This window comes from Haliotis asinina, chromosome 2 (genome assembly GCF_037392515.1).
Source record: "Haliotis asinina isolate JCU_RB_2024 chromosome 2, JCU_Hal_asi_v2, whole genome shotgun sequence".
Taxonomy (NCBI): Eukaryota; Metazoa; Mollusca; class Gastropoda; order Lepetellida; family Haliotidae; genus Haliotis; species Haliotis asinina.
Window position 1 is genome coordinate 100,590,389 of NC_090281.1, and position 126,233 is coordinate 100,716,621.

General features: G+C 43.3%; 8 protein-coding genes across 8 annotated transcripts; 2 read left to right on the plus strand and 6 right to left on the minus strand.

The window, feature by feature from the left end:
• Positions 1-9,074: 9,074 nt before the first annotated feature.
• On the minus strand, positions 9,075-10,238 carry LOC137272162 (uncharacterized protein F54H12.2-like). The gene has a single exon (XM_067804516.1). It carries the CDS (start codon positions 10,236-10,238, stop codon positions 9,075-9,077), a length of 1,164 nt encoding a protein of 387 aa, XP_067660617.1.
• A 6,775-nt stretch (positions 10,239-17,013) lies between these two features.
• LOC137272163 (proteoglycan 4-like) lies at positions 17,014-18,147 on the minus strand. Its single transcript, XM_067804517.1, has one exon. It carries the CDS (start codon positions 18,145-18,147, stop codon positions 17,014-17,016), a length of 1,134 nt encoding a protein of 377 aa, XP_067660618.1.
• Positions 18,148-18,644: 497 nt separating this feature from the next.
• LOC137272164 (caspase-2-like) lies at positions 18,645-19,100 on the minus strand. Its single transcript, XM_067804518.1, has one exon. The coding sequence runs from the start codon at positions 19,098-19,100 to the stop codon at positions 18,645-18,647; it is 456 nt and encodes a 151-aa protein (XP_067660619.1).
• Positions 19,101-19,503: 403 nt separating this feature from the next.
• LOC137272165 (uncharacterized) lies at positions 19,504-21,411 on the minus strand. The gene is made up of 2 exons (XM_067804519.1): positions 20,229-21,411; positions 19,504-20,033 (listed from the first exon to the last, which is right to left on the minus strand). Exons 1-2 carry the CDS (start codon positions 21,409-21,411, stop codon positions 19,504-19,506), a joined length of 1,713 nt encoding a protein of 570 aa, XP_067660620.1.
• Positions 21,412-21,419: 8 nt separating this feature from the next.
• Positions 21,420-23,597, minus strand: LOC137272167 (uncharacterized). The gene has a single exon (XM_067804520.1). The coding sequence runs from the start codon at positions 23,595-23,597 to the stop codon at positions 21,420-21,422; it is 2,178 nt and encodes a 725-aa protein (XP_067660621.1).
• Positions 23,598-25,137: 1,540 nt separating this feature from the next.
• LOC137272168 (periaxin-like) lies at positions 25,138-25,566 on the plus strand. Its single transcript, XM_067804521.1, has one exon. The coding sequence runs from the start codon at positions 25,138-25,140 to the stop codon at positions 25,564-25,566; it is 429 nt and encodes a 142-aa protein (XP_067660622.1).
• Positions 25,567-33,306: 7,740 nt separating this feature from the next.
• LOC137274702 (transcription factor IIIA-like) lies at positions 33,307-86,136 on the plus strand. Its single transcript, XM_067808051.1, has 9 exons — positions 33,307-33,460; positions 39,544-39,662; positions 42,542-42,635; positions 64,371-64,459; positions 66,965-67,038; positions 68,568-68,651; positions 77,237-77,460; positions 84,743-84,796; positions 85,060-86,136. The coding sequence occupies exons 1-9, from the start codon at positions 33,344-33,346 to the stop codon at positions 85,909-85,911; spliced, it is 1,707 nt and encodes a 568-aa protein (XP_067664152.1). The 5' UTR covers positions 33,307-33,343; the 3' UTR covers positions 85,912-86,136.
• A 21,598-nt stretch (positions 86,137-107,734) lies between these two features.
• On the minus strand, positions 107,735-112,576 carry LOC137272169 (uncharacterized). Its single transcript, XM_067804523.1, has one exon. The coding sequence runs from the start codon at positions 112,574-112,576 to the stop codon at positions 107,735-107,737; it is 4,842 nt and encodes a 1,613-aa protein (XP_067660624.1).
• Between the last annotated feature and the right edge of the window lie 13,657 nt (positions 112,577-126,233).

Consider the following 126,233-nt stretch of genomic DNA (forward strand, 5'->3'; position numbering starts at 1 on the left):
GGTTTAGGGGCCAGTATTGCAATTATCGTGCGTTTGCATGTGCAGCCGCGGCTTGGACGCCTTGTGCCATCACAGTTTGATTATGATTCGTCATTGTACCAAGAATCACCACATACGTATCATGAACACGGGTTTTTATGTAGGTGGCTTTTCCAAAGGCCTATACTCTTCATTTTACAGCTTCTTTTCTCGAAACATGCTCACGTCAAAACTGATTTAAATTCTAATTGCTAATAATAATAATACTTTATTGCCCGACAAGGGAATTCCTTTCACAACAGTGAGGCATACAGCATGGTTAAAACAATTCAAGCAAAGAGACTCGATCACATTAAAAAATACAGAAAAAACAAATGGATAAACGGCATGAGAAAGATAACCAGTGTATATTGTAAGAGACTGGTAGGCAGATGCCTTTAATGTTGTGGCTAGGTCTAACCTTCTTTTAAAAGTTTAATGCTAGCGGGTATAAAAGATGATTGGGACGTCTTTGTGCGCACTTTAGGGACGAGGAATCTACGTCCAGAAGGTAAAAGCTTAAAACAAGAATGTAGGTCATGAGACGGGTCATTAAAACACGCTTCTCATACATATAACAAAGGGGGTGCAAATTCGTGCCGACAATTTTTGAACAGGTGGTTACAAGTTTTTGCAGTTTGTTTTTGTTTTGAAGAGAGAGGGCACCCAACCAACACTGAATAGAGAACAATAAGATAGATTGGATACAGCAGTTATAGAAGATATTCAAAATGGTGTTGTCAATGTTAAAAGATCTGAGCCTTCTCATAAAATACATACGTTGTTGACATTTCTTGTATGTAGCCTCGGTATTGTGGGAGAAGGTGAGTTTACTGTCTATGATAGTTCCGAGATACTTGTATTCAGTTACAGTCTCTATCGTTTCACCGTGGATTAGCAAAGGGGCACAGTATGAATTTTGCCTAAAGTCAATTACCATCTCTTTGTTTTTTCTAGTGTTGAGCTGAAAGTTTCTGCTACACCATGTTGTAAATGCCGTGACTTCGGAGCGATAGCCTTCTTCAGAGTCTGTTATGAGAGCAACTAGTGCAGTATCATCAGCGAATTTGACTGCTGAACAGTTATCTGTAGCGCTCCTGCAGTCGTTGGTGTACAGAATGAACAATACTGGGGAGATCACACAACCTTGTGGGGCGCCAGTGTTGATAGGAGTGACGTCGGAAAGCACGTTGTTGACTTTAACACGTTGGGTTCTATGGGAAAGGAAGCTGGAGATCCACCTCATGATAGAAATGTTCACGGAGAGATAAAGAAGTTTCTGAAGGAGAATATTCTGCTGTATGGTATTGAATGCGAACGTAGGAGCGTGGTTTCTCAAGGTGTTCATACACTCTGTGAAGGAGACTCAGTGTGGCGTCCTCTACTCCACGCCGTGGCTGGTAGGCATATTGGAGAGGATCCAGTTTGTGGCTGACATCACTGAGGAGGAAGTTGAGAACTATTCTTTCAAAACACTTCATCAACACAGACGTAAGTGCTACAGGTCTATAATCATTCAAACAGGATGGCTTGGATTTCTTTGGCACGGGGATTATTTCGGATAGTTTCCACATCTTAGGGATACAATGGTTATCCATGGAGCGTTGAAATAACGTGCAGATGATGTAAGCCAGCTGATCACGGCACTCTTTGAGGACAATACTGTCCACTTTATCTGGCCCTGCCGATTTCCGAATGTTAATTTTCCGGAGACAACGAGTGACGTCACGCTCTGAAATGATGATGTCATTGCTCTCCTGCGGCAACTGATTAAGTATGTTGTTTGTTTCTTCGGAGAAGTCATGACAGTCAAATCTGGAGTAGAAGGAGTTCAGATCACTGGCAAAGGTCTTGTCATCATCTCCACATATTAGTTGTTTAGTACTGTCGGATCCTATCATCTTCTTGACACCTTGCCACACTTGCCGTAAGTCGTTCTGTTTGAACTGAGACTCAACCTTGTTCTTAAAGTCATTCTTGCACTGATAAACTTTCCGATTAATATCCTTTTGGACGTTCTTCACCCTGACTTTATCGTTTTCTTCAAAGGCTCTCTTTTTTTCATTTAGTAGTTTTTTTAATTCTTTTGACACCCAAGGCTTATTATTCGGATAGGTCTTGATTTCCTTGACAGGTATTACAAGATCCACACAAAAATTAAAGTAAGAGGTTAAGTCAATACATAGTATCATTCCAAATTATTGTTAGCATGACAACCCTGTGATATTTCACCTTATTTAAGAGAGTAATAAATATACAGAGTCAAAAAGAAACTTCACAAAATGTAATTTTTAAAATAATGAATAATCTGTCTCTGATAATACATCTATTTATCCGAAATGGGATCCCTATCTTTCGACTGTAGATAAACTTCAGCAAAACCCACTAAAACCCATCCATTCGTCGTGCAAATTTAGTTAGTACCAAATCAGGTTTTGCACGTGCAGTCGATTACGTAATCTTCGCATCGAAGTTTTCTTCATTTGCACGTGCTTGCATTGGCCCCAAGAATTGAAAAAAAAACAACACACTTTTAAACCACAGTTCTAAAAGGGTACTTTAAATGCCATGATTGTCAAATGTACAACGTGAACGTGCCGTTGGCATGTTGCAAGCGGGAAGATCAGTTACTGACGTCGCTTCTGATAGTCCAAGGTCGGGTCGTCCACGTGTGACGTCACGAGCAGAAGACCTTCAAATTGTCCTACGTCACAAGGGCTGAGATGTTTAGAGGTCGACTGTCCTCACAGACCATTCGACATTCATGTCGTGGGCCAATATTGACATCAACGTCTGCTGTTGGACCCCAACGTCACCTCCGATGTACCCAGAGAGATTGGAATCTAGTCGTCTTTAGCGATGAATCCAGGTTTACTCTCAGATTCGCGGGCGGCAGTCATAGAGTCTGGAGACGACGTCGTGAACGTTATGCCCAATGTTGTGTACAGGAAGTTGCATTGTGTGGGGTGCTTTCTGTGGGAACAACCGTTCCCGACTTCTGGTCATCCGTGGAAACCTCACAGCTGCTGCTCACCGCGACCAGGTGCTCACCCCTGAACTCGTTCCTTTCATGGCGGCCCATGGCCCAGGTCTACAGTTCCAGCATGATAATGCTCGGTCGTACACCGCAATGTTGACACGAAATTTCATTCAAAACGCTGGAATCAACGTCATCGACTTGCCAGCGAGGTTCCTGACCTGCATCCAACAGAGCACGTTTGGGATGCACTTGACAGAAGACTTAGTGGTCTTAGGAACCAACCTAAGAATTTGCAGAACTTGGCGCTGCCTTGCAAGTGCAATGGCGCAGACTCCCCAGTCACGTGTTCACAAGCATCGGGCAGTCGATGAGGAGATGGTGTTTGGCAGTGGTGAATGTTTATTCTTGTGACTTGACATTCTGTATACCTATGTTTTGGAACGGCGGTGTAGCCTGATGGAACTGATTGTGGCACTGTCGAGTACATCACACACATATGAGCAATAAAATAATAACAATTTAACCATCTTGGGATCTCTTGTTCTTGTATAGTGCCCTGAAGAAAGAATGTGAAGTTTCTTTTTTTTACTTCGTATACTATGCTAGGTGTAGCAGTACTAGAGGCGTTTCGCAGGTGATACTGTCGACCATAAATTTTTAAAAGTTGCTCAAACGCTATCACTAATCTTTGGGTATCTACACAGTTGTACAGTATGGTTCAAAATTATTGACAATATCTACACAGTTGTATGTGTGTTGGAGGAGAACTTGCGTCGCTGGTTTTCTCAATAATCTGAATACATGAATGTAGCGTGAGTCTGGGAGATACCTATAGAAGAATGAGCTTGCCTACCTGTAACAACGATATGATAATGATGATAATAATTCACTTATATAGCGCCTAGTATCCATCTGACCAGTTGCTCACTGGACGCTGTAATCAGAATGTGATTACCAATAATCCCGGATAACCCAAGCTGCCTCTTAGGCGCTAGAAGGTTATAGTCACAGGACTTTATCTCACCGGGTACCCATTTTCTGCTGCGTGAACAGAGGCAAATTTGAACAAACTCACTTGCCTAGGGTGAGACCACATGTTTCCCATGTGCTTCGTTGTGGGGCGGGACCCAACTCCTAGAAACACTCAGGAGTTAAACTGCCAAACACGGCCACCCATGCAAGGACTGTCCGAGCTCGACGGTGCATAACTTCAACTGATGGTGACCTGAGTACTACACACATGACCACTCGCCACCACAATATCCCGATATCCCGTGTATATATGGGATATAGTGTGGGGATGAATGACATGCAATACTGTAACATACACACTGCAGTACTGTAACATACACACTGTACCTTAATTAGTTAGAGCTACCTTACGGGGGACATCAGAAGGACAACGATACAGTTATGTCCAATGTTGCAGAAAGCACTTCACTTGTAGTGTGGATTCTGGACCACGTGCCCGTAAGGGCGTATTTAGGCTTGATTCCACCCCCAGTTAAAACAGTGATTGTCGGGGCAAACAACATGGCTGTCCTCCATGCCTAGCAGCCGCACCGATCCCACGTTGCTAAGTCAAAACAAAGACTGGTGGTTGAAGACCAGTGGAATTATCTAGGTTTAATTTCACATCCAACACCCAGTTACATCTTTTTTTAGAAACTACATTTTTTTCAAGACGTCGACATGTCGAGTGGAGTTTCCTATATTGGGGGTCTCAGAAACTCCCAGTGCATCGAGGCCTAAACAGACTGTTGGTCCCCTTAGCTATATAAGTGTGGATACCACCGTTCGAAATCCATTGTTTGGTATGAAAGGGAAACAACCAGTTCTCGAGTTCTTGTTGAGAGTGATGCTATAGATGTTGTGTCTCAACGTTTTCATGGGGTGTTTGAATGTGTGTTTATCGAAGAGAGCCTGTTTGAAGAGGATGTGCTACATGTGAGTTTCACCACTTGTTTCTTGACTCCCCCTTCGCCTTTCGGATTTTGCCACCATTGGAATGCATTTTGGGTCCCAAGCCAAGGTACTCGGTGATCGACGTGCCGCGCATTCGTCCTCCATCTTGCCGAGGACTTTCTTGTAAGCAGTGTCATGCATGGGGTGGCCGTACAGGTGCATGTTTTCCTTTCTGCTCTCGTACACCTCGGTGCGAATTTCCATGAGCAGGGAATCAGTGTCGGTGTACAGCACTTCGCACCGGTCGTCGTAATGCTTTTTGAGCTTGTTGCAATACAAGTCGTACATCAGGTACTTCACCACTGTTCACCACTGAACCTTTAAATCCCACGAAACAAGCACCTTACAAGATTTGCCATCACCACAGACAAGGCGTAACTGATAATGGTAGCAAGGGCGTGTGCAACTTAATAAGGCGTGTTAGCTTGCGTGATACTGCTTTCTTTGTCAGGCTCTTTTGGTAACAAGAATAATGAGGTCTAACATGTATGAACATGAAATTACATGAACCAAGTAATTCACATGATGGAAGCATATGATCATCTTGCTTGAGCACAGGTAACATGAACATGTGTATATAAGTAGACTCGTGTCCTGTCGCCGAGAGGCAGAACAAACACACAAACAGGACAGTCCTAGACATGTATCCTACAAGTAGCCTTACATGTTCGGAGACAGGATCCGATAAACGTTGTTTCGGTTTCGTTATTCCGATCCGTTTCGAATGGTTGACTGAATGAGTCAGTTTGGACATGGACAAGTAACGTAATGGAAGCTATCGTTGGATTACCACAAAACAAATAATGTCACATCCAGAAAGGGTTGTCATTACCAGTAAATGAAAATATGGTACTAAATCTGACACATCTAAAAACAATAGTCATCCTGAATACCTTGGTCGTCTGTTTACCCATACAATGTACTTTTCAAAAAACATAGAAGACTTAGTAGGAAGCAAAGGAAGCCTTATTCAATGTTATGTCTGTTTCATATAAAATTGGAATTACCTCATCTAAGATATTTTTTCATCGATTCGCAATACAAACAGTTAATGTTATATAGGTCTGACTGTTTAGATATCTGCACCGTTTAGGCACTTTCCAAATACATTCATGACCGACCGACAGGAACGGGGTATTTTCAACACGGACTGCCAGATTGTCAAATTTATAATTTATACTTGTAATTGACGATATTCATAATATTTTAGGATAGTAAATCATTATTAATCCACTCGTAACTATAAACGATGAATTCCCCTTGTTTGATAAAGGACATCCCTTGACAAACCTAAATTATTTGTGGGCAGGTAAGTTTTGGTCAGGGATAGCAAGTTTTACATCAAACTGTTTTGTGGTCTGGCTGAAATCTATAGGAGCTTCATATCCTAAAAGTTTTCCGTTTGGTTACCTACACCAAAGTGTATGATTTACGGCGAGTGTGGATGACAGACATTATATACAAATTCTCAGATTAGGTGCTTGAAATATTGAATAAAACTTATTGGTATACATGAAAATAGAATTCCAAAGCTGGCTTATAATATGCTTTTTACATTTTGACAGCATCGGTAAATCTACATGGGCACCCCATGTAAGAAACATTTTGTTTTCTCGTGGTTTTGATTTTAATTCAATGAACCAAACCACTGGAAATATCAATGTCTTTTTGTATAATTGAAAATTAAAAGCCAGGTACCATGACAGTAGTTAACAGTGTCTCCCTGGCGTCTTTTTCAAGATGGCGGCACTTCCGGTCACGTGACCCGCATGGTGACGTCATTCGATTGTTCTCGGATGACGTCATTAGAGGAGGGAAGAGTGAGTGGAACGACGGCGATGGGGGGATGGGATGGGGATGCATCGTGTTTCAAGCAGTCTTTAGGGAGCATGTGGGTGGCCCTGAAAAGGGCCGTGAGGTGTGGATGCTTCACAGTCAGCATCGACAGATGAGTTGGAGTCCTCGGAAAACATATTTGCCGGGACAAATGTCATCGTGGAGGGATTGCGTTCCTTTGGGGACACCCCCACCACAATAGAGACATACGTAAAACTTGGCTGTGGGGACGACATCGAATCGATCGGATGGACGGGCTTTCAGACAGGTAGGGCACATGATGAATCGCCATTGGTCTGCTAATTCTTGTAATGGCACCATTTCCGTGTTGGCTGTTTTCTTGGCTGTAGTGCCTGTTCTCTCGGTGGTTGGTGGTGGTGGTCGCGCTGTCGTGCCAGCTCCCGTCGTTCCGTCGTCGACGTCGTCGCCACCGTCTTCAATCTTGATGGTCGGTTCTAGTGGTGGTGAGGGTGTGGTGGTGGGGGTGGTGGTAGGAATGAGGGGCGTTGTCCCTTCTTTTTCTTCTTCTTCTTCCTTCTTCGGGCTGCACCGGAGACACTGTTTTCGTCCACAGTTTCTTCGGTAAGGGGTTGGTCGACCCATTTTCACTTTACGTGTATCCATATCTTTGTCACACACACAAGGAGTCGGCGATATGTGAGGGTGACTAGTCATGGCCACGTTTATATAGCCTCGACGACGTCACAGCCGTGACGTCGTGCTTGCACGTGAGATCGTGACATCATCATGGCGCGTGAGGTCGTGACGTCATGGCGCGTGAGGTCGTGACGTCATGGTCGTGAGGTGTTGTCTTGTGATTGGTTGAGTTCTGTTATATAAGATGAGGAGGAAGACGACAGCGGACAACCAAGGAAGAAAACTGGGATCTAGAACTGATGTCCGTGGAGACACCCCCACCATCGCCAGCGCCCATCCCTCCACCACCACCGGCTTTTCCATCATGGCGACACTTGCCAGCTTGGCAGTGTCGCCAATGCCAGGGAGGGTTGCCCGTGTATTGCAAGGGCACGAATGACTACAGCGGGACTTTTCAATGCGTGTATTGCGGCACGGTGTTCAAAGATACTTATCATCGCCGGCTGACTCACGGGGCCAAGTGCCCCGTGAAAACCAAGATAACCATTCACCCGTGCCAGTGCATGATACCGCCCCTGTGGTCGTTGTGATCACCACAACGAAAAAAAACCCGGCCCTTTTCAGGGCCATCCAACTTTCTCTAAAGAATGCTTTCATGCTATGACAATCATAACAAGACATGTGTGTTGGTTTTTTTCAACGTTTTATTTCCCCCGCTAACAAGAACCATGGTGACAAAAGAGTCAGGATTAGGGGCGTCCCTGATCTTTTGTTTACAAACGGTAGGAACTCGAACATGAAGAGAACATCATAACATCAGAACCATAAGAACAACATGTTTGACAGGGCTGTGGATCCTGGACGTCGTTGTTGTTGTTGTCTGGTAGGCGTGTGAGTTGAAACCAGCGTTTCACACGTTCTTCATTGACGAGGGTGTTGAAGGGATCAAACTGTTCCATCACGTCGTCGAAAGTCCATCCACGGGCACGATGAGCCAGGACAAACAGGCAGTACATTCCGCAAGAGCTACTGAACCAGGGTTGAAGTGAATTCACATTCCACCGCTGTGCGAGCCATCCTGTGTAGGCCATGACATGCCGAACGTCTGGATGCAGTTGGGTTGGGATCACTTATATAATACCTTGGTCCATAGTAGTGGGTAGGGACGCCATAACTGTCAAAGTACTCAAAGACACCCGGTGCTGGACGATACACGCACACCCAGTGTTGTCCCGGGAGATGACTAGGGTCCGTGTTGACGATGTAAGCTTTAGGATAAGGTCCGTGTCGTTCACTTAGCACGGTGATGGCAAAGTGATCTCGGGCAAAAGTCCCTTGGTAAAGGGGTCGCAGCAGGGGGTCCTGTTGGACGTAGGCGTTCAAGTCCTTGGTCGTCAGTCCATCCATCCTTAGACCATCAGAGCGTTGCGGAACCGATCAATTTCCAACACGCTTTCGTATTCCTCGTAGCAGACGAGGGTGACCGGACGCGGTAAGGGTTCTGCAAACTGGAGTTCGAGTCCCAACTTGCCCGTGTGTCGTGGGTAGTTATGACCTTCGTCTGCTCCCAGATCTGCCGTCAAGTCCACCACCCACAGGGTGAATCCGTTCCTGAACTCGTCTAGGGTGAGGTTGCAGGGATGTTCTTGCCACAGGTGTCCCGTGTTGCGAAACAGGTTCATGTACAACTGTTTGAGCGAACCACTGTTGTTCTGAAAGTCACTTTTGATTTCTGTGCCATGCACTTCCTGGCCAGTTTGAGACTGGTCATGTTGTTGTGTTTGAAATGGAAGGGGTTCTTTTCCTTGCTACCGGCAAAAGCATCGTTGTCCACCAGTCCCAACACCACGCGTTTGGGCAGTTGTCCTCCCACCAGTTGATCTTTGTGGAAATCGCGCCCTCCTCCTGGAATGTCGTGAGCCGTCACTTGGACTCGGGTCAAAGGATATTTGGCCGTGACTCCTGGTGACATGTGTTTCACGTGCTGTTCCCGTATGGCAGGATCGATGTTGACTTGGCGTACGTAAAACTCGGCTTTGGTCAGTTCAAATCGACATTCCACATCTCCAGCACTCATCAAGTAGAAATCACTCGGGCTCCGAATCAGTTCTAGTTTCATGGGGACGCCATCCACCAGGTACCGGTCTTGGAGAAACAGGTCACAGTGGAGACGTCCTGTCAGTTCCACTTCTCGGGTGGGTAAAATGACCCGCCGTCGTGCGACGAGTCCTGCATTGACATTCTGAGCGACGGCATTGAAGTCATCCATTTTTCCAGCTTCATCGGTGTACCATCCTGGGCACTGGAGATGCGTCCCTTTGGCTGCCTTCCCATAACTCAGTAACGTTTCCAAATAGGCTCGGTAGGGATAGGTTCCCATGGAGGGGGTGATTTCCAACTGGTTGTGTCCCACTTGCACACGCACTTCTCGAAAGAGGGAATGCATCATGTTGTTCACCGTGGACATGACGAGTCGGTCATCCCCATCATGAGTGGCATCCGTGCCATCGGTATTCTTGATTTTGAGGCAGATGCGAAGGTAACACTGATTCAAATCGATGTACGCATTCACAGGGTTGGCAATGTTAAACTGGAGGGGACCCGCCACCGAAGGGGGTGCCAGAGGACTGTATCGAATCCACTGACACTCTTGAACTGACGTCACCACAGGGGGAACCGAAAAGAGATCCAACTGTGACTTGGCACATTCACAAGCATCCCGGCGCATCATCTTGACAGGTCTGCCCAACAGGTCTTGACAGGTTCGTGTCTGGTGTTGAACTGACCCTTGTTCATGGGAATGATCCTTTTTTATGTCAAGTCCAATGTCACAAAGTTCCATGACGACTCAAAACAAAGCTTGACGTTTTTGTTGTTGTTTCTTCTTCTTCTTCTTCTTTATGGGACCAGATGACGGATTTCGTTTTCTTTTGTGTGCCGGTGATGACTGTGACTGCAAGGTGGCCAGTAAGGCCTGTTTTCCATGATGTTTCAAACTGTCCCGTACACTACGACGTCCAGAACGAATATCTTGCACTAAGCCTGGCAGCATCTTCACACCGGTTTTGAGAGCCGATTTTCCCACCGTCTTCAGCATGGAGAGGGCTGAACGGCCCAAGCTTCCCAAGATGTTTCCGAGACCTCTCCCGCGTTGATGAATGCAACCTCGGTACGCGGCTAAACCTCGTCGTTGTTGTTGTAGGCCATCCAAGCCGGTGCTGCACCGGTGTCGGATACACTGATGTCCTACCATGTCAGTACGTGCCCAGACGACGGGGACGGAAATGGAGTGTCACGATGGTCTTCCCACTCTGGAATGGCACGGGTCGTCCTATGTCATCCATTAAATAGATTTGAATGGCATCCGTGGTTCCCTGACGCAATCCCATGTAGCGTACATGCTGGGGAGTTTTCATCACGATGCTGTCTTCCATCATTCGACGAGATACGGGAACATACATCAGTAAGGGAGCCATGGTATCCCCAACAATTTGATCTTCTACCACATCCGAGTAGACGTAAACCGTATCAAAGCCAGCCAGATGGTCGGCTTCCTGTTCCCCAACCACAAGAGGACGGTCAAACACACTCACTTGGACAGGGTAAGTGGAGACTTGACTTATTTCCTCTGCTTCGTCGACCACGGGGTGTTGCATGAATCCGAGCATGCGTACCAAGGAAACAGGCAACACCAGTTGCGTGGTGTAGGCAGACCTAATGGCATCGTGGTCTGGTTGTGTGGCTGTTTTGCAGGAAGAACCCGAGATGGCCCTGCACATGTCTTTCGGTGTGGGAGCATAAAAGTTGACGTGCGTTGGGCCGCGCATTTCAAATCGGAGTTCTTCTTTGGGGTAGTTCACGGTGACGGTGTAACGACCTCTGGCATCCGACTGGTACACATTAGCTGTATGCTTTTCCAACAACCGTGCACAGGCACGCTGAAGCAGGATGTTCAGTCTCTGGACCAGTTCTCGAGCGGAATACACGCCTTCGGGAATGATCACCTTTTCGCTGACGGCTCGGATGATGCCTGAGGTCTCTTCGGTCACGGTCGCATCCGGTGCTCCTGAACTGTAAATCCTGGTCAACCGTTCCAAGTTGATGCGAAGCACAAACCAGTTGAAGGGGTACGACACGTTGTACCACGTCATGGGAAAATGAAGTTCACTGACGCCCACTTCCCACTCTTGACGATTCACTTGAATGGGAAAGGGGAGTTTGACTTCGTAATGGTTCACCTTGTTGTCGGGATGAACATCCATGGACGCATCGCTGGGTAAGGTGACGTAAAAGTCCCGCTTGGAAGAAAACAAGGACATGGCCATCCTTGCGCTTAGGGAACCAGACTGGACACGGAGGGAGTCGAAGATGCGGTGGCGGCAGCAGGAGCAGAAGAAGAAGAAGAAGTCAACGATGACGGCGACGATGATACCAACGTGGGTTGTGGGAGCAAGTATCCCAACGAACTGGCCAACAACGCTGTCCACAACTGTTTCTCACCGTGATCCAATGCCAACTGAACCATGCTCATGACGACCACGCCATATATCAGCAACACTTGGGAGAAAAACACCACTTCACTGCGTGGCAAGTCCATGCCAAAACAACACCAACGTGAGGAGGAGGAGGAGGAGGAAGCCTTGTTGTTGTTCTCCTTGCACCTGAGCCTGGGTTCGCTCTGCATGATTGGGCAGGGAGTATGACCCAAATGACGGTGACAGAGGGATGCCACCCTTATTTAAAAGACCAAATGAGCCGCAGGGATCCATGAATCGAAGCTGGCCGGGTAACCTGACCACCTCACTAACACTTCGTCCTTTTTTTGACGCCGTCGACGTTTCAAGACCTGATCGACTTTGTACACGTCATCCGTTTTCTGAATGGGTTGTAGTTCCTCGGGGTAAAAGGTGCCTTGGAGCACTTCTCCATGATCATCTTTCACTGGGTAGACAGGAGGCACACGCCCTTTCACTACGCGATCCACGGTGAACAATTCGCTGGTCCAGTTGGGAAGATACCCTTTGTCAAAGGTCCCTTTGGTCTTGTTCAAGCGAACACGGGTCCCAGGTAACAAGAGAGAATGCTGGTGTTGATGGTGCTTCTGCTTCTGCTGACGTTGCTTCTGCCGTTCCTCCTTCTGACGCTCCATGTGATCATGGAACACCCGAATTTCGTCGTAAGGGTTGTGGGGATGCACATCCACGGGTCGCTGTCCGATCGTGCGATGAATGCGATGATTGTAGGCATGCATCAGCTGGGGTAAAGCCTTGAGGTAGTGACGTGTTCCATGTTGGGTGAAATAACGCCACATACGGTTTTTCAACGTTCTTTGAAAACGTTCCACCACCGAGGCTTTGGTTTCTGGGTTTTGGCTGGTGTAGAAATGAATGTCCTGTTTCTTGAGGAAGGCTTGGAAAGGTTTATTGACAAATTCGGTCCCTTTGTCCGTCTGCAACATGGAGGGCACACGTCCTTCAGCTTGTTTCAGGATTCGTTGAAAGGCTTCGATCAACGTGGTGCCGGTCTTGGACTTCATGGGTTGCACCCAAGCCATTTTGGAGAAGACATCGATGACACACAGCAGATACCGGTAACCTTGGTTCTCTTTCTGATAGGCGAGGAGGTCGCTCAAATCGGCTTGCCACAATTCGTCCACGCCGCTCACACGGTAATGATCCCTGGAAAAGGATCGTCGGGCAGGTTTGTGCAAGGTGTACGTGTCCTGGGTTTTCAACCATTGTCGAACCTGATGTTGCGTGAGTGGGGGTTTCCCCTTCTGGGATTTCCCCTTCTGGGATTTCCCCTTCTGAGGTTTCCCTTTCTGGGATTTCCCCTTCTGGGATCCCACGGCTTGCTGTTTGACTGCTGCTTGCCACAAACCACGCCACCCTCCATAGCCTGCCGGATGTTTGGGATCGTAATAAGTATGGTGAAGCCATCGTGCCCAGGCAGGCGACAAAGAGGAGGAGGAGGACTTGCTGCTGTTGTTGTTGTTTCTCTTGGGACGTCTCATGCTAACACTGTTGTAAATGTCACCCTCTGCTCTCTTTTATGATTAAAAGTCAATCCATTGACGCACTCGGTTCAGAGGGGAAGAGGGAGTCTCTGTCTTCTTCTTCTTCTTCTTGACGCCAGCAAGATTCGATTGAGGTGGTGTTAAAAACAAGGCTTCTCCTCCTGGACGTTTGACAGGGGTGTCAGGTGGTGTTGCCTGTCGTGTGCCAGGTTGCTGGGTGGTGGATGCTGATCCTTTTGTTTTCATCATCCAGGACCAACGGAGAGGGTTGCCAATCAGTTCATGAGGGACGTTGCTGGAAGCGAGATACTGAGCCAGAACGTTCCAACCCCGTGGAGGATCTGCTTTGGTATGTTGTCGCACCAGATCATTGATGAGATCCACCATGTGAGTCCCAGGCATGGGTTCCCCTTCCACCACGAATTGACCTTTTTCATTCCAACCCAAGTCAGGATGGGCTTGTATCCGTGCCATCAACTGTTTGGCCTTGGCTTGCAGCGTTTTAGGAATCGTTTGCACCACGTCATTCAGAATGAGGTCAGAGGAGGAGGAGGAGGAGGAGGAGGAGGAGGAGTGTTCTGAAACAAAAGAATAAAAAAACCAACATGAGTCAGTGACTCTGTAACCAGCTTCGCGCTCTCCATGCTTAGGGGGTCTAAGACAGCTCTGTTAGTCTTAAGACTTGTAGACCTAAGACTTCTAGGCGACCTCTACACAGGCCAGAGTGTGACTCAGTAAGTAAAACCGTACTTACGGGGAGCAGCTAGGAGAGTGGGAGTCCCTCCTTTCCCGAGGGGTGTTGTTCCTTCCTGACTGGTGTTGGCAGGGATTCCATTCCATGGTTGCGTGTGGCTGGTGCGTCGTGCTGTTGTTGTTGTTGTTGCTGCAGCTGCTGCTGCTTTGTCTTGAAACGCCAACATCTGTTGCAACAAGGTGTTATACTGCTGCTCTCTGTCCCTGAAGGGAATCGTGTCATCACGCACGAGGGTATCCATATCGTGAAGCGTGTGTAATCGTTTCTGTTCCAACAGGTTGGACTTGAGCAAATGACGTTGTCGTTTTTCGTCTTGCAGACTTTGCCATACCTCTTCGGGGACCATGACCATTTTCCGTGCATGCTTCATCATAGTGCAGAGACAACTAACCCCAATCCGAGAGGATCCCTGTATTTATTATCATCGCCCCAACAGACCAGACACCAAAGGACCCACCACCGAGGCCAAGGCAGACAAGAGACCCAATCCCCTGCCTTTCTGTTGTAACAGTTTGCGTTTCTTGGCCACAGACACTTTCTTTTTCATCAACGTATGCATGAGGGGTCCATGCTTTTGTAAACGATGGCGTTGCTGTGCTGTCATGGGAATGTTACCTCCATACAAATTCACCACACATTCGCAGATGGCTTGAATCAGTTCAGACGGAGCATGTTTCAAAATAGCCTGTTGCATGGCTGGTGTTGCTGTAGGACTACACACATGACAGAGTGCTTCTTTGTGACGTTTCAAACGGGCAGACATGATGTTCCTGCTGCTGCTGCTGCTACCATGGAACTGACGAGGATAAGGATGGGATACCTCTATTTATTTAGGGTAGCGTTGGTGGAGGAAGTGGGAGTAATGCCGTTGTCTTCTTGTTCTTTTTCTTCTGGCTTCGTAACACCATGCGGGTCAAGGCTGCCCCTGGGTCTGTTTTCTTGTTGTTGCCCTTCTTGGTCTGTTTCCTGGAGTGACGACGCCCCTGAGGTTTCCTTTGAGGCTGCCTTTGAGGCTGCCTTTGAGGTTTCCCTTGAGGTTTCCTTTGGCGACGCGTTGGATGTTGTCGCTTCTGTTGTTCCTCCTGCAGGTAGGACTGCCAGTTCAACAAAATACGTGTCAACACGCCTGCCAACGTTCCACTGCCACTGCGTTTCATCAGGTAATTCAGACGTTCATCCACAGGCAAACGTGGATTGGTGATCTTGGTCAAGACGTCTTGGTGTCTCAACAGCCAGGTCTTGTGTTGCGTTTTCAAAGGAACACGCCCTGCTCGCATATTTCTCACGGCGATGGCAAACCATTGCAACAGCCGATGACGTCCTTTGATAGCCACACTCTCTGCCAAAGGCAAGCGTTTCACAAGGCGGATGGGTTTGACTCTTCTGCGTGTCGTCGGTTTGGAGCGTGTCGGTTTGGTGGAGCTAGGAGCACGAGGTCGTTGAATCATGACCGGAGACGTCAGGGGTTGAAAGGGTTGAATCATGGTAGGAGACGGCGATGACGAGAACAAAGGGGTGGCATCAAAAGAAGAAGAAGAAGGAGGCGACAAGGTGACGGCAGGTGAAGCACGATGCGTATAGACAGGGACAAACGTGTTTGCTGTTGCCGCCATGGTGGGAGTGGCGGGGTACAACTCTTTTAAGGAAGGTCTTCTGGGTTTGGCAGAGGAGGAGGAGGAGGAGGAGGAAGCAGGAGGAGCGCTGAGACTTTCGTACAACCGTTGTACACCCGAGCAATGACGTTCGGTGGGATCACGTCCCAAGGTGGTGGGGAGGGTTTTATGAGCGGGTTTAAACAAGCCTGTGGCAACAACAGCACGTTTGCGGGGCTGGGTCTGTTTTCGTCTGTTTCCCATGGCAGGTCAGACTCAACTGATGGGTCAGGTCGACAGTCAGCGCTATTTATCACTTGGGAACGTAAAGGGTGGTGGGGTTGCGAAAGAGATGGGTACGCACACGATGCTCTTTGGCCGTGGTGGGTTTCAAGTCCAGAAACAGATAGGAATAAGGAGCCAAGGTGGCATTCTCGTAGGCTTCTCGAAGGAAAGCCGTCTGTCCTGGAAAGATTTGTCGAGCCAAGTGATCCATTTGAGAGGCATCTCTCGGGTTTTTAAACAGCACCAGATAGTGAGCATTTAAACTAATGGTGCGATGATGAGGTGTTGAGGCAAAGAGGTTTTGCGTCAGGTACAACACGGACGTGTTGCGATGATGACTTTTCTTGGTAAACCATCGCAACACGTCTGCCTCTTCCTCTTTGCTATGATCGCCCAGCAAATCGTCAATGATCAACCAGTGGGGTGCAGGCAAACCACGCCCACCCCCACCCCCAACAGACCCTGCTGCAGGTAACTGCGTGTTGGCTTCGCTCATGGTTTGCACAAAGGTCAGGGGAAGGTTTAACTTTGATGTCAACACTTCCAAATCTTCGTGCATGGGTTGCCATTCACTGTACACCCAAACGATCCCCTGAGGCGGTAGATCGAGAATGCCTGGTTGAAACACGTGTTCCAGCAACGTTTTGACAAACGACGTTTTACCCGACCCTGTAGGGCCTGCAATCAACATGGTAAAAGGATGACGTAACGTGAGTGGGGTGACCATGGCATCCACCAGGTCGTCGCCCCTTAACAGTGTCCCTGACTGTGTCCCTGACATGGTCCCTGACAGTGTCCCTGACAGTGTCCCTGACATACGTCTTATCGCCCTGCAGGTGACACCAGAAATGACCTCAAGGATCGATGAACCTTGAAGATATATACAACACATTCAAACCATTCACGTTGCATTTTATTGGAACAACACCAACAACTTGTGAACCACAACAACAACAACAACAACAACAGATCACCACCAGTTCAAATGGTCGTGGGGATTACAAGTCGAACAACGTAGAAAGTCCATTTGTCCAGGATGAAAATGATTTTCATCGTTAAACATGGGAATGTCTGGATAGTCCTCGGGAGGCATCATCTCTGATGCAGTCATCTCGGATGAAGTCGTCTCTGGAGCCATCACGGATGTCATCATGGGATCTGTCGTCATCAGGCCTGGATGAGCAGACGTGTCGGCGGAAGTCTCCCCTGACACTGTTGTTGTTGTTGTCTGCTTTGCATCAGTTGTGGGGACAGTCGACGGTGGCATCTCTGGTGACAGCATCGGTAGTAGATCATACAAGTCTTGTAGATCAGGAGGCAACTCATCGTGGGGTGTTGCGTCGGGGCTAGCAGGAGAGGCTAACTTGTCGGGGCTGACATCAACAGTTTGCTGATCATTGTTCCACAGCACATCAGACGTCATCTGTTTCTTGACACTCTGTGGGTCTGCTGCCTTGGTGGTGGTGGTGGTAGGGGCTTCCTTCTTCTTCTTCGTTTTCTTCGTGGTAGGGGTACCTTTGGGAGGAGTACCTTTGGGAAGGGTACCTTTGGGAGGGGTACCCTTGGGAAGGGTACCTTTGGGAAGGGTACTCTTGAGACAAGTACTCTTGGGAGAGACACTCTTGGGAGAGACACTCTTGGGAGAGACACTCTTGGGAGAGACACTCTTGGGAGAGATACTCTTGGACACCTTCTTAGGGGATGTCTTGACGGGAACCTTCTCCTCCAACTTCTGTTTCTTTTGTTTTGGAGGAGCCGTGGCAGGGGTATCCATAGGATTAACCAGGGTCTTCTTGGTGGGTGTTTTCTTCTTCTTCTTGCTGACCACCACCACCACCTCCTCCTCCTTCTGTGTCTTCCTCGTCATCGTGGCGGCAGGGGTTGTCCCTGGTGGTGGTGGTATCACCACCCATTTAGGAGGGACGGTCTTGGGTGTCTTGACTTTTGTCTCTTTGGAGAATTCCGACTTACGAACGGTATAAGTGACACAGATGAGGTCCTCATGGATGATGAGTACATCCTTCACATGATAACGTTCATCCTGGAGAAGAGCAAAGTACCTCGAAGGGGATTGGATGTATTCAGCCCTCATGATGTGGTCCATGTTGGAAGAAGGGAGCAGTGAACAATCTCTAGTACCTGTAACATGAAATGGAAAAAAGAATATTAACATCAACGTTTCGACGGTTGCATTGTGCAAGCATGATGCCCTCGGGCCTACAAATGCTCTGTGCGGTCGCATACTTTGTTGAGTTAAGTAAGTGAAAACCATACTTACTGTGCTGACGTGGAGATGCTGACAATCTGACTGAACTGGTACGACTGAAGACGTCTCGATGGATCCCGAGTTTTTTATAGTCCACAGCAGCTGCACGTGCTATGACGTCACGCATTGACGTCACGCATGGCGTCACGAGCCTGTTGCTTCTGCACCGCCTCTTGCACCGCTTGTCTGATCTGTTCTAAGAAGTGTCTCTCTTCCAGATACGTGGCGATCACAAACAGCAACGTGAACAACATGATGATGAATGACAAGTCTCACACACAAACTCTTCTTTATATATACACACACATGCGATGACGTCATGACCTTGGATGACATCACTCGGTCGTCTCTGTCACTGTGACTGCTTCTGCATCGCTTCTCTGACCTGTTCTAACAAGTGACTCCGTGACTCCGTCCCTCCATAAGATCAACCTTCTACGATCATCCCAAACATCCTGCAGAGTCAGTTGTCGTCTGTCACTGGGTGGAGCCTCTCTGGGAGTCTCTGTGGGAGTCTCTACTCCCAACACTCTCATGGCGTCTGTCTCGTCACATTCCTTCAACGCTTTGCAAAAGAGGGTGTAAGCTTGGGGTCCTCGCCGGGGCAGAACATCTAATAAAGCTCTGATCCGATTGTAAGAGGTTTGTGGTACCTCCATGATGTCAGCCTTCATGAAGAGGGTAAGGAGTTTAAACTCCACCAATTTGTCGACCACAGCTTCGATATCTTTGATGGCTACAACGAGACTGAAACGATTGGTCCTGAGCTTATCACGGTGAACAGACTGCATCCTTTTTTTGTGTGCATGTGTGCTCTCTCTCTGACGACTAAAGTCAGAATGAGGAGTTGCGTTGAGGAGGTCTTTATGACACGTGACGTCAGGACACGTGACGTCAGGACAACAGGGTTTGACCAATGAGGTGCTAGGAGGGTGTGCGACCATGGACTCCACCAGGTCTGTGCCTAACAAGATCATCATAAAAAAAAAAAGGGGTGACCATGGACTCCACCAGGTCTAACCCTGAAGACAAATGACACGACACATGAATATCCATAATCACATACTGTTTTTATGACTCTTGATAAACATACAAACAAACAAACAAACCATGTATACAGTATCATCAGTTTTCTTGTCCATGACATGATCAACAACCACCACAACAGTCCCTTTGTTGAGTCCACAGGTATAGTCACTCGCCCTTATAGCCATAAGGTAGTGTTTCGACGGGCATGCCTTCGGAATCGTAAATCACGCGTCGCTTGGTGTACACCATGCGGTACACTTTGCTGGTGTCCTTGGACAGCAAGGTGTTGTTCTGGCGGAGTCCTGTCCGTATGATCCGACGTGGATAGGGGACTGTGATGCTGACTCGATCCCTCTTACAGATGAGGTTCTTCATGCTGTCAAAGTGAACGTATTGACTTGCCCTGTGATTGAGAGTAAATCCTCGGACTTTGCTGACAGCTACTACACTGCCGTCGGGTTGAGGATATCGTAGCTTGTAGGTGTAGTTCTTAGGTCCTGCCGAGGCAAAGATCTGAATGCTATTGCCCCCTCCCAGCTCGTCGGTGAGTTCTCCCAAGGTGTCTCCCAGGGGAGGGTTGTACTGTAGGGGACGATGAATGTAAATGATACTGTCTGTATCAAAGTACAGGACGCGGCGATCCAAAGGTTTCAGGTAGGAGTAGAGCTTGAGACGGGCTTGTGCTGTGACCCAGGCTGCAATGACCACGTTGTGAGCAGGATGTGGGTCGCAAAATTCTGGGCGAGGTTCTTACGTGACACAGAGGAGGTCTTCGTTGATAATGTTGACATCCTTTACTTGGCACCGTTCATCCCGAAGGAGGGCAAAGTACCTTTGTGGAGAACTGATGTACTCTGTCCTGTCGAACCCGATACGTTGACCAAACTTACCCCAGTGGTTGTTTAGACAGGCTTTCGCGAGGGCACGTAGTCCAGGGTTTTTGCGAATGTGAGCACGATCCAACGTGACTCCTTCTTTTTGCTGAATCTCCCTGATGTACTCCTCGGGGTCTGTACAACCTTCAGGGTATCTGCTGGCCTCTTGTTTGATCTGGAAGAAATTGTTCACATACTTGGCAAACAATCCTCCCTCTTGCCTGTCAGGGTCGTAGGTGGTGAGACTGTCAAAATGCCAAGCCTCGTAGATGTCAAGCACTTGATAGCCGCACTCTTGAACGGCATACTGCAACTCCTTGCTGACGTAGGTGCCCACCCATGCTCGATCTTCGTCACCGTGGGGACAGGAGTCAACAAACTCTTCTTCAGCACAAGTGCGACACAGAGGAAACAGCAGCTTGCCATGGACGCGGTAAGGAAGCACGGGATGGTAGAGGTCCGTGGGTGGCAAGACCCGACACTGAATGAGTCCATGTAGGTCAAACAAGTCTGACACGGGAGGATGATCCTTGATCTCGGGATGTCCCAAGGGGTACGTGCCATACTTGCAGATGTAAGGGTAGAGAGAACACACGTCCACATATTTGATCTCTTCCTCTTCCTTCGCTTCATAGTAGAGTTTGGTGGCGTTGGTGCGTCCTCCAAAGAAAGCCTCTCTGGGATCCAAGGGATCAGGCAGGTAAGCATGAGGTCCTTGCAGGGTGGTCAGGAACGCTCTCAGATCCTCGTTGTCTTTCTGTTCTTTCAAGAAATCACATTCCCACTGGGTCACTACTTGGTCGATGTCAGGATGCTGTCGTAACACACCGAGCTGGTACATGGTGTGATGGAATCGTTCCCAAGGGGCTGTGCCCAGGGTGGCATGGGGTACACATCGGTCTGTCTTGTAACATCGAGTACACCCATGCCAGAAACAACCCAGGTATTCGTACACGGTACGCGTGTTGGCATCGTAACCGTCCACCGTGTAGCGGCTACCATCACCACCATCAAAGCCAGCTTCCCCACCATTACGAGCATGTTGAATGTGGAGGCCAGGGTGTTGATGCATGATCCAGTTCAACCAGTGCAGACACTGAAGAGAGTAACGACGCTGTGGACGATAACCTTGAGGAGGTATGATGGCAATGGTACGTGGTTCCAAAAACAGCTTTCTGAAAGTGAGCATGCAAGCCATGGGGAGAGTCACTGCTTCGTAGAAAGGGTCCACGTCATTCTGCTGAATGAAGATGTGACGGAAGGCAGCACAACCTCGACGTAAAATATCCACATCACTCTGACAGTAGGCCAACAGTTCTTCGCCCCTTCAGCCACTCGTGCATCGTACCAGGTCAAGAAAGCTTGACGTTCTGCAGGAAACATGCTGTCAGGATCATAAGTGGAGACGGGAGGATAAGGACCCACATAGCCTTGGTTATGATCGGTGTTGAAAAAGTGTGGAAAGTATCCTTTCTTGAGTTCCGTCAATCCAAACGTTTTTGGAAACTGTTTGAGAGCCATGGTGAGGAAATTGAGGGAATCCTTGAAGACGAGACGCCCCACGTTCATTTGTAAGATCTGATTCCCTCGTAGCGTGACCTGCGGTGCTTTCACGAGATGGCGGTGGAAGTACTGTTGGAGTAAGTGTCCATCATACCCACGGTAATTGTGAGCCATGACCAACACATCGTCATCGTCAATGGCAACGTTTTCTTCTTGTTCTTCGTCATCGTCTTCTTCTTGTTCCACATCAACTGGGGAGGATGGTTTGGCGCGTTTCGAGGGTGGACAGTTTGATGATGGTGCCTTCCGTTTCTTTACGGTTTTCTTTTCTGCCAGACTGAGCAACCAGTCACCCATGTCCTTCAAGGTGGTCGCCCCTCGAAACACTTTGACACGGCTAGGCCCTTCTCCTTCTTTACGCCAGGGACACTTTTCGCAAAGTTCGCTCGAGGCCTCGGAAATACATTTGCCGCATCCCAGATGCACCACACACAAGTTGGGAACGTGTGTGCCTTGATCTTGGGTGCATTCAAAATCGTAGAAGATAAACTGACGCTGTTGCCGTTCTTTGTCTTCATTCCTTTTCTCACCATCATCGTTGCATTTGGGTGGTTCGATGGGTGTCATGTAGCACTGATGGTTGGGTTTCAAGGGCTCTTTGCAGATTTTACAATCACGATTCGTGCCACACTTGTGATTGGTCATCCCCTGGATGTGTCGAACGTTGACTTTGGCATAGCAACGGTGACAAGTGTGGATGGTGGAGCAGGTGCTGGGATGCTTGGGGGAAGCTGCTTGATGGCGCTGAAAACAGGTGGGGTTGCGAAACCATCCTCCACATTGAAGGCAGGAGAGTCCTTCGTTGACCACGTCACCACAGTACCCACCATGTAGACACCAATGGCAGCAAAATTCCCGAGTGCAGCGATGATTTTGCGGGTTACTGTATCCTTGGTCACAGGTGTCACCGTAATATGAATAACCTGTAAAAGCGGCCATGGAGGTGATGACATCGTAGTGGTGATGGTGATGATACAAGTGCAGGATCTTGGTCGGTTGAGACACTTCGCACTTGTACAGGAGCCGATTCATGACATCCTGAGAGTAAATTTTGAGTTGATAATAAGGAGCCAAACGTTGACTGAACAAGTCCCATGTGGCATGCCCTGTACACGGTCCTTCGGGGATCTTCAGTTGTCGAAATAAGGCCTTGGCTGCTTTCAGTTGAGCGGGTCTACGATGATCGCAGAGGTACTTCCATTGCCGGGTCCATTCCTTCGTCACGGGATCCGGTTGGTGGACATGGTGACTGGCCACGACGAGGGCGCGAGCAAAACAGAGTGGATCGTTTTCATTCTTGATTTGGACAATGCATTGTTTCTTTTCCAGGAAAACGTTCAAACCAACAATGTGTTTGAGACGTCCGTGTCCCTCGCCAAGACGATCAGGATCATCTACGTGCAGTAAGAAAATGTCCATCGTGTCGTCGATGTTCAAGTCACGGTTACTCTGTTGCACTTTTTCCACTTTGGCCATGATGTGTTCCCCCTGGAGGTTCTCCATACGTCGAAACGTGATTCGAATGGGTGTATCCAAGGCAGGGTGTTCTAGGGTCAGTCCCACTCGATCCCCATCATGACCATTCACTTCGTTTCTGAGATCTTGCAAGACGGCATCAAATTGCTCCCTGAGAACGATGGGTAAGTCTTCAGGTTGTTGACGTTGCAGCCATGCTGGGTTAAACCAAAGCTTGTAGCGATGACTGTCAGTACGGAACTTTTTAGTGACTAGTTTGGACGCCGGCTCCAACTGGTAGGGTACAGGATCCTCTTCAAGGTCTTCTGCTTCCAGTTCATCGCTGTTCGTCGTCGTTGACGGCATGATGAGAACTGACAAGACCCACGCGGAGCCGGCTTTATATAGACGGTTTATGACATCACACTATGACGTCATCGTAGGCTGAGCAGTGTGAGCCAGTGCTGACAGTGTTGGTCTTTGTCGGCCAGTGTCAGTCAACCAGGAGTTCGTGGAGTGCACCAGGAGTTCGTGGAGTGCACCAGGAGTTCGTGGAGTGCACCAGGAGTTGGTGAAGTGCTTTTTTTTTGTTTCCGAGGGGCAGGCCCATGACGTCACACATCCCTAGGACGTCGCGTCACACGAGGCCGGTGATGCTGATTGGTGGTTCGCATCAGCGTGACGTCATCGACTCTATATATAAACTCGAGGTGTTCCAGCTTTTCCTCATCAGTTGCTGACTGAAGCTTGAAGCATGCAGACGTCTCCCACCGTCGCCGCCTCCTCTGTGTCCTTTCGTTGCCGCCTGTGCGAAACAGATGACCACAGTTATCTGCACTGCCCCAAGGTGACCTGTACCGAGTGTGGTGTTCAAGGGCATCGCCATTACATATGCCCAAAGAAGACCAACAACGGCAGTACCAACAAGCACGATAACGACACGTGCTACAACTGTGGTAAAAACGAAGGTCATCGCAGTTACGACTGTCCACATCCCTGTCGTCACTGTGGCCATGAAGAGCACAAGAGCATGAACTGTCCTAACAAGACCTCGAAACGTTCGGCTCCCACCAACCAGTCGAGTGAACCGCCAAAGAAAGTGAGTAAACAGGAAGACAATCGCCTACTGACTCGTCTCCACGACAAGATCACCCTCGTTCAAGAACGCATGGACACCATGTACACTCTCATCCAACGCATCTTGGAGTTTGTTGAACCCATGGACGATGACGTCTCCAGCGACAGCAGCAGTGGACCACAGTCATAAACCAACCCCCAAATAATATCAACGGCCCTTTTCAGGGCCACCCACATGCTCCCTAAAGACTGCTTGAAACACGATGCATCCCCATCCCATCCCCCCATCGCCGTCGTTCCACTCACTCTTCCCTCCTCCACCTCTCCTCTCCCCCTCTCTCCCCCCTCTCCTTCCCTTCCCTTCCCTCGTCCCGTGCCGTGCCGTGCCGTCCGTCTGCCGCCGCCATCTTGAAACACGCTTCCTTCTCGCGAGATCACGTGAGATCCCGCGAAATCGCGCGCACAAACCACCGTTGCTTAGCAACACCCCCGTTGCTAACGACCACGTCACACCCCCGTACACACCAACTCATGACGTCATCCGAGAACAATCGAATGACGTCACCATGCGGGTCACGTGACCGGAAGTGCCGCCATCTTGAAAAAGACGCCAGGGAGACACTGTTAACTACTCATGACAGTCAACCAGGTCAGGACACCCAAGCCATGTACCACGAAAGTCAACCAGATCAGGACACCCAAGCCACATACCACGAAAGCCCACTAGGTCAGGACACCTAAGCCATGTACCATGATAGTCAACCAGATCAGGACACCTAAGCCAAGTACCACGAAAACCAACTAGGTCAGGACACCCAAGCCAGGTACCATGACAGTCAACCAGGTCAGGACACCTAAGCCAAGTACCACGAAAGTCAACCAGATCAGGACACCCAAGCCAGGTACCATGACTGTCAACCAGATCAGGACACCCAAGCCAGGTACCATGACTGTCAACCAGATCAGGACACCCAAGCCAGGTACCATGACTGTCAACCAGATCAGGACACCCAAGCCAGGTACCATGACTGTCAACCAGATCAGGACACCCAAGCCAGGTATCATGACAATCAACCAGATCAGGACACCCAAGCCAGGTACCATGACAATCAGCCAGGTCAGGACACCCAAGCCAGGAACCATGACTGTCAACCAGGTCAGGATACCCAAGCCTGTGAGTGAGTTAAAATTTAATGTCACATCGGCAATATTTCAGCCATATCGTGACGGGAACGGAACATTAAAATGGAATATATGAGTATTATAACAATCAGTCGACGAAGGACAGTAAAACAACTAGAACATCACAGAAGTGAATGTATAACTAGTAGCTATGCCTAAAACAATTTATCTATAGAGGACAATACAATATAAAACCGGGCTATAGAATGCCAACAACTGAAGGTAGATCACCATACTAGGGACCATGGGGACTTACAGTACTTTTGCTACCTGCATGGACCCTAGCTGGATTTACACCATCCCCTCAGCCGTCAGCAATTTCGGAAATCTAGCCATACAATAAAAATACACTTATACTACCATTAGAAACGTGGAAATTTAGAATTTACTTTGTATGTTTGTGGACTTACGTGCCCTCTCAGGAGGACAATAATTTTACAATACTTCAACCCCCTTTGAGGGTACAGCCACCAACAATTCAAGTTACTAATTCAAACTACCAGTCATTAAAATACATCTATTTACAGAAACATATTATTCAAAATTCAACCAAAAAATCAATTTCTTTTGAAAAACCTATAATTAAATGAGAATTAACGCTGGTAAAAAGATCCTTAATTGTTTTAACTGTAAAATACTTATCCCTTGTGATGGAGAATTCAACACAGTCAAGCAGAATATGCGTGACCGTGACTCTCTCATCACAAGGGATACAAAATGGAGGATCTTCACCTTTTAACAGGTACGCATGAGTGTATCTAGTGTGGCCAACACGACATCGTCGCAAAATAACCTCTTCAAATCTGGACTGACAACCCAAGTCGGTATAACCAATGTAAGGTTTTGTCTCATGTAATTTATTGATACCCACTTGGGTGTCCCACTTCTTTTGCATCAGATCACGGATATAAGATCTAATGGTGGCTTTGTAATCACTATAAGGAATAAGAAGTGGTGTCATAGATTTGTTGAGTGCTGCTTTAGCAGCAAGGTCAGCCAGTGTGTTACCAGAAATGCCTACATGGCTGGGTAACCAACAAAAGACGATGTCGATGTCGTATTGGCCAGTAGCAAGATCATTATACAATTCAATAATTTCTATTAAAAGTGGATGTTTGCAAGAAATATTTTTAATAGCCTGAAGGCAAGAAAGAGAATCGGAATAGATTATATGTTGTTTACGTTTCGGGTGTCTTTGAATATATTTGAGAGCTGTTAATATGGCGTTAGCTTCAGCTGTAAAAATACAACTATTATCTGGTAATCTAGAAGATATTGTTCTGGATCCAATGACAGTGGCACAAGCCACTGCGCCACCGTCCTTGGACCCATCTGTAAATAAGGGTTTGTAATTGCTATATTTATGCTTTAATTGATGATATTCTTGTTTATATTGTAAGTCATTTGTTTCTGATTTTTAAAAAAATGTTAATGTTAGGTCAACTTGTGGCCTAACCAACTGCCAAGGAGGAGAAGAAAGAAGACGGGAAGGCGATATACTTTCCAGCTCAATACCGGCAGAAGAAATAAATGGTTTAATTCTGTGCCCAAGAGGTGGAACAAGAGAAGACTTTTTGTTATACAAATCCTCATAAAGGGGATTGAACACACAGTTATAGGCAGGGTTAGATTCATTAGAATATAATTTAGTAATGTATTGTAAAGACAACTTTATACGACGTTGAGTAAGAGATGGTTCATCGGCCTCAACGTAGAGACTATCAATAGGTGAAGTTCTGAAAGACCCAAGGCAAAGTCTTAAGCCTTGATGGTGGACAGAATCAAGAAGTTTAAGGTTGCTGTTGCAGGCTCCACCATATACGATGAAACCATAATCGAGTTTCGAACGTATGAGTGATCGATACAGGTGTAAGAGGGTTGCTTGATCCCCTCCCCACTTTGAGTTGGAAACAACTTTCAACAAGTCAAGAGCCTTCAAGCATTTAGTTTTAAGGGACTTGATATGAGGCAGAAATGTTAAATGGGAGTCAAAGATTAGGCCCCAAAACTTGGCCTCCTTTACAACTTTGATGGGAGTGCCATCTAGAGATAGTTCAGGGTCCTTATGTGGTTTATATTTTCTGCAAAAATGTATACAGTTAGTTTTGGATTTAGAAAATTTAAAGCCGTTTTCAAGACACCATCTATTTATTTTGTTTAAACACAACTGCAGTTGTCGTTCAATAGTATGCATATAATAATAATAATAATAAGGGTATTTATAAAGCGCTAGTTCCACATCACTGAGGGACATGCTCAAAGCGCGTATGACATCTGTGCATATGCACAGGGCGGACAACAGTGGATACAGTTAGTGGTAGCGTTGGAAGAGATACGTTTTTAGTCCAGATTTAAACAAAGATAGCGTAGGTGCACTCTTGAGGTTAAATGGGAGAGAGTTCCATAATGAGGCAGCTGCATGTGAGAAGGATCGAGCCCCAATAGATTTCAGTTTATATACTGGTACAGTCAAGAGCAGTTGGTCAGCTGATCGGAGATTTCTAGAGGGCTTGTAGTGGGCAAACATATTTTTCCCACGACAAGAAATATTAAAATCATCCACAAATAACGATCCATCAATTGAATCGTTTAAAACTTTTGATAAACTGTTTATCTTTATGCTAAAAAGTGTGACAGACAAAATACTGCCTTGTGGAACACCCTGATCCTGATTGTAATGATCAGACAGGGTAGAACCCACTCGAACTTGAAACTGTCTGTCCTTTAAACAATTTGCTATAAATTGAGGTAAACGACCTCGCAAGCAGTAGTCATGTAGGTCTCTTAAAATACCATATTTCCAGGTTGTGTCATATGCTTTTTCTAGATCAAAAAAGATAGACACAGCATGTTGTTTATTAATTAGTGCATTTTTAACAAATGATTCTAAACTCACTAAGTGATCGACAGTACTTCTGTTTTTACGGAAACCACACTGCATATCAGTTATAAGGTTATTGGTTTCCAAGTACCAAACTAGTCGATTATTTATCATGCGTTCCATGGTCTTGCAAACACAGCTAGTTAATGAAATCGGACGATAATTGGATGGATCGGTATGAACACGTCCAGGTTTAGGTATGGGTACTACTATGGCGTCACGCTATGAGGGAGGAAAGTTACCCGATGTCCACATAGCATCAAAAATATTGAGAAGAGTTTCTAGGCAGGATTCTGGTAAGTGCTTCAGGAGTTGATAATGTATGTTATCAGCTCCAGTAGCAGTGTCATGAGCTTGATCAAGAGCAGTATGGAGTTCATGAATAGACAACGTTTCATTATAATCTTCCCCATTATCAGAATTGAAATTAATAGTTTTCTTTTCTTCTTGTTTTTGATATTGCTGGAATTTTGGTACATAATTTGAAGAGGAAGAGTGTTTAGCAAGGGTTTCACCTAGTTTATTAGCAATATCTGATTTATCAGTAAGCAATTGATCTCCATGTTTGAGATGATGGACAGTAGATTTAGTACCTTTACCTTTGATTTTCTGGACCATTTTCCATACCTTGGACATGGGTGTCCGAGAATATATTTTGGACACATAATTTTGCCAAGATTGGCGTTTGTTTTGTTTAAAAGTACGCCGTGCTTTAGCATTTAAAATTTTAAATTTATTTAAATTATGTACCATAGGATGGCGACGGAAATAATGTTCTGCCTTTTTCCTTGCCTTCCTAGCTTGTTTGCACTCATCGTTGAACCATGGTTTTCTTATGTGTGGAACTACAGAGGAATTTGGTATACACCCATCAGCTATGGAATTCAGTTCATCAGTAAAACATTTAATAGCATCAGGAACGTCAGTAAAAAGTTCGGGTTTAAGTTTTTCAGCACACAGTGTTTCATATAAAGTCCAGTTAGCCTTTGTAAAATTCCGCCTTGATGATGGAGGAACATCAGATGGAGTTACAGCTTTTAATACAGTAGGAAAATGGTCACTTCCACAGAGGTCATCGTGGACTGACCATTCGAATTCATTTAATAGTTCTGAATTTGTAAGTGACAAGTCGAGAGCAGAATATGTCCCTTTACCAGGGTGTAAATATGTGTTGGAACCATCATTATAAATACATAAATCATTGTCAGAACAAAAGTCCTCCAACAATTTACCTCTAGTGTTTGTATTTACACTACCCCAGAGTGGGTTGTGGTCATTTAAATCTCCCATTATAATACAGGGCTTCGGGAGCTGATCATATAGAGCTTGAAGATCGGTTTTGGCAAAAGCCGAAGATGGTGAAATATAAAGAGAGCATAGCGTAAACACTACATGTAAAATAATTCTCACTGCAACAGCCTGCATATTAGTATTAAGTGAAACAGGGCTTTGAATAACGTTTTGTTTGACTAGAATGGATGATCCGCCAGTGGCCCTATCACCCAGAGGTGAAAATCAATGATATGCATTAAAATGACGAAGGTCAAATGCATCTGTTTGTTTTAAATATGTCTCTTGGAGACATAACGCTGAAGGTGTGAAATCTTGGACTAATAGCTGTAATTCATGTAAATTAGTCCTCAAACCTCTGCAGTTCCATTGTACAATATTATTGGAATAAACTATCTTTTGGGGGGATTTTGGGGGGATCTACCACGCACTCTTTTGGAGGGCGACAAGCTATGTGCCCTAGAATGGACGTTTTCAGAAACGTCCATATCTTCAAGAGACCCATATTTATTAAACAATTGAATTTTATTTTGTGACCCCTTAGGAGCTCTGCCACTTTGTTGTTTTGAAGCATCAGACTTAGGTTTGGGTTTAGTTTTAACAATTTGTTGTCTATCAGCTGTTGAATGAGACTCAGAGCGTGACTGTGAAGATGACTTATGATCAGAGGACTTTGATGTAGTAGGAAGTGATTCCTCAGTCTGGGATGATATAGCAGGGTATAAAACCTGTGGGGAGTCGGAACTGGGCCAAGTCAAGGTAGTTTGGCATCCTGTGGATGATTTTGTTATTTTAGAGCTGGATTCAGATGATGATTTTGCTACTGTAGCATAACTTTCTAGAAGGTCAGATCTCTTCACCAGTTTCTTTGCCTCAGAAAAAGAGATATTTTGGGTGAACTTTGTTTTGTTAATCGCCATTTGCTCTTTCCATATTGGACACTGTTTTGACGAAGATGAATGGTCGCCAGAGCAGTTAGTGCATTTTTTAAAGTCACTGTCACAATCTGTTGTGTGTGTCTTCTCACCACAGTGAGCACACACAACAGACGATGTGCAGGTAGATACACCATGTCCATATTTCTGACATTTAAAACACCTGAGCGGGTTGGGGATGTAGGTTTCAACTTGGATATTGCAGTAACCCGCCTTTACTGATTTGGGAGCATTCGGCAATGAAAAAGAAAACAGATAGGTATTTGTTTGGATTGTTTCATTGTTTTTTCGGGTGGAAAAGCGCTTCACATACAGCACACCTTGATCCTTCATTTCGCATGCTATATCAAGCTCGGACATGTCAGCAAACAACCGATCACGATCTCTGACGATACCTTTACTTGTGTTCAAGGTCTTGTGAGCAGAGACCGTGACCGGAATGCCCACAAAAGATTCATTGTTCATCAGATTGGTTGTCTGCTGTTTCTTGCCACACTCTATTAGCAATGCACCCGAACGCAAGCGTCTAATGTTCTTGACATCCCCAGCAATACCTTGAATGCCCTTAGATACTGCGAAAGGGTTCAACTTCAATGGTGTCTTGTCCGGAGTCTCAATAACGAGGAAACGTGGCCAGTACTCAATCGATAGAGACGGTCTATGAGAAGTATCAGCGGGATCAATTTCAAGTGGACGTTTGTTTTTTTTTTTTGGGGGGGGGGGGTATTTCATAAGCCATGATTGGTGTCATATGGTTCATCATCCGAGCTCCCCACCCACCACGGAGTATCACAAGGACAATGCTAAAGCAAGCGGGCCTCCAGCTTGCAGCACCAAGGATACCCGGATGATAAACTCCAGCAGAAGAATTAAGAGATTAATAATTCTACCAGATTGGCCCATGAGCCACCGCCTTCTGGCATAGGACTCTAGGCAAATTACAGAACAACATACTTCAAATTCAAAATGTTTTAGATTATGAAGCCAAGTCCAAATTTACAACGATTCCAAATGATATATGTGCATTGATAAATATAATAATGCCCCATGCACAGGGCTTGGCATGACCAGCAGATTGGTCGAACCGGGCCTATTCAACCACCCGTCTAAGCGAAGTCAGGGCCGAAGTGGTGTATTGAGCAACAGGAACACGGCTGCAAGCTCCTATTGCTCTCAACCACCAGGATCCCCTCCTCCGCCGACACAGGGCTGCAACCCACGGCAAACAGGTTGGTGGACCAAATATCACCCCGGGTCCACTACGGGGATGTCGGCGAGTTCTTGGCGTTACCCAGCACCCACCACGAGGAGGTGGCTCGCCACGGGTGCCCCATGTACCATGACAGTCAACCAGGTCAGGACACCTAAGCCAAGTACCACGAAAGCCAACTAGGTCAGGACACCCAAGCCAGGTACCATGACAGTCAACCAGGTCAGGACACCTAAGCCAGGTACCATGACAGTCAACCAGGTCAGGACACCTAAGCCAAGTACCACGAAAGCCAACTAGGTCAGGACACCCAAGCCAGGTACCATGACAGTCAACCAGGTCAGGACACCTAAGCCAGGTACCATGACAGTCAACCAGGTCAGGACACCCAAGCCACGTACCATGACAGTCAACCAGATCAGGACACCCAAGCCAGGTACCATGACTGTCAACCAGATCAGGACACCCAAGCCAGGTACCATGACTGTCAACCAGATCAGGACACCCAAGCCAGGTACCATGACTGTCAACCAGATCAGGACACCCAAGCCAGGTACCATGACTGTCAACCAGATCAGGACACCCAAGCCAGGTACCATGACAATCAACCAGATCAGGACACCCAAGCCAGGTACCATGACTGTCAACCAGGTCAGAACACCCAAGCCAGGTACCATGACAATCAGCCAGGTCAGGACACCCAAGGAAGGTACCATGACAATCAGCCAGGTCAGGACACCCAAGCCAGGAACCATGACAGTCAACCAGGTCAGGATACCCAAGCCAGGTACCATGACTGTCAACTAGGTCAGCATAGAGAATGGACATTCATGACAATGACTCCAACTGGTTGACAGATACGATAGTACCTTAATGAATTTAATTGTAGCCGTGAACATCCAGTTCTGACTCTCAACCTATCCTCTACTGTCTAAGGGGTTCTGTTTCCCATCCCTTCGAGAAGCCTGGAGGTTAGGGTAGCTTAGTGTGTAAACCATTTCTTCTTCATCCACAAAGAAAAACTTTGATTCACTACAAATGTACAAGTGTGAAGCACTATATCTCGAGTTCTTTGGTGTGACAGTTCTGTCAGTGAGCAGTGAATCCACACTCAATCACTCCATGAAATGCTGCTGTTTCACTCTTGCTGTTATTTTCACTCGGCAGTAAGTACACGTATAATGGCTAGAGTTCCACACGTAACTCCCACCCCAAGTTACAAACTGACATGCATATCTCTCCCTTAAAATACATTCAGTAAACAAGAGGCATGATTCTTCGGGTCAACTCTAAAAAGAACCTAAGTGGACCAAGAAATAGTGTTTATCAATGGAGTCAAGGTGTGCAAATTCAGCTTTGCTTCGGGCATTCCGGCATTTGTCATTGATTTCTTCTACTGAATTTACTCGATATAAGTTACAATAATACAATAAAGTTCTAGGATCTGAATGAGACTCATCGGAGTAGGTAATTTCAATTACTACGTCCTGTATCCCAAACGCTTTAAGATGTCATTATTGAAGTATAGCCGACGCAAATGGCGGACGAAGGCTCACGTGGAAGAAATTTGTTTGTTTGTTCCGAGGAAACATGTGGGAAATCCTTCCACAAGAAGAGCAGATTGTTGATACATTTACGATCTCATACCGGAGAGGTAATTAGTTGTATCTGTTCTAGCCAGTGACATTCGTACCCAAACTGCTGACGGATCAGGTATCGCATGCTTTCAGACAGTTCATTAAACTCCAAGCACTCAAATTTTTGCCCAGTCCTGCCTAACTGTTTTATGTATGTAACCGGAGTGGTTTTGGATATACCACAAAGGCAGCTAGGTAGATGTGCGGGTTTATTGGCAAACTCTTAACAGAAGGCCCTGTGAGAATAAATACATTGTCTTCACAAACTGTATCAAAAATATACAACAGCACTTCAAGGGCCGACACAGATGAGATATTAGCCATAAATGCTACTATCAAACACATGTAAACAATACAATAATTATTGATTGGTCAGGTCATATATCAGGTCATATAACATATAACAGCCGGACATATAACAGTGAAAACTGGACAACTCACAGCAAAACCCATCAGTTTGCATCAAACATATATGATTTGAAGAGAGATAGCTGCTGTGTATTATTAAACAAGGTAAAGACAGTAAACACGCCTTATTCAAGCTGCCCAAGCTGATATTCATACTACAAGTGTAATAACTTATTCGGTAGTAACTGGACGCTGTCGGCCAAATCCGGACAGTTGTGAGGCAGTACCCGGACACTCAACATATTTTAAAAAAAACCCATGTCATTTACATGGAAAAGATCAGTACATTCCAGTCAGAAGTAGCTAACACCAAACACTGTCCGCGTCAATTCCTGCATTCTTTAAACTTTCAATAACTTCTTGCAATATGCGCCTTTCCGGCAAAACATGAATTACATAGAAACAATCAAGTTTTGGACGTCCACCTCTGATTGGGCCACTGTGTTACATACTACCCGTGTAAAAGGGTGTTATACTTAATATTTTATTGTCCCTAAACAGTGGGCCAAATACGGATGTCAATTGCTGTGGTACGCGTCCGACTATGGGTCCAGCGATATCGCGTACGATCTGTCTGTTTGGCTCTGGCCGAACCTCAGCATGTAAGAATAGGCATGGTATCTCATATGCTTCTGGTATGTTGATTTTGATAGCATTCCTATCGAACCTGTTGTCAGGTTCAAGATCCATCTTCAAGGCCATGAATGGCAGCGGTTTCACATGAAAAATGTGATACCTATAATAAAGTGGGAGAAAAGTTAGTTTTGTGTTGTCATGATTAACACGTATAATACACACACCACCTCATTACTACTACGATATTTCATGTCGATAGCTTTGTCAATAGCTGTAAGTTTGAAATGTCTCTCTCAAGTTTTCACTATGTTTCGAATTTCATTAATATATATAAATACTGTGATAATAAACGCGTCATTGATAATATTGGTTCAAATGCAATTACCTGGTTATACATGAAAATGCCGCAGCTGCTTTGGTACTGAATGTGTATTCATTCGTATTTATTCCCATTCCTGGCGGCCCACTGTAGGCATGCAGTTGATTGTACAGATCTTCGAACGGATAGTCCATCTGTTTAAACTATAACAAATGATAATCAGTGTGAGTTAATGTATTTTTTTGTCTTACAAGCTGCTAACATTAAGTTAGTAATAACATAAGGGCATTCAAACATGCAGCATTCTCCAACAAAATTATGAAATGTGCTGGGCACATGTTTAGCACAATTGACATTTGAAGTCAGCATCAATGAGTTGGCCAATGGTCAGTGTGTCAAGATTAACACAGCTCTGGTGGAACCAACGAGGACAATCGGAGCATCCAGCCCACTCATCATACTCAATGTCCGCAAACAAACACACAGAACAAATGTCCTCCTCCTCCAAAGCATACACATCACCATCCTCGTCCTCATCATCATTATAGGGAATCTGCGAATCTGACATGTCCTCGTCTCTGTCCAAGTTAGCTGCTTCACGTCTTTCGAGTCGTTCCAGTAAACGTTGTGCTTTCTTTTGTTCAGCAATTCTTTTTTTAAATTCTCTTTCCATCTTTTTCTTATTGCGAATTGCTTGGCGTGCAATTTTGTCAGGCTCTCGCTGTTTCTTCTTCTCTCTTTCTTTTTTCTTTCTTTCTTTCATCTCATTTTCAGCAATAACTCTCCTTTGTTTTTCAAGCAGCATCTCTCTGATGTCCTCCCCCAACACAGATTTTGGTAGGGGAGTCCTTACTCTCTTGTTGGGTCGCTTTAGGACTTTGGGAGAGCGAGATGTCTATCAATGTTAGTTGAGGTAGTGGTGTTGCTCTTTGGAATATCAGTGGGATTGGTTGTTGCATCAGAGGGGTTGGGTGTTGTATGAGGGGAGACGGGGGGTATTCCTGAATGGGAAGCTGAAGACATAGTTTCCTGAGTTTTGTCTTGAAACACATTGCTTGGGGCCAGTTTTAAACTAGATGTAACCTTAGCTTTGTTGAATGGAAAGAGACCGGATTGGTTAAAACCTTTAATAGCATTTTTAGCAGTGGCATATCCTTTCTCTGCAAGAACTTTGCCACTGTTTGGACAAAGGGGGAACCCTGACTCATCAGCATTGAAAATGCATGATGGTTCGCTTAGCAACTGTGCATCTGCACTTTTATTTAAATACTCTGAAAGCGTATCAAACCGTTAGTTTATTTTTTTCTTTTGTAACCATGGCCCTTTCCTTTGCCAACTGCATGGGTGTTTTGATTGACAATGTTGGGTTGCATCTAAGAAAACCAGTCTTTACCTGGCCTATTGTTCTTAAAGGGATTGGGGCGATTTGTTTCCTTTAAAATGTTTTGAACAGTGTCAAGGAGCTGCTCCCTAGTCCGCCCGTACCCAATTTGGGTCATCTGGATAGCCCAGAGAGAAAGTGTCTGTTCCTCTTCTTGCGACAGGACAGGGGGAGGGCCCTTTTTCAACTCAATAGGGACCTTGTTCATTAGTTTATCGTGAAGAGTACTTCTTGGGATGCCATAACTTGTGGCAGCCTTTCTAACGGAAAATCCTCTGGTTTTAATGGCTTCTATCGCCCTTTTCACGTTATCAACGCTGTAGGTTGGTTTATTAACACTTCTTCCACTGTTCATTTTGTTGCAGAACCTACAATTCATTATGATAACAATAAGGAATAGTGCAAAAGAACATATGATTTTCTTCAGAGAAGATTATAAAATGTTATCATGTTTAATGTTCAGTTTGTTTTGATTTACAAATTATTTAGATTGATGTAAATTTACTTATTTATCGAAATGGGGGATGAGATTGTTATTTCAAATGTGTCAGTTTAAAAGTGTCCGAGTACTGCCCTCCCTTTGTCATGCGCTGAGGTAGTAGCCAGACAGGGCATAAAACGCGCTATGTTTAGAATTTGGTGCCATAGTACTTTGAAGCTGGCTACTTGCATTCACTAGAGTTACTATGTCCGTTACACTTCATCTAAGAAAAGTTGTCAGGAGTACATGATCTTAAAATCGGAAACGACATTGCTTAGCGGGAGTGTAAGACTATGAGGGGGTGTGGCAGTCAAGTAGGAAGGCAGGTGTTGGACACTTTCCACTGGGGTGTTGCCTCTAGGTGACGATTTTTTTGTGATGCAGGGCGGAAGAGGAATATATGTGCGTGTAAATGTTGCACATTAGCACTTAACCTAATTAGCTATAAATACATGTTTAACGAGTGTCCGTGTACTGCCAACTGCCGCTCTCTCTCTCTCTCTCTCTCTGTGTGTGTGTGTGTGTGTGTGTGTGTGTGTGTGTGTGTGTGTGTGTGTGTTCATACTTATGGCGTATATATTCAAGATAACCATAATCATTCTAACCACTCATCTCATCATACATCCATCCATCCATCCATCCATCCATCCATGCATGCAAAGTTGGGTACATTAGTAGAAGTAGATATATCTGAAACATATGTACACATTATATTTACCTACACAATAAGTTATATAACATCCCCGTGGAAATGCTATTTAAGAATACCTGCAATACACTCACATACCAAAAAGTATTGCTAGGACCTAGTTATGTGGCACACAACAGATAGTTAATTTAATTTATATTTAGCACACATAACATGATACATGCTTTAAAAGAATCTAAGAAATAATACATGCACACTAAATATGAAAATACACGTTGCAAACATAAGCTAGCCTGTGAAGCTGTATATGCTGACCAGTGACAGAGAGTCTGAAGTGGAAATGTAATCTGACCCAGAACACTCTGCTGGGGAATATAAGGGGCCTGGGGCTGAGACAAGACAATAGGTGAAATGAACAACGTAAGCGCTGGGCTCACTGTGCTGTTGTGAAAGTGAAGCAAGTTAGATTGAGTGGTTAAACTGGGGCTAGACTTAATGATTAAAATACAAGTTAAAATATACTGGCTCACATATACAATTTAATATACTACTACATGTAGACAGAGCAATATCATATCCCTTTGTTAGGGGTTTTCGATGATGTAAGACTAAACCATAATTTTTATCTTCAATAGCATTTAAAGATTTGATTTTGCTAACCTTGAGTGCTAAAAATACATTGATCTATTTCACACAAAAATATCATGAGTTTCTTACACAAGTAGTGTTGATGACATTGTATCGGTGAAACTGTAGCCACTTGCCACATCCGGGTATTTTGTATCTGTTTTCGACAATGAGCCATACTTTTCTCCCTGCACTTTGAGAGAGTGTTTTGATCAAGTGGCTTCCTGTTTTGACATGTTTAAATGCATAACCTATCACTAGCAGGCAACTGATCTTGCTGAATGTTGCTCACTAGTTTTTGTTATTCAGGCATCAGAAGTGGTATTAATGATCTTGGGTATATAAATATAATGTTTATTTGCTCTTTACATAACTTAACTTCCAGATTTCAATTGTCAACAAAACGTCTCACGACATGAACTGGGCATCCGCCCTGCCGATGGAACGATTTGTGCACTCTGATCGTGCACATACCCTCCCAATATAGCGGTAGTAATTCAATTGTCGGAATCACCAGAACGTTGAATTCAGCTCACTTTGGGATATATTTTGTATCTAATGGATTATCAACACAGCTTGCTGTGTTGGGGACTGTTGGGCAAGAATGCAGTTTACCGGATAAAACACCAGCCAGGGATGACTGCCTGTCATGGAGCAAATGTTGCACAGTGATGCGCTCGCTGTTTTGCTATATCTCTGCTCTTTCTGATCCTTACGGAGCCGACCCATCCTTGGAGCTAAACAACCCTTTCTGATCCTTAGGAAGCTGACACATCCTTGGAGCTAAACAACCCTTTCTGATCTGTAGGTTTAAGGGTTAGATTCTTCCCTAGGTCAGTGTCATCTGAATATATCAAATTGAAACGAATTTAGTGTAAGTACTGTTCCAGAGCTGTCATAGAATAAATGCTTCAGTTGACTGTCGTTGACATATTCCATGTAAACAGTGACTTGTCTGGTTTCAGATCAAAAGATGTTTAATATCCCAAATACTTCACATGATTTCTTAGACTGTTACAACTGTCATACAAAAGCATATCAAGCCCTCAGCCTTCTGCCTTCTGCCTTCTGCAGATTAGTATTGTGGACCAGTCTGAACTGTAAATACCCTGATCATTGTTAGCAGAATAGAAATGTCGTTTGTAAAACAGTATTTTGAACGGCCTCACCTTTGGCTTTGAATAGGTTGGACAATGTAAATCAGCATATTACATGTATTAAATGAGCCTACAGTGTCATGTGCCCTACTGATGTTTTGCAAGTTTGATTGGTACGCTTGATGAGTGTCCAGTCAATCATGTGTCAAACATTTGTAAAAATGTCCAGCTGACACTGTGTGTACAAGTTATATATGTATAGTGTCAGTACATGTTTGTATGAAAAACAGTTTTGTGCTGCATCCTGTATATATATGTAAAATCCATTGTCAGTGTCAGTGGAGTTTCTGCAGTTGACAGTACATCCAACATTATGCAGGGCCAGCATCAGGACTGTTCCTACTAGTAAACATCATCCATATCTCCAAGGTATGGTGGAGAGTTTTCGGAATTTATACCCTGGAGAAATCAAGGATGACTAGTAATGTTCATATTTGTGTTTGAAATAAATTTGTTTGCATATTTATGGATAAAGGAAGTACATACATGTTTATATTTCCAGAGACCATTTGTCTGCAGCCATGAGGGTTGTGTTAAAAGTTACAGCCGAGCAGCCCATCTGAAGAGACATGTTGATTTCACACACAGAGATGAGGCGATGGACGCCAAACAGGAAGTCAGGTGGGTGATGCTCTTACAGTTGTTGAGTAAAGGAACTTATCTGTGAATTAAACTGAGATAGTCAGTGCCTTTGCCAGGAAATATAGGAAAAGGAAATACTGGGAAATATTCACACAATAGTGGACACCCCAGTGGAAACTGTGGTCAGAGCCTCATCTTTACGATAGTGGAAACTGTGGTCAGAGCCTCATCTTTATGATAGTGGAAACTGTGGCCAGAGCCTCATCTTCACAATAGTGGAAACTGTGGTCAGAGCCTCATCTTTACGATAGTGGAAACTGTGGTCAGAGCCTCATCTTCATGATAGTGGACTCCCCAGTGGAAACTGATCAGAGCCTAATCTTTACAATAGTGGAAACTGTGGTCAGAGCCTTATCTTCCCAATAGTGGAAAGTGTGGTCAGAGCCTCATCTTCACAATAGTGGAAACTGTGGTCAGAGCCTCATCTTTACGATAGTGGAAACTGTGGCCAGAGCCTCATCTTCACAATAGTGGAAACTGTGGTCAGAGCCTTATCTTCCCAATAGTGGAAAGTGTGGTCAGAGCCTCATCTTCACAATAGTGGAAACTGTGGTCAGAGCCTTATCTTCCCAATAGTGGAAACTATGGTCAGAGCCTCATCTTTACGATAGTGGAAAGTGTGGTCAGAGCCTCATCTTTACGATAGTGGAAACTGTGATCAGAGTCTCATCTTTACGATAGTGGAAACTGTGGTCAGAGCCTCATCTTTACGATAGTGGAAACTGTGGTCAGAGCCTTATCTTTACGATAGTGGAAACTGTGGTCAGAGCCTCATCTTCACAATTGTGGAAACTGTGGTCAGAGCCTCATCTTTACAATAGTGGAAACTGTGGTCAGAGCCTTATCTTCCCAATAGTGGAAAGTGTGGTCAGAGCCTCATCTTCACAATAGTGGAAACTGTGGTCAGAGCCTCATCTTTACGATAGTGGGAACTGTGGTCAGAGCCTCATCTTTACGATAGTGGAAACTGTGGTCAGAGCCTCATCTTTACAATAGTGGAAACTATGGTCAGAGCCTCATCCTCACAATAGTGGAAAGTGTGGTCAGAGCCTCATCTTTACGATAGTGGAAACTGTGGTCACAGCCTCATCTTCACAATAGTGGAAACTGTGGCCAGAGCCTCAACTTTACGATAGTGGAAACTGTGGTCAGAGCCTCATCTTTACGATAGTGGAAACTGTGGTCAGAGCCTCATCTTTACGATAGTGGAAAGTGTGGTCAGAGCCTCATCTTCACAATAGTGGAAACTGGTCAGAGTCTCATCTTCACGATAGTGGAAAGTGTGGTCAGAGCCTCATCTTTACGATGGTGGAAAGTGTGGTCAGAGCCTTATCTTCACGATAGTGGAAAGTGTGGTCAGAGCCTCATCTTTACGATAGTGGAAACTGTGGTCAGAGCCTCATCTTTACGATAGTGGAAAGTGTGGTCAGAGCCTCATCTTTACGATAGTGGAAACTGTGGTCAGAGCCTCATCTTCACGATAGTGGAAACTGTGGTCAGAGCCTCATCTTTACGATAGTGGAAAGTGTGGTCAGAGCCTCATCTTCACGATAGTGGAAAGTGTGGTCAGAGCCTCATCTTTACGATAGTGGAAACTGTGGTCAGAGCCTTATCTTCATGATAGTGGACTCCCCAGTGGAAACTGTGGTCAGAGCCTCATCTTTACGATAGTGGAAACTGTGGTCAGAGCCTCATCTTTACGATAGTGGAAAGTGTGGTCAGAGCCTCATCTTTACGATGGTGGAAACTGTGGTCAGAGCCTCATCTTCACAATAGTGGAAACGGTGGCCAGAGCCTCATCTTTACGATAGTGGAAAGTGTGGTCAGAGCCTCATCTTCACGATAGTGGAAACTGTGGTCAGAGCCTCATCTTTACGATAGTGGAAAGTGTGGTCAGAGCCTCATCTTCACGATAGTGGAAAGTGTGGTCAGAGCCTCATCTTTACGATAGTGGAAACTGTGGTCAGAGCCTTATCTTTACGATAGTGGAAAGTGTGGTCAGAGCCTCATCTTCACGATAGTGGAAACTGTGGTCAGAGCCTCATCTTTACGATAGTGGAAACTGTGGTCAGAGCCTTATCTTCATGATAGTGGACTCCCCAGTGGAAACTGTGATCAGAGCCTCATCTTTGCAATAGTGGAAACTGTGGTCAGAGCCTCATCGCCAGGACACACTGACAACAGTGAGGCTTTCCAAGTGTTTAAAGGACTTGTAGAAGTGATGCACATGGGGGAAGGAGTTCAGCTGTTCAGGCAGTTTGTGTTTGTGAAGGCATAGTGGTGATAGTAGTGGACAGATGGAAGCTAGGAGTTTATCAGCGAGGACAGGTAATTAGCACTGATTGGTGATGGACAGAAGGTTAGGGCTCAGGACATATAAGCTTCACAATAGGATCCCAGGTACTTAATTAGAATGTAGGTGTGATGCCTTTTTGTGAATGTGGACTACCACTTGTGAACGTAAGCTTAGCGTGCAGAAAGTGTTAATATGTAACATGTCCCTCAGAAAACATGATCACTATGATGGTTGAGTTAGGATTATAAAAGGCAGGATGGGGGTTTGGTGTAGCCTAGTGGTTAAAGTATTTTGCTCATCATGCCAAAGATTCCCTATGTGGATGCAATGTGTGAAGCTGTTCCTGGTGTCCCTTGTCATGAATTTGCTGGAATATTGCTGAAAGTGGCATAAACCCAAACCCCCCTCACTATTTATGTACATGCTTGAGGTATTTAGTTCAGATCAGTCATTCCTAATCATTTTGCATTCAGGATGCACACGTTTGTATATAATTAAGCCTGGACTATTTGTTGTGCTTTGTTGGAATAGAAATGCTACAATGAATGTGACAATATTGCAGGTGCCAATTTAAAGATTGTGACAGCAAATTTTCTAACCCATGGAACCTTGCCAGGCATGTCAAGAGGAAGCATGAGTCACCCAGCAAATATGTGGTATGTATCATCCATGACTTACATATCTATGTAGTGAATGTGCCACGATATCATGTGGTATATACTATCCCTGACTTCCGTATCTATGTAGTGAATGTGCCACGATATCATGCGGTATATACTATCCCTGACTTCCATATCTATGTACTGTGTGTGTCACGATGTCATGTGGTATATACTGTCCCTGACTTCCGTATCTATGTAGTGTGTGTGCCACGATGTCATGTGGTATATACTATCCCTGACTTCCGTATCTATGTAGTGTGTGTGTCACGATATCATGTGGTATATACTGTCCCTGACTTCCGTATGTATGTAGTGTGTGTGTCACGATATCATGTGGTATATACTGTCCCTGACTTCCGTATCTATGTAGTGTGTGTGTCACGATATCATGTGGTATATACTATCCCTGACTTCCGTATCTATGTAGTGTGTGTGTCACGATGTCATGTGGTATATACTATCCCTGACTTCCGTATGTATGTAGCGTGTGTGTCACGATGTCATGTGGTATATACTGTCCCTGACTTCCGTATCTATGTAGCGTGTGTGTCACGATGTCATGTGGTATATACTGTCCCTGACTTCCGTATGTATGTAGCGTGTGTGTCACGATGTCATGTGGTATATACTGTCCCTGACTTCCGTATGTATGTAGCGTGTGTGTCACGATGTCATGTGGTATATACCGTCCCTGACTTCCGTATGTATGTAGCGTGTGTGTCACGATGTCATGTGGTATATACCGTCCCTGACTTCCGTATCTATGTAGCGTGTGTGTCACGATGTCATGTGGTATATACCGTCCCTGACTTCCGTATCTATGTAGCGTGTGTGTCACGATGTCATGTGGTATATACCGTCCCTGACTTCCGTATCTATGTAGCGTGTGTGTCACGATGTCATGTGGTATATACTGTCCCTGACTTCCGTATGTATGTAGCGTGTGTGTCACGATGTCATGTGGTATATACCGTCCCTGACTTCCGTATGTATGTAGCGTGTGTGTCACGATGTCATGTGGTATATACCGTCCCTGACTTCCGTATCTATGTAGCGTGTGTGTCACGATGTCATGTGGTATATACCGTCCCTGACTTCCGTATCTATGTAGCGTGTGTGTCACGATGTCATGTGGTATATACCGTCCCTGACTTCCGTATCTATGTAGTGTGTGTGTCACGATGTCATGTGGTATATACCGTCCCTGACTTCCGTATCTATGTAGCGTGTGTGTCACGATGTCATGTGGTATATACTGTCCCTGACTTCCGTATCTATGTAGCGTGTGTGTCACGATGTCATGTGGTATATACTGTCCCTGACTTCCGTATGTATGTAGCGTGTGTGTCACGATGTCATGTGGTATATACTGTCCCTGACTTCCGTATCTATGTAGCGTGTGTGTCACGATGTCATGTGGTATATACCGTCCCTGACTTCCGTATCTATGTAGCGTGTGTGTCACGATGTCATGTGGTATATACCGTCCCTGACTTCCGTATCTATGTAGCGTGTGTGTCACGATGTCATGTGGTATATACCGTCCCTGACTTCCGTATGTATGTAGTGTGTGTGTCACGATATCATGTGGTATATACTATCCCTGACTTCCGTATCTATGTAGTGTGTGTGTCACGATGTCATGTGGTATATACTATCCCTGACTTCCGTATGTATGTAGCGTGTGTGTCACGATGTCATGTGGTATATACTGTCCCTGACTTCCGTATCTATGTAGCGTGTGTGTCACGATGTCATGTGGTATATACTGTCCCTGACTTCCGTATGTATGTAGCGTGTGTGTCACGATGTCATGTGGTATATACTGTCCCTGACTTCCGTATGTATGTAGCGTGTGTGTCACGATGTCATGTGGTATATACCGTCCCTGACTTCCGTATCTATGTAGCGTGTGTGTCACGATGTCATGTGGTATATACCGTCCCTGACTTCCGTATCTATGTAGCGTGTGTGTCACGATGTCATGTGGTATATACCGTCCCTGACTTCCGTATCTATGTAGTGTGTGTGTCACGATGTCATGTGGTATATACCGCCCCTGACTTCCGTATGTATGTAGTGTGTGTGTCACGATGTCATGTGGTATATACTGTCCCTGACTTCCGTATCTATGTAGCGTGTGTGTCACGATGTCATGTGGTATATACTGTCCCTGACTTCCGTATCTATGTAGCGTGTGTGTCACGATGTCATGTGGTATATACTGTCCCTGACTTCCGTATCTATGTAGCGTGTGTGTCACGATGTCATGTGGTATATACTGTCCCTGATTTCTGTATCTATGTAGCGTGTGTGTCACGATGTCATGTGGTATATACTGTCCCTGACTTCCGTATCTATGTAGCATGTGTGTCACGATATCATGTGGTATATACTGTCCCTGACTTCCGTATCTATGTAGTGTGTGTGTCACGATGTCATGTGGTATATACTGACCCTGACTTCCGTATCTATGTAGCATGTGTGTCACGATATCATGTGGTATATACTGTCCCTGACTTCCGTATCTATGTAGTGTGTGTGTCACGATGTCATGTGGTATATACTGTCCCTGACTTCCGTATCTATGTAGTAAATGTGCCACGATATCATGTGGTATATACTGTCCCTGACTTCCGTATCTATGTAGCATGTGTGTCACGATATCATGTGGTATATACTGTCCCTGACTTCCGTATCTATGTAGCATGTGTGTCACGATATCATGTGGTATATACTGTCCCTGACTTCCGTATCTATGTAGTGTGTGTGTCACGATGTCATGTGGTATATACTGACCCTGACTTCCGTATCTATGTAGTGTGTGTGTCACGATATCATGTGGTATATACTATCCCTGACTTCCGTATCTATGTAGTGTGTGTGTCACGATGTCATGTGGTATATACTATCCCTGACTTCCGTATGTATGTAGCGTGTGTGTCACGATGTCATGTGGTATATACTGTCCCTGACTTCCGTATCTATGTAGCGTGTGTGTCACGATGTCATGTGGTATATACTGTCCCTGACTTCCGTATGTATGTAGCGTGTGTGTCACGATGTCATGTGGTATATACTGTCCCTGACTTCCGTATGTATGTAGCGTGTGTGTCACGATGTCATGTGGTATATACCGTCCCTGACTTCCGTATCTATGTAGCGTGTGTGTCACGATGTCATGTGGTATATACCGTCCCTGACTTCCGTATCTATGTAGCGTGTGTGTCACGATGTCATGTGGTATATACCGTCCCTGACTTCCGTATCTATGTAGTGTGTGTGTCACGATGTCATGTGGTATATACCGTCCCTGACTTCCGTATGTATGTAGTGTGTGTGTCACGATGTCATGTGGTATATACTGTCCCTGACTTCCGTATCTATGTAGCGTGTGTGTCACGATGTCATGTGGTATATACTGTCCCTGACTTCCGTATCTATGTAGCGTGTGTGTCACGATGTCATGTGGTATATACTGTCCCTGACTTCCGTATCTATGTAGCGTGTGTGTCACGATGTCATGTGGTATATACTGTCCCTGATTTCTGTATCTATGTAGCGTGTGTGTCACGATGTCATGTGGTATATACTGTCCCTGACTTCCGTATCTATGTAGCATGTGTGTCACGATATCATGTGGTATATACTGTCCCTGACTTCCGTATCTATGTAGTGTGTGTGTCACGATGTCATGTGGTATATACTGACCCTGACTTCCGTATCTATGTAGCATGTGTGTCACGATATCATGTGGTATATACTGTCCCTGACTTCCGTATCTATGTAGTGTGTGTGTCACGATGTCATGTGGTATATACTGTCCCTGACTTCCGTATCTATGTAGTAAATGTGCCACGATGTCATGTGGTATATACTGTCCCTGACTTCCGTATCTATGTAGCATGTGTGTCACGATATCATGTGGTATATACTATCCCTGACTTCCATATCTATGTAGCGTGTGTGTCACGATGTCATGTGGTATATACTGTCCCTGACTTCCGTATGTATGTAGTGTGTGTGTCACGATATCATGTGGTATATACTGTCCCTGACTTCCGTATGTATGTAGTGTGTGTGTCACGATATCATGTGGTATATACTGTCCCTGACTTCCGTATGTATGTAGTGTGTGTGTCACGACATCATGTGGTATATACTATCCCTCACTTCCATATCTATGTAGTGTATGTGTCACGATATCATGTGGTATATACTGTCCCTGACTTCCGTATCTATGTAGTGTGTGTGTCACGATGTCATGTGGTATATACTGTCCCTGACTTCCGTATGTATGTAGTGTGTGTGTCACGATGTCATGTGGTATATACTGTCCCTGACTTCCGTATCTATGTAGTGTGTGTGTCTCGATATCATGTGGTATATACTATCCCTGACTTCCATATCTGTGTAGTGTATGTGTCACGATATCATGTGGTATATACTATCCCTGGCTTCCGTGTGTATGTAGTGTATGTGTCACGATGTCATGTGGTATATACTGTCCCTGACTTCCGTATCTATGTAGTGTGTGTGTCACGATGTCATGTGGTATATACTGTCCCTGACTTCCGTATCTATGTAGTGTGTGTGTCACGATGTCATGTGGTATATACTATCCCTGACTTCCGTATCTATGTAGTAAATGTGCCACGATATCATGTGGTATATACTGTCCCTGACTTCCGTATCTATGTAGTGTGTGTGTCACGATGTCATGTGGTATAGTATTCCCAGAAATTATTGAGAATCATGTTGCATCATGTAACTCATTACGTTTATTAACTTCTGGCGTTTTACTTACATAAACATGTTAAAACATCATCCTTTTACAGTCTCAGTCTTGTTTTAGTACCTTGTTAGACCTCCTCGCTCAGCAATGCATGCCTGAATACGCCAAGGCACACTACCCATCAAAGTTTGTAGGTAATCGTGTGACAGGGTATCCCAATATTGGACCACCTCGGCCTTCATATCTTCAATATTTCTCAGTCCCTTTTGGTTTATTCTGTCCTTCATGACTCCCCACACATTCTCAATTGGGTTTAGGTCTGGGCTGTAACTGGGCCAGTCTAAAACTTGAACATTTTCGCCCGACAACCACTGTTTTGTGTAGCGCGCAGTGTGTTTTGGGTCATTATCATGCTGGAAAATCCAATCATCTTCATACAATGTTTGTGCTGTCGGAAGAAGGTGACCATTTAGAATGTCAACGTATCTTTCTTTTGTCAAGTTTCCCGTGAAAACACACAATGGCGTCACTCCGCGAGCCGATATGCCACCCCACATGTGAAACTTCGGGCTATGTTTTGGTCGCTGGTAGATAGGTTTGATAGTATCTTTGGTCCAAATTTTCACACAATTAGGGAAAAGCCAAACAGAACTTTCATCCGAAAAGAAAACATTATCCCAATCTTGATTTTCATGAGCCCGACACCAGTTTAAACGTTTTTCCTTTTGTGCATCTTTCATCAACGGCGAGGGAATTCCACGTTTTTTCACCCAATTAAGTTACTGTAATTCCTGCCTAACTGTTTCATTGCATACCTGAGGACTTCCTCTGCTAATCATTTCATTTCTGATGTTCTCAACACTTTTCAATTTGCCCCTACTCACAATCTGCCCAAGTCTTCGGCGATCCACAACACTGAATTTCCTAGGCCGACCTGCCCCTGCTTTGTGCTCTATCCCGGTTCCTGTTTGAATATTCTTCAAAGTTCTGTATACTGTAGACAGAGGAATACCATGTCTACAAGCTAACACTTTAGCATCAGCCTCACCTCTTTCAAAATCATCTAGAATGAGCTTTCTTTTCTCTCTTGCTGTAAATTCTGCCATGTCAACACAGGAAGCCGTCTGCTCAGACAAGGGAGATAACTCTTGACGTAATGAGCTGCCTTCTAAGCCTTCAAGAGTTGTCTCCCTTATTTAGTATGCTTAGTGCATATTGAAAGCCCTTTTTCCAATCTTAGCATCATTAGAAAAAAAACAAAGATTTTCTCAATAATTTCTGGGAACACTGTATATACTGTCCCTGACTTCCGTATGTATGTATTGTCTGTGTCACGATGTCATGTGGTATATACTGTCCCTGACTTCCGTATGTATGTAGTGTGTGTGTCACGATATCATGTGGTATATACTATCCCTGACTTCCGTATCTATGTAGTGTGTGTGCCACGATATCATGTGGTATATACTGTCCCTGACTTCCGTATGTATGTAGTGTGTGTGTCACGATGTCATGTGGTATATACTGTCCCTGAGTAGTATAGGGAATGGGGGTTCTGGATCACTTTCAAAAAAAAGTCTCTACAACGCCTTATTTACTAACTAAGGCTTTGGTTGGGCCCTTAGCTCTTGCTACTATTACCCCTACTACACGTTTACCGTTTAACGTGTGTTGGTAGGAGGTAACACTGTGCCGTACGGTACGATCAATAATTCTTCTCTTACAAACCCCCTACCCGGCCCATCCCTCAAGTAGTATAAGTTAGGTTCGTCGGCTTTCATATCCACTTTATCTATGTTGTAAGTTTTGACTGACCATATAGGATCGGTGGCCCGCTTACGGCTATCACCCTCGTGTTCCCCCGGCTGGTATAGATACCTCACTAGGGCCCTATCTGGTATCTGTTTCTCCTTCCCACGCAATGGAGCGGCCGACTCTGCAACTATTGATTTTAGTTTGATAGCGTCTGCCGGTTTCTTACCGGTGAGACGGGTGACTTCATGGTTGATTGCCGACACCACCTTGGGTAACCTCGTGACCCATTCAGTCGATCGTTTTCCAGGGGTGGCCATCTCCCTAGCATACTGATGGCCGAACAAGCGCTCAGCCAAAGTCCTATTAAATCTCTCAACTATGGCTTGGCTGCGATGGGCTCTGGCCGTGCCACGCCTGACCTTTGTATCGTGTTTGGCTAGCAGTTGTGACACGGCACCCATGAACTCCCGTCCGGGGTCAACTTGCAGCTCTGTTGGCCACGTCAGCGGGCTGCGTTTGTATATGCGTTCGAATCCTCTGGCTACCTGGGCCGAATCTTTCGTGGTCAAGGGTTCGGCTTCCTTGTAACGACTGGCTACGTCCACTACGGTTAAGGCATACTTGTACCTCTTGTCGTGGGGTAGGAACAGTAGGTCTGCCTGGTGAACGCTATTAGGTATGTTAATACCGAACCTCCTTCTAGGCACGTAGCGTGGTGCCGGCAAATAGATCTGCCACAGGGCTTGTTTTTCAAGCCACGCTTTGGCTTCCTCCGGGGGTACTCGCGCTATTTTAGCTAGCTTATCTACTGCGCTAGCTCCTTTCCAGTACCCACACAGGCTGTAGTAAATAGCCTCAAATTTTTTCATGTCCATACGCGTATGTGTTTATCCCATCAATAGCTATCCAACGTTTCGTGTCCATAGGCGACAGGGACGTCTTGTTTATAGTCAGTCCGTATATCTTATGTCCATCACTTCTAAGTGTGTTCATTTTATGCCTAAAGGTACGGGTCTTGAACAGGGCTTCCTTGAATCTGGCGTGTTTGATGTGTTGTTTCACCACATACTTCTTAACCCCCTTAGCCTTCCGGATCTCACTATTGTCGGCTTTCAGTATGGAGTACATCTTAGGTCTCAAACCTATGTACTCGGCTATGGGCGTGCCAGCACACTCGTCCTTCATCTTACCTAGGACCTTTTTATTTACCGTACTGTGTATGGTATGGGTCTTAGGGTAGTCGCTGGTGTCGTATAAATCGAGGTGTTTTTTCATGTCCTCGTACACGTCCTCGGTTCGAATTTCTAACAGCAGGGAATCCGTGTCAGTGTACAGCACTTCACACCTGTCACCGTACTGTTTCTTGAGCTCGTTGTAGTAAAAGTCGTACATCAGGTGTTTGGATAAATCGAGGATGCTCATCCCCACGTAAACAGGCCGGTTGAATTTTATGTGGCTTTTCTTCATGTGTAGGGCAACCAGGTTGTCTGTGAATATCTTACTACGGTTGAATGCCAGACTGACTATCAATCTCCTGAGCTTGTCTTCCTCACTCGACCGAACCAGCTTCACGGTCACGCGTTTCCTCAGGTTCTCCATAGTCTTACCAAACACCGAGTTGTTCATGAGCTTGTAGAGATTTTTCTCAAAATCACTGGTGGCTTTTTTTCGTAGGTCTGTGTTCATTCTGATGTAGGGCTCCATCCATGGGCTCTGGTCGAACATGAGCACCCTGTGTATTTTGGTCAGCCTCATACCCAACGACAGGTACAGCTGTAGGTTGCGATAGTGAACGATGTACTTGGTCTTATTCATTAAGTTAGGAACGAGTTTTTCAACGTCTGTCACACGCCCACCTAACAAGTTATGTTGGTACTCAGACATCCAGTCTGGGTTAACTCTCATACGTTCGGGGGCCAGGGGGTAGCTGTTGTGTGATGTGTGTAATTCCTTGGTATACTCTAAGTCAACCTCGAGGATATACCCTTTGTTCGAATCTGGTGCAACCCCCATAACATCAACGTGGGGTACCCATTCGAATCCCCCTGTAGGTAGATACTGGCTCATGGCCCAGCCGTACAGGTTGTATGCGTCGAGGTAGAGAATGTGATTGGTTGGCTTGTTAGGATCGTAACCTTTCACGTATTGATTATTTGCTTTCGCGTATCGTTTGGATGCCATGGAAATCCCACCTCGCAAGCCTTTCTCAATGAATAGGTGCATGTCGTAATCTGTGAGCAATTCCAAATTAACTCCGGTCTTTTTAAGCAAGGCGTCCCACGACAGACCTGGGCTGGTGTAATACCATGCGGGGTCGAGTTTATACTGCTTGAAACACGTCCACCTAAACGTCTCAAACACGTCGGCTAACAGCAGTACATCTGTCCTCAAGTACAGGTCGTGATAATCACCCAGGTTCTTACAACCCAGTTTATTCCATACGTTAGTCGCGTGCGAGTAATCATCTCGTGAGACGGACGCCTCATTCAGCTTGCTATAAAAGCAGTCAATAGGGGGTAGTCTGGTCTCGGTGAACTTGACCCAACTATCCATGTACTCATAGGGGTACACACCCTTCCTCATAAGCAGGGGTCTAGTCTTGGCGTCTGTGTATCGATCGGTGATAGGGAAGGTATTGTTGGCCTTGACCAGACTGTCGAGTGACGACAGGAGGAACTGAAACGAGTCAATGAACCTAAGTCCTTTTAAGCTGAAGGAGATGTATCTCTCCATGTTGTTGGGGATGCACGTTATATTACCATCGATTTTCGCGATGGCCTGCATGATCAAGTGTGAGTCGTACCCTCTCAAGTTGTGAAAGACAACGGGGATGTTTATTGTCTTAGGGTTGATTTTAAGCTTGAGGTTGCACGCGCTGTGAGCGGCGCCTCTATACTTACCAGTTATGTGGCAGTGATCTCTCACCGAATCACCGTTAAGTGGTGAGTCACACACGTGACAGTTAGTGCTACTAGCGTGAGCTAGCCTGTCGACTCAGGTCATACGCATGGGAGCGACTCTATACAATGCATTCCTAATAATTTTTTCTTCCTCCTGCAAACACTTTAGAAACCTTTCAGCCGCGTCAGGGCCCCTATACACTCCCCGTCACAACGGACGACAATGTATCCAAACCCACAGGCTTTATGCTCTTGTGTGGGGGAATCCCCCCCCACAACCAAGGCTTCGAAGTCGGCGTATATGATATAAGGCACAGACATTTGGTTCTTCTGGTTACCGAATTTTAGGATATTATCACCTTCCTTAGGCATGTCGACTCGTATGGCCGTCTGCCCCACACCTTGGCAATCCTCTCGGTGGGATTCTAATAAATCAGCTCGTGTGAAGCCATGTAGGCATCGTTCACAGAAGTGGGTCTTTCCTCTGTGTGCCGATTGGTCATACAACAGCCTGCTAAAGTGTTTTATCCATGTGTAGTGATACTTGTCACCTCGCTGGATCATGAATATATTGATAACTTGGCAATCCTTCACCCCGCTGACCCTGTGTACTATTGTTGTGTTACCTTCGTGCCCAAAGATATTTATAGCCAGATTATTCTGTTTTTCTACTTTAGTGATCTGGGATATGGGGGTGGGTTCATCTATACCATCCCAGTTGAGCCCATCGTCTTGGGGATAGCTAGAAAGCCTATCTGAATTAGTGCCAGCTGGAAATAAGGCTGACCTGATAGCTAACCTCAGGCAATCGTTTCCTCTATTCTTAACGTTTACTATGGCATGTTTGTTCCTATAGTAGGGGGGCAAGGCTAGGTATGACCCGCCTCTGAATGGCACGTAGTTAGCTATGTCTAGATAGACATTATCGATTTTATCTACAGCCCACCCGGACCCCAAGTGTGTGTAGCTTTCTAGGTATTCTCGTATCTGCTGAAAACTGGTATCGATTGATGTGTCAATGGTCTCTGTATGTGTGACGACCTCTTGTTTACCTCGGAAGTAAGGCTGAACATACTCAGTGAGGTCCCCAACCTGCTTATCGAGCGACATTTTCACTGTGATCTGAAACTTGATACTTCCTAGGTTATTTAGTTCCTGGTTGACCTTATCAGCTATCAGAGGCTTGATATCTGTAATGTCTATGTTTCTATCAACGTGCATGTGCCAACCTCTCAAATAGTTGCCTACAGCGCGCTCAGTGCGCGCGAACTGTAGGTCAATAGCTCTATTCTGTCGTAATAATTCTAAAAGTTGTGGTTTCCTCATACGGGAATATCCGCCTAAACCCAAATCGTGTGCCTCGGCTTTCAGTTGTTTTACAGTGGGACGTGCTACGGGGGCATGTGATAACAATTCGACTAACCCGGCTCTCCCCAGTTTTGAATAACCCGTGTATCCAAGCTGTTTTGCTTGAGCTTTTAATTGTTTTACGTTGGGGCTTCTAAACCTAGTAATATCAACAATGCTGACTTCCGCATTCGAGAATACCCGATCACACCTCTCTGTTTTGCGACCCGCTTAAGCTCGCGTACAGTAGTCATAGTGTTTACACCTAACATAACCAATGTCTATTTGGAGTCTATCTTGAGCAGTCGCCTACGTTCTTTTATGTAGCCCTTTTTATTCTCGTAGATGAATTGATGTCTGACTACGTTCGCTCCGTGAGCTTTACATAGACAGTAGTGCCCTTTAACCCCGATACCACACACAGAACACGTGTAGTTAGGACTTCCCATATGGAAACAACAGAACCTAGTCCTGCATTTCCTACCACAGGCCTCGGTCTTCCCCATAAGTATGTATTCGCATCGGTATGGAGCGGGTCTCATGTTTACTTATATGGGTATTTAATTTAATTGCTTCGCAACCAACGCAGTAGCTGCTATACCCAACACTATGAAGCCCAGTTCACGATTCATTTGCCCCTTGGATGGTGTGTAGTACTGAGCGAGTGTGGGTTTATTGAGCGGTTCCAATCGTTTACCAGTTAGTAGGTAGTATTCTTTCATTGCTTCATCGACATCGTTGAATGTTTGAACGGCATGGTTTTCACGCTGGAGTTGTTCGTTAATAAAATCGATCCTCTGGAGGCGTTTTTTAGCGTACTCGGCCTGTGCCTTTTGTAATTTCTCAGTAGCGAGATCTTGCCGCTTCCTTTCTTCCTGTATTTCAGCCGCGTGGTCATCTCGTAGTTTCGAGAAGAGGAAATTACTCCCGGAAAATGCCAGGGCATTCACTAACGCCCCACCGACCATCATAGCTATCGTGGACATCCTATATTTATTTCATTATATTTTCAGGTATTATCCCTTGTTTTACTAGGATGTCTTTTGTGGCCATCGCCATACCAAGGTTCATTATGAGCATACCCATATCCTGCAGGTTGAAATCTAGCTTGATAGTTGGTTGTTTAAGCACCATTTTAGTCAACCGAGCGTACCCTACGGCTAGACTGGCGACCACTGTGGCGTGGTATGCGTCGTTGACGAACGTTTTCCCCTCAGACATTATGTATATGATATAAAAATATTAAAATTATAACATGATATGCGGGTCGACAGTGGGGGTTACCCCCACACCCCCACTGTTGGGGGGTACCACCTCACTGTTGGGGGGTACTCCCACGTATAACCATGTTATAACCACGGCAGCACCTACAGCCAACAACAGTCGGGGGTTGATAATTTTATGTTGGTTACACCACCGTTTTTTACCGGCAGCTACTCTCTTAGGATTCTTCTGCCTGGTTACTGTTTCCCTGGTCTCCACCGTCACCTCGGGAGGGGTTTCCCTCACTGTGGGGGGTACCCCCACCGTCACCTCGGGAGCAGCATCCATCTATACTATTATTATTATTTTTTCTCTCAAATTTACAATGCTTTGCCGTGATAATCGCCGCCGTCACTGGAGCCAACAACATGCCATATTTGTGGTACAGCTCGCAGCTGATAGAGCTCACGGCGTGTTCGATAAAAGGGTCTTTCTCGAGGTCTTCCCACAGGTAAAGTCGGCGCTCTGGTGGAATGGGAAGGAAGTATGACACAATACCGGTGTATATCTGGGTCATAGCCGATCCTATTGTCTTTGTCATTTCTGCTCCGAGCCGGGACTCGAATCTAGCGTACAGCTTATCGATTTCTTCGGCTGACATTTTGTGAATTTTATCCGGAGTGTAGTCTCCAAAGTAATGTTTGGCTTTGCCGCCAACAGCCAACGCCACCAGTTTCTCTCGCTTGTCATCATCCACTACCCCAGGTACCAACAATTGTTCGAGCAATTCCTCACACTCCATCTTATAATATAACAAGTAAGATTTAGTTTTAACTATATAATACCCGATGCAGACAAAACACAGAGAAATGAAGGTTAAGTTGCACACGACAAACACTTCAAATATCATAGCTATACTTAGCATTTGCTTAGCTTTAGCTTAGCTTTGCTTAGCTTTGCTAAGCTTTGCTTAGCTTTAGCACACCCTATATGCTACTGGTTGGTCGGTCTTGAGCACGAGCTTAGCGTGTTTAGTTTCAGCGAGCTGTTTCTTCACCCGTTCCCGTTCTAATTTGCTCATCACATCGTTCTCTCTCAAACACTCCTCGAACGAATCCCTGTCCTTGCAGTGAAATAAGGCCACCCATCGCGTCTGCTCCCTGAGGTCTTTCAACACCGAGTTGAACTTCTGCGTTAGCACCCAGACGCTGTGATTTGCATGCCGGCCGGAGAAGGCCAGGTACGATAGCATGTCTCTCTTTTTTGTTATCTCGCGATTAGCGCTGCAGTCGTCCAGTATAAACAGCGTCGGTTCCCCTTTAAATTTCTCGTGAAGAGCTTTCAACCAGTCCTGCAGGCGTGTTCCAGGGTCGATTTTGTGTACGTCCGGGTCCGTCATCACCCAAGGTCGCGCGTACGTTTTATTCATGCTCAGAGTAGGGCACATGATAACGATGTTATCGAACACATCCTTGTAGTAACCCTCCAACATATCCAACACGAAAACGGTCTTCCCACAGCCAGTCTGCCCGCACACTATGGCGCAGTGTGGGTCAGTGGGGAGGTGGAGGTCAGTAGATGGCTTGCACGAATCTCCCATTGTCTATATTAAGTTGCGCGTCCATAATAACGTACAGATATAATTTCAACTTACCAGCGGGTTGAGCCTTCTTAGTAATCTGGATGGTTATCCCTTCGCTGCCGTTGTCTATACGGCGCCCGCTACCGTGCAGTTTATCATCATCCGTGGATCGCATGTCCCACCATAGGGCGTACTTGGTGGTCAGGTATTCACCGATCTGCACGGAGCCGAGGTCCAGGTCCTTTGTTATGTAATCCCCCACTGGTAGCTTTTTTATCTCATCCCACTGCTGGTGTGGTCTCATACCATGACTGAACAGCTGGTTGGGCACGCCCTCGATGGTCACTTCCACCTTTTCAATCTCGGGGTTGAAAAACTTCTCGCTGTCCCTCCGGAATGGCTCGTAATCCTCCACGGGGACGACCAGGATACCTTTCATCGATCGCGCCGGCACGTTCAGGTTGATATTCCACACAGTGTCGCTCTTATCTCGCACGACTGATCTATGCCTCAGTACGCGATCGTACAGGATAGCCATCTTCCCAGAGTACTGGCTTCGAACCTGCCTGGCCAGCTCCGGGCTAGTGACCATGTCGAACTCCAGAGAGATGTTGTCTATGGCATAACTGGCCTCATCACCGTTCGGCGTACACACTACTTTGCTATAGTCGTTAAACGTGAGCTCGTATTCGAGCCTATCACCCAGCGCGGCCTGGTAAAACGGCACGTGTCCCGTGAGCAACTCGAAGTCGAGCGGCACTCAGAATCGATTCCCGTATGCTCGAGCGATGGCCTTTTCACCGTCCGATAGCTTGTCTAGCTGGTCTGGCGTGAAGGCATACCCTATGCGCGACCGGGTTGATTTGCTGATGCCCTGGTACACATCATTGACTCGTTCTCCCTCGTTTTTCCAGAGATCCCCGTAGCAGTGAAACACGTCGCTGTCGTCGATGCTCAGCACCTCGTTACCGCTGATCTTGACGGTCGTTTTCTTGATGATAGCTCGACCCACGTTCCGCACTAGCTCGCGTTTGTCGTTGTCGGAGGTCAACGTGATATTGAACGCCAGTCGAACAGTGCCTGGTACAATGAGGTCATTCTCACCAAGGTTTGGAAATCTAACCAGCAGAGTTTGATTCTGGTCTATCTTGCTGGGATTGTTGGTGATGGTCACCGACTGGCGCACGGCTCTGGCTCCTAATGGCTCTCTCAATCTTCTGAAAGGATCTAATTTTCTGCCGTACATTGTTATATAAATGAAATATATTTTTAATACTAAATAATGGCTGAAGACATACCTATGGAGATGTGGGATTATACTGTGGATGATACAGGGGCCGAGCAGGAGACCTCATTCTCGCTAGGTGACGCACTCATGAAGGAGGACGCCATCGACGATTATTACAACGCAGTTGAAAATAAATCCAAACTCAAGCCGTTGGGAAGGAACTATTCCAGGTTTACCCTCGATAGCAATGGCACGCTGCGTTTGAAGGCTCACCCGGAGATCGATCTCGTGAATAAACGCACGAGAGAACCGCTTGCTTTATCAACACTGGGCAGTCGACATGGGAGTGACTTTATCCGCGATGAACTAGGTTTCATAGATTACGGTGGCGCGCGACCTAAGCTTCCCCCGAAGATCCGTCAAGATATGCAAGATTATGATATTAAAAAGGTGTTGGCCGACTACGAGAACAAGCCCTTCCCGGGTTTCGAACTTACCTTTTGGGAACTGCGGGGGTTGGACCTGTTGATGCAAACCATTCGTGGACAGCTCGCGAAAAGCACGGCCAAAGTGGGCGAGATAGACGACCACATCGACTATGAAAAGGAAAAACTCGGTGAAACTGAGGACGAGTCTCTGAAAGCCACCATCGAGGAACGAATACGTAATTTGGAAGAGGAAAGGCAGGTCTGGTTGGAGACAGCGTCCGGCCACAAAGAAAAGCTTCGATCCCAGGCCAACCGTGTGCGGGAAACCATCAATCAAGTCCTCTACCGAGACACCACGTTAGCAGACAGGATTCGGATATTGTTCCGGGAGCAAGGGATCACCATCGCCAGCATTCTGACTGCATTGGGTATCATATCAACCTTGGTGGTGTCACTGACAGGGGGTACTGTGGGAGTTCCCCCCACACACCCCGGCGGTGTTAAAGACTGGATAAAAAAACTCGGGGAAGGCCTAGCTAAACTGGCTGGTAAAGCCGCCGAAGCCCTTCCCGGCATCCTGGGTAGCATCGTCTCGTGGTTGTTGGGCGCTCTGGCTAAAACTGTCACGTGGCTCAGTCAAAACCTGTGGGCAGCCATCGTCGCCGTGGCGGGTCTGGTGTACGTAGCGGCTAAGAAATTTTTAACCAAATAAGTCCCAAAGCTACCCCACCAACCACCAGGGCCGTTTTACTATCAATATGCTGCTGATTGGAGGCCTGAATATGGGAGGCCACCTCCTGTGGTGTTGGTTGAACTTTAGACTCCGGGGGTGGCGCCACTATACCCGTTTCACGTGGTGGGATGTGTGGGATATAGGGGGTGTTAATATCGGGGTTGATACCCAACTTTTGATCCGCCGTGGCTATGACTATTTTGTTGTTATAACCCACCACTTTTTTTACTCTCAGTTGCATATCACTCGGAGCCATGTACAGCCCCACGCCGAACACGTAATTGACTTTCGATCTGGCGTATTCTAACACGTTTTGGTAGCGTTCGATGGCCCGCGGGAGATCAACTGGAGAATTGATAGCATCCTCAACGTTGACAACGAACTGTTTCTGAGCGTCGTAAGCAGTTCCCTTACCGAGGATGTTGGAACGCGTCATCGACTGCGCACCCAACAGCGCCCACACGTACGTTCGAATCGAGTCGTTCAACCTGACTACCCCGGCATTAGTAAACCCTTTCGACGTGTCCAGCATGAACATTTTCCACCCGTCTGCGGTTGACTGCTCCACTTTCTGGACTGTGAAAGCAACACCACCTTTAAAGTTCATACGATCATCCCTCCATTCATTACTCGACAAAGCAAAGTCCTGGCGTAGTATATCTCGTTTCAGTAAATCATCACTGACTTCTTTCACTGGTCGCCCCCCATCATAAGGAATACCCAACCCGTGGTTCGGGCCCGGCAAACGCCAATCCGTCTTCGTGTTTATTTCGAATTCATTGCAAATACGTTCGTAGGCCCGTCTATCGTACGGGTTGTTTGTTGCGTCCCATGCTTTGTCCTGTGGGAGGGGGGCGCTGATCTCTTTAAGGATACGTCTGACCTGGTAGTACACGTGGAACTTGAACACAGACTGACTCAGCGGTCCACGCCGAGTGTCGGTCAATGTCACACCACACCCCGTTGTAGCGCACCACACGGCAAAGTTGAATTGATTCTGCCAGAACTGCATAGGGTTGTTGAACCAAGCGTGGACTGCCTTGACGTTAGTCACTGAAAGCTTATACTTATCGAACACATCTAAAAGCTGGGCATTGAAATACAACCCAGGAGCAACCACGATCTTCATGGGGGAGAAATCTACGTCCAGTTTAGGGTAAAACATTTGAAACTCTTATATAATGAGTATATATACTCTAACATGTACATAACACTTCCAGGAATAACGAGCGGTGAGGCCGTTCAGCTGACGCACGCGATCGATAACACGTCAGGCCAACTCGAAGTCGCACTCTGCGATATCACCTACCTACCGCAATGGACTAACATCAACGCCAGCAACAATAAGCTGTTCGTCAGTGGAACTCGCAGCCAGATAACTGACGGCTACTACAGCGTGTGCTCTCTAAACGACGAGGTCTTCAAACCCCTGGGAGCCAAACTCAAGATGAACGACTCAAACGGTACAGTGGTGTTAATCAACAACGGAAGAAACCCCTTGAGGCTCGGCCGACCATTAGCGAGGACACTCGGTATGTCTCCTGACGAGATAAAACCAACAACAACCGTCACAGGCACGAAGTTACCCGACCTAGTGCTGTACATTCATCTCGGTCAGGTGAGCACAACGTACAACATTCAAGGAGGTCACCCTTCCACTATACTGAGAGCAGTGCCGGTGAAAACTGAGAAATACAACGACGGTAGAACCGAGTCGTTTTCACCACGGCAGTATAAGAGATTAACCCAGGGCAACATACCTGAGCTGATAATATCGGTGTTAGATATAAATCATAATCCTGTAAATATAGGATACCTCAGCTTAACGCTTCACGTAAAATGACCAGCGCACAAGGGCCCGGAGTGAAAAAATGCGTCAATATCGGGATCTCCGACCTCGGAGACACACGCGGTTTCGACGCTCCCGGAGTAGATGGTAAATCGTACGCCTTGCAACTGAAAAACAACATTTACAAACGCGTTGAAGTCACCTCCGGTGGAACCCTAAGTGATATAGTAGATACCACAAGAGCAACAGTCAACACTAAGTACGCCCTTGTCAACACCGGTAATAACTGGATAATATACCCATCGTTCGGTGGTAAACTGTTCGACTTAGACGATGTTGAGAGCACTACCGTCGCCCGAAACAAGCCATATATGCTCGTCTTCACCGAAGATGACAAGTGGGTGTAGTTACCCGATAACGACTGGTTTCTCAATATTAGGCTCGGCTCCCCCTACGTGTTCACGGATAACAAAGACAACCACCTAAACAAAGTCGTGAACAATGGAACCCTGCTCGTGGCTTACGTCCCAACTCAGAGACGTAGCGTAGTCGTCAGCCCACTCGACACTATGGCAGCCCACATGCTATCGAGTAAACCGGCCATACAAAACGTGACATTGCAGTTGGTGTCTGAATTCGAAGGCGTGGTCAGTATACTAGAGAGTCTACCGGCAAACTCAACACTGATCATCAAAGTCTGCCTAGGGGAACCATCGGGGAATGATGTCGAGATCGTGAAGGGGATCAAACTCGGGTGGGGGAAACGACACCAGTATCAAGTTTGCAACGTTTACGTGCGGGTGGGTGTCGGCTCCAACACCAGTCTGCAGGGGGTCAACGTGATCGTGGAAAACAAGATATCACTAACCAAGATCTTCCTGCCTGACAACATACACTTCATGGGTATGAAGTTCACCCCTGAACTATTATCAGAAAACCAGTTGGAAATTATATCGTAATAGTATAATAATGACCAGTCATCGTCCCAACACTACGCTTAACGACCTAGGAGATACGGAGGGATTCGATCAGCCTGGTGAGGAAGACACCTTATATATCCTGCACTTCAAAGACAACATGTACAGACGGGTGTCGTTATCAGATTTAAAAGAGCCCAAATGGCTGATCAACTTAACACTCGCCTCACCTTATATCACAATAGACGCAGATACGTTGTATATCACTAAGATTAGGAACAACTTTATCTGGTTTCGGGATTTCATTCCGGAGGAATTAGTACCCACGAAAACTACTGATACCGAAAAAAATAGGTTAAAGTCTGGAGCAAAAAATAAATTAACATTTAGCAATAATCCTTATGGCAAAGATCTTGTTGGTAGAATATTCTCCCTTTTCACACTCATCATAGAAGTCTTCTTTTATTTAGACAATGAAAACACCTCAAGAGTACACCAATTTTTACCCAGGGTGTCAATACACTGGTATGACGAACACGCAAACAAATATTGTCGTATTGTTATACAACAGGATACCCCCACGGGTCCTATAAACCGCTTAATAAGCCTCAGTGGGGTTTTTATTACAACAGCAAAGTCTATTAGCCTCTCACCTGTTACCCTGAGTAGTAATCTAGAACTTGTAGACTTCAAATTCATTGATAGACTATTAACTGAAACCCAATTAAAATATCTTTCAAAATATATATTATAGGATGGGTCTGTACCCAGTCGTAGAGGAAGTAGCGAAGACGCTGGAAACCGTAGATGGGTTCCGCTTGAGGCAGTTATGTGATGTGAAACGCCAACTAGAACAAGACCGTGACACGCGGAAAGCACTATGTAAAAAGTACCATAGAGCTTTCAATATCTTGGACGGGGCTGACACTACCCTTATGACAACCAGCATGGGACTAGGGGCGGCAGGTGTTGGATTGTTAGCTACCATCGTGGCTACACCTATAGTGCTAGGTATTGAAATAACAGCTGGGGTGGCAGGGGTGTTAGGGTTGGCACTTAAGTTGATATCACGCAGACTGCATCGTAAGGCATTGAAACACGACGAGATCAGGGTTCTGGCCGAAGCAAAGCTCAACACAGTAAGTGGGCGTATTTCCACGGCACTCTCTGATAGTAAGATCTCAGAAGAGGAGTTTCGTTCAATCCTCTCTGAACTCACAAAATATAACGGAATGAAACAAGATATTCGGTCCAAGTCTCGTAAGTCTGCTATCAGCGAAGACGAGAAAAAAAAGTACATAGAACAAGGGATACAAAAAGCCCAGCAAGCCTTTATTACGAACACCAAAGAGATCATAGGCGGTTCACGTTAAACTGTTTCATCGATATAAACGTGATATAGGCCGGGTAGGGGGTTTGTAAGAGAAGAATTATTGATCGTACCATACGGCACAGTGTTACCTCCTACCAACACACGTTAAACGGTAAACGTGTAGTAGGGGTAATAGTAGCAAGAGCTAAGGGCCCAACCAAAGCCTTAGTTAGTAAATAAGGCGTTGTAGAGACTTTTTTTTGAAAGTGATCCAGAACCCCCATTCCCTATACTACTCCCTGACTTCCGTATGTATGTAGTGTGTGTGTCATGATATCATGTGGTATATACTGTCCCTGACTGCTGTATGTATTTAGTGTGTGTGTCACGATATCATGTGGTATATTCTGTCCCTGACTTCCGTATGTATGTAGTGTGTGTGTCACGATATCATGTGGTATATACTGTCCCTGACTTCCGTATCTATGTAGTGTGTGTGTCACGATATCATGTATATACTATCCCTGACTTCCATATCTATGTAGTGTATGTGTCACGATGTCATGTGGTATATACTATCCCTGACTTCCGTATCTATGTAGTGTGTGTATCACGATATCATGTGGTATATATCATCCCAGACATGTATCTACATGGCGTATTTGTCATGGGGCAATATACTATTTGTGGCGTTTTCTCTTTACAGAATAATTGCAGTTGTTGTGAATAATGATATTTGTATTGTGTACTTGGTCTTTCTGTTTTGAATTGTAGAAAGAGCTCATTAACTTAAGTAGCCATCTAACAACCTTTCCCTGTCTAGTTTAACAGGGCAAGTCACCTTTAAAGCGGGGATTCTTACAGCCTTTCATTGGTCCAAGTTTCTGTTGTTCGACTAACCTGATGATTCTGTTGGATAGCATGGCAGAGGTGTAGGACATGATTCTTACAGCCTTTCATTGGTCCAAGTTTCTGTTGTTCGACTAACCTGATGATTCTGTTGGATAGCATGGCAGAGGTGTAGGACATGATTCTTACAGCCTTTCATTGGTCCAAGTTTCTGTTGTTCGACTAACCTGATGATTCTGTTGGATAGCATGGCAGAGGTGTAGGACATGATTCTTACAGCCTTTCATTGGTCCAAGTTTCCGTTGTTCGACTAACCTGATGATTCTGTTGGATAGCATGGCAGAGGTGTAGGACATGATTCTTACAGCCTTTCATTGGTCCAAGTTTCCGTTGTTCGACTAACCTGATGATTCAGCTGGATAGCATGGCAGAGGTGTAGGACATGAATCCCACGTAATCAGCGATGTCCCCTGGTGTGCTGGCTCTGGCTGTGTCCATATGAAGGTTAGAACCAGAACTGCCCTGTCTGGCAGTGACCATCCATTGCCAATTAGATGGAGATTCCTTCCAGAGAACATTTGTTCAATCTGCCTGAAGATCTCATCCTTTCGTTTATTCATTTACAGGTCTATCTGAGACAGTTTTCGAAGAACTCCCTAGCACGGGCTGAGGACCAGTGGTCTATGAACTTTAGGCTACATTGTATATTGGAGTGAAGCAGCACATCATGACTCATACGTCTATCATTTGTCCTTTGTGTAATGATACAATAAGCCACCACATGGCCCAGAGGATTGGTGTAGGGTCTGTAAGTCTCACAAGTAACTGTACGTTTCAGTGCCCAGAGGATTGGTGTAGGGTCTGTAAGTCTCACAAGTAACTGTACGTTTCAGTGCCCAGAGGATTGGTGTAGTAAGGTCTGTAAGTCTCACAAGTAACTGTACGTTTCAGTGCCCAGAGGATGGATGTGGGAAGGTCTGTAAGTCTCACAAGCACCTGCGTCGCCACCATCGGGAGCACCTACTTGGCAACCCATACAGGTGGGTGGTTCTTCATTCATGTTCTGTTTGGTCACAGGGAAACAGTGTGTTGAGAGTGACATTGAATCAATATTGCTAAAGGAAGGCACTTACTCACTCAGAGATAATGTTTTTATCTCAGTGTGGCTCACACTAGAACAAGACCCCAAAGTCCAACTGAACTCTGAGCTTCTTTAACATGATTTCATCGCAGAATTCACCTTTTGTCTTGGCATGAATGTCATCTAGTTTGACCTGTGTCCGTTTTCGACATCCTTGATATCTTCAGGGTATACGTTCAAATGAATCTCCACTATACAGTGGATGTATTACCTCCCTTTGCTGGTTCCGCATTCTCACAGTAGCAAATCAGTTAAACGGCGTTACAACTGAACTTGCCAATGTCGACGAAAATAGCAGTCGCAACTGCAAAGGTTTGTTCTCAGTGTAATTTTGGGGAAAACATACAGACAAACTGATAGGTCAGAAAATTATGCAAATATATGCAAGAACTTGTGTATGATTCATGTTGCCAAGTTTAATCGGCTGGATGATTTAAGAAGAGAAAGTAAGGCGTGATTGGATAAATATGGGACTTATGGGAACGTATACCCTGGAGATATCGATGATGTTTTCTAATGCATATTTAATATTGAATTTGTATGACTTTTGCCTTTGTGACAGGTTTGCCAGGTGCACCCCTGTTTTTTGGCTGATCACCTTGATGTAGATCATCTTGAGGTAGATCACATTGATGTAAATCATCTTGATGTAGAAACGACAGTCACCTACCTCCATCCCTTCTGAACCATTGCAGTTGTGAGGATGGCCCATGGATAATTTGGTTCCCTCTACACTTGTGATCTCTACACTTGTGATCTCCACAAGGCACCATGATTACTTAGCCTGCCTCCCGTTTTAAAGAATGACTGAACTCAATTTTTGTGTACTCTTTGTACCACTGCATATAAAAGACTTCTGGTTAGTCGTAAACGGAACACCATTTTTTTTTAAAAAAAACAACTTGTAGTTAATTAATACCAAGTGTTCAAAAGTTGCTAAAAAGCCGTCTGCTTCTCTCTCGCCCACAAACGAAACCGCAGACTGGTTATGTAACCCTGCAGTGACGTCATAGAAGGAACAAATTTCAGTTAGTTGTATAGAAAATCATCATTTTGCTGATTTCTTAATGTCACCAAAGACATGCCGAAATGTTGTGTTGCCGTCAGTTGCTTCTTGGGGTCGGGTGATGGTGTCACTATGCACATATTTCCACCGAACCCCATAGTTTGTGCTTAAGTTGGTTGTTTGTGTGTACAAAAAAAAAAGTGAGCGTTGCGGAAGCCTGTGGTATATACTAAATCGGATGGTTCATCCCCTACCACTCCAGGAAAGAAAATGGAGTTCAAGAAGTTTCATCGGGTTTATAAAATCAAGACTCCTTACTATACATTGCTGACCAAGAGGATTTTGCATGATATCTTCCTCGGAAGCGAGGTTGTGGTTGAAATGACAATATCGTCATAAGTAATATTATATCTTTCGACCGTGGGAGCCGTGCCAATTTCAACCCATCATCTAGACTACCAATTGTCTGACTTTCATTTTTGTGGAAGTTGCGGTGGCTGAGCGGGTTTAGGCGGCTGACTTTGTGTGCTGGCGATTAGGTGCCTGACTCTGAGGGTGCGGGTACAGACATGACAGAGTGTATTCAGTAAAGATTAGTAAATGTACATACATAAATACTACCTTTTGACAAATCCCACATTTAAATCCACATAAAAGTAATTAATCAATCATCATGTTATCGGTTAATCCTTTGATTTATCTAAACACAAGAAATGCCAAATGGGGGCCATTGTCGGGTAATCTAAGTGCATTACCACTATTTATACATGTTGTAAATTCATTAACTGAGCATCAAGTGAATGATGACAAATAACGTGTAGGTTTATACCACCTAACACGGATTACAACCTAGCGACTACCAAGTGATTTTGACAGAATCGTCTATGAAAACAAGGGTTGTAACTCGAAAACCAGGCAAAGCAGGAAACAAAACTAAATGATAGTAGATTGTGAGAACATATAGCTTTCATATTTCACAACAGCTTTCGCGATTTCAGGTTTTTACAAGCCTGTAAACGAAATAGTTTAACCCCTGAAATGTAGATTAATTCTGCCCTCACATCTATACCTGTTTTTACATCACGGAGATGCGCCGCTCTGATTTGTTGAAATTTCGTTTGCAGTTGAGAATTGTGCACTGTTGTCAAAATGTCGATTTGAGGTAATTAAAGATCGAAATGAGCAGTTTAAATGATGAGGTTTCATTTATAACAATGTCAATGAGTGATTTATGCATTTTCACCCTCTAGAGTATATATGATCTTTAAGAGCTTGTAATTTTTTTGGCCACTTTCGCGGCTGAATCTTTGGTTGCCCATGTAGTTCAGTATCTTATTTCAGTAGCATTTCAGTTTCTCTCAGGAAGCAAAGGATTCTTGTATGACCTCATGTTCACAGGTGCCCCAAGGAGAATTGTGGAAAGGTTTTTAGCTGTGAAGCCAAATTGAAGCGGCATCAAAAGGTGCATGACGGTAGGTATCTGTTTGTAGTAACAGGGAACTGAGACAGTTTGGTAAGGAAGTGTGTGGTAAGTGTGGATGAATGTTTGGATGGGTCCTGGACGTGCTGACAAAGTGTGTAGATCATTTCTGCTTCAGAAGCAGCAGTCTGAGATCATTCTCAATAGAAACGGATCTTTCACTATTGAGTATGCTTTCACAACATACTTTTGTTTTTATGCCCCTGCCATTATGTGGGTGGGGCGTGTAGGGTCACCCTCGGTGGCCGTCCAGCCGGCCGGCCGGATGAAACAGGAATGTGCTTTATCGATTTCTAGAAATTACTGTAAGGAATTCAGCAAACATATACATGGGTTTTCTTAGGATTCTAATGGTGTGCATCTGTTATTTTGTTTTTGTATTTTATTTTCTTTTTGTATGTTTAGAGACATTTGAACTTAAGTACATTTTGACGAATTTCTCCATGATGAAAGTGTAATAGGGGATGGGGTGTGTGCATCGCTTATTTCGTTTTTGCATTTTATTTGGTTTTTTTTTGTAAGTTTAGAGACATTTGAACATTTTGCCAAATTTCTCTATGATGATGGTGTAATAGGGGACGATGGAGGAGATGTATGTTATCCACTTCTCCTCAAAAATCTTGATGTAGATCATCTTAATGTAGATCACCTTGATGTAGATCACCTTGATGTAGATCATCTTGATGTAGATCATCTTGATGTATATCATCTTGATGTAGATCACATTGATGTAGATCACATTAATGTAGATCACATTGATGTAGATCATCTTGATGTAGATCACATTGATGTAGATCATCTTGATGTAGATCATCTTAATGTAGATCACCTTGATGTAGATCATCTTAATGTAGATCATCTTGATGTAGATCATCTTAATGTAGATCATCTTGATGTAGATCACATTAATGTAGATCACCTTGATGTAGATCACATTAATGTAGATCACATTGATGTAGATCATCTTAATGTAGATCACCTTGATGTAGATCTCCTTGATGTGGATCATCTTAATGTAGATCTTCTTGATGTAGATCACATTGATGTAGATCATCTTGATTTTTTTCTTGTTCTTATTGTTATTCCCCTGCTACAAAGTAACATGCTAGGCTTACCAAACTTTACATACATGTTAATCATTACCCATAGATGTGCCTTTTGCTATTTTGAAGTTCAGAATTTTGTTTTGTTGTTGTTTCCATGGAAACATGACTTGGTGCAAAATGTGTTCACCAAACTTAATATGCAAGTTACTTCATGACCCACAGATATGCCATGTTATGATGAAACTATTATCCAACATGTATATAAAGTTAAGCAGAGTCAAGGAGAAAGTTTTGTGAGCTGGTGATCCTCGTCACATTATATATCAATATGATTCATTTCCATGTCTCAAGGTGGGAAGTGGGGTAATGTGAGGTGTGCTCACTTCTACACATGTTACCTCATGTCTTTGTTACTCCTAGTTTCTTTACGTTAGAGGATAATATGTGATGACCATGATGAGGATGCATGTTTCAGGGTATCTGTGTCAGGTGCCAGGATGTCAGGAGAAGTTCGAGACGTGGTCACTCGTGCGGAAACATGTGGCACTGAAGCATAGTAGTGAGTGTTTCTCTTGTGTTAGGACCTGCCTGCATCAACATGATTCCCTTGTCTCAAGATTGTACCAAACGTGTGTGGGGGCAGGGCAAGGTCACAGTGATGCTAGATATAACAGCTGTGATGAAAAGCAGGTGCAGAATCATTGACCCTAAGTAACATAAGTGATACACAGCACATTTTGCAGGACTTGTTTAGCAAATAGATGCAGCAACAAAATCTGCCGTCCGTGATTCTGTCTGAAAGTCTGGAAGACCTACTGTTATTATCCGAATATTTTTACTATTAATATTATATCAGTTTTTGTACCAGCTCTCCTGAGCTAACCACTGGGGTGTTTTCAGCGAAACTTTCAGTGATGATAGCCTGTATGCTGAAGGGTATATGAAAAAACATTTTCCTGTTTCCAGTAAGGGCAGATAACCCCAAATGTGAACATCTTTGAACCCTCTATTTCCAAAACTATAAGAGATAAATTGACCACATTTTCACTCATTGTAGACCCATCATTCTCCATCAATTCAACACATAGTGGAAGTTGGACACCATGATAGTCTTTCTGCCATTTTGAATGCTACCTGTATTTAAAAGTCTTCTTCTCTAGAATGGCAGAGAGTAAATCATGTTTGACATATCTTTGTAAAGCCAACACTCTGGACTACAGTTAGAGTGTACGCATGGCATAACAATGTCTTGAATGCTTCTAGAGTTATTGGCCTTGGAAGTTGGTAAGTTTTTCAAAGATGCATTTTCATGGGGTTCATTAGAATGTCACAACTCTGCAAAAACACAATAAATTTCAATGTTCAAGGTACCAGACTGTTGATAATTGAATGGGAAAAATGTTTGCTTCAGATTAATATTATGTTAAAGTAATTAATTACATCACAATTTTGACACAAACTCAAACTTAATGATTCTTTTTCAATTCTGCTTGTGTTGATGGTGCCTGTGTTCAGAAATAAGCTTCTGAATGGCAAATAGTAAAATCGTGTTCGACATTTTGTTGTAAAGCCCACACTCCGGTCTACAAAGTTTGCATGTGGCATGTCAATATCTTGAATAGTTAGTGAGTTATTTTCATTTCACATTACGATTATGTAAAAATCAATAATTGTGCCACAATTACGAGGCAAACAGGGAGGTACATTATGATTCATGAAATTTGTTTGTGATCAGATGTAGCTGAGTGAAGCGCAACAGTTGCCACTTCTTGGTTTTTACAGTTCCTTCTTCAACAGGCTTATCTCTGTTGTTCTAGGGTCTACAGTCAAGACAATTAGTTGTCTGGAGATGTCAGGATCTACTCTTTCCAGTAGTTTGTATATTTGATTGTGCCTTCCTCTTTGTTTTACCTCACTTTGTGAATTTTATGTGTCTCTCAGCAGCGTTTTATTAGTGCCAAATTATTCTCAAAAACACTGTCATGGACAGCCCAGCTGGCATCCAAATAAACTGTTCGAGTACAGATAGCCACAGAGGATGTATAGGAGAAGTCTGAAGACCGTCAGTATTGCACAGGAGGAAATCTTAGTTTTTCCTTATCCTGACTCATGCTTATATGCTCATATCCTCCCTCTATGTGAAAATAGTGGGACTCTTGTAATCCCTTAATTTTTCCCATCTATTTGAGCGTATGAACAAAACACTCACGCACCTGGAGCCTCCCTATCCACCATAACGGTCACATGACCAGCCATGCTTGTCACTCTTTCCTTCGTCACCTGTAGAGAATGGTTGGAGACACTTTGGGTCCCGATACGGCGATAAGATTTTGCTTAATTTTTATGTCCAATAACATAAATTACTGTAAAATCATTTATTTTCGTGTGGCTTAATTTCCGCGTAAACAGAAAAAATGACTAATTCGCGCGGTTTAATTTTCGCGCATCATCAAAGTACAGAAATCATGAGAGAATAACAACACAGGAAACTGTAAACTGTAAAGAAAACACTTACCCTAGCTGTCATCCTGTCACCTGCCTAATTACTGTAAAATCATTTATTTTTGCGCGGGGGAAACATGGGCCTTCCGCTACGTTGAGAAGTTGTTTGTTCAATGACGGGTATAAAGCATCTGCACATATCGTGCTCCTTCATGCTCCGAATTCTGTCAGGATGGCATTACAAAAGTGGCTGTTTCAAAAGCAAAGACACCAGGCCTCCCAGATCCGAGTCTATGTGACAATGAAACTGAAGCACAATTTGTCATGGCAGCTAACATCGCTGTAGATTTGTTGGAAGATGAGAGAATGCCTGACCTCACAAAGAAAAAGCGAAAACGTGGAGAGTATGGCCTGTATGATGAGGTCATATTCGGTTTTTGGATTGTATTTCTATCGTCTTTATGTAAACTTTATTAATTTTCTGTTTTTTCCTTTGCAACGCATTTTGCGTTTCCGAAGCAGAACACTAAAACCATTCTTTATTTCTTCACCAAACTTGACACAGAGATTGGTCTTGTAGTGTATTGCTGCCTTTTGGTAATTTTGGAATTCTGAATAGAATACTTTTGGCGTTTCCATTGCAAATTTGACTTCGACTGAAATTGGTGGTATTGCTTTCTTCTGGAGCACTACTCTCAAACCGTTCACTGTTTCATCACCAAACATGACACAGAGATTGGTCTAATGGTGTACTGGTGCCTTTTGGTAGTTTTGGAATTCTGAATAAAATGTTTTTGGTGTTTTCATGGCAACAAGTTTTGCTTCAATTGAAATTGATGGTAGTGCTGTTTTCCGTAGGAGAACTCTAAAACTATGGTGAATAGCGAACCTGAAGTCCACTCAAAGTTCATCACCTTTATTAGCGGTACAAGTTGCAGTTACGGCTGACATGTATATATGGTTGGTAGATTGTGGACCACGGTAATGACAGCATGGAGTAAGGTAAAAAGCTGTAACAAATGAGGCTACCGTAAGTCCATATAGACAACTAAGTCCATACATTAATACTGTAAATCATTAAATTTTCGTGGGCATGATATTTTTGCGAAAATTGTGAATGACTTAAGCTCGCAAAAATATCATGATGCAATTTGCTGGTAGAATGCAATGAATATTCAGCAAACAACCTGCCCTATCTATTCACCAATTCACCAATTCGTATAAATTAACAATAGATCTAGACAATACATATATTAAGCAATGACAACATCGCAAAGAATGACTAATTACTAGCATTACTCGTACTCATGTGTCACATGTCAAACAATGGATACCTGAACAAAAGTCAGTCAGTACGTCCGATACTCCAGACAGGCGCCAACAACGCAACACATTTCTTGGAGACCGTTTGAAAGGCCGAGACCATCCAGCGGGCGTGGATAGCTTTCATGACACTTATCTGCAGATCAACAGCTTCGCCGACACTGGACTAAACTGGTCCTTAATCAGTGCCAATTTATTAGTGTAATTCCATTTAATTTAATCCCTTTGAACTGTTTTAAGCTTATATGGCCAATGCCGCAAGTGTGGTTTTTAGGAAAACATCACTGATTGCATACATGCGGAAGTACTCCACTGAATGGTGTTCATGATTAGCGGCAAACTTTGATATGTGATCGGATTTACTTGAGATAAAACTTTCAGATGCAAGTAAGCTTTGAAACTGTCAAACTAAACTATGTTTTGAGAATTAGGCAAGTCACAAAAATCTTGTGATGCAAAAACGTCTGTTGGTCACCACTCGCAAAAATATCATGACGCAAACATTTCGTGATTTACAGTACATGTATTTTGAAATGTCATATTAAAGCAACGTACCATTAAATTATACAAGCCAGTGTTCCTTTAAACCTACTTTCATGAAAATGTTAATGTGAAAGCACATGAAGAGTTTCAAGTAAATACCACGGAAATTCCCTTACATATTGCTCAAATTATTATGGTGAACTTGACTTTCAGGAAAAAAATATCAAGATAATTTTCATAAATGTTATGAAATTCGGAAAGTGACAGTTTTATTTGCATGAAGTAGGAAAAATACCTGTTAATAACATTACAATGCTTAGAATATTTCTGTGGCATGAAATGTGCCAAAAATATATGAAATAAAGAATACATACACTTTGGTGATGTACTGTGGTCCTATATGAGTAGAGCAACATATTGTTGAGCTCTGCATGATTTGGTGATTTGTGCTGAAATTGGTGGTAGCGGTCTTTTCTAGAGCACAGCTCTTAAAACCATTCAATGTTTCTCTGGTATATAATAGATCTGGTGGTGTACTGGTGCCTCTTGGCTGTTTTGGAATTCTGAATAAAAGATTTTTGGTATATCCATGGCAATAACTTTGACTTAGACAGAAATTGGTAGTAGTGCTCTGAATCTGTTCACTATTTCTTCAGCAAACTTTGCACATATCTTGGTCTCAAGTTAGATCTCAGAAGAGAACGTCATCAGAATCAGGATCATCTCAACCGAAGAAGTGGAAGTCTTCTTCACTGAAAACTACGTCTTCCACTGCATCACCTGCTCTGAAACAACACTCCACGTCTTCTTTGAAGTCTTTCAGTGATGAGATCATCCCTTCCAATGAACCTGAACTACTACTTCTCAAAGTACAGATCGTAAGCACACAGAATCAACGAGCAGCATCTACCAGACCTTCATCAACTACATCGTCTACTATGTTGCATATTTCAGAGAATCTACTTTCTACACAGACATCTACGACATCTACACTCAATACAACATATGCTCCTGCAAACCAGCCACAGCTGGACACCGACCTTTTCATGCAACAGTTCACCAGTTGATCGAACTCTGGTTTGAAGAACGGAAATGACAGTCAGCAACTACAACTACAGGTGCCCTTTGTGATGGTTCATCAGCTGCAATAGATCTGTCAGACGAAGAAGAGGCATCCTATTACGCTTCTGTTCATCGGCTGTATCCTCACGTCACAGTATATGATGTTCCTTCCATACTTTTGAGAGTGCTCGCACACATAGATCCCGCTACAGCTGCTAGTGTTTACTATCGACATTCCCTGTTCGTCAGAGATGCTGTCATTGTTCGTTGTCTTTATCAGATGCGGGATCACGTAGTACAGAGTAAAGGCACTCATGGCAAAGGCTCTTTGGTCACTCAAAGAGAGGAAACAGGTGCTCCCATGGAACAGGACATCCTGCCAGGAGCGCGAAAGGAGGAAGTGTTGAAGATCAGGTTCAGAACGACTGGAGTCTTGTACCACCAGCTGTTCCCGTACAACCTTCACAAGTGGATGCATGTCTACAGTGCTCCTGGAGGCATTGGGGATTTCTCAAGGCTGATTACATCAGGAGCATCCTGTGAGACGGCTACAAGATCCCACTACAGGCAACACCACTGCAGGCAACACCACTGCTCACAAGATGCCAAGGATCAACAAGACAAACCAGTCAATGCCATATCATCTCTACTAAAGAGAGGCGCAGTCAAAAAACTACACCTGGATCGACAAACACCAGGATTCTTCTCCCCAATGTTTCTGGTACTCATGTAAAACTCCAAGGAAAAGTTTCTTATATATAAAAGACTTATGTACAGCATGAAGGAGTTCAACAAGGATTATCTACTGAAGCCACAATGGTTCTGAATGATCCATCTACCACAACTGCATCATCTCATCCGTCCAGCGGATTATCTAGCCAGCATCGATCTACAAGATGTCTACCGGCACATTCTGATACATACGGACTCCGGGAAATATCTTTGCTTCCTATTCAAAGGTGAGCACTACCAATGGATGGATCTTGGCCTTGTGACTGTTTCACATCATGAGACAAGTCAACTCAGACTACAGTTAGACTTCACCATCAGGCTGCTAACACTGATGGCTTGTGAATCTACTGAAATCAGAATTAGAGCGGCAGCAAGATCTTCAAATCCTCGTTATTCGATTCATCACTCCATTGAACCACATCAGATTGTTCTATCATGGCTTGAATTTTGACCCACCCAGAGGATAGGTGGGTCAAAATTCAAGGCATGATAGAACAATCTGTACTCTCTCCATTACCACTACGACAGTGGCAATGTCCGCTCGGTCTGCTCACATCAGCACAGAATTTGACCAGACGAAGACGTCAACAACTACACCCATTGCAATGCTTCCTGATTCAGCACCTCAGCACGTTGGATGGGATTGCTCTGCTGGACAACTTGAGACCATATCTACTATGGTAGACTCACCGATTATATGTCTGCACAGGGACCTTTTCACTAGACCCAGTTTACAACAACCATCTCTACGTTACACACGATTCAACTCCAGTTATTGTGAGATTGTACATCTAGGACTGAGATGGGATTTTATTGCCAAAAATCAACTGCTGGACAACCAGAGAGACATCTCAGCATTGTCTACAGTTCTCAGCCTACATGATACACAGGATTTATCATTATGCCCAGTCAGAGCATTGAAAGTATCCAGTGCCCTAAGACAAGGAGACCATGTTTCAAGCACTTGTTCATCCCACTATCTACTGAGACACCTACAGAAGTATCTGACTACATTATCTCAGTCTGGGTGAGAGCTGTTGTACTGAGGGCCTACAAAGCAGCAGGACTCAAGCGTCTGTGAGCCTCCAATCCACATGAAGTGAAGCCCTTGGCATTGACACTTGCTTTATGCAGAAACTGCTCGTTAACAACTATAATGGAAGGCTGCCTTTGGAAATCAAATACGATGTTGGTCAATCACTATCTACGGGACATCAACTTGGAGGACATCACTGGCATTCAACAGTTTTGGACACTTATTGCACAACTAACAGTTCTACAAAAGCCCTGAGTTTCACTCACCCATTTATCACGTGGCTTGTTGAAACCAAGACACTCTACGGAGTAATATAGTTGAAATTCCATGTGCACGTCTTGAACAGGCTAGCATGACTGAGCATGACTCATAATGGAGATACTTGTATCCAACCGGCACGCTGAATTCCCAGTAATTTTCATGTTGGGCTTATGAGATTCGGAGAGAGTGGCAAGTATGGCTGGTCATGTGACGGTAATGGTAGGAAAGGGAGGCTTCTGGTTGGTGAGTATATTTTATGTCCACTTCAATTAGAAGGGATGTCAAGTGTCCCTCTATCTTTGAATAGAGGGATGATATAAGCATGTAAGCATGAGTCAGGATAAGTACAGAATGTTCAAAAGATTTTATTCAGAAAATTACATTTCCTGTTACATCATTGGTATTGGTTACTGACATGTACCTCACTGCCACCCATTCATAGGTCAAGCAGGCCACTCAGGGAACATCAACTTCACATTCCACGGAAAGCTCTTCTTTTGTTGACTGTTCTAGGTATGATAGACAACACTTTAAGGGTAGTCTGTATATAGTACAGTACATAGTATGAAGCAATTTCATGATAGAGCCTACAGTTTTATTGAAACTGAGAGACTTAGTGCTGCAGACAATATTCAAGGGATGACTCCATGGCAGGGGTCCATTGACTGAGGAACAAGATATTCCAGTAGAGCATGCTTAATCCCAATATGTTTCAGTGGCTAGATAAAATCTGGAACACTGCTTGTCTTGACAGTCTGCCCTAACCACAAGTTCCAGTTGTGTGTAAATATACTTCCTTTAACAAGTCATATTTAACCATTTAATCAGGCTTACTGACTTACTTACTTACTCCCTCTAATGTAGTCAGGCTATCACAAGATATATGTGTAAGCTTTCTTTAACTATAACACTTTGTGTTTACTGTTTTCTCATATATGTTGTGTGTATGCAGAACTGGCCTGTGCTTTATCAACTTACCAACACAAAAAGGCTTCACAAATACAGTGGAAAGAAAACAAAGCACACAATAGTTCCTTCTGATACAGATTATTCTTACACGTCATTGTTCCTTGGTTATGGTGTCAAATGAGAATGCAAGCACACAATATAAATTCAACACTCAGTAGTCAAACTTTCGCTGACATTATAAGACTCAAGTGTCAGTTCACAGCGTCAACAGTAATGGCGCGTTACATTGCGAAGTAGAGAGTCATGACAAGTACTCCTAAGCGACAAGATACATGAAGTATGCAGTTTCTACCAAATATGACCAATAGTGACTGACAAAATAACAAATTACCTTTATACACAAGTGACACAACTGTCTGCTAAAACTTGAGAGTGTTTGTGTGACCAAACCGACACACTTACATTTTTCTCTCACTTCTTATGGCCATCGCAACACGTCTGCGCCTCTAGAGATGCATCCCCTCTATTTATATCGATGATGATGTCATTGCATGAGGTCCCATGGATGCCTCGTGGGCAAAGTCAAAGCAAGGTTATCACCTTGAACTTCCAAGCCAGGCCATATGAAGTCATTTCCGGCACAACTCTCAACATGACAATCGAATGCAGTCCAATCCCAACTATCAGGATCAACCCTGATAAACACCTTCATATGTTGATGATGTTAAGATATTACTCAACCTTTTCCGTCTATTTGCTTTCAGATTTACTCATTAGATATGTTTTGTTGGATTAGTGGAACAAATAAATAACATTCTTGCTACAAGTGTATTTGCTAGCTCTATTCTGACTTAACCATTGATGGACTCTTTGCCGATGATGAGTGTTGTTTCCAGCTCTGAACTGCCCTGAGTGTGGGAAGACGTTCCTCAACAAGTTTAATCTGAAGAAGCACCTGCCAGTCCACTTGGAGGAGAGACCCATATTTGAGTGCAGCAGGGATAACTGTGGACGCATGTATCTCAACAAGAAAAACCTGCAGGCTCACATCAGATCCTACCATGATGGGAAACGCATTCCATGTGAGCATGAGGGCTGTGATAGGACCTTCTCCTACCGGGTGAGTTTACATTGTCATAGTTTAATACAGGACCTTATACCTAGTGAGTTAACACCGTCATAGCTGAGTACAGGAACCTCTTCTACTGGATGAGTTAACATCGTCATAGCTGAATATAGGACCTTGTCCTACTTTGTGAGTTAACACCATCATAGTTGAAGACAGGACCTTCTCCTACTGGGCGAGTTAACACTGTCATAGTTGAAGACATGACCTTGTCCTACTGGGTGAGTTAACACTGTCATAGTTAAAGACATGACCTTGTCCTACTGGGTGAGTTAACACTGTCATAGTTAAAGACATGACCTTGTCCTACTGGGCGAGTTAACACTGTCATAGTTGAAGACATGACCTTGTCCTACTGGGCGAGTTAACACTGTCATAGCTGAGTACAGGACCCTCTTCTCCTGGGTGGGTTAACACCGTCATACTTGAAGACAGGAACTTCTCCTGGGTTGGGTAACATTGTCAGATGAGTACATGACCTCCTACTGGGTGAGTTAACACCATCATAGTTGAAGACATGACCTTGTCCTACTGGGCGAGTTACCACTGTCATAGTTGAAGACATGACCTTGTCCTACTGGGTGAGTTTACACTGTCATAGTTGAAGACAGGAACGTCTCCTGGGTTGATTAACATTGTCAGATGAGTACATGACCTCCTACTTGGCGAGTTAACACTGTCATAGTTGAAGACATGACCTTGTCCTACTGGGTGAGTTAACACTGTCATAGTTGAAGACATGACCTTGTCCTACTGGGTGAGTTAACACTGTCATAGTTGAAGACAGGAACGTCTCCTGGGTTGATTAACATTGTCAGATGAGTACATGACCTCCTACTTGGCGAGTTAACACTGTCATAGTTGAAGACATGACCTTGTCCTACTGGGTGAGTTAACACTGTCATAGTTGAAGACATGACCTTGTCTTACTGGGTGAGTTAACACTGTCATAGTTGAAGACAGGAACGTCTCCTGGGTTGATTAACATTGTCAGATGAGTACATGACCTCCTACCAGGTGAGTTAACACTGTCATAGTTGAAGACATGACCTTGTCCTACTGGGCGAGTTACCACTGTCATAGTTGAAGACATGACCTTGTCCTACTGGGTGAGTTAACACTGTCATAGTTGAAGACAGGAACTTCTCGTGGGTTGGTTAACATTGTCAGATGAGTACATGACCTCCTACTTGGCGAGTTAACACTGTCATAGTTGAAGACATGACCTTGTCCTACTGGGCGAGTTAACACTGTCATAGTTGAAGACATGACCTTGTCCTACTGGGCGAGTTAACACTGTCATAGTTGAAGACATGACCTTGTCCTACTGGGCGAGTTAACACTGTCATAGTTGAAGACAGGAACTTCTCCTACCAGGTGAGTTAACACTGTCATAGCTGAAGACAGGAACTTCTCCTACCAGGTGAATTAACACCGTCATAGCTGAAGACAGGACCTTCTCCTACCAGGTGAATTAACACCGTCATAGCTGAAGACAGGACCTTCTCCTACCAGGTGAATTAACACCGTCATAGCTGAAGACAGGACCTTCTCCTACCAGGTGAATTAACACCGTCATAGCTGAAGACAGGACCTTCTCCTACCAGGTGAATTAACACCGTCATAGCTGAAGACAGGACCTTCTCCTACCAGGTGAATTAACACCGTCATAGCTGAAGACAGGACCTTCTCCTACCAGGTGAATTAACACCGTCATAGCTGAAGACAGGACCTTCTCCTACTGGGTGAGTTAACACTGTCATAGCTGAAGACAGGAAATCTCCTCTTGGCATGACAATTGTTCAACAGTTTCCCTGTCACACAAGAACTTGTTGTCAACCATTTTTATCCCTCCGGCAAGTAATGTGTGGATGTAGTTGATGCCTTGTCTGTGTGTCCATCCTTCCGTCCATCTTTTATCAGTTTGTTTCCAGAGCATAACTCAAGGAACGTTCAATATTTTTAGACCAAAATTGATAGATATAATCTCAACCTATGTTTGTGCCTTTCGCTATTTACAGATATTTGGCATTTTTATTTGTTCAATATGTTTCTGCAAAACATAGTAGATATATCAATCAGAACCTAAAGTGGTGCATTTTGTTTTGTACAAGTTTTTGTGATATATTTTTTTTATCGGTTTCCATGGAAACGTTTCGGACTTTTTCTCAAAATGGAGGGATGGGCTTCGTTTCTGGAGCAGAACTCAAAAAATGTTCAATATTTTTCTGCAAAACTTGGGAGATATACCAGTCAGAACCTAATGTGGTGCCTTTTGCTATTTACAGGTTCTTGTGATTTATCATTTTCTCGTTTTCCATGGAAGCGTTTTGACCTTAGTCTCGAAATGGAAGGATGGGCTTCGTTTCTGGAGCACAACTCAAAAACTTCTTAATATCTTTCTGCAAAACGTGCCAGATATGTGAGGCGGACTCTAAAGTAGTGGCTTTTGCTATTTGCAGATTTTGGTCATTTATCATTTTCCCATTTTCCATGGAAGCGATTCGGACCTAGTCTCAATAGGGAGGGATGGGCTTCGTTTCCGGAGAACAACTGAAAAACTTCTCAATATCTTTCAGCAAACCTTGCCAGATATGTGAGGCAGACCTTAAAGTGGTGCCTTTTGCAGTTTACAGATATATGGCATTTATTTTTTTCACGACTTCCATGGAAACGATTCAAACTCAGTGTAAAAAGACATCACGTAACTGTCAGATGATTTGTCCTTTCAAATATTTTTGGGAGCTGGGGGTACCTCATCTTCTGATGACTCCGACCTGTGAAGGTCCCGGGGTAGAATAGGCCTTCAGCAACCCATGCTTGTCATAAAAGGTGACTGTGCTTGTCGTAAGAGGCGACTAACAGGATCGGGTGGTCAGACACGCTGACTTGGTTGACATATGTCATTGGTTCCCAATCGCGCAGATTGATTCTCATGTTGTTGATCACTGGATTGTCTGGTCCAGACTCGATTATTTACAGACCGCCGCCATATAGCTGGAATATTGCTGAGTGCGGTGTAAAACTGAATTCACTCACTCACTCACTCTGATGACTCTTGTAATCATTATTCAAATTACATTGAAAGTAACTATATTATAACAAAATCATTTTCAAATGGGAAGCATCCATGGTCATTTATTTCATGCATATCTGAGTTAGATGGACTCCCAAATTTGGAAATTGAATCCCTTAAAGTTCCCTTCTAATTGAAGCAGATGTACAATACACCTACCCAGGGATAAACCTGGCTCAGAAAAGATATAGGATAGTATATCACATAAGACCAAGAACTTGAGATTTTTTCGAATCTTATGAGATTTAACTGTTATGGTTTCAGATGAAAAAGAATAAATGACAACTAGGACATTGTGGTAATCAACTTGTAGACATTGTCCACCAATCATGAATCACAATGAATTAAAACTATGTAGATCATATGATGGACTTGATGGATTGAAGACAATTACAGGTGCCCTTTGTGATGGTTCATGAACTGCAATAGATCTGTCAGATGAAGAAGAGGCATCCTATGTACGCTTCTGTTCACGGAAATCATGGCCATCAGTTGTATCCTCATGTCACAGTATGGATGATGTTCCTTCCACTGACTTGCTTGAAGCGTTCACTGTCTTCATCCCCCATTTGTCGGAGATACCGTTATCATCTCATCTCACAACGACACTCGCTGCATGGATATTGTTCCTCACTCACGCATGCACTTGTGGAAGAACGGAGATGGACATCATCGATCTCCTTCATTGGAGGAAGACCTTTTATTCTCACCTTCGAAGGACTCCATTGAGGCTAATATGTATATGATGAGAAACGAGGACATCGACAGTGTGACATTTCCACTGATATCTGCCATCTCAGAAACTTTGTCTACAGCCTTTCAGACAGCAAATAAGCCTCAGCAACAACTCATCCCGTCCTTCAGCGCTCATTGATTCCCACATCAACCACTCAGCTTATACCTTCTTTAGACTTGCCCATTCTAGGACTATTAAGCATGCGCTTATCTCCAAGTTCAACAGCCCGGAGAATGAAGAAGAGAGGATCATCCTTCCTTCCTTCATCACCCAGAAGAAGGATCAACAATTCATTCCTGAGCATCTAGCCTCAATGTCTGCAGGATTGAATTTATTTCGCCGACAAGGTCTACTATCAGTGTCATCTTTGGGTGACAGCTTTACTAAATCCTTGTATCAAGCTCTCTGGTCATCATCCATATTCGATGGCAGAATTTAGGACGTTGCTAAATCTGTTACTCAAGACTCCAGGGAAGTGATGATAAAGTGGACTGACACTTTGACTACTGTTCTCAAGCAGACTTCTCAATGTTACTCCAACCAGTCAAAGTTCTCCAGGGTTCAGCGAGCAAGAGACAAGTAGTACAATGCTCATGATGACAAGGGCTGTTTTCGTTGCTAAACCAGAGGAACAGGACACCCTGTCGTGAGTGCTAAAGGTGGGAAGCGCTGAAGAGAGATTTGTAACGACTGGATCCTTCCCCCCCCTATACAACCTTCACAAGTGGGTGAATATGTACAACGCTATTGGAGAAATTGGGGACTTCTTAACGTCAATAAACATTCTGTGAGACAGCTACAAGATCCCACTACAGGCAACACCACTGCTCACAAGAGACCCAGTACTTCTCGTGTATGCTGGGGATCAGTGAGACAAACTAGCCAATGCCATATCATCTCTTCCAAAGAAAGGCACAGTAAAAAAACTACACCTGGATCAACAAACTCCAGGATTCCACTCCCCAATTTTTCTGGTCCCAAGAAAATTTCCATGGAAAAGTCTTGACTTATATACAGCATGAAGGAGTTCAACAAGGATTATCTACTGAAGCCACAATGGTTCAGAATGATCCATCTACCACAACTGCATTGTCTCATCCGTCCAGCGGATTTTCTAGCCAGCATCGATCTACAAGATGTCTACCAGCACATTCCGATACATCCTCACTGCAGGAACTATCTGTGCTTTCTATTCAATGGTGAGCACTACCAGTGGATGGTTCTGTTGTATGGAATATCTTCAGCCCAGTGGCTATTTACTGGGGTCACCAATCCAGTATGATGGGGACTTGGCAGCGTCTTTCACCTAGACGAGACATTCAAGCACATCATGAGACAAGTCAACAAAGACTACAGTTAAATTTCACCATCAGGCTACTAACGCAACTCAGATGACTTGTGGATCTACTGAAATCGGAATTAGAGCCGCCGCAAGATCTTCAATACCTCGGGATTTGATTCATCACTCTGTGGAACCACATTGTCTTCCTAGAGGATTGATGGGTCAAGATTCAAGCCACGATAGAAAAACTCTACTCTCTCCATTACCTCTACGACAGTGGCAATGTGTGCTCGGTCTGCTCACATCAGCACAGACTTTGACCAGATGATGACGTCTACAACTATGCCTGTTACGCAGAGTTCTATGAAACAAATTCTCAACACTGTGACTAATCTATTTTCAATTTAAATCTGTTTTTGTTTTGCACAAATGTGTACAAATGCAGAGTATCAACCAGCAAGTTGAATATAGAACTGCTCACCAGTCATGTAGTAACACTATATTTTAGGAAAGGTCATCAAAAACACCACTCAAATCATAAGTTCTAACAACACTGTTCAACTGCTTAACCACTTTGTAGTACACATACCTGCATTTCCCCACAACTCGGTAAGCTGGTCACTGAGCTCAATGGCTTCCAACTCATTTCTAAGTGAGTCTGTTGTCATCGATGTATGTGAATTCTAACACAGTTTCAGCAGCTTTTTATATAAAGTGTCTTGAAATCATCGAGTATGTTCTTGTGTGATGTACTGATCTAAAAACGGAGAAGCATCGACCCCCCCAAATACTATTTGTGAGAACTGGTAAACATGTCTCTCATTCTGATTGTTTGATCTCCAAAGAAATAAAAAAAATGACTTGTCTTTTGGCAACATTTCTATTTGGAGATACATTTCTGTTATGTCGTATACTGTGGCTACTGGGTATCTACTAAAGCGAAGCAATATCTGAAAGAGATCACCTTGTAGTTTTTGACCTTGGTGAATAGTGTCATTCAGTGATACGCCTTCACATTTTGCGGATGCATCAAAGACAGTTTAGCCCACAACAGGAAAATGAGGTAAATACCATCCACATGATGATGTGTTTTCATCAAGAGACACCTTTTCAATGTGACCTTTCTCAACATACTGAGATATGATACCATCATAGGTTACAGCAACCTGTTCATTCTTTGATAACTTCTTCTCTGTGTTACAGAGGCGTTTGTAAGCTATATCCCAGTTGTCTGGTAAAGGACTCACACTCTCCTTCCAAGGAATGCCAATTTGATATCGGCCATTTTCAAACTTGACTGTGTCTTTCACAGATGCTAAGACAGAGATTCATCATCCTTGGTAAGGGTTGATGTGACAGACGGAACGTCATCATATTCCCAGAGTTTCTGTAACATTGAACTCAACTCAATTTCCCTATTGTCAGTGAAATATGTGCCTGCACTGTGACAAACATCTCTGAATCTTGGTATTCTACCAACACAGGTCCACCCTGAGGGAGTCAGTCGTGCTATTGGATCACCTTCTTTACCAGTGATATCCTGATACGACCTATGTAGTTCAAGATAGTCCATGTCAATTGTTCAAGATAGTCCATGCCAATTGTTCAAGATAGTCAATGTCAATTGTTCAAGATAGTCCATGCCAATTGTTCAAGATAGTCCATGCCAATCCAGTCCATGCCAATTGTTCAAGATAGTCCATGCCAATTGTTCAAGATAGTCCATGTCAATTGTTCAAGATAGTCCATGTCAATTGTTCAAGATAGTCCATGCCAATTGTTCAAGATAGTCCATGTCAATTGTTCAAGATAGTCCATGTCAATCTATGACATGAGGATACTTAACCTAAGGAACCTCCGCCAATCAACAAACTGCATCTGTCCAGTAACCCTAGTTGTAACGGTGATTTTTAGAGAATACAAATATATTTATTAATTTAGAATGTTTGAAAGGATTTTGGTAAATACACGTTTGAATATGTTCATTTGAGTTATGTATTATCTGATTTCAAGTGTTCCACTATCTTTGCATAGAGGGAGGAGACAAGCATAATAAACTTGAGACAGGATAGGTATAAACTATCAATTTTGTTCAGAAAATTACATTATTCTTGTTCTCTATATCTTGAAGATGTAGGGAAAGAATTGGTGTAGGGATCTGACTGTCTCCATTGCTTTGCAGAACAAGATGCTGCAACATTTGAGCCTCCATGATGCAAACAGACCTCTGCCTAAGGTAGGTACACAACTCAATGGAGGACAATGAGCCCACGCGGCCAATGCAACACACAACATCTGTCAGAACTCACCACTGACAAAATCCAAACAGAGCTCAGTTAGAGGTTATGCTGTTACATGACCCACAGGCAGCCCTTCACCACAGTTCTCACCAACCACGACACACCACCCTCAAGTCACAACATAACATTATACACGACAGGCTGAGCACAACACACACCATACTTGTACTATTTTTTCATGGATATTTTATTTTCACAGAAAAAGGTGAAGAAACATAGGAAACCAAGAAGGAAACCTCGAAAGAAACCGCGGGGAAGAAAGAACATGGCTGCTTCTCTCTGTGGGTTGGAAGGACGTCTTGAGGTTGGGAGTCCTGACCCGGGACTGCATCTCCTCCTTCCTGATGATGAGGACAAGGTCAACCTGTCTGGGTATGACAGTGACACCAAGGAGACATCATCGCGGGCAGTGCCTACATGTACCATGATGCAGATGGAAGAATCTAGTCTTGGTGATCAGGCTGTTTCTGCTGATTCAGTATTACGTTCAAGAGTCATTTCGTCGGAGGCCGAAATTCTGTCAGAGTTGAGTCATACGTTTGTAAAAGGACCAAAATTGAAGAGATTCAGTTCTGGACATGATGTGTCTTTGTTTTGTAGTGAATCAGAAACAGAATGTGATTTGTTGTCGTCGTCCAAAGGAAGTATATTGAAAGTGTCTCCAGAGACAGATAATTTGGATGAGAAACTATTGACTGACCTTGACAGTGACTTGCCATGTTGTGAAAAAGCATCCGTTGCTTGGCAGTTGACCTTGAATCACATGGCAGTGCAAGATGCAACCTCAAAGTTGGACAAATGTAAATGTTGCATCCTTGCTGTCAAAAAGAAATTGTATGCTGAAAACTGTGAAAATATGGAGAGAAACGTTGTTGTGACAGACCATCTTGCCACAGACATTCCTGACACACACATTCCTGTGACGTTTGGTGGTGAAACAGTTGCAAATGGAGATGACTTTGAACCAGATGTGAACACAAATGTTCTGTCTGGCATTGAAACAAGTGTGAATGTTGGTGTGGATGTTGAGACTGCAGATGCTCATGAATGACATGGGATGGCCATAGACAACTAGAACACTCACATACTCCACATAGCAACAGGGGAGTTACACCATTGTCACAGTGCCATTGTTTTCTCTCATGGAAATGACAGTCACACACAGAATGTGCTACTGAGAAAAACAGTTTTTGAAGTAAATACCCAACCCTATCAGTATTCTTCATGTTTTTCCAGTAGCTTTGTATTGTTGGTGCATTAAAGATCATGGATGCCAGGTTAGTGTGTTGTGTGATGGTGTCAGCGTGTCATGTCATGTCTTGTCATGGCACTGTTACTGTCTACGTCTAGTGTTTGACACTTTGCAAATAGTACAAATAGTTGGAGAACACTGACGAAACATGGCATTAACCGAAATAGTGTGGTAAGTGATAGCATAGTTTAATCCCGCCAAATGTCACCCTCATTTACCTTTGAAATGTATCCCTTTGCATTTGTTATTATTTTATTTCTGCAAACTTTCATTTTTTTTAAGATATAGTCTTGGTATTTGGAAAAGAGTTGTTGAATAATAAAACTAGTCCATTTGTTCCGTGCCAACCCATCAACTGGGAAGCTGCTGACAGTGCTACAGGAGTCAATATTCTAAATATCTTGTTTGGAATAACATGATTTCAAGAGTGATTTTAAAGCTTTCAAGAAAGTTTGGAGTTCTTTTACATCAGTGCCTGGTATGCATCAGGAACATTTGAGTTTGCTGGTCTTCCATATTATGATTATCTTTTCTTATTCTGAATCATGATTGCTTATCTCTTTTTCCTCTCCAGAACAGTTAGTGGAAACTTGAAACCCTTCAAAATTCCATAGAAGTGAACATGCAATCACCAAGATCACCCACCTCCCTTGTCACGGCAGTAGTGTCCACGTTACCATGCACACATCCAGCCTTCACACTCTTCTTATTCGCCTGGGCAGATGGCTGGGTGTTTTTTCTTGGGTCCCTTTGCAGCTTATGCTTTAATTACTTTTGGATTTATAACTAAATTCTAATCTGAATGTATTGATGAGACTATTGTGCATCAAATTTGCTATTACATTTGTCTACATTTTGATATTTAACTTACTGTTTTTCACCTTTCTGCAGGTTACTGTTTATGTATGTCAACATTGCCAACATGTACAGCACTTGACTCGCAGCTGAAGGGTTCTTCTACTGCTGTTTTTTTGTTTGACTATGTCTTGATGTTGTTGTAGTTATGCTTTTGTCATATGTTATGCATGTGTTTGTACTTTAGCATGATTTTCCCTGCTGCACATTTAGTGCGAAGCGGGTCATATTGTATTAGGCTTCGGACGTACAGACGAAATGGAGTAAGTGAAGAACAGTATATTTGGTACCTAGGCTCATCACAGTATGAGAAAGGTGCTGGTCGGGTTTGGTGACCTTGACCTTCTTTACTTAACGTTTTACCCCTTGTCAGCGAGATATCTCATCAACCGGTCGCTGGTGTTTTTTCATATTTGATACCAAGCTTTTTCTAGGGATGGCATAGGGCCCAGTTGATTTGGGTGACCTTCAACATCATTTTCAAGGTCACTGCGACACTTTAAAGGTTTCAGTATGTTCACCTACATGGGTAGCTTGTCAGCAAGATATATCAAGAAAAGGTCATTGACTTTCTTCATATTTGACATTAAGCTTCATCTACAGATGGTGTAGGGCCCTTTTGAGTTTGCTGACCTTCACATCATTTTCAAGGTCACTGCGACACTTTAAAGGTTTCAGTATGTTCACCTACATGGGTAGCTTGTCAGCAAGGTATATCAAGAAAAGGTCATTGACTTTCTTCATATTTGACACCAAGCTTCATCTACAGATGGTGTAGGGCCCTTTTGAGTTTGCTGACCTTCACATCATTTTCAAGGTCACTGCGACACTTTAAAGGTTTCAGTATGTTCACCTACATGGGTAGCTTGTCAGCAAGATATATCAAGAAAAGGTCATTGTCTTTCTTCATATTTGACACCAAGCTTCATCTACAGATGGTGTAGGGCCCTTTTGAGTTTGCTGACCTTCACATCATTTTCAAGGTCACTGTGACACGTTAAAGGTTTCAGCACGAAGCTGAATTTGATAATTTGTAACAAGGGATTACGTCACCTTAGTGACAATGCTGGTTTATTGATTCATAACATGTGATGGTTTGACTTGTAAATTGTCACCAACAGAGAGGATGCATCATGTAGAAGCTTTCCAGTTGACAACAGCTACAGTTGGACATCCTCTGATTGATCTGTCTGCAACCCGATTCAACCATCAGGTGACAACATTCATCTCGCCAGTACTGGATCCGCTAGCATGGGCAGTCAATGCCTATGCCGTATTTTGAGGAGGAATGAACACTTATGCATTCCCTCCTTCGATTCAGTTACCAGAACTGTATGGCAAGATTGACTAGATGAAGAACCTGGAACTGATTTTCGTCGTGCCTCACTGGCTGGCTAGATCCTGGTTTCCACACCTCATAGAAAAGCATGGAGAGCCAACATTGTGTTTCCTGGATTGTTCGAATCTCATTGTCAATCCTCACTCCAAGCAGCAGCATGGGAACCCAGAACCACAAGTAGCAGACTACTTATGTCATTTGAGGTCTGCCAGACATTTGAAAGGATCAACACTTTCAACTTATTTTGCAGCAGTCCAGAATTAGTTGCTTTCTTGAGAGCTAGCACCTGCTTAGGATCTTAATATAGTAATGTGGTGTTAGGCCATCTCATCATTGAAGATTATGAACCTTTGATGCTGACAGTTTTTAAGTGCTGATTCAGTAAACAATCTTCCTTCTTACCTTAGCAACTGCAGCTGATGTCTGAAATCCATGCATTAGATTTCGGCCATACAAGATTTGAAATCAGTGACCGTTTGGCTGTACACTTAGGTCTGTGATGTAACTTCATTGCCAAGAATCAACTACCAGGCAGCCAGTTCTACGCCCCAGGTTTACTGAATATCCTGGACCCAGATGACACATGGGACTTGACCTTGTGTCCCGTAAGAGCAATGAAGATCTACTTAGAAAAAAGTGCTACGAGAAGGAAGTTCCAGTTTCTATTTATCCCTTTGTCTCTCACAATGACTAGAAATCTCTTGTATGACCATCTACTTATGGATCAGAGAAGTGATATTACGAGCATATAAAGCAGCCAGGATGGAGCCTGCAAGAGCTTTGAACCCTCATGAATTAAGAGCACTGGCCTGGACACTCGCACTCCATGGCAACTGCTCAATTTCGTCAAATATGGAAGGCTGCTTTGGAGGGAGATCCAACATGGTCTTTGCTAACCACTTTCGATGATAGTCACGGAAGGCATATCTGGTATGCATCAATTTGAGCCTGTAGTGGTAGCACAGCAACTCACACTTCCTCATTGACGATGAAGAAATCTCACCTGGTCATGCAGATTCATTGATGTCTTTCAACTGATCCATTGAAACTGGCAGAGAGTCCATGTTCCCCTGTCTTACAAGATAAGTCAGTGCATAAGTGAACCAAGACTCAGTTTCGGTAAAGTCCTTACCTTAGCATGTGGGTTGTAACGCCAGTTTTTGTAATAGCCCTTTCCTTAACATATGGGTCGTTCCAGATATCTAAACACTGAGGTGTTTAGTATATCTAAATCCACACAATCCGTAAGATTACTTCTCAAGTGGTCCCCGCTAGATGTCAGGCAGAATTACAGAATGCAGCTATGAGAAGAATTCCTAGAGGGTGTATAAAAGCAAACACGGATTTGAGTACTATCTACCAGGGAAAGGAGATAAGCAATTAAGCATGTGTCATAATAAATATAAATTATAAAAATTTGATACTTGTTTTAACCATTAATATTTTGTATGGAGTATCATCAGGGTTGTCCATGTTTCTGAGACATTTGTAGTTTGGATATAGCTGAGTGAGGCACAACAACTGGGCATCTTTACATTGGTGACGACAGTTCAGAGGTGATACATCAAACTTGCTAGTGATTCAAAGTCAACCGATCAGTTGGTTAATTAGGCCGTTTACTCTGTATTTTTGTTTCCATGAGCCCTCAAAAGTTAGATAGTGTCCGTCACTGAACCAAAAGTTTTCAAGCTTTCTCAGATACCTTTGCTGTGATTCTGTTTGTTTAGGGTTAATTAGTTTTTGTACCAGAATATTAATCAAAAAGACTGAGATGACTTTTACAAATGGACGTGAGCATAGAGTGACATCCCTCAAATGTGACATTGTATTTGTACCAAAACGATGATAACCCATGGTTTTGTTGTATATCTCAGCTTTAGTACAATCCAGATCATACAAATTTTTGAGTAATGTGTTTCTAGGTGCATATAACCTGCTTAGTCATAAAAGAAGGATGTACATGAAATTATTTCCAAGTTGGGTGGATTGTGGAATATCAAAATTCATCAATCGAACAGTTTGGCAAGAACATGATAACCCACTTGAAATAATGGAAGAGTTTTAAAGTACCATTTTAAACACTTAAATGTCAAAAAATGTCAATATCAATTCCTTGAAAAATTTCTTCATTGTTGGGATCATGGGTCTATTCATCAACTCTGCTCTGAGTGGAGATTCTCTCAAAACATCCCGACCAGATGTAGCAGTTTGGCATATTTTTGTGTATAGTTTGGCATATTTGGCAGTTTGGCATATTTTGGTCATAAATATTTTACATGTATATATATCTAAAAACAAAACAAAAGTAATGTTAAAATTACCATAAATGCCATTTGGTTGCTGTATTAACACCCATGTCATCCATTTCATTGTGGTGTCTTTTCATGTTCACTGACACTGGCCACCATCTTCAATTTTCTAAATCACACCTTCTTTTTCTGAACTGGGAATCCTCCCCATTCAGTTCAATTCTTCTTTTCCATCGATAGCATTACTTCCTTTTGAGTATTTGCCTGACCCTGATTGGCCAAACAAATGTTTTCTTGGCTCTGATTGGCCTGGGTGGTCCTTCGTAGTTGCTCAACTGTATATTGTTTCTCAGTGGGTGCCTGCTCCGTACTGAGAGACCATCTCTTTATACAGGTGAGTCGATCTTCTTCAATCTTCTTCATCCTAAACTAGTTCAGGCATAAGCTAAATTCATTAAATAACAACGTATCACTACCTCGACCCCTTCATTTATGGCATTTATATTTTGCATGAATTCCATGGAAACAATTCAAACTTAGTCTAAAAAGACATTAAGTAACTGTCACACGATTTGTCCTTTCAAATATGTGGGGGCCGGGGAAATATGTCATCTTTGGATGACTGTTATTATTATTATGTTGCATTGTGACAGACCTGTGTCATATCGCTGTGTTACAGACCTTTGTTAATTCACTGTGTGACAGAACTGTGGCATATCGCTGTGTGAAGGACCTGTCATATCGCTGTGTCACAGACCTGTGTCATATCGCTGTGTGACAGACCTGTGTCATATCACTGTGTGAAGGACCTGTCATATCACTGTGACAGACCTGTGTCACGTTGCTGTGTGAAGGACCTGTGTCATATCGCTGTAACAGTCCTGGTGCCGAATTCAGTAAACTTCTTTGAATATTCTTAAGTCCTCTAAGAAGTCTTAGTTTCCATAGCAACCTATCCAATACTATCTAATATACTCGACGACTCGTCTGTCAGTCCGTCCATCTGTCTGCAGTCATTTTGTTTCAGGAGCATAACTAAAAAAATGTTCAATACTTTTTGACCAAAATTCGAAGATATAATAGACTGAACCTATGGTTTTGCTTTTTACCATTTACACATTTTTGGCATTTTCATTTTTCCTTTGTCCATGGAAAGTTTTGGTCTAATGGGAGGGGTGGGCTTCGTTTCCGTTCAATGCTTTTTATACAAGCTTAGTCTAAAAACACTTCAAGTAACTGTCAGATGGTTTGTCCTTTCAAATATATAGGGGGTTGGGGGATATGTCATCTTCTAATGACTCTTGTTTCACACCTCCCGTTTGCATCCGGAAGTGGTGCTCTTGAGAGGTTGTCAACAAGCTCAAACTTCTTCCATGGCTTGTATAACAGTGTGAAGTCATATTTCTGAGTGCGTATTACTAGATTTTGTAGTCTTCGCAGTACCTCGGAAAGTGTTTTTTTCTCAATAGCAACCAGAGGCTTGTGGTCTGTGAACACATTTACTACCCGCCCAAAGGTGTAATGGTTAAATTTCTCCAGACCATAAACGACGACAAGCGTTTCCTTTTCAATCAGCATGTACTTGTACTCTGTCTCTGTGAGAGATCTACACGTATGTGACAGGCTTCCCATGTTGAAGGAGACAAGTGCTCAGTCCATATTTACTGGCGTCATTTTCCAGTACCAGCTCTACCACAGCCAGTTTCACATACAGCCACGCTGACTCTTGGGCATAATAAGCTAGTTCCAAGAAACATCTTTTTATGTGAGAGGGGCGGTGGGGTAGCCTGGTGGTTAATGCGTTCGCTCGTCATGCCGAAGGCCCGGGTTCAATTCCCCACATGGGCACAGTGTATGAAGCCCATTTTCTGGTGTCCCCGGCTGTGATATTGCTGGAATATTGCTAAAAGCGGCGTAAAACTAAACTCACTCACTTTTTAGGTGAGATTACAGATAGGTTCTTTTCCCAATGTGAGATTTGCAAGAAATCTCGAAAGGTAGTTTGTCCCTAGTTCCTATACATCAGTAGAGTGTTTCATATGTTGGATGGCTCTCACTTTTCTGTCTGCAGACCTTGCTTAGATATTCTGTGTTCCATGAATGTCACTTCCTTCATCCAGAGTTCAAGTTATCACTATTCAAGTTCATGCCTCTCTCATCTCATCTTTGAGGGAATTTCTCAAGGTTTTTGTCATAAGTGTCCTCATCCTTGCCATGTATCAAAACATCATCAGCAATACACAGTATTCCTGCCAGACTATCAGTGTTCTCAGTCAGCTTTTTCTGAAGTATCGCCGATGAAACTGATGTGAACCTGAAGCGTCTAAAGCTTGTTTGGAAGGTAGTATAGATGAAGGACTAGGTTTTGGACACAACATGGTGTAGATTTGGTCTACAATGTCCTTATTCACAATATCTAATCTGTTCTGTGGTTCTCAGGCCAAGAAGTGGTGCAAAATCCTGATTGACGACAATAAACTTGACAGAGTATTCTTTGTGATCTAGCCTTGCCCAAACTATGAATTTACTGTTGTTCCACATCTTCAGCAGGCATTATCAGATCTGATATCAGCTTGATAACATACTTGATAGGAAGAATTTTAACAGGCATCCTGTATCCAATTGAAAGATCACATCCTGGTCCTTGACATTCATTCTCACTTTAATGCGTTTATGTATTTAATTGCTATCATCATCAGTATCTTCTGCTCATCGTACATGGCAAACTTTCCTTTGAGACAAGTTATGAGAGGTGTTATTTGGATACTTACTGGAGAATGATTTCTGTTCCCACATTTGTCACAGGTTTTACCTACATGCTGGGCATGCAGATCTGGATAAGTCATGTGATCTGTCACAAAACTTACATCTGAACTCTTGAGTCCTGTTTTTGTCTGTAACCTCCATTTGGATTCTTCTGTTTGCTGTAGCCTTTCTTCTTCCTTGACATGTCAACCTTGTGGATACCCTCTGCTTCCATCCTCAAGGCTGCACTGTGATGTGATGCAGCTTTGCAGATATCAATAGCATGGTCCAATGTCAAGTTTTTCTCTCAGTAGAGATTGCTGTGTTTCCATCACTTTTATCCCTAGTACAGTATTCTTGCAGTATTGAGGGACGGCAATTGTCACAACAATTGCATGTTACAGAAGTGTTCTTACTGATGAGTGAAAGTTTTCAAATGATTTACCCTCTGCATGACAGCGTTTATTAAAGAGATGATGTTTGTAAGTTTCGTTCGATTCTCTTATGAGAATGTCTTTCATTGTTCTCCCATTTCCTGCAGTGAAATGAAAGTCATTGTATATGATGAGTGTCTCATCACTGATGCTGTGTAGAAATAGAGCCACTTGATAATCTTGGTCAAATCAAGAGAGTCCCTCTAAAGTTGCAGAATTCTTCCATTTCTGTGTGAAGAGTTTCCACTGTCCTACTACATTAGAATTACAAACAGGCGTCCCGGTGGACAAATACCGTCGATCCGATGAATGTTGGCGCCATTACTGGATGCATCTGGCTGGGGCTCCCCACCGGGTGACCTTCTCCACCACTGGAGACATAATGTGTGCTTATAAAGTTCATCAATTGTATGTTCGAAAAGTTAATCAGCATGCTATTACTGTAAAAATGCTTCGTGCACCGCTGCCACCATTTTATGTGTCTTCTGAACACAAGACGTAGGTCAACTTCACTTGCTTATTACTAGCTGCTGACAGAGAGAGCACATTCCTAGGATGAGGGTACTCCAGTAGCTTTGTTGCGAGGGGGAAAGTATACAGGGCATTTATTACTATATCTCCGCCGATTAGGAGAGTGATGAGATTTGAAATTGAATCTTAGACTGAATGTCAGTAGGTAATGATGAATGGTAAACAATGTTCAGAGTTCATGTTGTGGAGCAATCAGTTCATTGGCAACAGTTCTCTTTGGCACAGGGAACCTTAGCATAGATCATTATGACTAGATCTAAGGTACACTGTAAATGCAAATTTACGAAAACTATCCAACTCCTACTGCTGAAGTTCTTGCAAATTGGATGGTGTGACCTTGCACTAATAACATAAAGAGTTAGATTAGGCTGACAACAGTATTATTCCGTCTTTGTATTTAGCTGGTACTTTCACCATAGGGCCCGAATGAGTTTTCCTGACTACTTGAGCCTGTGGTCGTGTGCTTTTTGGATATTCAAGCTGCTTGATTTCCGGAAATTGCTGAGTAATGGATTGAGGCTCTGCAGAAGTTTCGGTATCTCGACTGGATGCTGGATGAGTTCACTTAGTGTATCAACAAGGGTGATTCATCCTGTTTCATGACTGTATCATGATTGAAGATTCACACTGCCTGACCTGGCATCAGTGTAGGTAGATCATTATGTAGTGTGAGTTTATCATGATGATCTTTCAAAGCGTCCTGATTCTAATGGAGGTTGCCATGCTGTTGATGTGCAGCTGGTGACCAGATGGCAGAGTCTTGAGAGGTCTTCAGAATACCGTTTCGTCTGGCGAAGGAGATGAAGTAGTGCTTGTCCTCACTTTCTGATAGACACTTTTTTATGATTGGTTTAACTGCTCCTACCATATGTTCAGTTAGACCATTGGATCTAGGGTAGTGAAGTGAGGAAGTCACTTGAGCAATACCCCACTCTGCACAGAACTGCTTGAATGGAAATCCAATGTACCAATATGACTGAAGATGGTGTCAGGTTTCCCGATTTCATTTCATTGGTAACTGCATAGCTTGATACAGGAACAGTCAATTGCCTCACAATTGGGTATTTGGAGAAAACGTCAGTCACTAACAGGAAGTGGTTCTCCTTGATTTGGAACAAGTCTGTCACAGGTTTGTGCCATGGCGACACAGGTACAGTCCATTTGATTCCATTTGAGACCGATGAATTGCTCACTAATACAAAATCTAATAATTTCAACAGAAATTGTGCCAGAAAATTACCACTTGGCAAGGTAGAGCGACTGATTGTGCTGCATGCTGGTTGCACGAGTCGTTGATTCCTTCCTGGCTGCTACCTAGTTTTCATGGCAAAATCTACAACCAAGACTATCATACCGAAATGAATGGGATGGTTTTCTTATAATGGGTTCAAAATCAATTGGTACCAGCACTGCCCCCCAAAAGTGTGATTGTCATGGATAATGCTCCATGTCATTGTGTTCAAGTACCTAATACAAAGGCCCCAACATCTAACAGTAAGAAGGGGGACATGATAGAATGGTTGCAAAACAAAGCAATATCGTATCCAGAAAAAGCAACCAAACCTGTTCTGTATGACATCATAAAGTCAAATAAAACCACACGTCTTTAAGGTTGATGAGTGCCCACAGAACATGGTCATTCAGTTTTGTGATTTCCACCCTATCATTGTGATTTACACCCAATAGAACTCATTTGGGGTATCATGAAATCGGATGTTGGCAGGCAAAATGTAACATTCAAACTTCGGGATGTGCAGACGATTGTTCAAGAGTCGACAGAAACCATCTGAAAGTGGCAATACTGACTTCCATTGAACATGTCAAGTGGTAACCAGATAACGGCTTTTGAGATGACCCCATCTTCACACAACACGCTTGTTGATTACCTGGCTGTTCTACCAGCATGGAAGAAAATACTATCTTCAACAATAAGTTCATCCCTGAATGACCAGTAGGGCCTTAATATAGGTGTGGCAGACTGAAACTTAAAAAATACAGTTATTAGATGTAGACTTGGCTTGACAGATATGACCATTACTGACCAAACATCTAAGATTTTGGCTGTTTAATGGCAGATATTGAAGACGAGTGTCAGCTTTTACTTACATGTGATGCTTATGCCAATTTAAGTAAGTATATTCCACAGAAATATTAGGGTCACCCTCCAAAGGAAACACTCACATGAATTATTTTATCATCAGAAGAAAAGTCTGTGTAACATTAGCCCAGATTTTAACACATTTGCTGTCATTAGAGAGTCACCTGTCAATTAATTTGACAGTTTTATGTTGCTTTCCCCAATTAGCAATGTCCATATTTTGCCAGTCATTATTTATAACACTATGTATACAGACTAGAGGCCTTATATACAATAAACAATCTTGATCTAGATCTGCTACATTCATTGTTGTCACAAACATGCTAAGATTGTGCAACAACTTCAATGTTTTGGCAGGTTGTTGTATATGTTCACATGGTTCTGCAATTGCACGTCATTCGTAGTCAATTACTTTCAAAAGTACGAACTTCTGGATTACTCTGTTTACAAACAAAATGAAAGTAGGTAACAGATGTGTGTGGCTGGCCATAATCACACAGAAAATTGTCAGTGTTCCTGATGTATCTTTATAACCAATGATGATACATTTGCTGGGGTCAGGAGCACTTTTCACTTCCCCCAGACAAAGATACTTCTCGCCTTGGGTCATAGGGCAAGTTGTAATTTCTATCACTGTGGTATCGTGACTCTCATGCACACAGGACAAACTTGGAGACCAGCAGCCTCATTCCATGTCTTGGGCTGGCAATTTCCCATCATGCATTGCATTAAATATGCAGTGATCATGAACATCCCATAGTTGATTGTGTTGCATTGCACACATCTCTTCTGCTCGATGGTTTTCCATAACAAAATCCTAACAATAGTGGATATTAATAATAATCTAGGGCAATAATTACACTTATCATGAGATTATTGTGAAATCTCAGTGTGCTCAATGTACCTCAGCACTGCTGTTAAGACGTAAACACTGCTTTCAGTCCACATTATCTGAACACTGCTGTGACATATAAGGCTAACACTGCTTTCAGTCCACATTATCTGAACACTGCTATTACACAAACACTAAAACTGCTTTCAGCCCACAGTATCTGAACACTGCTGTTACACAAACACTAACACTGCTTTCAGACCACATTATCTGAACACTGCTGTGACACATAAGGCTAACACTGCTTTCAGTCCACATTATCTGAACACTGCTATTACACAAACACTAAAACTGCTTTCAGCCCACAGTATCTGAACACTGCTGTTACACAAACACTAACACTGCTTTCAGACCACATTATCTGAACACTGCTGTTACACAAACACTAACACTGCTTTCAGACCACATTATCTGAACACTGCTATTACACAAACACTAACACTGCTTTCAGACCACATTATCTGAACACTGCTGTGACACATAAGGCTAACACTGCTTTCAGTCCACATTATCTGAACACTGCTATTACACAAACACTAAAACTGCTTTCAGCCCACAGTATCTGAACACTGCTGTTACACAAACACTAACACTGCTTTCAGACCACATTATCTGAACACTGCTGTTACACAAACACTAACACTGCTTTCAGACCACATTATCTGAACACTGCTATTACACAAACACTAACACTGCTTTCAGACCACAGTATCTGAACACTGCTGTTACATGTAAGGCTAACACTGCTTTCAGTCCACATTATCTGAACACTGCTGTTACACAAACACTAACACTGCTTTCAGACCACAGTAACTGAACACTGCTGTTACATGTAAGGCTAACACTGCTTTCAGCCCACATTATCTGAACACTGCTGTTACACAAACACTAACACTGCTTTCAGACCACATTATCTGAACACTGCTGTTACACAAACACTAACACTGCTTTCAGCCCACATTATCTGAACACTGCTGTTACACAAACACTAACACTGCTTTCAGACCACAGTATCTGAACACTGCTGTTACACAAACACTAACACTGCTTTCAGACCACAGTATCTGAACACTGCTGTTACACACAAGGCTAACACTGCTTTCAGTCCACATTATCTGAATGAAATCGGAACTGTCTCAATATATGAACAGACACGGTGGTGTTCGCAATATGGCCTTTATTTATACTTATGTAGAAAAAAACCCTGAAACAAATAAGACATCCTTTAGGTACAGCGTAAGTATATGCTGATAGATATTATCAGTCATTAATACAATCTGTGTATATATATAACCATTTACAGAATATTATCGTTGCTGAGCCATTTCATACACATTGCCTCAACACTTAATTGATAGCAGATTCCATATACTAGTATACTTTAATTCATACATAGAACACAAATATCTATGTACACATCATATCACATGGAGAAACAAACTAATATCATACATTGAATATATCAAGTAATCATTACATAATGCGTTAAATACACTGAACCCACCAAGTATGTGGATCTGGGTCTGCTGACGTAAATACCCTACAGCTGCACGAGCAATACAGCTACATCTGCACAAATAAATGAAACATATATACACATTGTGCAGACTAGAGACTAATGAATGGCAGCAACAACAATGCAAACAAATACGTTTAGGAATTGTTGATCAATGGGAAACACTTAAAATATATAGTCTGGTTCATAATTATTGAGAATTTTTCTTCTTACTTTGAGCTATCCTAACACCTCAACTGATTCACTGATACTTAAAACTAAGTAATGGTATAAGGGAGGTAACTCATCTTGGCCTACTGAGTATAGTACAATTAGAGTTACCTCCCCTGAATTTGTAGCAGACGTCATTTTCCTCAGCACTGTCAACAATGTCTGCTGAAGATAAAAGAAGGTTGATTTTTGAGTTGTGTAATCAAGGAATTGATGATGTAAATACATTGGCAGAGAGAACAGGAACTCCTCTTTCTACTGTGTATAGGATTAGGAAGAATTTTAAAGAGGGAAAGGATTTTGGGCACCAGAAAGGAGCAGGGAGACCCAGAAAATTGGACTTCTCAGATCGCGTCCGGCTGGGAATTTTAGCGTCTAAAAAGCAAAGGGCAAGCATCTCCAACATCAGGTATGAAATGATAGAAAGGGGATCAACAGTTGTATCAAAATCTACAGTTAGAAGAAATTTGATTGATCTTGGATGGGAGAAAAAGACTGGAATTCCTTCTCCTCCCATGAAACAAGAACATAAAGACAGGCGTGTTGAGTGGTGTTTGGCACATGAAAACTTTGACTGGAAAAATGTGATTTTTACTGATGAAAGCTCAATATGGGTATATCCCAATAATGTGAAAATATGGACAAAGTCTGCGTCAGCACCGTTGTATCGACGACCTAAATACAGCCCAAAGTTTCATGTATGGGGAGGGATATCCTTATTAGGAACGACCCCGCTGTGTGTGTTTGAGGGAAATCTGACAAGTCAACGCTACACTAACATATTAGATAATTTTCTCCTTCCAAGTGCACATGTGTTTTATGGAAATGACTGGATTTTGCAGCAAGATAATGATCCTAAACACACCGCAAAACATGCCAAGCAGTGGTTTCAGGAGAAAAATGTGACTGCATTACCATTTCCTGCATATAGTCCTGACTTAAATCGCATTGAGAACATTTGGGGGATGATGAAGGAATGTGTGAATCAAAAGGGGTTGACAAAAATTGAAGACATGAAGAGAGAAGTGGTCCGATACTGGGACAGCATAACTCACGAGACACTAACCTCTCTGATAGGAAGTATGCCTACCCGTCTTAGACTGTGCCGTGAAGCTCAAGGAGACTTGATAAAATATTAAATTGTTACCTACACAACATGAAAAGGTCAGTTCACTTTCACAATACATTCAATTTTATCTGATTTGTTCTCGTTTAATAATATGAAATGCTTTAGCTATTCTCAATAATTTTGAACCATACTGTATTTATTGGTAAAACCCTGCTTCATTCTTACATGCATTCGTTCATTTACACATTATACATTCATTCATTTACACATAACATACGCATCACGCATTTACACATCGTACATATATATCACTTACCGAATTATTTACTATTTGTAAATAATTAAACTCATGGTTTATTGCAATCTGCAAAACAACTAATTATCACAAACTACTCAATACCTACAATATGACAAAGCAGCCAAATTATCAAAGCATATATAGACTGTACGCATGACATGAATATGTACAACCATAAAAAGTATTGAAAGAGACCAACCTCTGGAAATGATCCCGACACCTCCAGCAAACTAAATGTCTAAATCAAATCATCCAAATGTGCTTTGTGACCAGTAGAAATGTTAAAACTCAACTGCTAATAGACAGCAAACTTTAAACAGGGAACAGCTAGTAAGATGACAAGGTTTATGACAAAGGGACCCTAAGTGGCGCGCTTGGGTTGGCTATTGTGTGGCAGTGCTCAGGGTGATTGTAAGCTGAGAGAAAGGGGTTAGAGAAACTGGAGAGTGAAGTATATAGTGTTTAAAAATATGCTAAACTGAATATTTAATTCTGTTAAAACTAAAGAATAAAAACGCAGAATATTTACAAATATTTCATCCTGTCACATGAACACTGGTGTTACACATAAGGCTAACACTGCTTTCAGTCCACATTATCTGAATACTGCTGTGACACAAACACTAACACTGCTGTTTCACACAAGGCTAACACTGCTTTCAGTCCACATTATCTGAACACTGCTGTTACACACGAGGCTAACACTGCTTTCAGTCCACATTATCTGAATACTGCTGTTGCATGTAAGGCTAACACTGCTTTCAGCCCACAGTATCTGAACACTGCTGTTACACAAACACTAACACTGCTTTCAGTCCACATTATCTGAATACTGCAGTGACACATAAACTAACACTGCTTTCAGACCACATTATCTGAACACTGCTGTTGCACATACACTAACACTGCTTTCAGTCCACATTATCTGAACACTGCTGTTACACATACACTAACACTGCTTTCAGTCCACATTATCTGAACACTGCTGTTACACAAACACTAACACTGCTTTCAGTCCACATTATCTGAACACTGCTGTTACACATACACTAACACTGCTTTCAGTCCACATTATCTGAACACTGCTGTGACACAAACACTAACACTGCTTTCAGTCCAAATTATCTGAATACTGCTGTTACACATACACTAACACTGCTTTCAGTCCACATTATCTGAACACTGCTGTGACACAAACACTAACACAGCTTTCAGTCCACATTATCTGAATACTGCTGTTACACATACACTAACACTGCTTTCAGTCCACATTATCTGAATACTGCAGTGACACATAAACTAACACTGCTTTCAGTCCAAATTATCTGCATACTGTAGAAGCTTTATACTGCAAATGATGTAATGTAACTTTACAATTCAATATATTTTCATTCAAACAAGTTCAGTATTAAGATGGAGTCAGTCTGGTGCTTGTTTCAAACGGCTGCAGTGACTCAGACACCGACAGTCCCGGAAGAGTAGACTTGGGTGTCTGCACATTCTCTACTCAAGTTTCAACTTCTAATGTGGCCTGTGTAACACTGGGTTTGAGCCTGGATACTGAATAATCCCTAAACATGACAGGCTGACATTGATTTAGCACCATCAATCATGCTATTGATGGAAACTAGATGGCTCAACCATGTTTGACCATTGAATCACCTCACATGAAATAAACAGGTTGCCTACAGACACAATGGGTCATCTCAAAGATATTTGATTCTTTTTCATGTGCTGAATGCTTTGCATCCATAGGCTAACATCTTGTGTCTTTCTTTCAGAAAGTTTATGTTGCGATATGTAAAAGAACATAATATGGCCATAGAAAAGTTTAAATCAGCCATCTCATTAAATGTCTCATAATGTATAGGTGTTTTGACCACCTGAAGATCGACTGAACTGGATATTATCTGTCAAACTGATCTATTCTTATATGATATCTCTATCTCTCTGCCCAAACCCAACCACTTTCTGTGGCACCTGTCCTGGTTTTGCTTTTGAGTGTGAGAATATGGAACCAGCAAAGTGAGGTAATAAAATTATGAATCTGCAGATTCATCCAGGGTAAAGTTGAGATTTATTGGAATGTGTATGCTGGAGGTATGGAGGATGAGAAGATCCTTATTACCTTTGTACATCTCTGAAACACATTATTTCTCCATCGGTAAAGTTGGGTTTCCTTGGTTTTCTTTGGCTTACCATGGTTACCATGGAAACGTGTTTAAAAATGGTGGCATAAAAATGTTAAAAAATCTAAAAATAATCGCACTTTGCTTCAAGACTAATCTGTTAAGTTGGTCCGGGTAACATGGAGGCTTAGCTGACATTGTGCATAATGTGTGAGAGCTTGAAATGTGAACAAGGTTTAATTTTGGAGAGATTGTATTTTAAAGATTATGACAAGAGTGAGTGAGTTTTGTTTTACGTCGCACTCAGCAATATTCCAGCTATATTATCGGTGGTCTGTAAATAATCGAGTCTGGACCAGACAATCCAGTGATCACCATGAGCCTTGATCTGCGCTACTGGAAAGTGATGACGTGTCAACCAAGTCAGCGGGCCTGACCACCTGATCCCGTTAGTCGCCTCTTACGACAAGCACCATCGCCTGATTATGACAAGAGTCTACTGTCCGAATTAAGAAAGGATGATGACCGAGGACACAGGATTGAAGTTCCTTCTACAAGATGGCATGCTGGCTGGCTGGTTAGATACGTGAGAATTCACTTCAGTATTGTCTGTGTTTATACAGGAATAAGTAGAATTAGATCTTTAAGTCAATTCTTACAGATTTCAAATGTCAGCAATAATAGCTTCACAGACTTCTGTAGTTTTAGTCATTAACACAAGACTACCCTCGAAACACAGAATTGTAGCCACTCTTCAGTACATCACTGATCAGGAAACTCTACCGTGTACCTGAAGTTTATATCTTTTATGTTTAATTTGATATTAAAAAATAAAGTGATGATTCAAGACTATTTATTTGAATCTTTCTTAGCTGATATAAGAGCTGTCTCACAATAACAGCAAGTCTTGTATATGAGATGTGGCAGGAAACATCCGTGTGGGTAGAAAGATGATGGTAGATATGTACAGAATACATTATACTCCTATCATCATAGTGGACATATGGGGAGTATTCCCTGACAAAGAAAAACATCAGCTCCTGGAACCTCAAAGCCGTGCTGTATCTGTGAAGATGAAAGTATGTCAGAGACTGTAAACATGTTCAATATCATATCTTGAGATGTTTCCATATCTGTACTCTCCTTCTTAATGAAGGAAATAAAGGTCATGAAAGAATGAATGAATGAATGAATGATATTTGCTTAGACCTTATACTAAGAAAAGATAGCTTTAAAACTTAGTACAGTGAATACATATTTGCTTAGATCTTTCACTAACAAAAGATACCTTTAGGACTTAGCACAGTGAATACATATTTGCTTGGATCTTTCACAAAAGATAGCCTTAAAACTTAGTACAATGAATACATATTTGCTTGGATCTTTCACAAAAGATAGCTTTAAAACTTAGTACAATGAATACACTAGCATGAGATACCTATAGGACTTAGGACAGTGAACTCATATTTGCTTGGATCTGTCACTTGCATGAGATACCTATAGGACTTAGGACAGTGAACTCATATTTGCTTGGATCTTTCACTTGCATGAGATACCTATAGGACTTAATACAGTGAATATCTTCATGATATTTGCTTGGACCTTTCACAATTACAGCAATATACATTCTTCAAGACTGAGCACAGTGTGTATGTGCATTCTTTTGATCACGGTTTGATGCATGCTTGCATGGACTGACAGCTAGTCTTGTCAACACCTCTCTATCCTGGGTGCCATGAAATGGCAAAAAGTGCTGCTAATCGGTATTCACCAGGAGAACAAATTATCCAGCTGGCGCTTGGAGACTGAAATGAGAGCATATTGCTTGGACCACCAAAATCAATATTTGGAAATGTAGAGATGCACTTATGAGCGACACAGGGGGAGGTTGATGTTCTCCTGGCCACTTGTTGGGGGCTGCTTGTGTGGTGTTTGTGTTGACAGACCAATGATCCAGTGCAAGAGAGCAGATCAGAGTGTGTGGTTGTGTGGCCATTGGATAACAGCAGTGTGCAATACATCTGATTGGTCATCCTTGAAGATTAATGCTTGAGGTATGACAAGGTGAGGTTATTTCAGAAGGAAATGCCTAAGTGAGGTATCAGTGGGCTATGTCAAGCTGGTCAGGGTCAGTGTAGCAGCACTTGTTGAAAGTGGCCATTTTGTTCTTACAAATGAAATTTCTGCACATATGGTTTTACATGTCGCTGCCAAATTATGCTTCAAAACATAAAACAGGGATGTTTTGAAGTAAGGTGTCACATAACTTCTCTTATTCAGATGGTCTGTCTTCCATCCAATCGATTCAGGGTCATTTCTAGAAGATTACAATGTGGACAGAACATTCCCTGCCCTAATGTTGTCTTTTGGAATGGTTGTGACTCCATGTCCAAGGTGGAATAGCTGGATAGACCTTGTACAAGTCCATAGAGTGCAGTACCAGTCTACGAGATAGTCCTTGGAGAGAGGTTGCTTTTAGATTTCAGACTAAATAATAGCTTGGAGAAAACATCAGGAGCCAATGTGGAAGCTGTGAGATTTCTTGTTTGTTTTTGGTTGGATAATTCTACTCTGCATCAGAGATGCCAAATTTCATTCAGAAAAACAGAACTGCTTATTCACATTGTTGAACATTCACTGAGCCAGTTGTCTGTGGTGAATGAGCCACTGATCAGGTACATTGATGTAGTTGTACCTTGAGGGTGAACATCAGGTACAGTGATGTGGTTGATTGTGTGGTTGTACCTTGTGAGTGAAGATCGGGGACATTGATGTGTTTGTACCTTGTGGGTGAAGATCGGGTATTGCGGTGTGGTTGATTGTGTATGGTTATACCATAAGAGTGAAGATAGGTACAGTTATGTTGTTGATTGTATGTATCTTGAGCGTGAAAATCATGTACATTGATGTAGTTGTACCTTGACAGTGAAGATCAGGTACAATAATGTAGTTGTACCTTGACAGTGAAGATCGGGTACAATAATGTGGTTGTACCTAGAGGATAAGGTGTTATTGTTTTGATGTTGTTTTGTTGTTCGTCATTCATTCTCGAATATGACCAGAATATGATCAGGTACATTGATGTGGTTGTACCTTGAAGATGAAGATCAGGTACAGTAATGTGGTTGATTCTTTGTGGTTGTACCTTGAGGGTGAAGATCAGGTATCAAGGTATGGTTCTACCTTCAGGGTGAAGATCAAATATAGTGATGTGGTTGTACCTTGAAGGTGAAGATCAGGTACAGTAATGTGGTTGATTCTTTGTGGTTGTACCTTGAGGGTGAAGATCAGGTATCAAGGTATGGTTCTACCTTCAGGGTGAAGATCAAATATAGTGATGTGGTTGTACCTTGAAGATGAACATCAGGTACAGTGATGTGGTTGATTGTGTGTGGTTGTACCTTGAGGGTGAAGATCAGGTATCAAGGTATGGTTCTACCTTCAGGGTGAAGATCAAATATAGTGATGTGGTTGTACCTTGAAGATGAAGATCAGGTACAGTAATGTGGTTGATTCTTTGTGGTTGTACCTTGAGGGTGAAGATCAGGTATCAAGGTATGGTTCTACCTTCAGGGTGAAGATCAAATATAGCGATGTGGTTGTACCTTGAAGATGAAGATCAGGTACAGTAATGTGGTTGATTCTTTGTGGTTGTACCTTGAGGGTGAAGATCAGGTATCAAGGTATGGTTCTACCTTCAGGGTGAAGATCAAATATAGTGATGTGGTTGTACCTTGAAGATGAACATCAGGTACAGTGATGTGGTTGATTGTGTGTGGTTGTACACCGATGGTTTCTGTGATGTCAATTAGATTATCTTCAGACTGCATTCAAGTCTAAATGTTGAGTTGAAATCAGTTATCAGCAGGACATACATACCTTGGTCTAGCCATGCTCCAGGTTCAGCAATACTGACTGTTTTCAGCACTTGTCATGTAGATATATGTGATCACAATCAAACTGGGACTGTAGATATGAAACCAGAGGACATTAAATCACTTCTTCACTGATCCGGATTTAGGTTTAAAATACATAGAACTTATTGTTGAGCATGAATAGAAATGAAGACAGTGAATAGAACTGTGGTAAGTGAAAGCACTATGAACAGACCAAGAAGACTATCTCACTCACCTAGCAGACTCTCTCACACATCAAACAGGCCATCTCACACACCAAGTAGAACATCTTACATACATCTAGCACACCATCTGACGCCCCAAGTAGACAATCTCACACTCCTAGTGGACCATCTCACACACTCACAGACCACCTCACACACCCACAGACCACCTCACACACCCACAGACCACCTCATACACCAGGTAAAACGTCTGACACATTTAGTAGACCATCTCTTACAAGGAGACAATCTCACATCAAGTAGACCATCTCACAGACCCAGCAGACCATCTGACACATCAAGGAGTCAATCTCACACACCCAGTAGACCATCTAACACCAAACTGACCCCAAGAAGACCACCTCACACACCCAGCAGACCACCTCACACACCCAGCAGACCATCTAACACCAAACTGACCCCAAGAAGACCACTTCACACACCCAGTAGACCACCTCACACACCCAGCAGACCATCTAACACCAAACTGACCCCAAGAAGACCACCTCACACACCCAGCAGAACATCTAACACCAAACTGACCCCAAGAAGACCACCTCACACTGCTAGCAGACTATCTCTTACAAGGAGACCATCTCACACACCAAAGAGACAATCTCATACACCTAGCAAACAATCTTCGCCAGTTAGACCAATATCATACCGATACCTTCACACCGGAACACACGAGTTTAATCAGGCGGACATGTTACAAAACAGGGAAAAGGGGAGCAACCGCGGACATCATAACTGCCAACCACTACTAATATTGGCGTGACCACCTTTTTTCTCTTAAAGATAGGAGTTGGGTCACCCTTAACAGATACAACATATGACTGCTGTTTAACGCGAAGTTGTAAGGAATGATTAAAAGTCATTGACTTCATTGTTATAACAAGTGTCACTGGTATGAAACAACAAGAGCTAGAACAGTTTAAAGGAACCAACACTGGATAAACAAACGTCAGTAATGTGGGGATTATTTAGTCCCTTTGCATACTCAATGGGTCCAAGTAATACACACTTGAGCAACTAACACAATGTGAACACAAATACAAAAACTAGTAAAGAACCATCATAGGACAGACTACCCTCTGGTTCTTGGGGATTATTCTGCCCCAATTGAAAACACAAAACTCAAAGATCCAACACAAAATCCTGAAGGTAAGATGGACTCTTCCTGTTGCGCTTAGGACGACTACACGTCTGTGCAGGGTCAGTGTCTAGAAGAAGCTCTGGAGGCTGTACTATCTCTGAAGGAGGTTCCGAGCTTGGTGGAAGGTCATGGCTAAACAGGGGATCAATTTCACTGGGAATCACTGGGTGATGGATCACTGTGGGGTTCATATTAACCTCCAGATCTATATCAGTAACAACAGGTACACTAGGCTCCTCTCGGTCTTCTTCCTGAGTGACCTGCGGCTCTTGAAGTGTAGGTGGAACAAGATAGCAATCTGAGGAGTGAATACGGTATGCTGTGTCGCGTAGCTGTACTCCAACAAATTTACGCACATCGCACCATGGGCCATCAATATTGGAGACGAGATATCTTGAACGAGAACACGCCTTGTTTCTATCAGACTTCAAGTAGACAATGTCCCCAACTTTTAACACAGGAGGTAATGGAAACACGCCGTTGTCACTTTTGGCTTTGACACTGTGGGGATGGTTCTTCAAGCGAGAATCGTGTTGAGAGGATATCAATGCTCTGTCTGACATGGGGAATTGCTGGTGGGAAAATTGATCTCGTTGAGTCCAAATCTCACGAGCCGAAAGCCCGCCGTGACGAATGCGCGAGTTCAATGAGGCGACTGCTACTGCTAGGGCCGTGGAAGAGATGGCACCCCTTGATGGATCGGTTCTCAGAATTTCTAACTCTAGTTCTTGAATAGCTCTTTCAGCTGCTGGGTTTTTGTTGACATTTTTGACGCGACCAATTTCAAGTGTCATTCTGTGTTTCGACAGCAAGGGGTCATTGTGTAAGGCAAGAAATCCTGGAGCTGGATCAACACGGACTACGCATCTTGGTCCATCTAGGGGACACATTCCGACACATAAGCGAACGAGAGCATCACGCAATGTGCAAGCCTTCTCATCCTCAATGAGACATGCAAGGGTAAATGATGACACACATTCCCTCAGGACAAAGATCATCTGACGCTCACGACGCATCACATCAGCTGCGTATGAAACTCCAACTACTTCTGGTGGCTCAGAAGTGGACTGTTCTAAGGTCACTACAGGTGCTTGTTTGAGGGCAGCGCACTGGTGACATGTTGAAGAGATGCGTTCAATTGTCTTGTCAAAATCAAGAGCATAGAAGTACCTATGAAGGACCTTTTTCAGTTGGTAAGCAGAGGGATGGTTGAGCTTGAGATGCAAGGCAGTTATGACTCCGTCGACAATCTGGCGGGGAATAATGATGCATTCTCTTGGAGGTTGCAGGGGATCAGCATACCTGACAACCAACAGTCCGTCTTTTGCAATTGTAGCAACAGCGAGGTAGCGTTTGATGTCTTTGATATTGGTCAGTTTCTTGGAAGGACGTGTACCCTGTAGCAGATGCGCATGGGTACGTCTTAGATCACCACACTCACTTTGTAAGGAACGCCATGTGGTGCGAGTCATGAAGGGTAGTCGTACTTTTCCGGACACAATGTCTTCGACAGAGGTACTCCTTACAACGGATTCTTCCATGGTGTCAATAAAAGAGCATATCTGACAAGACTGATCTGAGCAATCTGGAGCGTTTCTGCTGGCAAAATCAGACGGGACATTGGATGCACCTGCAAGGTGATCGATAGTAGCTTGATACTGGCTCACGACAGATAAGAAAGTTGACACTCTCGGGCTGGTTGAGAACTCCCCTCGACATAACTTTCGAAAGGCAAGGACACATGGCTTGCTGTCTGTCAGCACATGAGACTTGTGACGAGACTGGATCAAATAAGGACTGAAATGCCGAATCGCAGCAGCAATCGATAATGCCTCTATTTCACAAGGTATCCATGAAACTTGTCGCGGTTTCAGCTTGGCACTGAAGAAGCCTGCCAGTTTTGTCTTGCCATTCCTGACCACGTACATTGTGGCACCAATACCAGGCTTTCTCAGGGCTCCATCTGTCACAATCCACAATACATCATCTGAGCATGGGAGGGTGATTGTCTTGTTCATGGCTAATGACTTCTGAGCTGACTGAAAGGTTTCGACTTGATCAGTCGTCCAATCTATCTTATCACCCGACTGTCGTCCTGCGGTAAGAGCATCAAGAGGACCTATTGTGGGTGCACATTGGGGGAGAACGCGAGACAAGACCTTGTAAGCTCCAATGAATGACCTGAGGCCAGAGACAGTTTTGGGGAGACTGCAAGAAGATAGGGTTGCGATTCGATGGGGACTTGCTTGAATACATCCATCTTGCCACTTCCATCCAAGGATGGTGACTGATCGTGGAGCAATGAATGTTTTCTTGGGGGAAAGCTTTAAGTTGTTCTTCTGGAGGGCTTGTAGAACCGACTTCCAGTTGTCCAAAAGCTCTTCAGGTGTAGATCCGCCACAATACAGATCGTCAGCGAGCTTTGCCACTATTCCTTTTGCAATGAGGTCGCCAAGTACCCGACACATGAGTTCCTCCAAAGCAGTCTCACTGCCCGGCATTCCCATGGCTGATCGTACGTATACCCTGACACCTCCAAATGGTGTTGCCACTCCACAATATTTCATAGAGTTTCTCGATAGGGGTATTTGATAGAATGCACTGGATAGGTCTGTGGTGACTAGATACTTCCATTGACTAATTTGTCGCAAAGTAGAGTCCACATCCGGAAGCAATGACGGCTGAGGTTTGCTGTAGCGTCCCACATCTCCAAAGGATGTTACCAGACGGAATCCACCAGATGGTTTCTTGACCAAGAAAGACGGGTTTAAGTATTCCACGTTCACTCCCACATCTTCAGGGCGTTTGAATACTCCCTTTGACTCTAGATCATCAAACATTTGCTGTAACTCTACGAGACGACCTCTTGAATATTGCGGCAACCGTCCCTTCCGTTGGGGAGGTAGTACAGGTCCCATATTGACTGTAGCCTGGAATGGGCCTGATGCTCCATTGTATCCTTTCGCAATTGGCTGAAATACTTCATCATATTGGCAGATAAGTTGACGAAACTTGTATGAAACGTCCTCTGGGAGTATGTCATGTGGATCGACTTGTACACTGTCAGAGCAAAATCCAGTGGCATGGTGTGATGAGTTAGTAGCTGGTGTGTTGGGCTGGACGGTGTCATATGAATCTGTCGTCGTGACTCCACGTACAGAGCAAAAATGTTCGTTTTTCCTCAGAGTCTGAGGGTGATCGGACATATTCAGTATCCTTACACGACCGGACAAACATGGCAAAATGCTAGGGGGGGGCCACAAGTTGGATAGTGATGAACAGGAACGTCTAGTGTCTTCACGGGGTTCAACTGCAACAAAGTGTTCATGTTTGTATTCCACGGGCACGGAAACCTCCAGGTATTCACCTGGCCATATGGTTGTTGCATTTTCAGGAGCTCTCACTACGACGGCTCTTCTCACCTTGTGTATGTCTGGGTTCTCATCAGACTTGTAACAAATGCTAGTGTTATCCGAAAAAATGATAAGCTTGAGTGCAGGGCGTATTGTAATGTCGTTTTGTGACAAAAAGGGTATACCGGCGAGTATTCCGACATCAAGAGACTCTACAACCAGACCCTCAAAACAAAACTCTCTGTTATCTCTGTGGACAGTGAACTTTGTTTCACCGACTATTTTCAGCTTTGAAGTACCATCAGCTTGTCTTGCAGACTGAGTACTCCTATTGATGGGGGTACCTAGATACCTGGCAGTATCGGCAGAGATCATGTTGCCGGTAGCACCCGAGTCAAGAGTGAGGCGAACGCAAATGTGGTGATAGAAAGTGTCCATGTATGGCGATTCCTCGACATGGACCCGTCTTGCCGATGTTGTAGTACTACTAGGGTCATTAGCAATAGGTGCATCTGTATCATGACATGTATTTTCCTCGTCACTGGAGGGCACGTCGTCCAAAATGTGTGCAATTTGCCGTGCTTTCATGATATACTTGCGATCTCGGTCGGGCAAGAATTTGCACTCACTTAGGAAGTGATTCACACTAGCGCGCTTTGCTGCTGTACAAAGTGGACAAGATTTGAACCGCTGAGTCGTGGACGAATGTTTTGTGTACTGGTTACGAGTGGATGTCTGAGAGCGCATTACTTTCACATCCTCTGATGTACGTATCTCATCTAGTAAGGAGTCTAAGGCCTGAGAAATTTCGGGTTTGATTGACGCTAATGTGCGTGAACGTAACTCCGTCCCATATCTCTGTTTCACTAAACGGGGGAGGTCTTTGTGTAACAATCGCAACCAAGTAAGCACTATTAGGTTTTCTACGGTAGGAGAGGCTTCTTCGTCCTCGGCAATCGCCTCGCCATGGTGAGTAATGCCTGAGTCACGTAGAAGTAAATTGTCCTCTATGAAAGCTGTCAGGCGTTGATACAAATCCTCCGGTCTCTCATCTACTCCCAAATGAATGTCATCAAAGTCAAGAAAATGACCCCCGGTTGATTGAAAACCAAAATGGAGGCGAATTGACTGCCATATGTACGGTAAAGAGGTAGAATTTTTCACTATGGTGTTTCTCGATATGACAGGGCAGTAGTTTGCGATTTGGCCGAGCATAAGTTCTAAAGTAGTGACTTTTTGTACTGCTGTTTTGCGTTGAGCGACAGCGACATTTTCTCCATCATTTGTAAAACCCCTGTTCGGGTTGGCACGAGATTTCTTCAGCCAAGTTACACCCGCTTCTAACAATGGGGAAAACGCTGCATCTGTGGACAATGTGTACAGTAAGTTTTGTTTCCAACCTTCGAAAGAATTAATGGTTTCATTTTTGGTAAGGATCCATTGTTTTGGAGCCCTGTGTGTTTGTGCCATTATGACAACACGCTGAACGATACTAATGTGTGCCTATCCAGATCAATTGCGACATTGACACCAGTGAGAGCGTGACGCTACGGTTTCGTCTTGAATGGGTCTTAACCAGAAAATTCTGACTTTACAGAAGGGTGAATACGTATCCACGCTGCCACCACGCCAGTTAGACCAATATCATACCGATACCTTCACACCGGAACACACGAGTTTAATCAGGCGGACATGTTACAAAACAGGGAAAAGGGGAGCAACCGCGGACATCATAACTGCCAACCACTACTAATATTGGCGCTTGCACAATCACCACAGAGCCTGGAGACCATCTCCCTCACCGAGGAGACCATCTCACACTCCTAACAGACCCTCCACATAAGGAGACCATCTCACACACCAGTCTTGCTTCTCTACATTATTGCAGATTGATCTCCTCCACATTCATAAAACCAAACTGGCATTGACAATCTGAGACAGGCGCTGAACACCACAATGACTAGTAATTGTTTCTAAGTGGGGTTAACAGCATGTGAATAAACCTCTGTCCCTCCTCTGTGTTTCAGACGGTAAGGTGTGAGCCCACCTGGCCAGGCTGTCTGGACACCATACAATTGAGAGGAGGCCATTCAATCTGGACATTGTACAGTGGAGAAGAGTCAAGGCTTTGTAGACACTGTGCAGTTGAGAAGAGGCCAGGCTGTGCAGACACTGTACAGTTGAGAGGAGGCCAGGCTGTGTAGACACTGTGCTGTGCAAGGGAGACAGGGAGGCCAGTATGGGGCTGCTAGACTGCGCATCAACGTGAGTAATTTGTCACACATATTTGCTATCATCTGGAACTAGTTACACATTTCCTTTACGACTCAAATTACCACCCCATACCTTTCCAGGACCCTAACCCAACCACATCCTGAACCCAACTAAAGCGTGTTACCCCACACTTCCACCACTCATGACACAAGCTAAAGCATGTTATCCCATACTCCCACCACTCATGACACAAGCTAAAGCATGTTATCCCACACTATCACCACTCCTGACGCCAGCTAAAGCTTGTTACCCCACACTTCCACCACTCATGACACAAGCTAAAGCATGTTATCCCACACTATCACCACTCATGACACCAGCTAAAGCATGTTACCCCACACTTCCACCACTCATGACACCAGCTAAAGCATGTTACCCCACACTTCCACCACTCATGACACCAGCTAAAGCATGTTATCCCACACTATCACCACTCCTGACGCCAGCTAAAGCTTGTTACCCCACACTTCCACCACTCCTGACACAAGCTAAAGCATGTTATCCCACACTATCACCACTCATGACACCAGCTAAAGCATGTTACCCCACACTTCCACCACTCATGACACCAGCTAAAGCATGTTACCCCACACTTCCACCACTCATGACACAAGCTAAAGCATGTTATCCCACACTTCCACCACTCATGACACAAGCTAAAGCATGTTATCCCACACTATCACCACTCATGACACCAGCTAAAGCATGTTACCCCACACTTCCACCACTCATGACACAAGCTAAAGCATGTTATCCCACACTATCACCACTCATGACACAAGCTAAAGCATGTTATCCCACACTATCACCACTCATGACACCAGCTAAAGCATGTTACCCCACACTTCTACCACTCCTGACACAAGCTAAAGCATGTTATCCCACACTTCCACCACTCATGACACAAGCTAAAGCATGTTATCCCACACTATCACCACTCATGACACAAGCTAAAGCATGTTATCCCACACTATCACCACTCCTGACACAAGCTAAAGCATGTTACCCCACACTTCCACCACTCATGACACCAGCTAAAGCATGTTACCCCACACTTCCACCACTCATGACACAAGCTAAAGCATGTTATCCCACACTATCACCACTCCTGACGCCAGCTAAAGCTTGTTACCCCATACTCCCACCAGTCCTGAACCCAGCTAAATCGTGTTGCCCCACACTTCCACCGCTCCTGAAGAACACCGGAACCAGTCCTGAACCCTATGAGCTAAGGCTTGTTACCCCTCCCATTCTGGTTGCTAGTAACCCCACACCAGCAGCACAGACAGACAGACAGACAGACAGACAGACAGACAGACAGACAGACAGACAGACAGACAGACAGACAGACAGACAGACAGACAGACAGACAGACATGTATAATGTGCACTCTGCTTGTCGCAAGAGTCAACTAAAGGGGTTGGGTGGTCAAGCTCGCTTGGATGACATCTGTCATCAGTTCCCAATTGTGCAGATTGATGCTTATGCTGTTGATCACTGGACTGTCTGGTCCAGACTCTATAGAATATTGCTGAGTGCGGCATAAAACAAAACTCACTCACCATAATTACAACGTGCAGTGATAATATATTTTACATTAAATGCTTAAGATGGATTAGTGCTTTAGTCAGGAATGTTCAGATGCAAGTGTTTTAGTTAGTATTGCCATTTCCTTATTACACTAATTATTACTTTTGCCCACACATCCCTTTCTGTCTCCTTGATACATTCTACTGGACATCCACCGTGTGAAAAAGGAACAGTAACATCATCGTAAAGTTAGACAGATCATGTCAGTATGTCATATTTATCATGCATGACATAAACACATGCTTTACAGTATTACTGGAGACAGTTTTACAATAATATTCTCTTGATACAGTGTCAGCTGATCCATTGAATACAAGTCTTGCGATATCAGTGAACTGGTCATTCTTCTCTGTGGCTAGCATCCAGAGATAGCGTTCATTACTGAATCTTATATCGACATATCTTGACAGTCAAAGTCATGAGCTGAGGTGGACATAAAATAGATTGTCTCGATGAGATTTAATAGCATTATATACGACACTGGACCAGCAGTTCTTATTAGTAAATTGACCATTATTGATGAAGTTAATTAGGAAATTGTTCAGGCTATACTTATGTACAACTTGCAGTATATTCTATATCAGGGATTTTCTGCTACATACATTTTACGTAGAACTATCTGAACACAAAAGTTGACCAAGTCAAGCTAGAACCAATAATTTATAAATAGTTTTATGCTTGGCATTACTTTGCTGATAACCCCCTACACCAGCAGCCTATGTAACATATTCCATGGACAGGGCTCACAGTTCTGCTGCAAGTTTGTGTAGAGTGGCTAGATTTTAACACAAGGTCCCTGAACAGCATGACGTTACTTTAAGTATATAACACATAGCATGTGATAATCTGTGATAATCTGTGATAATCGGGTAAGTATGTGATAATCTGTCTGTATTGTTGTTGGATATGTTGGTGTTCTCTTCTGCTAATTATCACAGATGTCACCGTGTGATGGCCATCTGTGACATCAGCATGTTGTCCATGCAGCTGTAGGATTGCACGAGGGAGGTGTAGCTAGGAATATAGTTCTGTCTTCATGGACTTGCAAATTGGAATTATACAAAATACTGAAGGTGTCTGGCAAGTGTATAGTATTAAAGGACCACTAAACTCAATTTTTGGTGCTCTTTTTATCACTGCATATGAAAGACTTTAGGTTAGTCATAAACGAAACACCATTTTTTAAAAAAAAAACAACTTGTGGTTAATATATACCAAGCGCTTAAAAGTTGCTAAAAAGCCGTCTTCTTCTCTCTCGCCCCCAAACGAAACCGCAGACAGGTTACGTAACTCTGTCGCCAGAGCCCTACAGTGACGTCATAGAAGGAACGGTTTCCAGTTAAATGTATAGGAAATGTGTAGGAAGCTCGTCATTTTGCTGATTTTTTTACGTCAACGAAGACATGCCGAATTGTTGTGTTGCTGTCAATTGTTCCTTGGGGTTGGGTGATGGTGTCACTATGCACAGATTTCCACCAGACTTCGTAGTTTGTGCTTAAATTGGTTGTTAGTGTGTGCGAAGTGAGCTTTGTGGAAGTCTGTAGTATATACTAAATCGGATGGTTCGCCCCCAACCACGCTTCCAGAATAGAAAATGGAGTTCAAGTTTCATCGAGTTTATAAAATCAAGAGCGCTTACTACACATTGCTGGCCGAAAGGATTTTGCATGGATATATCGCTTTCTTCCTCGGAAACGAGGTTATGGTCGAAGTGACAATATTATCGTAAGTAATATTATATTGACCCCTTATATTGAACGATTCCAAGACTGAAATTGTTATGTTATAAGCAATGTCATTTAAAATCCTAATGTCCATCAATAAAATACATATTTTACTACCAGTAGAAAGTAATTTTGATTTTGTAAGTCAGTGAAAACAAACTTAAATAGCATTCATCCTCAGACAGGGTGCCGCCATTTTTGAAAATCCTGAAGTCACGGGCTGAAGTCTGTTAGAATTATTGAGATTATGGTTTGTTTTCATCAAGTTAGAAAATCAAAACTACTTTTTACTGGTAGTTAAATATGCATTTGAATCATGGCCAAAAGGATTTTGCATGACACAACTTTTAACATAAGGACTTCTTCCAAGGAAGCGAGGTGGGGGTCGAAGTGACATCTATATTGCAAGCAATGTTATATTGACCTCCACCTCACTTCCAAGAGTGAAATTGTTATGTTATAAGCAATGTCATGTAAAATCCTATTGTCCACCAATAAAATACATATTTTACTACCAGTAGAAAGTAATTTTGATTTTGTAAGTCGGTGAAAACAAACTTAAATAGCATTCATCCCGAGACAGGGCACCGCCATTTTTGAAAATTGTGAAGTCAAATCCATTTGAATTAATGTGATTATGTATGGTTTGTTCTCATCAAGTTAGAAAATCAAAACTACATAAATATGTATTTGAATCATTACCAAAAGGAGTTTACATGACACAACCTGTAATATAACCTAAGCGAGGTCGGGGTCGCAGAGAAAATACTGTGCGATAAATTTCTCCACTTGCTAAATTTATTTGGTTTGTAACGTTCACTCGCCAGTATGTAGACACTTGTCAATATACGTCTTTATACTTGGTCTCATAATCCTAATTACTTTATAATCATACTTGCATGCATTTTGAAACTTAATAAAAAGAAGCGATCTGCGAATGTATAACAGGAATGTAATATGTAGACATTTCATAGTTTTCCTATGAATCATAATTCGAACGCCCCTAGTGTATGTCGTCTGCATCATTACACTTAACAGCGAAAACAATGATTCTTTTGAAAGCTACGACAACTTATTAAAAACAAAAATGTAAATATTAAAATTAAAGTTATAGGAGCAGTGTCAGGCTATTACCTTCTTCGAGGAATGTATCCATCAATATCCACAAAAACAAGTGATATATGATTCATCTGCAGATATCCCAAGTGATGTGTCTTTTAACAGTCTAATAGACGAAAACGTGATGTATCGTTTCAGGTTTTTCACATTGCTGTATAGTTTCATTGGTTACCCAAGATAGCACACCTGGCAAGTAATTGTATAATGTGCGTCATTCTTTTTAAAAAGTTATTTAGTTAGCCAATAATGAGCAATCAATCAATGTATTGGCGGTTAATCCTTTGAAAGAAGGGTGTTGTTTTACATAGACACAGACACGACAGAGTATATTCAGTATAGATTAGTAAATGTACATACATAAACACTACCTTTTGACAAATCCCCCATTTAAATCCCCATAAAACTAATTAATCGATCAGCGTATTATCAGTTAATCCTTTGATCTATCCAGACAAAAGAAATGCCAAATGGGGGCCTTTGTCGGGTAATCTAAATGGCGTTACCACTAATTATACCTGTTATAAGTTCATTAACTGAGCATCAAGTGAATAATGACAAATAACGTGTAGGTTTATACCACCTAACATGGACTACAACCTAGCGACACCAAGTGATTTTGACAGAATCGTCTATGAAAACAAGGGTTGTAACTCGAAAACTAGGCAAAGCTGGAGACAAAACTAAATGATAGTAGATTGTGAGAACATATAGCTTTGATTTTGCTCAACAGCTTTCGCGATTTCAGGTTTGTACAAGCCTGTAAATGAAATAGTTCAACCCCTGAAATGTAGATGAATACTGCACAGACCCTCATTTCTATACCCACTATTACGTCACGGAGATGCGTCACTCTGATTGGTTGAAATTTCGTTTGCGGTCGAGAATTGTGCACTGTTGACAAAAAGGTCGATTTAAGGTAATTAAAGATCGAAATGAGCAGTTTTAATGACAGGTTTTCATTTATAACGATGTCAGCAAGTGATATTGCATTTGTACCCTATTAGAGTATATGTGACCTTTAAGAAACACATCACAATTGCTGTTTAAAATCACCTGACACACTCAGAGTTAAAAAAATAATATTACGATGTATCATAAATAAATAAATATATATATAAGGTATATAAATAAACTGCATTCAAAAATGTAAAATCTAAATTTGTCAAACCTGTGTAGACACATAAGGATTTGTATCCAACATGTATGCATGTGCCACATTCCGTGACGTCAGTGGTTTCATCCTTGAGACATGCAATATGTTGTTGCACATGCATTATACTAATAATCATAATCTACTTCTATAGCGCCAAGTTCCAGCTAGGCTGCTCACAGGCGCTTGTGCTGTTCAGTCTATTTCAAATAGATGTGTCTTTAGATGTTTTCTAAAAGTTTGTAGACTTGGAGCTGATTTTAGCGGCATAGGAAGGTTATTCCATAGCATGGGAGCTGCACATTCAAAGCAGCTGTCTCCATATTTGGTCCTAGATGGTCTGGTGATAAGTAGATCTTTATCTTGTGATCTAAGAGTTCTTGTTGGTCTGTGGCTGTTCAGAAGAGATGACAGGTAAGCTGGAGTGGTGTTAGTCTTCAGGCGCTTGTAGATGATGGTGAGCACCTTGAATTTTCTTCGTCTAGCAACAGGTAGCCAATGCAGTTCTGTTAACCTGTGGGTGATGTGGTCTCTTCGAGGACAACAAGTTATTATCCTGGCCGCAGTGTTTTGTATAACCTGCAGTCGATGAATCAGGGAAGCTGTTATCCCATACAAAAGTGAATTGGCATAGTCAAGGGGAGATATGACTATTGCTTGAGTGAGAGTTTTGGCGGTTTCATCTGAAAGATATCGTCTTAGTTTACCAATCTGATGAAGATGGTAATGAGAAGACTGGCACATGTGGGTGACCTGCATTCCATGAAAGAGAAACAGAGCATATGAATGCCACACGATAGCGTCACTTTGGAAAGTTCAACCCCTGCCCTTGTGATCGTTCAGATAATTGAACTATTGAAACGCATAGCATGCCAAGGCTAACATCTGCACAGCCTCATGAGACCATTGGGATGGTCTGTAGGGGAAAAGTGGCTGCACCTTTCCACCTTTCCAATCGGCCATGTTCTGGATGTTCATGTGTAGCAACACCAAGACAGAACAGATGGATAAGGGTGACCCATCTTTGTCACAGGGTTCAGACTGCAGTGCATACTGCCTGGACCATCCCATTACTTCGCCATATTTGACAACGTTTACATAATCATGGGATCAGACCACGATGTCCCGCCATACGACCTATCCTGACACTACGTCATCGACAAGCTCGCCAAATAGGGCACCAAAATCATATCCACAGACCCTTATTTTGGTGGAGAAATGTTGTTTTTACAGATGAGTTCAGGTTTAACATTTCCCCATGGAAATGGACGTGAACGTGCCTATAGACATGTGGAAAAACATTATGAACAGGCCTGTGTCTTGTCGCTTTGGTGATGATGATGGTGGTGGTGGTTCCACGATGATTTTGGGTGGAATAGAAGCATGCCCAAGAACTCCTTTGGTGATCGTTCAGTGCTACTTAACTGGCATGTTTTACAGGGATCAGATGTTTTTATCTGTGGCAATTCCTTTTCTGCAATATCATGGAACATTCCAACAGGACAATGCCTGCCCTCATACATACCACAACATTGACTTACTGCCTTGCTCCCCAATAGAGCATGTTTGGGACGAGATGGATTGACATCCACGCCGTCTTCCTCATCCACCAGATAATGTCCTTGACCTTGCCACAGAGCTTGAGAGGATCTGGTGTGACATCCCACAAGCCTTCCTTGCATGTTTATAGGTTCGATGCACTGCTGTTCTCACTGCTGATGGTGAACCTACCCGTTATTGAGCTTGTGACATGGTCATTTGACCCCTGTCCCACTTGTAGACTCATGACGTCATTGTGATTGACTTTTCTTTTGAAATTCTCCCGACTTGTTATGGTCTCATGATTAACGTATATATGTACGTTTGACATTGTTATCATACTTATGAACTGAGATAATATTTTGACAATGCAAAATGACAATGTTTCTTTATGTGGCTAGTATATATTATGGAAAGAATTAACCTTAATAAATTCATGTACACATCTTACCACTCATCATTATAGATAAGTGTAACATAGCTGACTACACACCCTTATAGATAAGTGTAACATAGCTGACTACACACCCTTTTAGATAAGTGTAACATAGCTGACTACACGCCCTTGTAGATGACTGTAACATAGCTGACTACACGCCCTTGTAGATAAGTGTGACATAGCTGACTACACGCCCTTGTAGATGACTGTAACATAGCTGACTACACACCCTTATAGATAAGTGTAACATAGCTGACTACACGCCCTTGTAGATGACTGTAACATAGCTGACTACACACCCTTATAGATAAGTGTGACATAGCTGACTACACACCCTTACAGATGACTGTAACATAGATGATTTTTCACCCTTGTAGATGACTAAAAAAAATGATTGCTCACCCTTATAGATGCCTGTAACATAGTTGATTACACACCTCTGTGATATACCTGTAGTATAGCTGACTACACACCTCTGTGATATATAACTATAATATAGCAGACTACACACCACTGTTACATATAACAGTAATATATCATAGTGGTGTATAGCCAGTTATATGACAGTTATATACAACAGTGGTGTCACATCAGCTATATGCCAGTTCCATATCACAGTGGTGTGTGGTCAGCTATATGACAGATCCATATGGTGTGTAGTCAGCTATATTACAGTCATCTATAAGGGTGTGCAGTCAGCTTTATCATAGTTATATATCAAAGTGGTTTGTAGTCAGCTATACTACAGTTGTGTAGTCAGCTTTAAAACAGTAATATATCACAGTGGTGTGTAGTCAGCTGTAAAACAGTAACTTATCACAGTGGTGTGTAGTCAGTTATATGACAGTTACATGCAACAGTGGCATGTAGTCAGCTATATAACAGTTTTACAGCTGACTACACACCACTTTGATATATAAATGTACTATAGCTGAAAATACACACCACTGTGATATAACAGTAGTATAGCTGCCAATACACACCACTGTGATATAACTGTAGTATAGTTGACCAAACACCAGTGTGATATAACTGTGGTATAGCTGTCTACACAACTGTGATATAACTAGTATGACTGACAACACACCACTGTGATATAACTGTAGTATAGCTGACTACACTGATGAACAAATAGGCCAAAAATCATTAGTTCCCTGTCAAGAGAAAGGCGAATGTGGATGTTGGTAATGAAATGACCAAAAGTCAAGTGGAAAGTCAATGTTCAATGTCAGAACTATGGCCCTGTCATGGTCAAGATCTAATTATGGACTGCAGTGAGATCAGGATTATCAGTCTTGGAAACTAAATATGGAATCAGAAAAGTTCAGATGAGATGTTATATTCTGGACTGCCAAGATGTTTTATGACTGCTGTGATAAGTGATGATGTGATGATGAAGTTTGGGTTTAGAATGATGAACATGAATTGTGTTGTGTAAGGTGAGGAAAATGGAGGTGGCCTGGGGTGTCATGTCTCTGTCAGTGTAATTACACCTGTGTTGTGTGAGGTGAGGAAAATGGAGGTGACCTGGGGTGTCATGTCTCTGTCAGTGTAATGACACCTGTGCTGTGTGAGGTGAGGAAAATGGAGGTGACCAGCTGTGTCATGTCTTTGTCAGTGTAATGACACCTGTGTTGTGTGAGGTGAGGAAAATGGAGGTGACCTGGGGTGTCCTGTCTCTGTCAATGTAATTACACCTGTGTTGTGTGAGGTGAGGAAAATGGAGGTGACCTGGGGTGTCCTGTCTCTGTCAATGTAATTACACCTGTGTTGTGTGAAGTGAGGAAAATGGAGGTGACTTGGGGTGTCCTGTCTCTGTCAATGTAATTACACCTGTGTTGTTTGAGGTGAGGGGAATGGAGGTGACCTGGGGTGTCATGTCTCTGTCAGTGTAATTACACTTGTGTTGTGTGAGGAGAGGAAAATGGAGGTGACTTGGGCTGTCCTGTCTCTGTCAATGTAATTACACCTGTGTTGTTTGAGGTGAGGGGAATGGAGGTGACCTGGGGTGTCATGTCTCTGTCAGTGTAATTACACTTGTGTTGTGTGAGGAGAGGAAAATGGAGGTGACCTGGGGTGTCCTGTCTCTGTCAATGTAATTACACCTGTGTTGTGTGAGGTGAGGAAAATGGAGGTGACCTGGGGTGTCGTGTCCTGTCTCTGTCAGTGACCCACCCACCATAGCAACAGACACTTTTCATGGTGACACCTACCCACCATAGCAACAAACAGTTGCCATGGTGACACACTAGTCTTAGTAACAAATGTCCATCAAAATAACATACAGCTGTCAAGAGAGCACAGTCTTTCACCATAGCATCAGACACTATTCTAGCGACTGACAAGTGTACGTGATGTGTGTTTGTGTTTGAATAGATTCATGTTGCTGTCATTATTTTTGTCCTTGATTATATATAGACTCAAAAAAAGGAAGCATTACACATTGTAAACTTTGATTTAATAACATGAGTGTGTATATAAAACATTTTCCTGACTTAATATATGTAGAAGTAGATTAGAGCAATGAACCAACATCACTCAAAAGGTTAAAAACACATCACACAAAGGCAGCAAAACTGAAGTAGCATGGAAATAGAAAAGAGATGAAGATCAAACTAAACTTTGAAAAAAAATAATGCAACCAAGTTCAAACAACAATGTCAACATCATGCCATGGCCTGCCAAATCACCAGACCTATCCCCCATCTTTGAGATGTTCTTGACAGACAGGTACGTCCACCTCGCTGACAACCTCAGAGTCATCTGGAGTTCCCTCAGACTCTCCAAGGGGAATGGAGGAACATTCCCTGACTAACTTTTCACAACCTGACTGCTTCCATGGGACGATGATGTCAGGCAGTCATAGACACTAGGTGAGGGCACAGTTGTTACTGAGGGCATGTTTCCTTTCTGGTGATGCCTACCATGAAGGGAACTGTGTTTTCTGTGTAGGATAAAGCATGACTCCAAGGTTATGGTTGAGAAAGCCCCGAGACCAGAGGGTAGGGAGTAGTAAGACTGTGAGCATAGAGCACTCCACGGGTACTTCTCTCCACCGGATGGCCGAGAGCTTTCTTTCCCAACCATAACTGAGGAGGAGTGTTTTATTATACATATAAACCATCAATGATGGATAATTAGATATCATCTAATGAAGCTACATAACAGTAACTGAAGCACTGGTAAAATCAATTTAATGATAGTAGGCCTAACTATAAATAGATAATTCAACTCTTGCATCCTTGTTGGATGGTAGAAATCAGTTCAGAAATCAGAAAACTGCTGCTCCAATCCCGCAATAGAAAACATTTAGACATTAAAATGAAACTTTGAATATTTTTCAATTGATTTAAAACACTCAACTTATATATGGATGTTAATATAGACTTAGGAAACAGTAAAAAAGCGGGGTCTTAGTGAAAGTAAAACTGGGAAATAGGTCTTACTTACAATATGTGAAACTGGGAAATAGGTCTTACTTACAGAAAGTGAAATTTGGAAATAGGTCTTACTTACAGAAAGTTAAACCTGGAGCAAAGAAAACTCTCAAATGCGGTTATTCCAGGAAAAGTCTATCATACAATGGCAATCACCCTGTAGGTTTTATTTGAAGGACCAAAAACTTGACAGTTTTGCACCATAAAATTGTTTTCATGCCATCATCCAATTTATGTCACCATGTATCAATTTTAATATGTAATGTTTCTTTTTGGGGAGAGTATATGTTTCTTTTTCGTCTGTGGAACACTCTTTGAAAGCTGAACTAGTACATTAATGGTAAGTACAATATCCTCAACTAATAACAAAGTGAGAAAATGAGAATGGTTTATCCTCTGAAATCCTGAGAACAAATGCAAAGTCTTGGACAAGATATGTTTTGTGACTAATCCTTGTGTGGCTGACCACAAAGCATGTGGCGTGATGAGATGAAGTCTACTCTTTCTGTTTCTGGCTTTGTGTGTGCCATGCATGTGAAAGACATGATCAAGCCACAGAGGATGGGCACAATGGGTGAGACCTGATCTGTGAATGATGATGAGGTTTTAGTCATAGAACACTGATTAATCTCAGCTGCTAATTGCCCCACATGGTGGACAGTATTGATGTGGTGTTACTGGCTGATTTGATGGTAGAGGCTGATGGCTCACATGTTGGGCATGACAAACTGGGGGTGAATCTGGGACGAGTGCATTAGATGATTAGACATATTGGCTTTTGCCAGCCAGCTTTAAATGTACAGCTTTCACCTCTCTTGTCCACCGAAGATCTAGAGGATGCAGCTAACTGGACGGTCGTGTTGTATCAAGACTTTGATGTACTGCTTGAGGCAACTGCCCTGGTTGTCTATAATGGGTTTAGATAAGGTGAACCTGTGTACAATACTGAAATGATTCCGAGTCCCGATAATATCAGTACACAATAAGAAATCATGGAAGTCATGGGCATTCGTCTGTACAGAATGTGTTTCTCTAATGACTGCGCTGTCTGTGCACAGTGTTTGTCTGTACAGTGTCTGTATACAGTGTTTGCTATACAGTGTCTGTGGGCAGGGTTTTGGTTCAGTGTCTGTGTGCAGTGTATATTATGTGTTTGTACAGCATCTGTGCACAGTGCCTGTATACAATGTCTGTGGACAGTGTTCATGGACAGTGTCTGTATACAGTGTTTGCTATACAGTGTCTGTGGGCAGGGTTTTGGTTCAGTGTCTGTGTGCAGTGTATATTATGTGTTTGTACAGCGTCTGTGCACAGTGCCTGTATACAATGTCTGTGGACAGTGTATACAGTGTTCATGGACAGTGTCTGTATACAGTGTTTGTACAGTGTCTGAATACAATGTTTGTACAGTGTGAACAGTGTCTCTGGGCAGTGTCTGTATACAGTGTTTGAACAAGATCTGCATACAGTGTCTACTTGTACAGTGTTTGTATACAGTGTACAGTATATGTGGATAGTGTCTGTAATAAACGTTTGTACAGTGTCTGTTTACAGTGTCTGTGGACAGTGTGTGGACAATGTCTGTATATATTGTTTGTACAGTATCTTTCTACAGAGTTTGAGTACAGTGTCTGTGGACAGTGTCTGTGTACAGTGTTTGTGTACAGTGTTAGCTGTACAATGTCTGTTGACAGTGTCTGTACAGTGTTAGCTGTACAATGTCTGTTTTGCAGTGTTTGTAGTTTTGTCTATACAGTGTCTGGAGGAAGAGGACTGATGTTATGGGTATACAACGTCTTCATTCTGCGTAAGCATTGTTGGGTCTCTGGAATGGGTGGAGTTTCTGGCATATCCA

Excerpts from the sequence above, each read along its gene's own strand:
- LOC137272162 (XM_067804516.1), bottom strand. The coding sequence starts at position 10,238 with ATGGAACTTTGTGACATTGGACTTGACATAAAAAAGGATCATTCCCAT.
- LOC137272163 (XM_067804517.1), bottom strand. The coding sequence starts at position 18,147 with ATGGACCACATCATGAGGGCTGAATACATCCAATCCCCTTCGAGGTAC.
- LOC137272164 (XM_067804518.1), bottom strand. The coding sequence starts at position 19,100 with ATGCAGTCTGTTCACCGTGATAAGCTCAGGACCAATCGTTTCAGTCTC.
- LOC137272165 (XM_067804519.1), bottom strand. The coding sequence starts at position 21,411 with ATGGCTTGCATGCTCACTTTCAGAAAGCTGTTTTTGGAACCACGTACC. Across the intron at positions 20,034-20,228 it reads CTGTCTAAACAACCACTGGG|CCTGGGTCACAGCACAAGCC; the intron begins GTAAGTTTGGTC and ends TGGTCATTGCAG.
- LOC137272167 (XM_067804520.1), bottom strand. The coding sequence starts at position 23,597 with ATGCCGTCAACGACGACGAACAGCGATGAACTGGAAGCAGAAGACCTT.
- LOC137272168 (XM_067804521.1), top strand. The coding sequence starts at position 25,138 with ATGACAGTCAACCAGGTCAGGACACCTAAGCCAAGTACCACGAAAGTC.
- LOC137274702 (XM_067808051.1), top strand. The coding sequence starts at position 33,344 with ATGGCGGACGAAGGCTCACGTGGAAGAAATTTGTTTGTTTGTTCCGAG. Across the intron at positions 33,461-39,543 it reads TACGATCTCATACCGGAGAG|AGACCATTTGTCTGCAGCCA; the intron begins GTAATTAGTTGT and ends TTATATTTCCAG. Across the intron at positions 68,652-77,236 it reads TGTGGCACTGAAGCATAGTA|CTCTGAACTGCCCTGAGTGT; the intron begins GTGAGTGTTTCT and ends TGTTGTTTCCAG.
- LOC137272169 (XM_067804523.1), bottom strand. The coding sequence starts at position 112,576 with ATGGCACAAACACACAGGGCTCCAAAACAATGGATCCTTACCAAAAAT.